The 144179-nt window shown below is 32.2% G+C and overlaps 10 protein-coding genes, 1 long non-coding RNA gene and 1 pseudogene across 21 annotated transcripts in view; 6 read left to right on the top strand and 6 right to left on the bottom strand.

The window, feature by feature from the left end:
* The window catches only part of LOC114178366 (heat shock factor protein HSF8-like), a 5385-nt gene extending 775 nt beyond the window's left edge, over positions 1-4610 (bottom strand). Inside the window, exons 1-4 of one of the 2 annotated variants that reach the window (XM_028064213.2) lie at positions 4505-4610; positions 4019-4300; positions 1366-1434; positions 1-730 (exon numbers count right to left, since the gene is read on the bottom strand). The exon at positions 1-730 is cut by the window's left edge and continues 775 nt beyond it. In XM_028064213.2, coding sequence (XP_027920014.1) covers positions 1-730; positions 1366-1434; positions 4019-4276 — 1057 coding nt within the window. In that variant the 5' untranslated portion in view covers positions 4277-4300; positions 4505-4610. The remainder of the gene's footprint in view (positions 731-1365; positions 1435-4018; positions 4301-4504) is intronic. The other variant, XM_028064216.2, reaches the window with a different exon arrangement.
* Positions 4611-12797: 8187 nt separating this feature from the next.
* LOC146887892 (uncharacterized) lies at positions 12798-18218 on the bottom strand (annotated as a pseudogene).
* Positions 18219-30212: 11994 nt separating this feature from the next.
* On the bottom strand, positions 30213-34305 carry LOC114178779 (syntaxin-22-like). 3 transcript variants are annotated; one of them, XM_028064868.2, is made up of 8 exons: positions 33956-34302; positions 33171-33264; positions 32759-32898; positions 32437-32511; positions 31721-31878; positions 31503-31603; positions 30886-30947; positions 30213-30732 (listed from the first exon to the last, which is right to left on the bottom strand). In XM_028064868.2, exons 1-7 carry the CDS (start codon positions 34141-34143, stop codon positions 30894-30896), a joined length of 810 nt encoding a protein of 269 aa, XP_027920669.1. In that variant the 5' UTR covers positions 34144-34302; the 3' UTR covers positions 30213-30732; positions 30886-30893. The 3 variants fall into 3 exon arrangements, with proteins under 3 accessions (XP_027920669.1, XP_027920668.1, XP_085527710.1); XM_028064867.2 differs by lacking the exon at positions 30886-30947 and having other exon boundaries at positions 33956-34299; XM_085671584.1 differs by lacking the exon at positions 30886-30947 and having other exon boundaries at positions 31503-31878; positions 33956-34305.
* Positions 34306-36552: 2247 nt separating this feature from the next.
* On the top strand, positions 36553-41333 carry LOC114177654 (dolichol-phosphate mannose synthase subunit 2-like). 2 transcript variants are annotated; one of them, XM_028063091.2, is made up of 4 exons: positions 36553-36781; positions 38365-38430; positions 40719-40871; positions 40959-41333. In XM_028063091.2, the coding sequence occupies exons 3-4, from the start codon at positions 40782-40784 to the stop codon at positions 41109-41111; spliced, it is 243 nt and encodes an 80-aa protein (XP_027918892.1). In that variant the 5' UTR covers positions 36553-36781; positions 38365-38430; positions 40719-40781; the 3' UTR covers positions 41112-41333. The 2 variants fall into 2 exon arrangements, with proteins under 2 accessions (XP_027918892.1, XP_027918891.1); XM_028063090.2 differs by lacking the exon at positions 38365-38430 and having other exon boundaries at positions 36563-36781.
* A 6725-nt stretch (positions 41334-48058) lies between these two features.
* Positions 48059-52378, top strand: LOC114177653 (RNA-binding (RRM/RBD/RNP motifs) family protein). Its single transcript, XM_028063089.2, has 5 exons — positions 48059-48288; positions 49555-49658; positions 49755-49830; positions 51480-51560; positions 51632-52378. The coding sequence occupies exons 1-5, from the start codon at positions 48283-48285 to the stop codon at positions 52202-52204; spliced, it is 840 nt and encodes a 279-aa protein (XP_027918890.1). The 5' UTR covers positions 48059-48282; the 3' UTR covers positions 52205-52378.
* A 10152-nt stretch (positions 52379-62530) lies between these two features.
* LOC114176895 (uncharacterized) lies at positions 62531-66439 on the bottom strand. 5 transcript variants are annotated; one of them, XM_028062086.2, is made up of 5 exons: positions 65804-66431; positions 65558-65638; positions 65313-65393; positions 65068-65148; positions 62531-62841 (listed from the first exon to the last, which is right to left on the bottom strand). In XM_028062086.2, the coding sequence occupies exons 1-5, from the start codon at positions 66390-66392 to the stop codon at positions 62831-62833; spliced, it is 843 nt and encodes a 280-aa protein (XP_027917887.1). In that variant the 5' UTR covers positions 66393-66431; the 3' UTR covers positions 62531-62830. The 5 variants fall into 5 exon arrangements, with proteins under 5 accessions (XP_027917887.1, XP_027917888.1, XP_027917889.1 ...); XM_028062087.2 differs by lacking the exon at positions 65558-65638 and having other exon boundaries at positions 65804-66435; XM_028062088.2 differs by lacking the exon at positions 65068-65148 and having other exon boundaries at positions 65804-66434.
* Positions 66440-70852: 4413 nt separating this feature from the next.
* Positions 70853-72890, top strand: LOC114176556 (uncharacterized). The gene is made up of 2 exons (XM_028061631.2): positions 70853-71069; positions 72153-72890. The coding sequence occupies exons 1-2, from the start codon at positions 70948-70950 to the stop codon at positions 72616-72618; spliced, it is 588 nt and encodes a 195-aa protein (XP_027917432.1). The 5' UTR covers positions 70853-70947; the 3' UTR covers positions 72619-72890.
* A 1478-nt stretch (positions 72891-74368) lies between these two features.
* LOC114176484 (dolichol-phosphate mannose synthase subunit 2-like) lies at positions 74369-78311 on the top strand. Of its 3 annotated transcripts, none has more exons than XM_028061535.2 (4): positions 74403-74526; positions 75887-75914; positions 77850-77963; positions 78051-78311. In XM_028061535.2, the coding sequence occupies exons 3-4, from the start codon at positions 77874-77876 to the stop codon at positions 78201-78203; spliced, it is 243 nt and encodes an 80-aa protein (XP_027917336.1). In that variant the 5' UTR covers positions 74403-74526; positions 75887-75914; positions 77850-77873; the 3' UTR covers positions 78204-78311. The 3 variants fall into 3 exon arrangements, with proteins under 3 accessions (XP_027917334.1, XP_027917336.1, XP_027917335.1); XM_028061534.2 differs by having other exon boundaries at positions 74405-74526; positions 75887-75936; XM_028061533.2 differs by lacking the exon at positions 75887-75914 and having other exon boundaries at positions 74369-74526.
* A 1942-nt stretch (positions 78312-80253) lies between these two features.
* Positions 80254-83250, bottom strand: LOC114177057 (putative calcium-binding protein CML18). The gene is made up of 2 exons (XM_028062286.2): positions 82528-83250; positions 80254-80611 (listed from the first exon to the last, which is right to left on the bottom strand). Exon 1 carries the CDS (start codon positions 83032-83034, stop codon positions 82543-82545), a length of 492 nt encoding a protein of 163 aa, XP_027918087.1. The 5' UTR covers positions 83035-83250; the 3' UTR covers positions 80254-80611; positions 82528-82542.
* Positions 83251-102243: 18993 nt separating this feature from the next.
* LOC114177069 (ABC transporter B family member 2-like) lies at positions 102244-112985 on the top strand. The gene is made up of 12 exons (XM_028062300.2): positions 102244-102597; positions 102832-102886; positions 102971-103146; positions 107966-108166; positions 108725-108984; positions 109091-109631; positions 109724-110103; positions 110294-110706; positions 111032-111273; positions 111353-111600; positions 111740-112152; positions 112245-112985. The coding sequence occupies exons 1-12, from the start codon at positions 102358-102360 to the stop codon at positions 112790-112792; spliced, it is 3717 nt and encodes a 1238-aa protein (XP_027918101.1). The 5' UTR covers positions 102244-102357; the 3' UTR covers positions 112793-112985.
* Positions 112986-113312: 327 nt separating this feature from the next.
* LOC146887891 (uncharacterized) lies at positions 113313-115080 on the bottom strand. Its single transcript, XR_014993574.1, has 3 exons — positions 114993-115080; positions 114805-114874; positions 113313-113564 (listed from the first exon to the last, which is right to left on the bottom strand). It is a non-coding gene; the product is annotated as an uncharacterized LOC146887891 (long non-coding RNA).
* Positions 115081-131773: 16693 nt separating this feature from the next.
* LOC114177291 (transcription factor MYB53-like) lies at positions 131774-133409 on the top strand. The gene is made up of 3 exons (XM_028062570.2): positions 131774-132101; positions 132213-132947; positions 133038-133409. The coding sequence occupies exons 1-3, from the start codon at positions 131839-131841 to the stop codon at positions 133069-133071; spliced, it is 1032 nt and encodes a 343-aa protein (XP_027918371.2). The 5' UTR covers positions 131774-131838; the 3' UTR covers positions 133072-133409.
* Positions 133410-144179: the final 10770 nt, after the last annotated feature.

Raw genomic sequence — 144179 nt, 5'->3', positions numbered from 1 at the left:
ATGGAACATGAGAAGACTGCAACTTAGTTGGAGGGACCTCTTGAAGTGTTACTCCAGAAGATCGAGTCAAAGAGTTTCCCCTGTCCATTTCACTGGATGGTGATGAATGATCACCAATCAAGTAATTATCGGGGTTATTACTGAAAGATTCTAGTCGAGAAGCATCCAATTTCATTATCTGCCTTACCATTGCTTTTGCTGCTTCATTTATCAGAGGTTGATATTTAACAATTTGCCCATCAGAAGCAGCTGTATGTTCCATTTCACCAATACCTTCCTGCTTCAGTCGACGTTTTTTGTTCGCCTCTGTTATGCGTCTATTACTATCATTTTGCTGTTGTACAAACTGAGCTAAGAAACCAGGGCTCTGAACAGCCTTTGCAAGGAATGACATCATTTGTTGCTGTCGTTGCTCCATTCCCTGAAGGCGCTGAACCATAGTCTGCAGCTGGTTATCAGTAGATTGCTGCTGCTGCCTCAATCTCACAAGCTCTTGCATGAGCACATTCTTATCTCTCTTGAGAATCTCAACCTCTTCCTCAAGTCCAAACTTACCAACTTCTACACAAGCCCCAACCGATGAACTCTGTCCATGTACTTGTTGTGCTTGTTGATTATTATGACCATGGGCAGGTTTCCGCCGAGATATAGTCTTAAGCAAGTGCTTTTGACCCCTTAAAAATCCCTCATTTGCAAATTCCCAGCGATCCGGGTCTACCTTTCTAAATCCCTGCTTAATGATGAATTGTTGTAAGAAACGTAAAGGTCACAAGGAGGCCAAATGCAAAACTTTTTATTTGATATACGCATCATTTGGCATGCACAAACAGTCGAAAATCTTGAAAGATGAAATGAAAAATGGTAACATATGGATAAGATGCAACAATATAGCAAAAATATTAAGCAGGCAACAAAACAGAGTAATTCATTTAACCCACATCTGCATCACATAGTCCTCCATAGCCTGAGACAGGTTCTTCTTGGGAACTAGATTCTAGGCATAGTTAGTCCCATACACCAGAGCAAAGCATCCTAACTCAAGACTTATGTATACAAGATAAATTATTTATGATTTGTATACTGCACACCAGCCAAAACACATGCACCACCAAACTTGTGTGTATGCATTTTTATTACAATAAATTTGGTATATATTATAATAATTCAATGCTACTTGTTTCTTTAACCCAGACTCCTGTGGAAAAAGTATGAATCTAATTCAAAATTTGTAACAAAACAGAATAAGACTACAACTCTACTGAATAATAAAATAAGATAAAAACAATATTTTCAATAATAAAATCAAAGAGTAAAAGACAGAGCAAAGAACAGAGGTCTTTGTACACTGTGCAGAACAGAAAAAACCTTGAGAACAAAGGTGGGAAGAACAGGACAGGAGTTGCTACAAACAAGAGCAAAGAATGCCATGAAGTCCTGTAGAGTGGCAAGAAAATGACAATAAACACATGTAAATGGTGAAATTCAAACCATAAGAGGATGCGCAGCAACAACTATGATTCCCTAACAATAGTAAGGTGCAAAATAGAGGGAGAAGTACTGCCGAAGCAGAGGGGGCCAAGATGGAATTCATGATTCATCGGTAGTGACTGTGATGCCACAATAATGCCATAATTTGAAAAAACTTGGGGCTGCAAGAACAGCTTTATGAAAATGTGATGATGCATTGCTCTGCGCATGCAAGGGGATGCATAACGAGCCACGGTGCCACAACACCACAAAATCCCACAATCAACTACTTGATTTTGGAATTTAGATACTTAACCCCTGCATATAAGCATACAGACCAACAAGGTTGTCAAAAATTTTTAAGTAAAGCTGTGATGCTTTCACAAGCTAAACTCCCAAGAGTTACATAACTTGAAATGTTTAAAAAACTTAGACACGCAAACATGGACCAACATCCCTGTACATATGGTCATTAACGGTTATCATTTGATGTGGCTCCAAAACTATGATTCATCCCGTGTTGTTAGGATATCACAAACTATGGTTATATAAAATTTAGAAGGAAGTAGCTGTATTGTACAGAAAACTAGAAAACAATTGTGTATAAGTTTACCGAGTCTATACATGTTTATCCAGAAAAGATTTTGACAACGAGCTTCTTGAAAATTGGATTTAGGCTTAATGCAACTCTACAAAACTAGCTTGCAATGTAAGAGTTACACTCAAAAACATATTATAATTCAGACGGATCCATAGTTGATATAGGTTTTCCAACACAACTCCTCACATCAAGGATTGGACATCTCAACCATAAGACTAGATATTTGGAGATAGTCCGAAAGCAGCTTGATAACCCACCCCACCTTGCTATAATAGGCTCAAGAGGATTTAGGCCTGACTTAACCCAATAATACTAGCTTGAATTTTGAGGTTTGCACTTACTTACATACATTAATTTGATCACATCCAAACACACCCATTCAAATAGAGAGATGGACATCTTCAGTGTGAGATTTTATATTGACATTGACTTCATAGCAAGTGACATGATAACCAAAGAACTTGTTAGGATAGATTGTGGTACATTTTAAATAGTAAATTTAGGCCTAACTCAACCTACAAAACTAACTTACAAAGTAAGAATTGCTTCCACTTTATATTATAACTTGACCATATCTCTAGTCAATCAAGCTAAATTGTTTTCTATAGCCAGAATTGGAAAATCACAAGGTCTACAAGTTAGCTCAATATTTTGACATCAAAAGCACCCCCAAAAACCAAAGTATATAAATACCTCTTAACTTGGGTAGAAATGTCAATAAATAGCTATAGCATTTAGTTTAAATTGATCTCCAGAAAAGCAAGTAAAGTAATGAATAGAATTTGCATTCTAATAGAAAGTGTTCAGCAGATCTGGAATAGAACGGTGAACGGGTGACAAATGGCCTTTACCATTCAAAATCACCTAGCTAACACTATTTAACAAAAACACCAAGTTCAATGGCTTGGAATTTGGGTTTAAGGCCTACTTCAACTCCCCAAAATCAACCTAGAAATTGAAGACTGCCCAAGCTCTATAAACACTATTCAAGTAGTACATCTAGTTGATGAAAAACTAAATCACCACACCCTTGAAGCTACAATTAGTGCAATCCCCAAACATGGCACAACTACAGTTGCCTAGGATTGGATCACTATTAAGGAGGTTTTTCAACGCTACCCTCCATTCCTAGGGCTACCAGCTTGGAGCATGGCAAATACAAATGATCCAACCACAGATCTAGTGTAAATTTTGATATCATCTTAATAGTTGATTTTAAGCTTAATTCCATAAACTAGTTGGAAGAAGTCGTAGCTAAATCAGGCTAGGGGTGACCGCACTACACAAAAAGGTGGTTGCAAAGATTGTTAATTCCATTTTCCTAAAAAATCCTCAACTTTCCACAATAAAAAAATAGACAAACTCAACTTAAAACAAATCATTTTTCGTACTCAAAATGAAGTTACACGTTCAACATAGTAAAACCAACCTACAATCAAATTTTAAGGTATCATAAAATATCATCGGATCTAATCACTCTCTATGTTTTTTGCACCGAACATTGACGCATCCCCTCAAAATAGATGACAGACCAATCAACTAACATGCCTTGAGTGATCACACAAATAAACAAGCAATCAAGTAACTTATGTAGCAAGATATGTTTCCTCACATTCCCCTCAGGTGGTCCATCCCAATAAACAAGAATCGCAATCCATTCACTCTTCATAATCATCCAGACAAAACAACGCATAAATTTAATTACGTGATTGACCCAACATATATCCGAAGTTACTTCCTCAATTATTATTCCAACTTTAAGACCCCACTATCTACTTCAGTTGAAACGACGACCAAGGACATCAACATAAAGAACAACTCAAGAACAATTCAATAACAATTCAAGAAAAAGCCCTCCATTTCCCACTCGGAAACAGTTAATCCAGTTGACAATTACCGGTAAACAACGGTCCATGTGTTGAAAACGAAAGTCAGAAGGGGTTTACTTACGTAGGTGTTTAACTGGCGAACGAAGCTGGAGAAGTTATTGTGCTTGAAGTGTTTGGGCAAAAGGTCTCTGGCGAACTCCGGAGGGTTCCAAACAATGAAGCTGTTGTTTGTTGGACTCCACGACACAATCGAGTCCGTCGAAGGGTCGTCCACCATGTCGTACGTCTTGCTCAGGAAAGGCGGCGGCGCGTTAGCGTTCGGAATCGGTGTCGGCGCCGCCGTCGACACATCTCCGCCCCCACTGCCTGCTCCCTCCATTTCACAATTTCGATAATAAAAAATCTGAACCGAAAATTAAAAGAAAAAAAAATGCTGGCTTTGGTTATGTGTAATCTTGTATTCTATGGGAATGAGAAAGAAAAGGAAAAACTTAAACCCTAGTTGGAACCTGGGGATGCAAATTATGAAATATACACATTTATATGCATATATATATATATATATATATATATATATATATATATATTATAGTGTTCGAAAACTAACCAGTGAGAAAATTTTACAGACAGAGAAGTTAGAGAGAGAGAGAGGGTATGGACAATGATGGGGTCAGGATTCAAAATGGGCATTTATTTATATGTGAGCGAGAATTGAGACCGTACGATATGCATTTTTCAGGAAAGAAAAATATCTGTTAGATTTTTGTTTTCTGGTTTTACTGAAAAACTTACCATGGGACAAATTTCGAAAAGGGAAAGGGGAATGCTGACACCAGCATCATAAGTGAGCCCTTTGATTTTGAAATTTGTCACTACATGTAAACAACTGTGTTTCTCCATTTTTGTAATAAAATTAAAATTCAGTCATTATAAATTAACGTAACTTTAAGGACAAAATAGTAAAGAATATATGCATACAAAAGTTTAGTTTTTTTTAAAGAATTTATTAAACATAATAAGTTTTCTTGGCTTTAATAGAAAATTTATAGATTTTCTAATTCTACTTTTATTGGTTATACATTATAAGATTAATGTATATAAATTAATTCAAGATTAAGCGAAAAATAAGGATATAAATGACAAAAGTAATTAATGTTGTTTAAAAATAATATATATATATATATAATAATCAAATTAAAACAATTTATTCAGTCAAAATATAATTTTATATTATATTATATTATATTATATATATATATATATATATATATATATATATATATATAATCAATGTGAAGGTGAATTAAAAAAAATTATATTCCATCTAGAAGTAAAACATTACGATAAAAGTTAATTTAACGCTTCCTAATTTAATATTTGACAAAACTAATGTAAATTTTACAAAATGTTATTCCATCACCAACTTTATATAAAGTTAATCTCATTCACTTATCGGTTAACACATTTTTATTCAATATTACTTGAAAAACGTTTTAAAATATATATTTTATATAAAGTTAAAAAATGATTGATTCGGATTTTTATAAAAATTGAGAGATAAAAACATATTAAATAATATATTATTAATATGTTTATTAAATATTAATTTGTTTTAATCATTAAATTTTAATTTCATATAACTAATAATTATTCACATAAAAATTGTAAAAACTAAATAACAATAAAATATAAATAAATTATTTATATTTTAAAAAGTACATGTTACATTGACTTTAATTTATATAAAAAATACTTAAAATAATTCTAGACATATATATATATATATATATATATATATATATATATATATATATATATATGCATTATTGTACTTTGATTTATATGTAGTTAATAATAAACATTAAAATTGTTTTTAAGAAAAGCTTTAGGCAATAATTATTTTTGTCTTTTTTGTTTCTTTAGGGAAAGCTTGACATTGATGTAAGACCTCCGTGACAATGCGTGAAAATGACACGGGAAAAGATAAGAAAACTTAGCAAGAAAAGAAAGATTGTATTGTCGCTTTGAAGTTTGCACCGTTTTTATATTAAAAAGGTCTATAAATATTTATTAAACCACTCATTCTCAAAAAATAACTAAACATTATTCTTTTGTATATAGAAGTAAAATGGCTTTTCATAAGAAAATCCTAAATTTTTTTGTCACCAAGACATTAATGATTTATTTTGACGTGTCTTTATAATAATAAGTTTTGATGAAAAATATCATAGGAAAAAAATCAAATTTAAAAATAGCAGTGTAAAAACTTGATTTACGTTGTTGTCCAAATAACACTAGTAAATGAGAAATTGATGTAAAAATAAAGGTAATGATGATTGATTGATTACTAACATAGTATGTAATATATATTACATTTCTTTCTAGCAGTGATGGATGAAATATGTTATGAGTATCTACTTACTTTGATTGTTTTAAGTTTTTTGGAGTGTTATTATTTCTTTCCTAAATTTAGTCAATATAATTATTTTTGTTATTTTTGTAATTATTTTTTTTTCACTTTCATGATTATGTAGATATCATTATTATTGTAAATAGTATTAATTATCTTGTAGAAAAAGAGATGAAACAACTTATAATAGAATCATAATATTCTTAAGTAAAATAAAAAATTTATCGTAACTATCAACTATAGTTTTATGTATAATAATATCCAAATATTAAAGTTAAAATCATAAATATGATTTCTAGAAAGAATTGATAAATGAAAGTTTGTTACAAGCGACAACTATATTATTCAAAGGAGAAGTCAAATATATTAAATTATACTCAAAATATGTTTTTTAATATTATACATAAAGTATAAAAGTTTACACATTAACCATTAGTTATAGTGTTTTGTTTGAAGGTAAACACTTAATCTAATAAACACCTTTTTTTTGTCTTCATTATTTTTTTTTTCTTTCTTTTCTTTTTCTCGTAGGGGATCTTCCTTCATTTATCACTTTGACATCATTAGTATTTATTATTTTCCTATTTAATTCTTTATTTTATTTTATTACAGGTTAGGTTAGAATTATTGTTAGATATTATTTCAACTATAAATTTTATTATTTAGGAAGTATAATAAGATATTATTTCAACTATAAAATTTATTATTTAAGAGGTATAGTTAGATATAATTTCAATTATTAATTGTAGTCGGAGAGTAAAGTTAAATATTTAAAATTGTTTTATCATTTATCATAACTAATGTTAAGATTTAAAACCTCATTTAATTAATATAGGTTAAGTTTAACTATATTATGTAAAACCCTAGAAAAATGATATAGAAAAATGATATTTTGGAAGTGATAATGATTTAAAAATAGTGAGACTTGATTATTTTAATATTAAAAGGTGTTAGAAGTGGACTTTAAGTCTAACTCAACTATACAAAACTGACTTGTAAGGTGAGGATTATAACACACACCCCTCACGCTGTTAAGACTTTGGCAAGTGTACCAAGTCGCGCAAGTAGTAACCGGTAAGACCGGGATATCGTTTCCCAAGAGACTCGTGTATACTAATTAATTGCGTAATTAGTGACTAATTTAAACTAATGAATAAATCCATATTTTGAGTTTTAATGTATGAAATTAAACTTTGCATAAATAATTAAAATTGAACTTTGAAAGTTAAAGGCACTTAGTGAGTGGAAAAGATTAGAAATGATATGACTTGATATTGCCGGGGTTAGAATTCACCAACTATGCTCTCATGCAACTACAATTTAACATCCTCTTCATTAATATGCTAATGCCAACCCACAAAATTACTCAAACCCTAATTCCTTAAAAGATTGAGCCTAAATTTCCTTATTAAAAGTCAATTCCTTGAACTCTTAATAAGCAAATTTGCTTTATGCACAAGGGCTTAAGACAACCAATGGGTCAAGCCCCATTCCTAGGTACAAGCTCCATTGAGTTTTCTTATTTCAAATCTAGGTTTCAAAAGATATTTCCACACCCAATGAACCAAAAATCATGCAAGAGATGACTAAATCAATGCAAGCTTTAAGTGAAGAAATAAGAAGACTAGCAATTAATGAAAGAGTCATATATATAATCAAAACATTTGCATTTACACAAGAGATTTCGTGGCTACATCTAACCCCAACAAAAATGGGTTTAGCTCTCCATTGCCATGGAGAGCTCAAGCTTAAAAATGGAAGAGATGGAAGAGAAAGAGATACAAAGAGGAAGATGGAGCTGTTCCCACAAGCCCTAGCACTCCTCCAAGCTCTCCAAATGTGTTCTTCGTGCCTCCAAAATGCCAAAGATGAGTTTCCCTTCGCGAAAATAGAAGAAAAGGAGCCAACTTGCCACATCAGCGAACAATGGCGCCTGGCGGCAGGGTCTCACCGCCAGGCGGTATCGGGCAAACAGGGGTAAAAATTGGCAGCTACCGCCTGGCGGTGTCCAGTTACCGCCAGGCGGTTCGTAGCAGGGGCGCCTGGCTGGCGCTTGGTTGGCGCTTGACTGGCGGTCTGTTCCGTCTGGCGCTTGCTTCGTGTCGCCAGGCGCTTCCTGTTGACATTTTTCTTCTTCTCCTTGCTATTTCGGGTCACTCATTAATCTGGATTTTTGGACAAAGCTTCCCATCTACAAAAAGGACACAAAAAATGGGGATTAGTGATATATTTAGATCAATGTAACCCAAAATGTATTTATTTACAAAAGTAAGGTAAAATTGAGGATTAAGTAGGTTAAATGCTTTGGAAGAGATGATTTTGCTAATGAAATATAGCTTGGATAATGGTAAAAATTAACATTATCAACTCCCCCAAACTCAAAACCTTGCTTGTCCTCAAGCAAAAAGGTAACTTGGCCTAGATGAACAACACAATTGCAATGATCTAGCAAATCAAGAAAACAAATGTCAATTGTGCCTGCTCTTATTTGAAAGATTGTGTAGCACATGTGTTTCATTAGCAAGGCAAACTAAAGCTATGGTGTTCACAAAACAAAAATATCACAAGTGCATGCAAGAGTTTATAAGGGATCAACAATCATGGCAAAATGTTTCCTTGATCAATGGGAACCACTTCTCACAAGAACAAGTGTTTCACTCAAGCCCACTAGTGTATGGATATAAACAACATTCTCTCTACCATCACAATGTCACACAATTTAACTTTGCTTTTTGTTCAAAATGTTTAAGACTTCCACAAGCATGCTATCATCACAAGGTCTTTTATGGCTTGTATCGTGGCTAGGCTAAGAAGGAAATTTGGTTTTTCAGGATAACAAAAGTACTTTGAGCTAAGAGAGCAACTAATCAAATCATGAAAGTATTTTTCTCCCTTCTCTATTGAACCAATGAAACCAATTCCCAACTTGCTTGCACCAATTCTCTTTTTCTTTCTCTTTTCTTTTCTTCTTTTTTTTTTTTTTTTGAATTGAACCAAAAACTTTACAAATTTTCCCATGCTCCCTTGTATTAGCAATAATTCCCCCAAACTTGAACCATACTCATGACTAACAATCATTTGCTCTCTCAAGCTCAAAGTAAGGTAGTCAATATCTTCACTATGCTCAAGGTTCAAGGAATGACACATATTATCTTTAAGGCTCAAAGAAGAATCAAAGGATTTGCACAAGAAATCAACTTAAAAAGGATTGGCTCAATTATGTAACAAGAAAAAGAAAGATGACCTTGATCACCTGTAGCATGCAAGTAAATGAATAACAATTGAACTCAAGCAAAGTCAATTATGAGTCCACAGTGATAGCATTCACACAAATCAACTCTGGGGCACAACCTCTCACAGGGTATTTGGGTTCCACAATTGTCAACATATGCCAAAATCATTGATCACAATTAAACTCAAGCATCACTATATCAAAATGAGAACAACCACAAGCTCATGCTCACAAGCCAATTCAACATCATTTCATAACAAGCACAAAAGATGATCATGAAAAGTAGTAATTCAATGCAAAAGATTAGTTCACCACAACCAAGTTACAAAGTTCTACACTATGCTAAAAAGATCAATACTATCAAAAGAAAGTTAAGATTGAAAACTAAAAGCATAAAATAAATCAGGACTATCAACAAAACAAGTCCTGCAAAATGTGAATCACTCTCTCCAAATGCTCAGGCGTCATCCTCGCCCTCTTCGTCTAGATCCTCATCCTCATTCTCTGCAGCAGCTGAGGCTCCACCTCCCCCAGTAGTAGTGGCCTGGGCCCCAGGCCAAGCAACAATGGCAGCAAATTCCTCAGCTGATGGGGTGTGCAACTCAGGAATAGTTAGGGAGATGCCCCTAAGCATGTCAGCATTGGCTATCCCCATCCGGTATAAGGCCTGCATCTGGGGTTCCAGGAGCTGAAGGTGATCGAGCTTGGCCTCCAAAGCCTGCAACCGCATGTCAATGGTGGGAGTTGCCTCGGGCTCGGGCTCTGGCTCAGCTTCTGGCTGTGGCTGATGGCGCCTCCTGGGTCTGGGAGCAACTGAGCAGAACCTCTGAAAATATGAAAAGTCCAGGTCCTGCGTTGCTTTCTCCAACGGGGGTACAGAAATATCCACCCCTGCCAGGCTGCAAAGATGGGTGATGAGAGAGGGATGGCCAAGAGCAGCCTTGCCAGTGGCGTTGGCACACCGGTGGATCTCATTTGCAATAAACTGCCCTACATCCATCACCCGCCCTGTCAGAATAGTGTATAAAATGGTGGCGCGTCCCTCCGTAAGATCAGACACATGGGAGCACGGGGAGATGTTGGCGTGCACAAATGCTGACCAGAAGCGGGCCAAGGGGTGAAGGGAACCCCTCTGAATCGTACCCCTGTGAAATCCTTCACCCGCCAAGCAGAGTGCTTGGAGCAGCTCTCCAGGCGCCATGCCCTCATCTTCCAACACTGAAAACTGGCACTCCACATCATCAGCCAGCTGGGTGCCCAAGAACTCGTTGATCGTGTCAGCATCAAAGGGCACCCTTTTCCCCCGCACATAACTGAGAAAAGTGGGGGCTGCGGAGGTGGTAACCTTGGCATTAGCATAAAATTCCTTCACCAAGGTTACACTAAAAGTGCTAGGATAGCTACCCAGCCTTTCCCAGCCACGCCTGATCAACTCCAGCTGAAATTCGTTGACCTCCCCGGGCTTAAGAATCACTTTCCTCTCTGCCACCAACTTTCGTTGCATGACCACTTGGAAGCGGTCCTCATTATCCTTTGTGAGAAAGTGATGAGAGTAAATTCTCTCCTTTCGCTTTTGCCCTTTCGAAGGGTTCCCTACGGAGGTCTTCATTCTTTTGGGATTTGAGGAGGATGCCATCTGCAAAATAAACATTGGTACAAAGAGGCAATTTAGAGTTAGCATTGAAGTGAGAGATTCAATCAAAAAGAGAGTTAATTGCATCTAAAGACTAAACTAGAACAACAAAATGTCAAGTCATTCATATGCAAAAACTCTTGTAGCATTGGTGCCTCACAACCCAAGCTACAATCACAAGAAAAGCAAAGAAAGAGGCAAAAACAGGGGCCACCGCCTGGCCCCTCCAAAACTGCCGCCAAGCGCCAGCTCGAACCAGGGAGCTCTGCAAGGCGCCACCGCCTGGCGGTAAAACAGGCCAACATGGCCACCGCCAGGCGGTACAAAACAGCACAACCAAGGACTTTTGAAAATTGCAGCACAGACAGCACATAAACCATCACAAAGGCAGTCCAAAAACAACAATCCATGGAATGTAAAGCAATGACAGTCCAAAAGCATCATAATAGCAGTTCAATAACAAGGAATATCAAAGCAAAGTGAACCCTAAACTAGTGAATCAACTATGGAGTAAATCAAATATGCTAAAACGAAAATAGTAGAAGAAAGAAGCTTTACTTGAATGGAATGCAAGATTGAAATGCAAGAAGTGAGAGTGGATGAGTGTATAAGAGGAGTTGGTGCGTGGTAAGGGCAGCTGCTGCGCTTCGCCTGGCGAGAGTGTGGCTGGAAGTGTAGTGGGAGTGAGACTAGGGCACGAGAATGGGTTAAATTGGAAGCTAGGATGTTGGAATTAGGAAGGGAATTGGGAAGTAGAGAGTGAGATTGAGAGTTAGGGTTCTGCAAGGTGAGAGTGTGAGGGCAGCGGCGCCAGGCGTGAGTGAAAGATAAGGTGAGGGATAGGGCCAGCTGAAAAAGAACACAATTAAAAAGCCCAGCAGACCTCGCGCAACGCTACCGCCTGGCGGTAGGTCCAGAGCCGCCAGGCGGTATACCAGTAAAATCACTCTGGACCTCTTTTTCTGGTATGGCGCCAGGAAGGCGCTAGGGAACCGCCAGGCGGCTGGCTCCTGGAATGCTCCCAGGGGTCACTTTTTCATCTATCGCCAGGCGGGAGGGCATTGGCCGCCAGGCGATGAGGCTGCAGTGCTGGAATTTGTATTTTTGGCTTATGGTTGGGTTGGCTTTGACTCAATTGTACTCCCACCAACCTTTCACTCTTGCAAGCATCTTTTTTCAAGCTTTTCCAACTTTAAAACAAGCATTCATACTCGAGTAAAACATTCAATTTACATAAGCACATGCACACTCAACTTAAAACACAAATTCACTACACAAGCTATGCTACTACTATTCTCACAAACAACCAATTTTAAACTACCACAATCTATGATGCATGAATGTTGAACTCAATTTAAAATGCAACAACAAGCACATGCTATCACATCCTAAAATTAACTATGCATGACAACACACAAAGTTATGGAACCACATGTTCACAGATGCAAATTTAACACAAAGTTCAATATCTCAACAACAAAACAATCATACTAACACAATTCACACATGCATACAAACATCATACTGAATTGAAAACGAAAAGTAAAAGCTAAAATGAGTTTAGAGCACTGGGTTGCCTCCCAGGAAGCGCTTGTTTAACGTCACGAGCCTGACGGGTAAGGACTCTAGGCTTCACTGAGGTGCATGATGGTGGTCATCCTCAAAACTTCACCACCCAAATAAGGCTTGAGCCTTTGGCCGTTCACTACCCAACTCCTTTATGAGGAAGGGTCTTCAATTTCAATTGCCCCATAAGCTTTCACCTCTTTGATGGTAAATGGGCCTGACCACTTGGATTTCAACTTCCCTGGGAATAATTTGAATCTTGAGTTGAACAGAAGCACTTGTTGACCGGGTTTGAAATCCCTTTTTACCAACTTCCTATCATGGTAGGCCTTCACTTTCTCTTTATAGCTCTTGGAGGACTCATAGGCATTGAGTCGCATCTCTCCCAACTCATGGAGTTGTAGCTTCCTCTTCTCCCCTGACAATGATGGATCAAAATTCAAGAACTTCATGGCCCAATAGGCTTTATGCTCCAACTCCACCGGTAGATGACAAGCCTTCCCATATACCAATTGGAATGGAGTCAACCCAATTGGAGTCTTGAATGTAGTCCTATAGGCCCACAGAGCATCGTCTAACTTAATAGACCAATCCTTTCTTGAGGAAGAAGTTGTCTTCTCAAGGATCCTCTTGATTTCTCTATTTGACACCTCTGCTTGTCCATTTGACTGAGGATGGTAGGGAGAGGCAACTCTATGTCTGACATTGTAGTGCTCCAAGACTTTCTTCAACTGAGTGTTGCAAAAATGAGAACCTCCATCACTTATCAAGACTCTTGGGACACCAAATCTGGAGAATATGTTCTTCTTGAGAAACTTGATGACTGTCTTAGCATCATTTGTGGGTGTGGCAATAGCTTCCACCCATTTGCTTACATAGTCCACAGCCAACAAGATATACTCCTTAGAAAATGAGGAAGGCAAGGGGCCAATGAAGTCAATACCCCAACAGTCGAACACTTCAACCTCCAGTATGTTCTGCAAAGGCATTTCATTCCTTTTTGAGATACTCCCTGTTCTTTGGCACTTGTCACAGTGTTTTACATGTGCATGAGAATCCTTGAAAATGCTCGGCCAATAGAACCCAGATTGTAGAATCTTTGCAGCTGTTCTTTCTCCACTGTAGTGTCCTCCATAGGGTGAATTATGGCAGTGCCACAAGATATCTCTTGCCTCATCTTCAGACACACATCTCCTCAACAGATTGTCTGCCCCAATCTTGAAAAGATGAGGATCATCCCACACATAGTATTTTGCTTCCCTGAACAGCTTCTGTTGCTGATGCCAACTCATATCCTCAGGAACAACTTGAGCAGCCTTAAAGTTTGCCATTTCTGCAAACCAAGGTCTATTAGATACTAGGAGCAACTTTTCATCAGGGAATTCTTCTAACACTTCCTGCTCTAGTGTGGTCACCTCTTCATTCACCAGTCTTGACAGATGGTCTGCCACTTGATTTTCACAACCCTTCTTATCTTTAATCTCAAGATCAAATTCCTGCAACAACAAAATCCACCTAATGAGTCTAGGTTTAGAATCAGGTTTAGTAAGCAAGTATTTTATTGCAGCATGATCAGTGTAAACCACTACTCTAGAACCAATGAGATAAGAACGAAATTTTTCTAAGGCATACACTATTGCTAGTAACTCCTTTTCAGTAGTTGCATAATTCACTTGATGTTCATTAAGGACTTTACTAGCATAGTGTATGGAATGAAAAATTTTATTCTTTCTTTGCCCCAAAACCGCCCCAACCGCATAATCACTTGCATCACACATAAGTTCAAAATCAAGTTCCCAATTAGGTGCAATGATTATGGGTGCGGAGACTAGGCTGGTTTTCAAAAGATTGAAAGCATTTAAACATTCAACATCAAAATTAAAGGAAATATCCTTATTGAGCAAGTTGCTCAATGGCTTGGCTATCTTGGAGAAATCCTTGATGAAGCGTCGGTAGAAACCCGCATGTCCAAGAAAGCTCCGGATTCCCTTCACATTTGTTGGTGGTGGGAGTTTCTCAATGACATCCACCTTTGCTTTGTCCACTTCAATGCCCTTGGAAGATATTTTGTGGCCCAAGACAATCCCTTCAGTCACCATGAAATGGCATTTCTCCCAATTGAGAATGAGATTGGTTTCAACACATCTCTTGAGCACAACTTCCAGATTTGCCAAGCAAAGATCGAATGAACTTCCAAACACCGAGAAGTCATCCATGAAGACCTCTATGCACTTCTCCACAAGGTCGGAGAAAATAGCCAACATGCATCGTTGAAACGTGGCTGGTGCATTACAAAGCCCAAATGGCATCTTTCTGTAGGCATAGATACCAAAAGGGCAAGTGAAGACGGTCTTCTCTTGGTCTTTAGGGTCCACCACAATCTGGTTATAACCAGAATAGCCATCCAAAAAGCAATAGAAAGCTTGACCCGCCAGTCTCTCTAACATTTGATCCATGAAAGGAAGAGGGAAGTGATCCTTCCTTGTGGCCTTGTTCAGCTTCCTGTAGTCTATGCACATCCTCCAGCCGGTCACGGTTCGTGTGGGTATCAACTCATTCTTGTCATTACGAACCACTGTCATGTCGCCCTTCTTGGGAACCACTTGCACTGGACTCACCCATGCACTATCAGAGATTGGGTAGATAATCCCAGCATCTAGGAGTTTCAATACCTCCTTTCTCACCTCCTCTTTCATTACAGGATTCAACCTTCTCTGAGGTTGTGCCACTGGCTTGAAATCCTCCTCCATGAAGATTCTATGCATACAGTAGGAGGGACTGATTCCCTTCAGATCAGATATGGACCAACCAATGGCTCCTGAGTTGACTTTTAACACCTCAATCAACTTTTCTTCTTCTGAGGGTGACAAGGAGCTACTGATAATCACAGGTTTGTTGCTACCCCCTTCAAGAAACACATACTTCAAATGTTGGGGCAACATCTTCAACTCCACTTTTGGCTCTGTGACTTCATTCTCACCCTTCAAATCTTCCATCTTCACCTCATGAGGAGGAATTTCCTTCAAGGCATCAAGATTGGCTAAGCACTCATCAATCTCTTTCTCCTCCTCATCATTGAGAGTCTCAAATGCATCAATTAAAGCTTTCTCTAGAGGAGATGAGGCATGTAAATCTTTCTTGGAGCTCATGAGCACTTCATCAAGCATATCAACTCTAAAGCATCCTCCAATATCTTTTGGGTGAGACATGGCTTCAAAGACATTGAAGTTCACTTCTTCATCTTGAACTCTCACTGTGAGTTTGCCATCATCAACATCAATTAGCACTCTTGCAGTCTTCATAAATGGCCTCCCCAATATGAGAGGAACTTCAACATCCTCCTCCATCTCCATTATAACAAAGTCCACTGGGAATAGGAACTTGTCAACTTTAACTAGCACATCCTCCACTACTCCGTGAGGGTACTTGATTGACCTATCCGCTAGTTGCAATGTCATTCGAGTGGGCTTGATTTCTAACTCCCCAATCTTCTTAAGCATAGAAAGAGGCATCAAGTTGATGCTAGCACCCAAATCAAGTAAGGCCTTCCCCACAGCTAGGCTCCCAATTGTGACTGGAAGTGTAAAGCTGCCAGGATCCTTAAACTTTGGAGGCAACATCTTCTGAATGATAGCACTGCATCCAGCCTCTAGTTCTATGGTTTCCTCTTCAATAAATCTTCTCTTCTTTGTGAGGATTTCCTTCATAAACTTTGCATAGGTTGGCATTTGCTCCAAGGCTTCTGAGAAGGGAATATTGATTTGAAGCCTCTTGAAAATGTCCAGAAACCTTGCAAATTGCCTTTCTTTGTCTTTCTTTGAAGGCTTGAGAGGATATGGGAGAATTTTCACTGGTGGTGGTTTTAATGCCACTTCCTTCTTTTTCTCATTTTCTCTATTTTCAATTTTATTCTCTTCCTCTTCTACAACAATTTCCTTATCTATCTCTTCCTCATCTTTTTCTTCTCCTTTATCATTGGGCTTGGCTTTAGCTTCATCACTTCCTTTAGCATTCAACCCCACTTCTTTACCACTTCTTGTGACCACCGCTTTGCATTGCTCTTTGGGATTGGCTTCGGTGTTGGCGGAAAATGAACTACTTTGTTGATTCGCCACTTGCTTGGCCAATTGCCCCACTTGCACCTCCAAGTTTTTAATTGAGGCATCGGTGTTCTTCTGATTCTAAATTGACATTTGCATGAATTGCTGCATCATGTCTTCAAGCTTGGATGTTCTATCAGACAAAGAAGGATGTTGGTAAGTTTGTTGATGTGGGGGCCTATTGGAAGGTCCAGCTTGGCCCATGCTTTGATGAGGTCTCCATCCTTGGTTATAATTCCCTGGTCGGCCTTGATTGCCCATATAACTAACTTCCTCTTGAGATGTGCTTAGCATAGCACATTGCCCATTAGTATGGTTCCCTCCACATAACTCACAACTTTGCACTTGTTGGAGTTGAGCTACAGAGGCATTTTGAAGCTCTTGAGGAAGTTGTGACAGTTTCTTCATGAGGGTCTCCAGCTGCTGAGTCATAATCTTGTTTTGAGCCAATAGAGCATCTTGAGATTGAAGCTCTAGAATACCCTTCTTTTGAGAATGGGCTCTCTCAGTGTAAGCTTCATTATCATTGGCGGCCATATTCTCTATTAACTCATAAGCTTCCTCTGGCGTCTTCCACTTGATACTCCCACCGGCAGAGGCATCTAACATCAACTTTGACTGGGATTTAAGACCTGCCAAGAAAAGAGTAAGTTGTGTAGGTTGATCAAACCCATGAATGGGAGTCTTCCTCAGCAGTCCCTTGAATCTATCCCATGCTTGGCCCAAGGATTCATCCATATCTTGTTGAAATGCCGAGATTTCCTGCTTTCCCTTATTAACCTTGGACTGGGGAAAATATTTGCTCAAGAACTTTGCAACCACATCATCCCAGTTAGTGAGGCTATTTTCAGGAAAAGAATTCAGCCAGGCTTTTGCGGGTCCTGCTAGTGAGAATGGAAAGAGACTCAGTCGTATGGCTTCATCAGGAACTTGATGGATCTTCACAGTATTGCATATCTCTAAGAATGTGGCCAGATGAGTGTAAGGATTCTCATGAGACAGGCCGTTGAACTGATTACTCTGCACCAAATGAATAAGAGCTGGCTTCATCTCCATGTTGGTGGCATTGACAGTTGGCCTAGCAATACTGTTGAAGTTGATATGGCCTGTGAACGCTGCATAATCTTCCAAAGTGCGTCTTTCACGACCCCTACCATCACCATGAGGATTTTCAGCCATTTCTTCTTCTGGCAAAGAATCAAGATTCTGAGAAGTAGACGGAAGAGTGTCTGAATCAGAAGAGTAATGGGCAACTTGTTGTGCTTGAGCTCGTCTTCTCCTTGTGGCACTATTGTTTCTGCGGGCAGTTTTCTCTATCTCGGGATCAACAAGGAGTGGTTCTGAAGATGCAGTCCTCTTTGTACGGATCCTACCCTGCATAAACTATAGAGCAACAACAAAAACAAGCTCGAACTACAAGTTAGCCCAAAAATAATGTGCGTATATAAGTAAACAAAAACAGTAAATATGCACAAAAGAATTTAAGTCTAAATAAGTCAAAAATCACACAATAGTCTAGTATTAGACACGGGTCCCCGGCAACGACGCCAAAAACTTGTTAGGACTTTGGCAAGTGTACCAAGTCGCGCAAGTAGTAACCGGTAAGACCGGGATATCGTTTCCCAAGAGACTCGTGTATACTAATTAATTACGTAATTAGTGACTAATTTAAACTAATGAATAAATCCATATTTTGAGTTTTAATGTATGAAATTAAACTTTGCATAAATAATTAAAATTGAACTTTGAAAGTTAAAGGCACTTAGTGAGTGGAAAAGATTAGAAATGATATGACTTGATATTGCCGGGGTTAGAATTCACCAACTATGCTCTCATGCAACTACAATTTAACATCCTCTTCATTAATATGCTAATGCCAACCCACAAAATTACTCAAACCCTAATTCCTTAAAAGATTGAGCCTAAATTTCCTTATTAAAAGTCAATTCCTTGAACTCTTAATAAGCAAATTTGCTTTATGCACAAGGGCTTAAGACAACCAATGGGTCAAGCCCCATTCCTAGGTACAAGCTCCATTGAGTTTTCTTATTTCAAATCTAGGTTTCAAAAGATATTTCCACACCCAATGAACCAAAAATCATGCAAGAGATGACTAAATCAATGCAAGCTTTAAGTGAAGAAATAAGAAGACTAGCAATTAATGAAAGAGTCATATATATAATCAAAACATTTGCATTTACACAAGAGTTTCGTGGCTACATCTAACCCCAACAAAAATGGGTTTAGCTCTCCATTGCCATGGAGAGCTCAAGCTTAAAAATGGAAGAGATGGAAGAGAAAGAGATACAAAGAGGAAGATGGAGCTGTTCCCACAAGCCCTAACACTCCTCCAAGCTCTCCAAATGTGTTCTTCGTGCCTCCAAAATGCCAAAGATGAGTTTCCCTTCGCGAAAACAGAAGAAAAGGATCCAACTTGCCACATCAGCGAACAATGGCGCCTGGCGGCAGGGTCTCACCGCCAGGCGGTATCGGGCAAACAGGGGCAAAAATTGGCAGCTACCGCCTGGCGGTGTCCAGTTACCGCCAGGCGGTTCGTAGCAGGGGCGCCTGGCTGGCGCTTGGTTGGCGCTTGACTGGCGGTCTGTTCCGTCTGGCGCTTGCTTCGTGTCGCCAGGCGCTTCCTGTTGACATTTTTCTTCTTCTCCTTGCTATTTCGGGTCACTCATTAATCTGGATTTTTGGACAAAGCTTCCCATCTACAAAAAGGACACAAAAAATGGGGATTAGTGATATATTTAGATCAATGTAACCCAAAATGTATTTATTTACAAAAGTAAGGTAAAATTGAGGATTAAGTAGGTTAAATGCTTTGGAAGAGATGATTTTGCTAATGAAATATAGCTTGGATAATGGTAAAAATTAACATTATCACACGCCGAGGTATATACATATCATGCATGAGACTAAACATTAATGGGTGATCCAATAGTGACCCGATAACGAGTGAGACAATATGTCCAAGAAATCTCGTTAGGATGGGCTCTAACGAATGACTTTGTTACCATGTTAGAAATTGACTTTAAGTCTAACCCAACCCCACAAAATCGACTTGTAAGGTGAGGTTTGCACCCACTTATATATTGTGAATTGACCTTATCTTTAGTCGATGTGAGACTTCTAACAAAAGGTTGTAGTATAAATAGTTTTGCTAAGTTGTATGTTGAACTATTTGATATTTGATTTGTGTTTGGTAATGATTTGGGGAAAAGTTTGAATCTATGTTTTGAGTTATTGGGTATCAGTTTTGAACTTTGTAAAACCATTTGGAATAAAAAATAGTAAAGGAAAGATGTCCAATTAGTCAATTTAACATGATCAATTTTCTCCAAATTGTTGTTTCCGATACACCGTCAAACACTGTTACAGTGTCGTCGAGTTCTAGACCACTAATTTGGCGTCACTGACACCACTTTTGGATTGTCGAACACTAAAAGTTAGTGGGTTACAGGGGCTGAGCATTAAGCGCCACTTTTCCAGCACCGAGCACCATCCTGTTTTTCTAGTATGCGTCTTCTTGGTAAAATGAAGATTCTCGCTTCGTTAACCGTCAAATCAAGCTAAAATTGACAATTGATCCTAGACACATGATTCTTTACTCTGATCGGTGGGATATTTGTTTTGAAGTTTGTCGCTATATAAATGATTTTCACCGTTTTGATATAATTTGTGTATGTATATGTTTGAGATTGTAATTGAATGTGATGAATTAAGATTATACAAGGATATGATGAAAAAGCTATGTATGATTGTTTGGTATGAAATCTTGTTTTTCAAAAAAGTGATGAGGTTATAAGTATAAAAGTGAATCAGTGGAATAAAATGGTTAAGGTTGAATTGCATCCTTGTTTTGAGTCTTGACTTTTAAGGAAGAAATGTATTCCTCACTAGGAAATTGCTATGCATTGGCTGGGGATGTGTGTTGGTCAGAAGTTATCCTATACTCTACTAGGTTTACAAACTCATATAGAGTGTTGTGGTCTAGGTGGTGAGAGTTGAAGGAGATTCTTATGGTAGGATTAGGGGATAGTAGGATTTTTATGGCGATGTCATACATAACTTACCCTGTCCAGAGGAAATCAATTAATGTTGGTTAATCCAAGTGGAGCTAGAGCCTTTGTTGCAATCCAATTTTATGACAAGTGCACAACTTCTTATATTTGATTCAATGTATAGATTCAGATAATTGAGTCTAGATAGTCTGTAATTGTATGTTTGGTATTTTTTTTATATGAATGTTTGAAATATGTTATTTTATGATGTAATAAGTTTAAATGTTATATGATTATTTCTTTTATAAACTAGCTTACCATCTTCTTTTTGTTGTTTGTATGAGTTGTGTTCCTTTTTTACAATGATCACCTTATTGGTGTGAACAGATGGAGATACAGGTATAGAGGCACACTTGATGTTGAGGAGTTAGTTGTTTGGACGATAAGCGACTTTAAATCATGTTAGGTATAGTATTGTAATAGGATCATAATATAGTAGTTTAAGAATGGATATAAGTGATATTACTATATTCATGTCTTGTAAGACTATACTAATTTACAATATACATTGATTTATCTGTCTCCTAAATATTCATAATGAAATGTTTTATTTTTGTAGTATTAAGCTATTAAATGGGATCTTACATATTACGTGGTTGTTTAATTATATAATTACTGTTATAATGTTATAAGATGTTATAAGATCTGATAAATTTTGTCCAACAGTGATATTGTTTAACGTTTAATAGTATAACATGAGATACTATTTAAAATTAAGGCTAATTAATAATGTTATCCTTATATTTAAGTTTTCAATTCATTTTGATTCTATATTTATTTTTTGCTCGATGGAGTTCTAATATTTATTAAATAGAGCTAATATGACCCCTTCCATTAAATTGATATTAACATTATTTGGAAGGTGACTATATGTTAGTTTAATAAAATGCTTAATTAGTAATTTAGTCCTTATATTTAAGCATATGATGCCTTTTTGTCCCTATCTTTTTTTACTCAATTGAGTCCTTATATTTTTTGAATATATTCCTTTACTCAATTGAGTCCATGTATTGTTTAAATAGAGACAATGTGGTCATTTATGTGAAATTAACATTAACAACATCATTAGGAGGACATAATCCCTTCATCTTCTATGACACAATCCCATTGAGATCACCTCCTTCAAATCTAAGATTAGATCACACATCCAAGGTCTTTGTTTTTGTCTACTATATCGCCGAAGATAGACACATGAATCCAACTGTGGCTTTTGGGTTCATTCCTAGGTACCGTGAAGGACGAAACTAACAAAAAAAGATCACATTGTCTCAATGTAAAAAATATAGAGACCCAATTAAGTAAGAAGAAATAATATTAGTTATTGAGAATTAATGTGGAATGTAGAGGGTATTGTGTAATTCATCCTATAAAAATAAACATTTATAATACAAATGAGATATATGAAGTTTGATAAAAAAAAATTAAGTTTTCTCTATGTGAGAGTTTTGTGGAGTTTTGAGTTATAAAAACTCAATTTTGATAGTACTAAGATAACCAATAGCGATCAAATTCATGACATATCACTAACTTTCTCATGACGTCAATATTTTTCTCCAAAATGAATATCATAATGGTCCCTCCCGTGATTTCTCATCATAAGGTTGTAAAAGAGATGGATTATTCTAGATAAAGACATTTTCATCTTTACAACTTGTTTCAATTGACAGCATAAATATGAAATATTATGATTCAAATTCACATATGTACTTTGTTATTCGTAGATTCTCTTGAAAACATGTTGATAAATGAGCATAAAGGCTTGATAGTCACCTTTGATCTTTTCAACAATGCTCCTTTTGAAAATGACTTCGGTCTTGTTCTTGCGAAAGAACTTTCATTTTTCTTTGTGTCCATATGTATTAGAGATGGTGAGAGGAGAGTTACCCACAAACACTTTTTTCTCTATGTGCTTAAAATCATCTTTACTTTTTACAAAAAATCCCTAGAAGAACATATAGTCCTTTTGAAATAATATGTGCATGTCCTTCACCCTGCCATAGGAAATAAAAGAATGCTCCATTTTAGATCTTTCCCTTTTTAGACATGTTATATCTTTGAAGTTTCTTCCCTGATGAATGTTTGAAAGAAAACAATTTTAGATTGATACCTACCACACAAACAAATATTATGCATAATATTTGGTCTACTAATTGTGAGATAAAGAAGAGAGTCTATTTCATATTTGGTAAGAGGGCATAATGTATGCATGGAAGTTTTCGTGGCCTTTGATTCATCCATGTTGAATTTCTTCAACATTTTCTTCGTATACTTTTGTTTGTGGATGATAATATTATGTTCGTGTTTTTTATCTATAATTCCAAGAATTTAGTTTTACCATCATACTCATCTTGAACTCACTCTGCATAAGCTTCAAAAAAAAAATTCAAACTTAAAAATTTGTTAGTAGCATCAATCTAATAAACAAATGCATATGATGGTTGTTCTCTTATTGATTATTTTGTTCTATTTCCTTCGGCTTCTCCAATGATTTTCTCTTTTGAATGAGACAAAACGTGTTTTCAGTCTTTCATATAAGTTGAAATCTTGAAGTGGAGGGTTCATCATCTGATACAGGAGTTTCACCTGCATCATTTAGTATTCCAGTTTCCATATTTGTAAAATTATCTCCAATATGTGATGTTTTGAGAAAAATCTTTTAAGTTTAAAGTTTATGGTTTCTTCCATGACCAAGGTCTTAACTATAGGCTTTGATTTTGTTAAAATAACAAAGATATAATAGTTTGGTCTTCCTCCTTTTTATAGTTAACAAATAGTCTTATCCAACAAAAGTTTAATGAATATTATGTTTTGTACATAATAAATAGCGCTTACAACCTCAACCTCAACCTACAAATGATTAAATACTGTTATGAATTAATGATTGTCCATTGATTTGATACATTTACTCATATGATTCATTACTCTTTATGGTAAATATTTGTGTTAACTAAGTTGATTTGTTTCCTTTATGGATTACATATTGTATCTATAAATAGGACTCTTCCTATCAATAATAATACACAAATGAGTTGCTCTCTCATTCTCTATTCTCTATTGTTTCTTCTCTATTATCTATTATTCTCTCTATTATTCACTTTATTTCATAACACGTTATCAGCACGATGCTCCAACCAATTGAGCACTAGTGGAAGCTTTTTCTCTATAACGACAATGCTCTGCGCGTCTCAATACAGGCTCTTTCTAATCCTTTCTCAAATTATAATTTTACCTTATATTCTTCCTCTTGTGATAAAAATTGTTTAACTTTATCAATTTTCATCTTCATCTTATTATTTGTATTTTTATTATGACGGTGATTATTATTATTATTAATATTATTATGTTATATGCTAGTTCTAAACACACGAAAAGTTGCAAAATTTGGATTTGTGACTCTTGATATTACAAGGAAGAATTCCTTATATTGGAATTTTAAATGTTGAAATACATTTATATGCAATTGATATTGGGATACCATTGAATAAAGAAATAAAGCATCTAAGCAATTAATTTGCTCATGCGACAAAAATATTGTGAAAAGAGATTTCACAAATACTATGAATTTATTTCATGCCTATGTATGGCTGGCTGGACAAAACAATAAAGCTTTTGATGAAAAATCATGAGATCCGCCTAATCTGCTCCATTCCCAGAAGTGAATGCAGCAATAAATATTATGAATTTATTTCATGCCTTTGTATGGCTGAACAAAGCAATGAGCTTTTGACCTCAAGAAAATCATGAAACATGTCCAAATTGGTTCTGCTCCATTCCCAGAAGTGAATGCAGCAACATTTGATTTATATTTTTATGATCGTGATCATGATCTTGATTTTGGACATGGTTATAAATAAAATTTCAAAGACACATTTTGTCACCAGAAGTGGCACAATAATGTGAAAAAAAAAAGGAAAAGAAAAATGTGAAAATATTGACAAAAAGATGAAGGTATATATTATCATTACGATGGTAAAGGCCATTTGAGTTGTACTTATTGTACACCAGAGCATCTTACAAATAATGAGAAGAACATAGAAACACACTTTGCTTATGAAGATGGTGATTCTGATTATGGCCATATGGATGCTACTCATCTTGATATTGTTATTTTCTTTGCTAAAGCAAATGAAAACATTGATCACCTAATTGATTATGAGAGTGTTGAAAAAAAAATCTCATATTGATATTTATGTTTATATGAAAAACGAATGTTTTGCACTAGTACCAAAAGATATGTGTCTTACTGATAGTGCAACAACTTATACAATTCTCAAGAGTAATAAATTTTTCTCTTGTTTGATAATGTGAGACATCGATGTTAGTATTATTTATAGTACTATAAATATATTTGAAGACTCTAGAAGAGCTACTATACTTCTACCAAGAAGTTGAATAGAAACTTATTAAGTTTCAATGATATTTGTCTAAATGGATATTATATTGAGACAAACAATGAAAAAGATATGAAATATCTTTATATCTCTATGATTGAGTTGAAAAAGAAAGTGTATTGGAGAAATTATCAACATTCTCTTATAGTTTGTACTACAAGTTTATTAGTACAATTAAAATGTATGTCATAGTAAACCAGAAGTTTACAAATCAAAATGATTGCCTTGATTGACATGATCAGTTATTATGATGCGAAAAAAAAAAAGGGTTGAAAAACTCATGTGAACACGTTTGAAGCGTGGTAGACCTATTGGTTCCAAAGATAAAAACTCTTGAATGAGAAAGGGGGCTAATATGCAAAATAAACTAATCGAAAAGGTTGAAATCCCAAAAGATTCATTTGACATAATTAATGGTTCGGTTCAAGAAGAACCTCAGGTACCTGAAATGGTTGAAAATGATGAAATCTCAATAAATTATGTCATGAATCATATAATATGGAACCAAAATAAAGTTAACATTGGCGAAACTTTTACTTATAACATAGCGATGAATGCTATGAATGACAATGAGGATCAATAAACAATGATCATTGAAGATTGTCGGCAAAGAAAAGATTGGCCAAAAATGAAAATATGCAAAGAAGCATAATTATATTTGTTTGCTAAACGAAAGGTTTTTGAACATATAGTTCACACACCTAAAGTTATGAAACCCGTTGGGTACATATGGATTTTTGCGCAAAAATCAAATTAAAAATGATGAAATTGTTAGATACAAAGCATAATTGGTTGCTCAAGGTTGTTCACAAAACCTTGTATTGATTAGTGAAAAAACATGTTCACTAGTATTGGATGCAACAACATTGCAATATTCAATTATCTTAGTTGCACAACAAGGTTTGCATTTACATCTAATAGATGATGTTACAACCTATTCGTACGGTTCTTTTGAGAATCATATTTATTTGAAAATCCCTGAAGGATTTTATTTGTCCAACAAGACAAACTCTAAAGAGGGTTATTCAATAAAATTGAACATGCTCTTTTATTGATTAAAGAAATCAAGACGTGTGTGGCATAACCGTCTTATTGAGTACTTATTAAAAGAAGGATATAAAAATGATCCTATTTGTTCTTGTATTTATATGAAAAGATCTAAATAATGAATATTGCCATAATTATTGTTTATGTAGATGACATAAACATCGTTGGAATTCCTAATGAGCTCACAAAGGCAATTGATTACTCAAAGAAATAATTTGAGATGAATGACCTTTGAAGGGCAAAGTCTTATTTGAAATTAGAAATTGAGTATTTAAATAAAGGTGTTTTTATACGTCAAGAAGCTTATATAATTAAGGTGCTTAAAATGTTCTAAATGGACAAGTCATGTCCATTATGCACTCCAATAGTTGTGAGGTCGTTAGATGTTGATAAAGACTCTTCTTAGACCTCAAGAAAATGATGAAGATCTTCTTGGTCTAGAAGCATCATATCTTAGTGTCATAGAAACACTAATGTATCTTGTGAATTATACTCGATCTAATATTGCATTTGCTATAAATTTGTTAAGCAAGATATAGTTCTTCAACTACAAGAAGAAAATGGTTTGGAGTAAAACATATACTTCGTTACTTTAAGGGTACTACGAATATGAGCTTATTCCATCCAAATGATTCAGATTCAGACCAATGGGTTATGGATATGCATGTTATTTTACATATTCTTACAATGTCACAATGGTTGATCACAAACAAGATGTTTGTACACATGTGGTAGCACAATGGTTTCATGAAGGTATATGAAACAAACCATAGTAGCAACATCGTCTAATCATACAAAATTACGAGGAAAGTTGTGAATATGTTTGGTTAAGGTTTATAATTCAACATGTGCAAGAAACTTGTGACTATCCCCGAGAAAGATGGAATCAACAACCATATATGAAGACAATAGTGTATTGTTCAATTGAAAGGATGATATAGATATCCAAAAATTCGTTCATCTGAAAATATGACAAGTCTATTTATAAAGTTTTTGCCAAGAAAAACTTTTGAGCAAATGACTCACAAATTCGGACTCTGTCACCTTAATGATGTAAATTTACATGAGGGGGAGAAATATAATATGTGATGAACAATATTGTATTAAAGAATACAGAATGTTGTACTCTTTTTCCTTCACTAGGTTTTTTTATCCCAAAGGGTTTTTCCTAGTAAGGTTTTAACGAGGCACATTCTTTATCAATGGACACTCAAGGGGGAGTGTTATGAATTAATGATTGTCCATTGATTTGATACATTTACTCATATGATTCATTACTCTTTATGGTAAATATTTGTGTTAACTAAGTTGATTTGTTTCCTTTATGGATTACATATTGTATCTATAAATAGGACTCTTCCTATCAATAATAATACACAAATGAGTTGCTCTCTCATTCTCTATTCTCTATTGTTTCTTCTCTATTATCTATTATTCTCTCTATTATTCACTTTATTTCATAACAAATACATAGTTTTATCCATTTCTTCAAAATGTTATTTTTTTTCTACTATCTCATTTTGTTGAGATTTTATCAATAAAAAATTGTGATATACAGCTTTATAAAAGTTACGAGAACATTTTTCTTCTTCAAAGTCACCCACAACACTTTTCTTGACAATTATTCATAAACCTTTTTCTAGTGAGTTAAAATCATATATAAATCACAATTTACTCTCGAAATTTTTTTATCACCTTACTAAAAACAAATAGATTTTCTATAAAATTCAATAAGAATATCAGAGTCCACAAACTTTATCCTGATACATGCTTCCAATGCTCTCTTTTACCTCTCCAATTTGAATTTTATGGAAATAAGTATGACCGGGCAAAAAATTTAATTTTTTATCCGATCTACTTTTGCTTTGATCCAATCTATTTAAGATCCATTTTACTAAAAATCTAATCCATTTAAAATCTATTTTATTGGATATGGATTTCAATCTGATCTCCATTTTATATGTTTTATGGATTGAATATCCAATTTCTAATCTAGATTTTCAAAATGGATAATCCAAAATATTTAATCTAAATTTTTAATTTATATTTTTAGTTCGGTTAGGCCAAAGGTATATGGACTAGCCCAAATTTGGCTGTATTTGACTGAGTTGGCGTGATCCTATACAAAATTTGGTCGTATTCGATTGAATTCAGTCAAAATCGGCCTAGTCAAAATTTGGCCCAGCCGGTCTTGGACCAAATTTGAAAGTATTCGACCGAGTTGACCCCGATCCAAATTTGACCATAATGGGTTGAGATGACCCCCAATGAAATTTAGTCGTATTTGGCCAAGAGGACGCGACCAAAATTTGGCAATATTCAGCCTAGTGGACCCTAGTAAAAATTCGACCAAATTCAATCAAGTTGGCTCCATTGAGATTTGGCCGACTCGGCCCTAGCCCAAATTTCGCCATGTTCTGCTCAGTCGACCCTAGACAATTTTTTTGTTTGAACGGAGCTGACTGTGATTGAAATTTGGCCAAGTCAATCCTGACCCAAATTTGATCGTATTAGGCCGAGTCAACCCCAGACAAAATTTGGCCGTTTCGACCAAGTTGGCCCCGACAAAAATTCTATCAAATTTAATGGTGTCAACCTTAAGGACACAAGTTTTAGAAAATTCAATTTAAATTTATTTTATAAAAAATGAATTTTGGATTTTGAACTTGATCTAAATAATTGGTTTTGAATATAAGTCTTGATCTAAATATTTGGATCTTGATTTTAGAAATATTCAATCTAGTTCTGTTGAAAAAATGGATTTGAATAAAAAATCTAATCCAATTATTTGAATCTAAAATGAACGTGAATTTGATAATTAAAAATCCAATCCATAATCATTCTCTAAAAATAAATCAAATGTCATTCACTCTCTATCTCACTAATATCATGATATGCAACAAAAACTTTCTCCTTTCATTCTTCAAGCATCTTAATCTAGATCTCTTTGTATTCGTTTCTGTACTTTTGACAAGCTCATATATCTTACTTTCTCTATTCGTTGTCCCAAGGGTTTGTAAAACTCCTCAAGGACTTTAGATTGTGTGCTTCAATCACAACTTGTCTCAATCCTAGGTATGATACTTGTCTAGTTTCCAATGTTGTTACGATACTTTGTCCAGTTTTCAATATTACTACACTTACAAGAATTTAAAACATTCTCTTTAATTTTTACCTTGTCTAAAACATTTTTATTCCACCACCTCGATTCTTCATCCCTTCATCCAAAACATTTTGACTCACTCAACCTCTTCAACAATTTTCCTTATCTGGTTAGACATACAAGTCAAAATAAACACAGCATTACTTTGAAATTCCCACATACTTAAAACTTTCTGCTTAGAAGTCAAAAGTGCGATCCACATAGTTACAGAAAAAGGATAAAAAAATTGGTGACAGTATCTACTTCTCACATTCTGACTCACATTTTCAATTGGTCCGACATAAACAATAGAGTAGACAACAATGGCGAAGTGGCTAAGTCTTGATGTTGCCGGAACAATGCAAGGAAACAAATGATCTAAGATAACTTTGCAACTACGGTTGGATGTATATGCACTATAATACAATTTCCATCAGAGACAAGACTATATGTACGTAAATTACAAAGAGCAGATTTACACAACACAAGTTAATTAAAATGTTGCTTTCAGAGCTTACAAGAAATTTCCAGGAAACTCCATACAATTTTTTAATCTTCTTTACCTTTCTACAGGGATTGGCCAATCATAGAATGAAAAAGGGTTTCCATTATGTAAAATAAATAAAAATAATAATACTAAAACTAAAGCAATTTTCCACAGCTTCCTTGCCTTTTGGGCTTTCAGAATACACACGAGCAATTTCCCCCACACGACTAATAAATGTAATTCACAGAATAAACTCATCAAATACATCCACATTTTTTCTTCATACACATTATAGTTCCAACTTTGGGAAATAAAAACACTAGAAGAGAAACATATTACCATATACGAAGGTTTTACTGAAGAGTCAGCACAACCAGCCAGTTTCAGTGTTGCATTTACAAGGGAAATGAAAGAATTAATACTTTTTCAATTAAAGAAACAAGGAGAGGACTTACAACATAAGTCGTGACATATTTGAAAACCCCAAACACTAACATATAGAGAGAACATAACACCCCACAACAAAATTATGGGAATTCTCACATCTTGAACTGAAATCAGATGCAACAAACTCCAGTCAATCACCAGACCCGACAAAACACCGATCAAGTTATATCTTCAGCAAGGAAGTTGATATCTGCTGCTCTGTATATATGCATTTACTTCATAATGGAATTGAGACAATATTTGTCTAAGCAGCAAGAACTATGATCACGATCAGAAGCACAATCCCAAAAATCACCAAAAGCAAGCATGTCTATGGAGCAAAGAAAAGAGGACAACGTTAACAAGGGAAATACACCAAGATTTCAAAAGGGTGAAAAAAAGACTAAATATTGACCAACGATGGACAAACAAATCTTTCAAAATGGTAGACAGCCTATCATAACTGCTTTAAGTAGGAAATTACATAAGGTATTACTTATTCCACCAACCCTTCTTCCCTTCCATACTTCTTCCCTTCCACCAAACCTACTTTCAAAATGGAAAACAAATATTGCTTGCAATATGCAAACTGATAATAATTGACAAAATTATAGGCTAAACCACCTACAAAGATTTACGCTGCATGTATAGTATGTTTAGAATATGTCTCTCTATAAGTATTTCTAGAAGAAGAAAATAATATAAAATGAAATAAACTTTTCTCCATAATATAAAACTAGTTCATGCACAAGTTAAAAATATTCTTGAGAAATGCTACATATTAGCTTATCCGTAAACTAGTTTTAATTTATAGATAATTTCATTTAATTTTCCTTCATGCTTGTAAAAATACTTGTGGAGGAGTTTATTCAAATAAATCCACTCATTTCTAAAATACGTGTTATGTACTGTAATCATCAATAAATTTAATCTTGCAAGTAAATACAACATCAGCACAACATGCCCATACAAACATTTTTAAGTCAAACCCCCTTTAGAAGATATCTCCTCTGGAGATTCCACATATAACAGTCATTTCATGGAAGGAGGTTGAGTCTTACAAACAGTAATGTTATTGCAATTAGAAAATTGATACATTACCAAAGAGGAATTTGATCTTTGGGTCTTCGAAGCTTTTAAAAGTTGAGATTTTGCTTGTGCTGTTGCTGCATGGGAGTTCTCAATGTTGGAGCCAATATCATCTGTAAAATGAAATTTAGTGGCATTAGAGAACATGAACAAGTACGGAAAAATAAATTCGTAAACAGCTATATAAAGATGAGCACAATCAGGAACATAAAAGGAATGAAAAAAATTACCAATCATGGTTCCTTGCTCATGGACAAGCACAGCAAGATCTTTGAAGATCTCGTTAACTTCACCAATTTGCTGCTGTATTTCTTGAATGCCTTGCTCCCTTTCCTCAATGATGGCCTCGTTAAAGGCAATCTCATTATCTAAGAACAAAACCTCCTGCCTACAGAATGAATAAAACAAGAGCTAAGGTACTGAAATAATGCAATGTAGAGAAATTTAAAACTCTGATAATGCACAATTTCAATTATTCATCTACTTTAGTCACATGACGGATAATTCTAACATTGATTATGCCACCAATTTCATTCCACCAGAGCATTAAAAGAGAAAAAAAGCGGAAAGAAGTTGATATCAATGCTTTGCAGGATAATAGTATGTTGCAGATGAATAAGTGGTACTAAATCCAACAGCTAAATTGGAAAGATAGCCTTTTTCAGGATAAACAATTGACATTCAGTTGTCCAATCAAACTTAACAATGTAGACACGATCACTTCATGATTCCAGCTGATTTGAATCACCAAGGAAGAAATAAAAAATAAAATAAAAGCATCCTATTTTTCACCAACTCTAAATTTTCAAATGGTTAATCCTGATCATTGACCCAAAATTACATTTCAAAAATTGCTTTGCCACACCATATATTGGAAATAGGTCAATAATACATTAAACGAATCAGCAAATCACTGACATACTACTAATCATAAATGAGAAAATACCTCCTTGATTCCACGAGTAAGGCACGCTCTTCTGGTGATTTATCAGAACCAACACCTAATTCACCAGCAGTATAGCTGCAAGCCAAAATGAAAATCTACGTCATACCATTGTTTGCAAAGGTATATTATACACTGGCAGTGACTACAGAAGAAGAATCGATAACCTAGAAACCAATTGCATAAAATTAAACTGCAAAGTTCTAAAAGTAGCCCAATCTTCATTCAGAAGCATGTCCATTCTGCATAAGCCATACACTTCAAAACAAGAAACACAGTCTTGCACCTAAACTTCTATAGGCTCTAATTATAATTGATAAATCACCTGGAAGGAAGGACTGCTTGGGGAACAAAAGGAGTGTATGCCGTTTCCCTTTCAGCTGAAAGACGTTGTGCCTTCTGAAACTCTTTCAATACTGCTTGAAAGTCTTTAGCAAGTTTAGCATCTGCGATCTTCTTGCTTGCCTGCAAAAATAAGGAAAACTTTTAGGTAAAAGGCATTGAAGGTCGTGCAACCAAACAAAAGGATTTGCCTGTAACAAACTTTCACAGTATTCTTTAAAAGAATGATGCATATTGATTATAAAATTACCAATCCAGTAAAAATGACAGCAATTTATTCAGAGGAGTTAATGCATTTTGGAAGACGATCACAAAATCCGGAGACGGGGACCAAATAAATTAACTGCTCTGCACATGCAGATGCAGTAAAACACAAGATAAAGGTTCAAACTTACATTAACTTCAGCATGGTGATCAATGTCACTGGCTTGCTTAAGTTTAGCTGATGTATCCTTCACCAATTGCCCAATATGTAGTCTTGTCTTGTGGCTGTAAATTTTAAAATAGCTTAAAATATTAGTCAACCACAGTAAGAGCCAAAGAGGTCCTTGTTCCACTAAATCAAGACTTAATATACAAGAGGGATAGTGTCCACTTTGCAAGGCCAAAAAAAGAGTTCAGATTCCCAACATCCCTCGGCTTCATTTGTTAACTACTTTAAATCACGAAGCTACCTTCTACAATAGTATAACTACTTAACATTATGATCATCAAATATTCCATTACATAGAATGTCCTGTTCTTGATTTGAAAAATTGGCATTGGCATATCACTATATAGCTTAATCCTGACTAGAGAAACAACCAGAGGAAATATAACCTCGATTAAAGCATAAAAAATAGCAATTTCTGATCATTCTTCCTATTCACTTTTAAAGTGGAATTAAATTAACGAAGTTAACCTTGTATAACCCAAAAAAAAAAGGTTAACTTCAATTCAATCGAGAAAAATAAAGAACCCAAACTTAGCCCATCTAAGCGAAAACGATCCCCAAAACACCAAGCAACATGGAAAGATCGTAATTCGAGCGGCCATTCAGCTGATTCAACAATTTTGATGTTGAAGGGGGTAAAAGGGGGGGAGGGGAACGTTTCTTTTTCGTTTTCTTGGGAAAATAAAAAGTCAATAACGATCAGTTGGCGGAAATTAAAGAAATTGAGTGTGATGATGAAGAACTAACAGCTTCTCGCGGAGCTCGGGGGTATCTTTGGGGGTTCCGAGGGTGTTGACGAGTCTCTGGAAGGTGGAGACGGCGGTGTTGATCTGGAATATTCCGGCAGCCACCGCCTGCGTGGGGTCCTGCTTGCCGTTGGCCAAGCCACGCCTGGAACCGAAGGGCCGGCCAGCCTCGATGTCCTGAAAGCTCATAATTCCGTTTCACTTTCTCGAGAAAATTGAAAGAATTTTCCTGAGAAAGGGAGGGAAAAGGCGAAGGGGGCGTTTACCGGGATCTGGGAGAATAAAGAGAGGGGAATTTGAGGAATTAGGGCAATGCAAGAAAAGGGAAGCGAAGGAAGATTTGGATTCGGTGAGGTAGTTTCTTCGGTGGGTCTCTATGGTTGTAATTCCCTGCCGCTACGTTGACGTGGACCCGCTCTTCAAACACGTGGCGTGCTTCCATAGGATAGCGTCTAGCTTCTATTTTGGTGGCGTCGTAGTAAATTAATAACTCGTAATTATTGGTGCTGTGTTTGTTTAATTTTAAATTGTGGGAGAGGGAGCCACCGTGGACGGTTCTCTTTGTACGTGTCTAATCATTTTAATTAAGTTTAATATTAAAATTCATTTTTTATAAATACAAACTTATAAGATTATATGTTTTCACTTCTCTATATTTACTTTCATTTGATTTTTTTTTTCAGAAACTAATAGATTTTGTTTTCATAACATGTGTATATTCTTTAACATTTTTAATGTCAATAATAACAATTTGTAACTAAATATTACTTATAATTAAATATCAAATATATATTTTATCTTCAAAATTCAAATACACTCTTAATATAAATTGATATATATATATATATATATATATATATATATATATATATATATATATATAATTCTTGTAGGATTTTGTTTTTCTTAAATAGAAAAAATACACTTTTGACGACAAAGTGCAATAATAAACGTTGAAAAAAAATAGATAAATTTAATTAAATTAATTTAGATTTATTAAATATGGATTGTACTTTAGAAAATATTTAAATAATTAATTTTCTAATAAACTATTTTAGTTTGCAACTACACTTTATCCTTCAAAGTTTTCTTTTCCTGAAATTAATTTTTAAAGTGTGTTTCTCATTTTATATTAATTAAGACCGTTGTTTTATGTTTCTAGTACCAATGGGATAAAATAACTTATTGTATTTTTTTTTTTAACTTTAACTTATTTAATATCTTTAGACCTAGCTTGAGTTTTTAATGTCTGTAAGAAATTATTAAAAATTAAAACAGCAAAATATATTATTTATTGGTAATCTAAAGCATAGGTTATATGTTAAAAATATGTTTAAATGCTAATTTGGTCCTTAAGCTGAGTTTATGTAATTTAGTCATAATTTAATTTCAATTTTTATCAATTTGTTGAATGGTCATTTTTATTAACTTAAAAGACGGTAAATTGTGTTTGTGTTAATTTGTGATTTTATTTTATTTTTGACTTTTAATTATGCAGAAACTAATCTAAACTATTTTTATGCATTTCTAGTCTGTCTATATAATTTCAAAATAATTGCGGAGACCATTTCAGTATCAAACATCAATTTTTTCAAAATATTCACACTAATTGAATGTAAATACACCTTTAACTTAAAAGTTATTCTCAAATAACACGTAAAACACACATCTTCATAGTTTTCAAACATCAGAAGCAATCTCGCCTATCATATATATCAATTAATCACAAAATAGTTATACAATGCGCATTTCTAACACATTCAAGTATTATGACAGAGAAATTAGTTTCCCTAGTCTCCTGTTTAAACAATTTTATAAATGTTAAACGCCTCTAATTCCAGGAACGTTCTATCTACATGTAAAAATATCACAAGAATAATCAGGACATAAATTATGATCACTGATCAATAAAGACTCATATTGATAATTAAAACGATGCATGCAAGCAGAAGATGACTTACATACAACAAAAGAACAGAAAAAGATAAAAAAGATAGCGGAAACTTAACTTATGCGAACACAAACGGAGAAACTAATCGATTCCAAATTGAAAAGTTCATCGAGAGGATCAATCCTATAATTTCGATTCTTCAATTAGATGATCAGAAAGACAAAACTCTTACAAAGAAGTAAACACAAAAAAGTAGTTGTTTTAAAGATAATATATTTTAAAATAATAAAACTCTTTTATAACAATTTTATTCGTACTAAAATATTTTAATATTAAAATAATCTAGTCTTATTATTTTTAAATTATTATCAATTTTAAAATATTATTTTCTAAGAATTTATAGACTCGGATAATATAGATTTTTCTTTTACTTTTAACATTTATTGCAACACTTGCTCAAATCTAGATTAACTTGGTCTACAACCTTGTAGGAAAAAAAATTGTTTCCTTTTTACTTTTACAAAAATAACCGAGGAAAAGAAAAAAAAAATAGGTCATTTTTAATGCTAGAGATATTATTCCTAATTAAGAATTTAACTCCCGAATTCTGAAGTTCGAAAAAGGTCTGTCATTAAAACTCTGCTTTCAAGTGTTTAAAACTTATGGTTAAATGTATTCTTACCGATTTTGAAACTCGCGAAAGTTCTTTAGTCAGTCAAAGGAAAGTCAAAAGTCTTCCTTATATTAACGACACTCACGCGTTTTGCATGCCTTGCTGCCTTTATGCATCTACTCCTCCAGGGCAATCGCACGTGCGAATCAAATCTGTCACGTGTTTCCAAGTCTTTTCACCGGAACAGATCAAACAGAATACCGTTTTCTATTCGCTGAACTCTTCCCTCTCTGCGGGGTCACCGGAGACCTCTACCGATGTCGGTGAGTTGCAATTGCTTCCTTATTTTCTCGTATTATTATTTGACGAATCCTTTACGTATGCTTAAATTGCTCTCTCTCTGAGGATGTGCTCACTGTATGAAACCTTGTCACCACCGTATCATTTTTTCATTCTTCGTACGTGGAGTAGATTCCGTACTCTTTGCACCGTATTTTTATTTCTTTGAAACCGTGCTGTCTTGGTAGTTGATGTGAATTGATCATGTGTTATTAACATTTGGCATTTCCATTTGGAAAGTTCTGTTTTGGTGCAGATGGTTTTATTTGATGTTCGGATAAAGTATTTCAATAATATTGAAAATTTGAAATAAATTGTATTTAAATTATTTATAATTAAATTCGTTTTCCTTTTTTAACTAATTTATTTGGATAAAAAATTAAAATATCTTACATTTCAATTTCTTGTTTGAATAAAATAATTGAATTTTTTGTAAGGTAAAATTTCCTTTTATCAATATTTATTTTAGGCTTAATTATGTTTTGAGTACATGATAAATTTTAAAACAGGTCGGTCAAGTTTGTTGGGTCGACGAGTCGGTCGGATCATTGGGCCTGCCCGACATGTCTAGGTCGTTAGACCCACCCGACACCTCTAGGTTGTCTAACCCGCCAAACCCATGTGGGTTGTCGGGCTTGCCCGTCCTGCTTGAGCCATCGAACCCGCTGACTCGTCTTGCTTGTCAGGTCGGTTCAGCACGTCTCTGTCTTCGAGCCCACCAGGCTCGTCTGAGTCGTTAGTCTTGTTTGGATCGTCAAGCCCGCCCAACCCATTTATGTCGTAGGGCCAGTGAAGTTCGTCTAGGCCGTTGGGCCAGCCAAACACATCTTGGTCGTCGGGCATACTTGGACGGTGTGGGTTGTCGGGCTTCACCGACCTGTTTGAGTTGTCAAGTCTGCTCGACTCATATGTGTCATCAAGTCACCTCGTCCGTTTAGGTCGTTGGCCCACCCGACTTGTATGGGTCATCGGGTTCGCCTAACTCGTTTAGGTCATTGGGCCCGTCTGACCCGTTTGGCCCACCTGACCCGTCTGGGTTGTCTGACCCGTCAGGCCTGCTCGACCTGTTTAGGTCGTCGAGCCTGCTTGACCCGTTTGTGTCGCCAGGTCGGTATGATCCATTTGAATTGTTTGGCCAGTTCAACCTGTCATGTTTGTCAGACATTTGGGGTTGAGTCTAGAGTGTGAGGTTGAGTGAGAAAATTTTCAAATTTCACATTTTTTGAGGATATTTGAATTTCTTCTAATTTAATTAATTGAAATACTTCAGAAAATGCATGCATTTTAACTGTTTTTTAATTTCTATATCCAAACAAAGCATCTCATTACAGAGAATTTCAAATTCTCCAAATAAATGAATCACTCTCTTAAATTGCCTCATTCAAACACACCATTGCCATTATTGTATCTTGACTTCGGATAGAAATTGCAATCCATGGGACCAATAAACTTTATGTTGTTCGATTTGTTATGTTCTAGATGTTCTTAAGTTACTGTTTTGTATTGTATGGTTTGATTTTCCTTTGAGAGTTTGTAATAATAATGTCTTGAATTGATATGATTGCAGATTGTGGAGAGGTTTATCTTGAATGTTTTGATTGAAATGTCTATGTTTCGTCTGCCCTGCACTAAGGTTCCCCTTAACATGGATTGGATATCATCACTAATGTTAAATGGGAGGATTGAATAGCGAGATTAGACAAGATTGTTGGGATTTTTTTGGGCTTTTGAAAATATGAGAGATATGGAATATATGAGAGATATATGTGATATGTTATACGGAGGAACATGTTTTTGTATTTTATTGATATACTCTATATATAGAGCAAAATATAACAAAAACACGTTCCTCCGTATAACATATCATATATATCTCTCATATATTCCATATCTCTCATATTTTCAAAAGCCCAAAAAAATTCCAACAACTAGTATCAGAGCCGATGGTTCGGAGTGACTAACCGCATAACCATAACCAAAAAGGGGTCACCGATGTGACTGACCGCATATCCATAACCAAAGGGGTCACTCATAACCTGAAAGGAAATATACCATATGAAAAAAGAAAAAAAACAAGGGACTCACCCTTGAGGAGAGATATTGCGAATAGTCCAAGTGTGAGTCAAAGTCCCACATTGGATAGAAAAGACAAAGTTAAACACTATATAAGAATATAGACCTATAACAACATTGCCTTAAGATTTTGGTGTAAAAGTGGTGTCTAAGGTCTTATATGTGTAAGACTAATGTCATATGATCATATAGAACCACAATCTCTCAATGACCATGACTATAACCATGTCTATAACCATAACCCATATATATGAAAATATATATATATATAACCCATGATGTTTTTCTTCGAACTTGTTTAATAATTATTCCGATAAAGTTATCTGATGGGTAAAGAGTGAAGAAATATATCACTAATCCCTGTAAAGTGGTGACGCAAATGTGCAATTTTAACAATACGCATATGAATTTGCTGTGCTTTTGTTTTTGTAGTCATAAGTTCTATCACTGGTCCGACCTCCTTATGCAGTTCATATGAATTTATTATGTGTTACTAATATTTGGCATTTTGATTTGGAAAGTTCTGTTTTGGTGTTTTATTGTATCTTTGTACCTTGACTTCGGAGAGAAATTGCAATCTATCGGACCAATAAAGTTTATGTTAGATTTATGTTCTGGATGTTCTTAAGTTACTGTTCTGTAGTGTGTGGTATGATTTTCATTTAAGAGTTTGTAATAATGATATCCAACTTGAATGTTTTGATTGAAGTTTCTATGTTTCATCTGCCCTGCACTGATGTTCCCCTTAAAATGGATTGAATAGCATGACTAATGTTAAATTGGAGGATTGACTAGCGGGATTAAAAAAATGCTATGTTTTCCTTCAAACTTGTGTAATAATTATTCCGACAAATCTATCTGATGGGTAATGAGTGAAGACATATCTTAGTAATCCTTGTAAAGTGGTCATGCAAATGTATAGTTTTAACAATACGCATATCTCATTACCTAGCTGATTTTATTTATGGGTGATAGGGGTTGGTTCAGGTGACTAAGATATCTGTATGTATCCCTCATTTTTCTTTCACTTTTTTTTTTTAAGCCAGGCTTCTTTGTTTTCCAAATTAAGTTTGTTAAATGTTTAACTCTCCCACATAAGTTATGTCCCCTTTCTGACTTTTTATACAAGATCGGGTTAATATGTGAATGATAGTTATAAGGGGCAATTATCAACATTTAATAGTCTGATGCAGCATCACGTCGGAAGTTTCCATTTTTAGGAGATGTGCTTCAGTATTGAGTAGTGGTATATGCTTTGATTTTTTCCTAATGCGTGAGATTTCAGAACAAGTGTGCATATAAGGAGGTGGATTCTCCGCGCTGTTTTAACCTTTTAGTATTACATTATTTTCTTTCCAGATAAGTACTTCCTTGATAGATTACTGACTATTAAATCTTCTATTTCTCATCTTCCTTGAGTAGACTCTTGAAACCTTGGGCTCACTAGTCTGTCTTTCTAGTGGGGCTTTATCAGACAAGAACTTTTTCTTTCTCCTACCACTTGCTTTTGAGTACTACTGCTCTGGGCGAGGGTAGTGTCTTTTCTATTACGGTCTTAAACTGAACTTCTTAAGAAACCTCCAAATTTTCCAAAAGCATGTTGTATCAAATTTTGTGAAATTTAAGAATTCTTTCCTTTATCAAACTTGTACTAGCAGATATTTCAATTTGTTCTGTAAAACAATAAAAGGATACCACAACACCCGATTATATAAGGTTTGAATTTTTCTAACTCATTGTAGAGACTACAACACTTACGTGTGCATAGCGTAACAATATTTTGTTGATGGTTAGTTACTCTTGATTTTGTGGAGTTCTTTTAATGTGAGTTTCTATTGTCTAAAACAGTGAATGTGAGCAGTTATTTGTGTCTTTCGTTGTCAACAAGGAGTGAGAGCAATCAACAGAAAAATGGAATTAGCAGACAGAGCAGTTGGATTTCTGTTATCCGTTACAAGCTTGTCGATATTTACCTACTATACATTTTGGGTTATCATCCTGGTTAGTGACTGTATTTTAAATGAATGATGGCTTTCCTCTTTTATTCTTAATTACAATTTTTATTTGTTGATCTTGTGGTCTTTTCAGCCTTTTGTGGATGATGATCATTTCGTTCACAAGTACTTTTTACCCCAAGAGTATGCCATACTAATACCAGTCTCTGCTGGCGTTACACTGCTTTGTTTCTTGAGTATATTTGTTGGAGTCGTGATGCTCAAATCCAAAAGAAAGAAGGCATGATTCACTTATTCAAAGTTTTGAAACTGTGAATGTATTAAATGTATTTTAGAACATTTCATACCAGCTTTGCCCGAGTGAAGATAGGTATTTGTCTGTAGGTAAATACCACTTTCATGGATCACAAAATATAAATCATGATTTGGCCATTGAGAATAAATAAGAATTAATTTATAAACAAAGCTGGGTTGTTAAAGAGATAATGATAGGAGTGAGTTCAACTTCTTCGAAAGTCCATTTCTAGGTTGCTCATTGGTAAATAGGAGTCATGTTTTCTTGCTTTCATACTACACGACTTTAAATTTTGATACTTGAGAAAAACTCCGTGGGAGACAACACGTGAAAGTAAAAAAGTTTAGAGAACAACTCTTGAATCAATATTTTCTACTTTGCATCTCAATCGGTGTTCCAGGCAACTACTTTGCATCTCCAGAGTTGTTTGAGGTAAGAGAGCGATGAGAAATGTCTCATGGCATGGATGTCTTCGTAAAAATTGTGGGAAGAAACAACCTCTAAATTTATGATTTTGCTGTACGTAACAGAAGAATTTCGATTGCTAATTGTGAGTTAATTACTAATTTATTATTGTGCTCTTTAGATGCATGTTATTTTATTTGTGTAAATTTTACTCATTGTTTAAGAATTAACTTTTTGATAAACCAATTAATCTTTGATGTTTTGATCGTCTTTTACTATAATGATTTGAGATTTAACGTTTATAATTTTGAAGTTATAATTGATGAACTCAGATTTTGGATCTAATTTATATAAATTGTGCATTTAAAAAATTAAAGTGATCTATAATTTGTGTGTATTTATTTAACCGAGTTTTACTCGTGAAACTATTATTTAGATATAAAATTAGACTCAATTGAATTAAATTTAAAAAGGTGTAATAATAATTTGAATGCATGTCAAACACTGTAGTTAGATTTGTAAAGATGGGAAAACGTGTTGAATTGCATGGTACATTTATCCTTAGGATTGTAAAAGATAAAATAATGACTTTCATGAGTAGAATTTATTTGTGTAAATATTTTAAAACATATATCTTGAGATGTGTAATTGAGAGCATATGTGTTTTGCTTTGAGGTGCTTGTGAGTATAATAATTTGAGTTCTTATGATGTGTTTTGATGTGCCTACAAATTGAGTATAGAAATTGACTTTAAAATGTAAGAGTACAAATTATGTTTGATTATTTGATATATACACTAATTTATGCATTGAGGTGTTATAAATTATGTTATAGAGAAGGACCTCAATGGTCTTTTACTTTGACTTAAAAGATTTTATAGTAGTAAATGTTTTGTCTACATTCTAGTACCAGTAAAATTGTTATATATCAATGTATACGTGAAAAAGTAAATTTGAATCTCACATTCTATAAATCTAGATAAATTAAGTATTATATAAATAAAATCCAATAGTCTATTTTCTTAATGTTTTATATTAAAGATGAGGTCAAATTTTGTTGTATTGTTGATTTGTGATTAAATAATATAATAAAAGATAAAGTAAAACAATAGATACAATTTTATTTTATTTTTAAAGTAAAAGGATAAGAATAATGTGATATCCCATTTAATAGAAATTTTCTAGTAAATAAAACATCACATATTATAATAAAATAGAGCAACGAACAAGAAGTATATTAAAATTAACCCTTACAGTCATCCAAATATACTGATTAAATAGAAAGATCATGGGTATAAAACAACCCAACAACAAAAAGCTAGAGACATAACACAATTTCTCAAAAGATTGCTCAACAAAGCACGAAATATAAAGAAAAATAGTTCTTCAAAAGATGCTCAATAAAGAGTAAGATCTAACATCTAATCTAGATAACGACATCACCTCCATCTTGATTTTCAGCAAGTGTCTCCACATCTGCTCACACCAACATTTTGGTGATCATTGTAAAAAGGAAACACAACAAAGAAAAATGCACAAAGAAATTTAAGCATTCATTCATAAATATAGTTACATAAGCACATCATCCAAGAAACACATAATGGAGAAAAGAAATATTAACTCACAAAGTTTTCACTCAATTAAACACCCAACTAACTCTTGACTCGATATCCAGATTATGCCCTTGACATAGAATTCTAAGGAAGTATGCACCTACGTTGATTTCTAAACTTTGCAGAGTCTAGCCATAAGGGGTTGTCACCCAATTAATCACAAGGTTAATCCCAATATGTCTCAGACTCAAACACCTCCCAAGACTAGGATCTCATACCACTCTCACTACATAATCACTCTACTCTACGTGAGTGTGAGTGATTATTAGAGTTCAGAATACATTCATTATTGAGACATCTCCTATATCAAGACATATACTAATGAAACCATCACCAAGAATATCCCTTGAAACTCTTTTATTATCAATTCCACATGTTATCTCACAATAATTATCCTCTCAAGCTAGACACATCAAGTACAGGTAAAAAAATGCCACATCATTTATGCACAGTTTCGTACATCATATTTTTAACATTAACCCAATCAATGTTAAAATAAGGAATTAAAATTCTGCAGCAATTCTCGCTTAAGATAGAAATTTTTGCTTAAGCTAGAAATTCTCACTTAAGCTAGAAATTCTCCCTTAAGCTAAAATTCGAACAAAACACAAGGTGGAATTATGCTATTCTCACTTAAATCGTTTGGGCTAGACTGATCTCGCTTAAGCTAGAAATTCTTACTTAAGATAGAATAATAGGTTTTTATTAATTTCAGCATGCAAAAACCAAAAATCTCAAATAAAGAAAACACAACCACTCCAATTTCAGTACACTCATCAATTTAACACGTCAAGATGCAATCAAATATCAAGATAAACAATTTATTTCGAAATCTAAAAGAAAATCCTAACTTCTCTTATCTCGAACTGTTACTATTCTTGACGAGAAGAAAGCCCTTGGTGGAGATGAGCACCACAATCCCAACACAGAACAAAGAAATGAGAGCACGGGGAGATGGAAACAAGGCTTTATACAAGACCCCAAACTGAAAGTGAAATATACAATATGTGGGTTTGAAGATTTTGACTTACATAAGGAAATAATATATTCGCTCAACTATGTGGGAGACTCCAGAATGACCCTAACTCAGCTTCTGTTTAAAAAAAGAGAAATATTGAACTGTTTGAAATTGAGGAGGCAAAGAGAAAAAATTAAATAAACAACTAAAAAGATTCCTAAAAAAACAAGTGGATTGACTTTGAACCCTTTAAATTAAACCAGACCCAAAATTTTAAATAAAAATGAGCTTTACAAATACTATAAATATTATACTATGAAGAAATTAGTTAGAATTTTTTTATTTTATTTATGTTTTCCGGTAATAATTATTTATAACAATGAATAGATAACTTTTTGTATTTTCTAGGATTTTATTTTTCAAAATAAACTTAATTTGAAAAAGTATTCTCAAATTGATTTCTCACACTATATTTTTTTCAAGTTAGAGCTATTTATTGTGCATGTTCTAAATTCAACTTTCAAGGTGAATTCTCACTTGCACTGTAGTTCTGGATGCCAATAAACAAGTTCAAATTCGACTTTCCATGAACCAAATTCTATAAATTTTTCTTATTTTTGTTACACCTTTTTTAATATAATTCTAACTTCAGTTTTGCAATATAATTGATTATAAATTTTTTTATTATTATAATAGTTTGTACAAAAATTTAATAAAGTTAAAAGATATAAAATGTTGTAACATATTATTCGTATAAACTTATAAAAAAAAATGAAATGCAATAGAAGAATTATGAACCAACATTGATTTGTTTGTCAAAACTAAATATTTTTTTAAAAAACGTTTTTTTAAAATTAGTTTTAGAAAAGTTTTAATTTTAATTCTTACATAAAAATAAATATATATTTATTTATATTGAGGAAATTAATATTTGAGATATGTTAAGATTTGATATTTTGTTATCTTCTTGTCTTTATCTATACATATTACATGAATAAAATAAATCATAAGCTTCTTTGTATGATATTTCTCATTCTTATATTTTCAAAATCTCGAAATCTTGATAATGACACATAGTTGTCATCTTAAGAAACTTGTATAATGAAAGGAGAAGAAATTTCTTACACATAGTTATTCCATTATTTAATAGTGAAAGTATGATATATAGATTGTAAAAAATGTAAACTTATCTAAAACAATTATGTTCATGGAAAGTTGTGGGAGAGAATTACATCGTTGATTTGCTGCCTTGAAATTTCACCATAATTCAAATCAAAATGTGCAAGAAAAAAAGGACAAAGAAGAGAAATGCAAAATTATGTTTGTTTGTTGGTATATCATAAATGATCCTTACCATAATCATGATTATAAAGTCATACGAAAAAAATTGAGATAATTTGAAATGAAAATAAGAAGGAAAAGATAAGATTGAAGACATGAAAGTGGTAAAGTTGCTAATGAAGTTTGAGTTGCAAATAATGAAAAAGTATGAGACAATTAAGGAATATTCAAACAAATTGTTAGGTATTATTAACAAGATAAAATTTTCGAATAAGGAGTTTCCAGGTTTTAAAATTGTTGAAAAATTACATGTTACTTCTTTGGAGAACACAAAACATTAAGCATATGTTACTTCTTTGGAGAACACAAAAATTTGTCTACAATTACTTTGATAGAAGTCATAGATGTCTTGAAAGCACGAGAAAAAAAATAATTAAAGAAAATCATACAATCGAAGGAACTTTAGTTCATACTAGCAAAAGAGTTGTCAATGTCAATAACAACAAAAGAAACAAATACGACTAAAACAACAACACAAAGCTTTTCATCTTGTCCTTATTGGAAGAAAAACAATCACCAACACAACAAATGTTGGTGGAGGCTGTATACAAAATGTCACAAATGTGGTCATGGCGCAAATATGATAATTTAGGAGATGTAGGAACTACTTGTTGCAGCGTTACGTGTTACAACAAACATTACAACCAACAAACGTATGAAAGGTCCACTAATAGATAATGATTGTACAAACCACTTGAGTCATAATTGAGAAATTTTTAAAGAACTCGACAAATAAGATACTTTTAAAGTAAGAATTGAAAATGGAGAACTTGTTATGAATGTATTAGAGAAATTACGATTAAAATTCATTTTAGTTACAAATTAACTTTTGATTATTTATATGTTCACGAGATTAATTCAAATTTGTTAAGTGTTGTTCAATTGTTAGAGAAATATTACAATGTGTCTTTTGAGAATAAACTTTGTGTGATTAAATATACAAACAATTAAAGAATATTCAAAGTTAACGTGAGACATAATTTTTTCTTTAAAATTGATGGAAGAGAAATTTGCTACATATGAAGAATCAAAGTAAAAAGGAGTATTTGTATCTCTCAAAGAAGTTTAATGTCCAAGTAGATAAAGAAAAAATGAAGAATCACATAACATTATTAAAAGTCCAATGTTACTAGCACAACATTCATAATAGACAAAGAAGATGAAATTGATAAAAGAAAAAATATAACAAAAAGTATCATTTCGAATGAAAATATAATCCCATAGAAAAAAGAAAAATCAAGAATTACAAACAAAAATGAAAAAATAAACATTAGAGAAAAGAAATCAAATTTGAAATTCAAATGAATAATTATTAAGGCAATCTTCCGGTACATCCAATAAGTCCACATCGCTTAGGAGTTGAGGTTAAGCGAAATTTAAATACTCCTACATTCCTTCCCTCCGAAGTATTTTTTAAAGACAAAACCGTGATGAAACTCCATGCTGCTCCAAAGCAGATAATACCTCGAGAACGCGGTATTATGAAACGCGCTTGAAATTAAAATTAAAAAAATATTTAATATTCAATATTATATATATATATAATAAATAAATAAACTTCGTATAACATATGTTTTATATTTCCAAATATCTCAAAATTTCTACAAATAAAATCCGGTAAAATGATTTATATTTTGAAAAACAATACTTATGTGATCAACACAATATACAAAATTTTTGCAACATACGAAAATTTGCACTTAATAAAATTCATATTAATCTCATATCAATAATAATTATATTCTATCAATTTCATTTATTTTTCCTACATAATCTTTAACTCTCAAATAATATGTAGTCGTCACTATATATATATATATATATATATATATATATATATATATATATATATATATATATATATATATATATATATATATATAAAATTAAATATAAAATTTATATGTATTTTTATATAACTTTTTCTATAAATTATTACATAATTAATTGTTTTCATATTTTATTACCAAACTTATAACATAAAATAATGATTTTAATAATGATTTTAAATAATTTTACCTTCTTAGTGTACTGTTACAAACCTTTAAAACTCCTTTCAATTTTTTTAGTACTACAAAAATTAATAATCATAATGATAATTACAAAATTTGTTAGATTAATAACAATTTATATTTTACATTTATTTACACAACACAAAATAATATTTTTTTAAACCACTAAATTTATTTTATTTTTATAAGTCAGAAATTTAATTTTTTTTTTCATAATAAATTTTTATTTTGAGTTTTTAAAATTTGTCCTTTTTATTTTTGAAAAGTTTACAAAAAGAAGAAAAATATATCTTTCGACGCTGGAAAACTATTATGCACAATTGAAAATTCAATTTATCTTCTACCGAATTCTAACTTGTCAAATGAACAAAAAATTCAATTTATCTTCAACCGAATTCTAACTTCTCCAATGAACAAGTATAATTTGAAAAAACAAGATGTAATAATCCATTTGAGAAAAAAAATTATACTTTCTGGTGGTTAAAACTTTACCACTTAAATATATTCTTACAGATTCTCAACCTCGTAATGCTGCTTTAGGACAAATAGAGACTAACCCTAAATAGGTCTAATTTTATAGTTTTAGTTTTAATAGTCAGTCACGGAAAGTCAAAATCTTTACATATCAATGACTCTCACGCGGTTTGCATGACTTGCTATATACTCCACAGCGTTCGCACGTGCCGATCAAATCCGGCACGTGTTTCCAAGTCTTCTCATTGAGACAGATAAAATTGAATACTGTAATCTTTCTACCGTTTGTCTCTTAGCTGAACTCTTCTCCCTCTCTCTCTATCTATCTGCGGCGGTTTCTGGTCACCGGAGATCTTGACGATGTCGGTGAGTTGCAATCGCATCCTTATTACTATTTGACGAATCATTTCCGTATTTCTAAATTTCTCTTTCTGAATGTGCGTACTCCATGAAACACTGTCACCGCAGTATAATTTTCGGTATGTGGAGCAGGTTTCGTACCCAAAGCTTGTTCAGTACAGTGAGAACGCGGAATAGTAGATCTGTCTTAGTTTTATTTTCTTTGAGATCGTGCTGTCTGGGTTGTTCATATGAATTTATTATGTGTTACTAATATTTGGCATTTCGATTTGGAAAGTTCTGTTTGGTGCTTTATTGTTTCTTTGTACCTTGACTTCGGAGAGAAATTGCAATCTATCGGACCAATAAAGTTTATGTTATTTGATTTATGTTCTGGATGTTCTTAAGTTACTGTTCTGTAGTTGTGGTGTGATTTTCATTTAAGAGTTTGTAATAATGATATCTAATTGATACGTTTACAGATTCTGGAGAGCTTTATCTTGAATGTTTTGATTGAAATTTATCTGTTTCATCTGCCCTGCACTGATGTTCCCCCTAAAATGGATTGAATAGTATGACTAATGTTAAATTGGAGGATTGACTAGCGGGATTAAAAAAGATGCTATGTTTTTCTTCAAACTTGTTTAATAATTATTCCGATAAATTTATCTGATGGGTAAAGAGTGAAGACAATATCTTAGTAATCCTTGTAAAGTGGTCATGCAAATGTATAATTTTAACAATAACCATATCTCATTACCTAGCTGATTTTATTTATGGGTGATAGGGGTTGGTTCAGGTGAATAAGATATCTGTATGTATTCGTCATTTTTTTTTTACTTTTTTTTTTAAGCCAGGCTTCTTTGTTTTCCAAATTAAGTTTGTTAAATGTTTAACTCTCCCACATAAGTTATGTCCCCTTTCTGACTTTTTATACAAGATCGGGTTAATATGTGAATGATAGTTATAAGGGGCAATTATCAACATTTAAAAAATGTAAGAGAGAATTGACAGCTTGATAATAGTTATGTTATTTATATGTATACATACATATATATATATATATATATATATATATATATATATATATATATATATATTTTATCATTACTGATAGTCTGATGCAGCATCACGTCGGAAGTTTCCAATTTTAGGAAATGTGCTTCAGTATTGATTAGTGGTATATGCTTTGATTTTCTCCTAATGCGTGAGATTTCAGAACAAGTGTGCATATAAGGAGGTGGATTCTCCGCGCTGTTTTAACCTTTTAGTATTACATTATTTTCTTTCCAGATAAAAACTATTAAAGTCAGTAATGTTTCCTTGGGAGCAACTGTGCAAGATATTAAGGAATTCTTTTCCTTTTCTGGTGATATTGAATATGTTGAAATGCAGAGGTCAGTAAGTTGCTTTGTTTGGTGTTTTACTCCTTTTTCTTAGTGTTTTACCCTTAAGTTTTATTATACAAATTGTAAGTTTATATATTAATGCAGTTATGATGAACGGACTCAAATTGCCTTTGTTACCTTCAAGGATCCACAAGGTGCCGAGACTGCAGTATTATTATCGGTAATCTGCCTCTCATTTGTCACCAGTTAGTATATTTTTGTGTCAATTATCGAACATGATTCTTTATAGAATTATTGAGTGTGGCAAACAACTAATAAAGTTGTCCTGTATTGACAACCAAAACAATGTTCATTATTAAAAGTTGAAGATTCAGGATTGCATGTGATTATGCAACATTGACTGACACAGCAAGATAATGCAGTATCAGCAACTTACTCAAAAGAATAGATTATATTTGATAATTTCAGAACCATTTTGTGTTACATGTTTCAAAACATGCCACTTTAAAGGCTTTTGAAGGTCCTCTTTTCTTGAATTTCTATAGCATATGTTGGTTAATCTTCAACCTGCCTGAATGTTTGTATTTCATTGTTTTACTGTGTCCTAAAATTCAAAAGCATCTTTGATTTTTTCTGTCTGCAACATATGCATGTTTATCTTCGACACGCATTAATATTTCCGTGTCACTGTGTTACCGTGTCCCACCATTCAGAAGTTTGTTCATTTTATATTTTCCTGTATTTTGGATTTTTTGCTGTCTGCAAACATATGCGTGTTAATTTTGGAGCTTCATATGTAACATCCTTCCCATTCATTTCCCAATACAAAGTTAAATGTTTTGAAAGAAGTTGGTTCTGATACTGATATGGATGTCAATGTTAGCTTATATTAATTATCCATTGTTTCATTTTGTTCACAACAAGTGGTTCATACTAAACCTCTTTCTTATGTAAATAATTTTCCCTATCCTGCAAGTTCGGACTTCCTTTTACTATTATTTTCAGTAATCTTATTGGATTTGTATTGATTCATGAGAATGTTCTGGAAACATTTCATTCTCTGCTTTTGATAGAAAAATCATTTTACTACTGGAACTATTTTGGAAGTTTTCATCATCTTTGAATATTATTGATGCTAATGGTGACTTATTTTCCATGCGGTCCTAGCGAATAATCTGTCTTATTTATGGGTGATTCTGTGTAGCAATTGAAAAGAAAATATTAAGTGGAACTTGGAGGTGGTTGATGTTGCCTCTGTATGGAATGTGTGTAATATATTTATTAGTACTACAATAATGTTATGATAGGTTATACCCGGAGTTTAAAACATTGTTCATCACCTGCTGCTACATTGGTAAATGTTTATTTTTTTCCCAGTACTGTATGTTGTTGGTCATTGAAACATGCTACAATGTCATCCAGTGGATATGAGATTTCCAATGAGTCATCTAACATGAGTCTAATAACAATGGCATAATAGTCCTAAAGAACTTGACTTGGATAGACTATCTTAGTAAGTAGATTTATGCCTAACTTAACTTTACAATACAGGTTTGTGAGATAAGCATTACACCCAACTTTATATCTTATAATTTGATCTTATTTCTAGTCGACGTAGGATTCCATCACACTATATAATTAGCCCCTTAAATGACATCAAATTGATACCCCTTAAATGACATCAAATTGATCCATGAAGAATGAAACCGGTGGCATTAAATTTCATTGATAAATGGAGAAGCAATGTGATACCAAATGTTACCATGTATGTCTATGGAAAACTAAAATGGATGTATATTTGTTCCTTTAATGTAGAATTTTATATAGCCTGAGGTCATATTAAAATTTAACTAAGTTTCAATATTTCAGGGAGCAACGATTGTTGATTTGTCAGTTACAATAGCACTGGATCCAGATTACAAGATTCCACCTGCTGTCTTGGCATCATCTGTAAGCTTTGTAAAGATCCTCTACTTATAAAGTACCTAATGATTTTGCCTAACAACTGTAATATTTTTCAGGCAACAGAGGGTAAAACTCCTGGTGGTGCTGAATCTGCTTTACGGAAGGCAGAGGATGTGGTGACCAGCATGCTTGCCAAGGGTTTTATCTTAGGTAAGGATGCTGTTAACAAAGCAAAGACTCTTGATGATAAACACCAGTTATCTTCCACAGCTTCGGCAAAAGTTACTTCTTTTGACCAAAAACTTGGGCTTAGTGAGAAAATAAGTGCTGGTGCTTCTGTTGTAAGTGGTAGAGTTCGAGAAGTGGATCAAAAGTTTCAGGTTTCAGAGAAGACCAAATCAGCATTTGCAGTTGCAGAACAGAAAGTCAGTACTGCAGGGTCTGCTATAATGAAGAATCGATATGTGCTCACTGGGACTTCTTGGGTTACTGGTGCTTTTAATAGGGTTGCCAAGGCAGCCGAGGATGTTGGACAAAAGACAAAAGAGAAAGTAGTACATGCAGAAGAGGAACAGAAGCGAAAAGTAGAAGACCAATATGCACAGGTCCTTTCTGACTCCCCGAAAGCAGCTGCAACTAGCGATTTCCACTCTTCCAAGCCTGCTCCTGCTCAGGGTTTGATCCTCTGATTTGCTTCTTGTACATACCTTCTTTGAAACTCTTGCAAATTGTTTCCATGTGAACCCCACCCTTTTATCTGATTGGAAATGAATGTAACACTGGTTTTACTGGTTAGATGCACAATTTTGCAGTTGCTTATTACTTCCATAAACAAGATAAAATGAATGTTCCCAGGTTTGAAATGGTTTGTTTCCATGGTCTTGCCCGCTCCCGCCATCTGTTTGGTAGCATAATAACTTTTGTGGTTGAGGCGCCTCTTGTGCTTCAATAAGTATGTTTGGTTGAACTCGTGCAAGAAAAGGTATATTTGCTTTAACCAAATGTGGACTTTTTATATGCCAATTAAATTGCCGGCTGAATATCTAAAGTACCCGCGCTATTTTGATTTTTTTTTTTAATTCAAAACAAGACATTAGGGTTTTTGGCTAGTTCAAGATGTAAAAGGGTGGAAATGATAAACAAAAGGACTAGGTTTAGTGAGATTATGTGATACGGGGAAGTTATGGGTTAAAATTATACTAATAAAATTGAAGAACTTTATTTGCTTTTTTTTACCAAACGTTGGTCCTACAAAGACTTTGGTAGAAGCTTCCTACTATTGAGGTCGAACACTAGACTACATTCTTAGTAAACAAGATTTGTAAGGTAAAAATAGCTTAGTAAAATGGTAAAATGGTAAAAGGTTAGATATAATCTTTTAACCATGTGGGCCAAATGATATTGGAGAAATGAGGAGCTAGATCGGGGAAATGAACGTATGAAAAAAAAGTGAGGAACTAGTTGGGGGAAAATGAAAGTATGTGGTGGAGGAATATTGGAGTGTTGGTTTAATGAGATGTTTTTGGTTTGTTATTATATCTAGAGAAAATTGAAATTAGTCATTCTTCAAAATTTTGAGTCAATTTAGTTTTTCATCTTTAGACATGTGTAAATTTTGTTATTTTTAACCAATTTTTGTTAATTTGACATTTCAAACATGTTTCTAGCACATTTGAAATGTTAAATAAACTTAATAAAGTTTGATTAAAAAGATTAAATTCACGTATTTTTAAAGTTGGAGGATTAAATTAGACCAAAGTTTTGACGATGGACAAATTTTAATTTTTACAAGGAACCAAAAATATATTTAACTCTTTTTATAATCATTACAATCTCACAAATTACGATATATATATATATATATATATATATATATATATATATATATATATATATATATATTAGTTGATGAAATGTTTTATAACTTTAGTAATTAATGGTGAATTTTTCAAAATGCAGTCTAAATCTAATTTAGATTTAATAAAATGGATTGGATACATAATCTAAATTCATTTTAAAAACATCAAGTAGATTTAAATGTTTTTTAAACAAATTTATATCGGATTAAATCTAGATTGAATTCATTTTGTCAATTAGATTAAATTTACTACGATCAATCTAATATATCTGACCATTAGGTTCGTTTGATATAGGTTAAAATGATTCAACTTGACCTTAGGCTTGATCGATTTGACTCGACCTTCGACTTGATTAACCCAACTCGACCTTTGCTTTGCTTGGCTCGACCTTAGGGTTAACTCAGGTTGACCTTCAATCAAGGTCGATTTGGCTGACCTTCGATTGAGATTGACACAAACAACATTTCTTTCTAGGTTCGACTCAACCGACCTTTAGTTTGACTGACTCGCCTCGACCTTCAATCGAGTTTGTCGTTAGACCATCGTTGGTCCTGACTCGATTGACCTTTAAATCAACCCGATTTGGCTTAAACTTTGTCATGGTATGACTCAGCTTAAACTCTGGTCTGGGGCAACTCGACTTGAACTTCGGTCTGTGATGACTCGGCTTGAACTCTAGTTCAAGCCGACTTGACTTGACCTTCAATCCTGGATGACTTGGCTCGACCTATTACCCCAACCAACTTGTCTCGATCATCAACCTGGGTCGACTATCTCAGTCTTCATCTTATACCGACACATCTTGACTTTTGGCCTAGACTGACTTGACCCGATTCTCGATCTAGACCAACTTTGCTCAAACTTAAACTTGGACTGACTCTACTCTCCTTAAATTGATTTGGCTCGATCTTTTCTTAGACCGACTCGACTTAACATTCGATCCAAGAATACTCTGCTCAATCTTTTACCTAGATTAACTTGATTTGACCTAGTCTTCAGTTGCTTTGACTTGACTTAAATATACCATAATTTTGGATTTTCAAAATCCAAAATTTGTTTCAATCTAAATCTAATTAAAATATATTTAAGTGGATTAGATTTAAAATCCAAAAATATAGATTTGAATTTGAAATAAATTCATTTAAATGGATTTAAAACAATATAAATTTATATTTTAAAAATTAAATCTCAAAATTTGGATTTTTTTTTTCTTTGTCCACTCTTATACTCTCCTTCTTTTTTTCTTTTTTTTTTTCATTTTCTTCCTTAGATTTGGTTCAGGTTAATATATATATATATATATATATATATATATATATATATATATATATATATATATATATATATATATCACTAGTGCAGTAAGGGTTTTTGGTTCCGGTTGTTTTTCATATTCTGCCTCGGTTCCAGAACCAAGACATATTGGGACGAGGCCAAAAGGGGTGACTTTTGGCCTCAGGTTTCTAGAACCGAAGCCATAGATTCATTTTTCTGCCTCGGGTCTCTAGAACCAAAGCCATAGAGTAACATAGTCCCACATGTTCCTTCCGTCACTGTGACACCACCGTCGAAATCAGCGGCAACCATATTAGCAACCACCGTAAACACACAACCAAAATCGCCAGGAACAGTGTGCACCACCTGCAGAAAACCAAAACCAGCGAAATGTAGGTGCGAAACCCTCGTGTGAAGAACACTACACATCGCACCTGAGCCATTGTTGCCTCCACCGTCACGAGAAGACGCAACCACCGCTACGATTTACCTGCAGATGAAACCAAAATCAGAAGCTGTAACACGAAGCGAGACCTGCAAAACCCAAACCAGAGGTTGTCTGCATTGCGAAACCAGGCCGCCCCGACGAACCACCATGTTGCAAAGTAGACGTCGCCGGTCACCACCCTCGCTGAAGCTGCTGCCATCAACGAAGAAGAGGGAGGTTGCGAACCGAAGCAGTGGTCGTAGAGGAGTTCGCAGAAGCAGAGGTCGTCGTCCGAGAGAGAGAGAGAGTGAGAGAGAGAGATTTGCGCAGAGAAAAGAGAGTTAGGGAGACGATGAATAGTTATTAGGGCTCGCGAATTGGAAATTTTAACAGACTTTATGGTCTCGGTTCAATTAATAACCGAGGCTAAAAGTCCATTTATTGCCTTGGTTCAATTGTAACCGTGGCCAAAAGTCCATTTACTGCACCGTTTTACAGAGACCCGAGGCAATATAGTTGGACGAAATTGCAAAAATGTCACCGTCTCCTTATAGGCCTCGGTTCAGCTGCAACCGAAGTCGAAATAAAATGTCAAATCTGCACTAGTATATATATATATATATATATATATATATATATATATATATATATATATATATATATATATGTTGCCAGTAGCGACACAAGCTCTCTGCTTTTTTATTATGTATAATTTGGTCATGAATTATCATCCATTTATTAAATTCAATGAGGATTTGGTTCATCCTACACGTACACGTCACGGACATCCTACTTTTCTATGTTATATAGACTTTTATATATATATATATATATATATATATATATATATATATATATATATATTGCCAGTAGCGACACAAACTCTCTGCTTTTATTTGGTCATGAATTATCATCCATTTATTATTTATTATAAGTTTGACTTGAAAACAAATATAACTTATATAAAAGTTAATTTTTGGTATAAATTTATTCTTTAATAAGTTCGTGTTTGTGATTTTTTTTATATAAGTCAAGCACGAGAAAAAATAATAATTTAGCATATATATAAAATGACAAAAATATTATTTATAATCATTTAAATACATAAAACTATTACACCTGAAAGTGTTTTTAATAGACACAAAATAAGACTCTTTTTTTAACCAGAAAGTATATTTTAAAAAGGTAAAATTAAAAGCACATGTCCTATTTAAATAAAAATCATATGTAAATCCTTATACGATAAGAAAATAAGATGGTAAAAGGAAATAAACTTCTCTCGCTAGCTAAAATAAATTAACGTGTTTTAACTTTTAAAAAAGTTAAAAGAGAGATTTCTTTAAATACATTAAATGTATAAATTAATTTTAGTTTACGTAAAAGTTTCTTTAATATTAAAATTTTTTAACTTTTTTTTTATTAGTGATCGTTCATAAATTTCTTCAAAAACGTCCTTTGCAAAAATACGATCGATACTTAAAAATAAATAAGTAATAGACATTATTACTTAAAGAAAAGACTTAATTATCATTTTGATCCCCTAATTTGTTAGATTGGTTCATTTTGATCCCTTATTATTTTTTGGTTCAATTTGGTCCTTTAATTCTTTAAAAGGTTCAATTTGGTCCCTGCCGTTAAGTCAACTTTAATATGTCTCCGTATATGTCACGTGTCATTTTGTGGAATTTTCAATTTTTTTTTTAATTTTTTTAATTTTTTTTAAAATTTTTAAAAAAAAATTAAACTGCCACGTGTCACCTTATGGTTATGACATGTGTCAATTTGAGATTTTTTATTTAAAAAATGTACTATCACGTGGCAGGTCACGATTGTGCCACGTGTCAAGCTAACATTGGTTGTTTTCAATTTAGTCCCTCTATTTACAATTTTGATTCAATTTAGTCCCCCAATTTTTTAAAATAATTCAATTTTGTCCTCTCTAATTCGAGACCAAATTAATAATTAAGCTTAATTATAATTTATATATTCATGTTAAAATAATTTTTTACCATTTATATATCAAATCACTTCCTAAATGCTCAGGTTATTTCATTTCTTACATTTTTCACTTGTAATTTTTTATACTTAAAATTTTCTATACATGTAAAAAAAAAATAATAATTTGAATAGTTAGATGGAGTAATTTAATCTATAAATACAATAAAAATTATTTTAATATGTATATATAAGTTGTAATTAAGCTTAATTACTAATTTGGTATCTAATTAGAGAGGACAAAATTGAATCATTTTAAAAAATTAGGGACTAAATTGAAATTAACCAATGTTAGCTTCACACGTGGCACAATTGTGATCTGCCACGTGGCAATACATTTTTTAAATAAAAATCTCAAATTGACATGTGTCACAACCATAAGGTGACATGTGGCAGTTTAATTTTTTTTTAAAAAAATTTAAAAAAATTTAAAAAATTAAAAAAAAAATTAAAATTCCACAAAATGACACGTGGCAGGTTAAGGAGACGGTGTTAAAGTCGACTTAACGGCAATGAGCAAATTCAACCTTTTAAAGAATTAGAGGACCAAATTGAATCAAAAAATAATAAAGGGACCAAAATGAACCAACCCAACAAATTAGGGAACCAAAATGATAATTAAACCTAAAGAAAACGACGAAGAGTGAATAGTGCATGAATTCTTACTTTAAAAAATAGAACATTCAATATATCTTAAATAAATTTATTAATTGTTATAATTACTGCTCTAAAAGGTGTACTAATGATTAATAACTTTTCATTTGTTAATAATATAACACAGTAATTTATGCTTTCATAAAATAATTTTTATGTTCTAATTATACTTTTATTGGAAAAATCGCATTACTTTCAATTTATTATTTTAAAAATTTTGTATTAAAAAAAGGAAAAAAAAATAAGTCGTCATTTTCACTTTTAGTATTTTATATACAGATTTTTAAAGAATAAGAAACAAAATAAAAAACAACTTTTTTCTTTCAAACCAACCAATCACTTAAATTTGCAAGTATATCCCAAATTCAGATGGTTTATTGGTTGAATGTGCAATTTGGTTTTGGAGTATTCTTCATGGATTTATCAAAGTTAATGAGGCCATTCTGAACAGTTAGTTAATGATTAAGTAACTTAGTTATGATTCTTTGCACTTAGACAATCTAATGACATCATGATCTTAGGGATATACGCATACATTTCCTCTCTCATCACACCTTAGTTATAGGATTTGCAGTTAAGAAAAAGCAACCACCATATATAAGAATCTAAGCACCAACCAAATCTTAACTAGACAATAAAATTTCGGAATGCTTTTCCATCTACCTTTGGTAGAATCACCCCCAACACATCACGTGATCAGACATAAAGGAATTTGGCCACTGTCATTATTACATATTATTACATGTGTTTATGTTTTTTTTATTATTATTACTCCATCTAATTTTGTAGAGTGTTGAGTTGATTTTGTTGGTGTATGCAGAAGAGATTTATGAAAATTACAACATTAATAAGATTTGTGTCTAATTAATGCTATTTTTAATAAAAAACTATAAGATAATAGATTGTGTGGTCCTTTTTTTATATCTTTTTTTATATGGTGCTCAAATTTTTTGTTTTTATTCAATATAAGACTTAGATTTCTAATAAATTTTATTAATTTTAATGAAAATTCAATACATTATTTTAAAAAATATTATATTTGAAAGTAGAGACTATAGTGTTGTTAGTTATTAAAGAGTATTTGTTTTGTATTATATATTTACGCACAAGAAGATGTGATGTAATATGGTAGGGAAAGTCTCTTGACGTCATTCTAGGACTAGACATGTCGATGTGAGGGGGTGTGTTGAAAGTTTCACGTCGACTAGAGATAAGTCAATTCAAAGTATATAAGTGAGGTGCAAACCTTACCTTACAAGATCATCCCATTTTTCAGCACCCTCAACCTCCCTTTGTCACCATGTGAGTATATTCTCTCTTATAGGCCTATAAATGACTAATATTCTCGAGAAAGAAATAATTACGATAGTACCAATGTTTTTATAAGAAATATTCAATTATGTAATCACTTCCCATAATAGTTTTTTATGTACATAGTGGATCATCAAAAATGGTATATGGATCTATGTGTTTGATAAAATGATATTGAGTCTTGTGGTTGTAAGTCAAATTCTAGGTCCCCAGTGTCTTTGTTTGTTAAGTTTATTAAGATGAATATGTAAGCTTATAAAGACATCACTCCTTTCACATCTTTATTTCATATGTACCTGCTCTACGAGTAGAAGAGGAACCTGCTCAGTGTGAGAAATTTGGGAGATCTTGTGAAGATTGACTTGTGGATAATTTATATTAATATCTTCAAGAGATATTAAAAATATGGATAATCTTCTACTATGATGTAGAACTCTTAATATTATACAAAATACATATGACTGTTATTTTTACAAACTTTTTATAAAATTGTCTATTTCTGTTTTTTCTCATTTTTCCTTTTTATCAACCATTATTCTTTTAACTTTTCTGATATATTTCACTTTATTTTTATTAAATATAGTTTTGTTTTATATATTAACTTAATAACATTATAATATCATCATCTAATAATATAATATAACACATGTTTAAAAAATGTGTACACACAGACGCAATAACACCAATGTCAAAAGTTTGAAGTCTTCCATTGTACCCAACTATTGTCTCCTGCTCATTCATAGAAAGCAGTTCCTACTAGGGATGGCAACGGGGCGGGGCGGGGACGGGTTTCGCTATCCCATACCCATCCCCGCATAAAAAATTCATCCCCATCCCCATACCCAAACCCAACGGGTATCAAACTTTTTTCCCATCTCCATCCCCACCGGGTAACGGGTATAATCTCGTACCCATACCCGTACCCGTGTTCTAACTACTTCAATATTAATTTTTATAAAAGAAAAAAAATTACGGTAAAGAAAACATAATATTATGAAATATTCAATATTAGGAGGATTTTCTTCGATGCCAAATACCTTAAAATAAATTATAATTGTTTACATTTTATATTAGAATACCAAATAAAATTTCATGTGAGCCAAAACATTTGTTAAATTTGCAAACTACAACATTGATGAACTTAGTTGATAAAATTAAAAAATATTTCAAAAAAATATAAAAGGAAAACAAATATTTAAATTAAAATATATTTTAAATGTTTGTTTACTTCAATTTTTTAAATTCTAATGAATATCTTTTTTATACACTAATAAAAGTTATAATATATCACTTGATCAAAATGACACAAAGAATAAATAATAAACATAATAATAAAAGGAAAACAAATATTCAAATTAAAATATATTTTAAATGTTTGTTTACTTCAATTTTTTAAATTATAATGAATCTCTTTTTTATACACTAATAAAAGTTATAATACATCACTTGATCAAAATGACACAAAGAACAAATAATAAACATAATAATAAAATTTTGACATAGATTTTGTATCTTTTGAACTTCAATATATGTTGGATAGTGAAAAAAAAATATTCATAGCAATTACATTAAATTTTTATATTGTAGTAAATAAAAGTTATTTATACAATTAAAGTGGAAAAAATTACAGTATGATTAATAGTGAGTTATAAAATAACAAATAATTAGATAGAATATATCGAAATATTATTCTACATGATGAAAATAAACAATAAATAAAAATATTAAAAGACTAACAAATGTGTGTTTTAGAAATAATTTGAGAGACTATCGAAAGAAATCGCACAAAAGAAATCAAATGTATAATTAAGGTATGATAAAATGAAAAATACCTTACAGAACTAATTATTAAATTATGTTTGAAGTGGTTAAAATTAAATAGAAATATCATTAGTGACCAAAAAATTTGTCATTAAATTATATATAAATTAGTAATTAAATTGGTCACTAAATCAAGTACAGATTCGATCATTGAATCAGTCACTAATTTAGTCATTGATTCAGACAATAAATCAACTACTACCACCAATGACGAAAAATAGTGACTGATATGGGTTACTGACTAAATCAGTCACCATTTCATGTTTTTCTTGTAGTGAATTATCATATACTATTCCTAAATATCATTATATATATATATATATATATATATATATATATATATATATATATATATATATAATTTTAACCACTTCAAACAGAATTTAAAGTGAAAAAATTACATTATGATTAATAATGAGTTATAAAATAAAAAATAATTAGATAGAATATATCGAAATATTATTCTACATGATGAAAATAAAAAAAATAAATAAAAATATTAAAAAACTAACAAATGTGTGTTTTAGAAATAATTTGATCGAAAAAAATCACACAAAGGAAATCAAATGTATAACTAAGGTATGATAAGACGAAAAATATCTTAGAGAATTAAGAAAACTTTTCAAATATTAACATATAATTAATGGTTGAAAAATAACGAAAATTATTTTAATGAAACAAAAGAGTTCTTCAAATTAAACAAAAATTAATAATAATAATAATAAGTAAAGAATTTTTTTTATATTATCTTAAATTGAGAGTATAAACATTCTCATGTGAAAGAAAAATTTATAATAAATAAAAATATTAAAAAATAATATAAATATTCAAATGTGAGGCATAATTTTTTTTAATTAACATACATCATTTTAACATAATTACATAAAGGTTATGATAAGATAAAAAATATATTGGAGATGAGAATGAGTTTCATGACAAATGAAATAATTAAAAGAAATAAAAAATAGAAAAAAAAAATATATATATATATATAGGGGTTACTTGATTAATTGTGAATATTTTAATAATTTAAACGAAAATGGAGATATGGCGGGAACGGGTATTATGGCGGGTATATGTACATCCCCATACCCATCCCCATACCCAACTGAATAAGTCGGGGATTCCCCATACCCATACCCATACCCAGTCAATGCGGGGATTTCCCATCAAAACGGAGACGGGTTCGGGCAATATCCACGGGGACGGGTTTATTTGCCATCTTTAGTTCCTACGGCCTTCATAAAGACCGAATCTTGACCTTCTTGATTCTTCCAGAATTGCCATACCCAACACACATTTCCCACGCTTTTTTGGTTGTGCTAGCCTTTGATATCTTTTGGAACACGTTTGATGAAACAACATTCTTGCTTTGCAATCCAGCCGTTTCTTCTCTCCATACTCCTTCTTTGCTCCATCTACATTCTTTTATAGCTCTTTAAACCTAATCTTGACTATCTCATGTATAGACCAATCAAATTGACCCATTTCTCATGGTTTGACCATACCCCACGTGGGTTGAGACTAAAAAAGCTCACAAAGCAAAAAAGTCCCTCATTGAAAAAGTCCACAAGGTCAAAAGGTCCACAAAAGCCTTATGGGTTAGGGTTAGTCCATAGGCCTTTTTTTAGAAAAAAAAAATCATCCTAAATGCAAGAAAAAAATGGAAATAATTGAATAAAAAAACACAACAAAACACCATATGCATCTTCATTGTTTTTTAGTCTTGTTCCAATTCAACAAAAGTTAACATTTATAGAGGAATACAATGTATTAACCAAAATCAACATTTCCAGTGAAGAAATAAGCAAAAAGTAATTCTTTCCTCACTATTCCATGTAATGTAGATCCCTCCTCCATACTTGGAATACAGAAGTTGCAAAACTAAACCAGGCAAAACATAACTAATACCATACAGAGCATTTCTTAGTTCTTAAGGATCAATTTTTCCACTCCTGTCTTTATCATATCTCTCAAATATGCCCTGCAAAATTGAAGTAGCACATTCAAAGACAATTACATGGATGAAGATCGATCATAAAACACAATCTATTTAACTTTTTTTGGTAGTAAAAGCAGAGACACCATCAAAACTATTCAGTATAATAAAGCTCGATCAAGTACTTGTCGGCATAAATCCACCCATCAGGCAAAAACATAAAATAGTTTTATGCAGTTAAAAAAATTACTTAATTAGCACATGAATTAAACACAAATTTCAAACTTAATCTAACTTGAGTGATACAAGTATCCAACCGATAGAAGACTAAGAAGAAAAAAAAAATGAATTCAAGAAGCAACAACAACTCAAAATATGGTAATTATACCGTGATGGGGAAATTTATCTGTTTCAAAAATTTAAACTATATTTCTAAGCTTGATCAAATTATGAAACTAAACATTTTCTAATGCTAATTAGTCTAATTATGCAGCTAACCTGAGCTTCCTCAGCCATACAATTAAAAGTGGTCAGTTCCTGAGCTTCCTCACAGTAAAAGCACAGACAATGTGTTTAATGTTTCTTTCATCTTAATTGGAATCAATACTTTTGCATTTTCAAAACCATACAATTAGCATATTAAAGAAAACTAAATAAAATTGATCAATTTTATATCACATGTCCAGAAAAACTTGGTAAAAGTTTTATCAACTTAACTAATTTCACTAAAAAATATCTTCACTAAGCTTCCCCATAATATATGTCATGCTTTCATTTCATTTTGTTATCTGAATTGAATGTCATCACTAACTAGCTCTGGAGAATCTTTTTACCAACATTTTGCTCCTAAAACTCAAGCAAATAGTTCTCAATGGTTTCTATTAAGTATCTCAAATATTGTTTGTAGTTTAAACATAGTCCAAATGATATTAGTTGTGAGGGAAAGATTAGTTAAGTTGTGGTAGAAATTAGCCATGCATAAGCATCATCAGTTAAAAGCAACATAAGCAAAATGTATGAACACATGCATGATCAATATTAACTGAAAAGAAAACCATCAGTGAAAATAGTCCCTACAAAACCAAAGAAGGAGGAACAATTTTTTAGCACAGCCAATGTAATCATTCAAAATGATAATCACAGGAGACTAAAATCTCTCCAACTTCCCATCAATTTCTACAGTTTTAAACCTAAAAAATGCTACAACTTAAAAGCATTTAATGTTATTTATTACATGTTGGGTGGAGAATTATCCATCCAAACCTCTAAATAAATTTAATGTGCATTTTGACTAGTCAGCTTTTTAGTATTTTCCCATTTCTTAGAATTTTCACCCAACATTGTACAACAATAAACCAAATACTTTAGATCATATTAAGCAACTAGTTTTAAAAGCCTTTAGATTATTACCAGGCCTCTTCAATTCTTGGTCCCACTTCAATTTGACTAGTGAACGCTGTTTGGGGAGTGAGAAGAAGAAACTTTCAACTCGCGGAAAGGAAAATAGTTTTCAATGAATTTGACGGAGGAGATATAAAAGTGACGAGGTTGTGGATGTGAAGAAGATTCGTAGACTTTCAATATGCAGAGAGAAAAAGACTTTTTACTGAAAAGGTGCTAAACCCACACTAACTCTGTCCCAACTCACCTCAGAAAGACTTTTTATTGAAAAGGGCTCAACCCACACTAATCCTGTTCCAACTCATTTCAGTCCGGGCTTTTGGGGTTGGGGGTTTTTAAAAAGCCTCCCATTAGATGGGTCATTAAAATAGAGTTTAGTTTTAAAGGGGCTGGGCTAAGTCTTGGATTGTGGGTTAAAATGACTGGTCTACTCATGTACTTCTTAAAAGTCCATAATAGCTTCATCTTTAAGCACCAGTCACTATAACCCTTTCCATCAAATACAGGGAGGGTACTTGTCATCATGCCTCCTGCAGTGCAGCCATTGTTGCACAGTAACAAACATTTGACATGCACTTCGATCTCTTGCGATCCCCTTTCAAGGAACCTTGCTCTGAAACCACTATGTTGGTACTGACAGAATGCAAAGAGAGTAGGGAGATAGGGGGCAAACAGAGGATTGAGAATTGGGACGTATTCTCATTAGAATTACTAGAATGTATATGTATGAGAGTTATATTAGAATGTATATGTATGAGAGTTATATACAGAATACAAAGATTGCACAGTAACTACTAAGTGTATTATACAACAAAAACATTAAAAAAAAGAAACAAAATATTAGGATAATAAAAGTTTAACAAAACATACCGGCGTGCGAAGAAGGGTCCAAATCGGTACAAGCTTCATCTAAAACTGCTTTGAGCTTCACCATGGCATCCCTTTTAGTATCTATGGATTGGGACGTATTCTCATTAGAATTACTAGAATGTATGTGTATGAGAGTTATATACAGAATACAAAGATTGCACAGTAACTACTAAGTGTATTATACAACAAAAACATTAAAAAAAAGAAACAAAATATTAGGATAATAAAAGTTTAACAAAACATACCGGCGTGCGAAGAAGGGTCCAAATCGGTACAAGCTTCATCTAAAACTGCTTTGAGCTTCACCATGGCATCCCTTTTAGTATCTATGGATTGGGTCGTATTCTCATTAGAATTACTAGAATGTATGTGTATGAGAGTTATATACAGAATACAAAGATTGCACAGTAACTACTAAGTGTATTATACAACAAAAACATTAAAAAAAAGAAACAAAATATTAGGATAATAAAAGTTTAACAAAACATACCTGCTTGCGAAGAAGGGTCCAAATCGGTACAAGCTTCATCTAAAAATGCTTTGAGCTTCACCATGGCATCCCTTTTAGTATCTATGGATTGGGACGTATTCTCATTAAAATTACTAGAATGTATATGTATGAGAGTTATATACAGAATACAAAGATTGCACAGTAACTACTAACTGTATTATACAACAAAAACATTACAAAAAAAGAAACAAAATATTAGGATAATAAAAGTTTAACAAAACATACCAGCGTGCGAAGAAGGGTCCAAATCGGGACAAGCTTCACCTAAAAATGCTTTGAGCTTCACCATGGCATCCCTTTTAGTATCTATGGAGGCCAACCTTTCCATTACTTCTGAATCCAAAAGTGAAGTTTCAATGTCCTTTCTCCACTGCTCCAACTCCCCTGAAAGCAGAGCCCTCCTTTCTCCGGAACTATTCATAAGCGCAATCCTAACTCGCCATATCCTGTTCACGGCATCGAGGTAGAGAGGATTGTGGTGGTGGGGATTTAATTTCAGATACTTGGTCGTGCATTCCACCGCCACGGCACAGTAGGCGGCAGTCATGGTAGCGGTGACCGGAGAGGCTTCGCAGTGAAAGAGTTCCTCAAGGAACTCGAGGGTTTCGAGAAGGGGTTCGGTGATGGAGTGAGTGCAGAGGTGGTATCGAAGAGTTTTGAGAAGAATGGCCTTCCTGAGGCGGGAATCAAGAACAGAAAATCCGGCGGCGATTCGAACCGCATTTTTTAGCATGTTACCGTTAATCTCTGTGTCTGGGACGTTCTGAAGAATGAATTCAAACGTCCAGCGCACAAAATCATTCTTTGGCTCCATCTGCTTCCACTTCCCTCACTACTTCCAATCTTTTTCTTATTTAACCCTACTTTCTTTTCTTTACTTTTCACCTAACCATCCGCTTCGACTTCCCACACTAATTTAATTTGTTTTATGATATAAAATAATATATATCATGTAAAATAAAAATTAATATATATGGATAATTATTATAATCAATGTTTTTCAAAATTAAATATTTTTTAAATATATAGTATTTAATTAGTCAAATATATTATGAATAAAAGTATTCATTTTATATTTTAGAAAAAAAAAATAAGTACGCGTAAAAAAGTAAATGTTAATTTAATTTAATAAGTTATTATTATATGTTAATTTAATAATAATAATAATATATGTCATAGAAAAGTAAAGTTAATATTAGAAAAAAAGTCACATAAAATATATTAATTTAAATTTGAAAAAAAATATCTACATTTGTTATAAAACTAGCATTTATACTTGTGCTGGGTTACGGAATTTTAAAAGTTTAAAAGTATTTTTAATTAATGTTTTGATTGGAAGACGTAATTGTTGATTTTTTGAAACTTATTTAACAAGCTACATTGAAAATTAAGAAAAAAAATAATTTTGTATAAATTAACAATTGTTAGAAATTAAAGGTTGAATATTTTCCAAAACTTTGATTCTTGATATATTAAGAAAATAAAACATTTTTACAAATTAACTATTGTTGCTAAGAAACTAAGAGACTTTACACGTAAAAGCTCGCCATATTTAACAATTAAAGGAATATTGAAAATCTAGGTAAACAAAGATGATATTTCATAACTCACGAATCTTCAAACTTTGAAGTTACAAATATTCAAACTCAAATTTAAAATTGTAAAATAACTTGGAAAAATTGTACTTTTGTGATCAATAAAGTTATCTTCCTTATGAAGTTTTTTTTCATCTCGGATTCTATGACATGCTGATATGGTATTAGAAGAACAATTATTTTCTTTTACTGCTTGTTTAAATATTTCTCCCATTGTTTGGTCATTTACATAGTATAAACTTTTTTCAAGAAGGTAGGTAGATTTTTTAAAACATTTTCCATTTAAAATTATAATACAATAAATTCAAATATAACATTGCATTTAGACACACACAAAATCATTTGTTTCTTCGTAATTAATGTTAATTAATGACAAAATCGTGTTGGAAGAGACAAAAGTCTATCTTGAAAGTAGTGTTGGAAAAAACTGAAAAATTATTTTTATTCTTCTCAAAATCTTGTAATTTTTGGATGATGAAAAATAAGTTTTGAAAAATATAAAAAACTTCTCTAGTAACCTAGGTATAAAAAATAAAAGTCTTAATTTTTAATTTAGTAAATAAATGTATTTAAAGTAAGTAATTTTATTTGTATTTATTATTATTATTATAATTAATTAATTAATAATAAATTATTAATTGATCAGATTCAAAAAAATGTGTAATATGTAATAATTATTCTTAAAAAAATTATAAAATACTTAATTTTGTTTATACAAAGAAGAAACTATTAATATTTATATAAAAATATTTGTTAGTTACAAACTGAACCATTATGTATTTCTTTTTATTTTAAATTATAAATCTTTTTTCTACTATGAAATTTTTAAAATGCGTGTTATGGATTTAACCTATTAAACTTTAATAAATATTTATTGGAATATGAGCTTCATATTTTAAGTTTGTTTGTTGGAAAATTTAGAAATTTTGGATTCTACCTTTATGATTTGCATTTATTTTAAAAATAAATTGTAATTTATAATTTTCATTTACTACACTATTATAATTCTCAAATAGTAAATATTAATATTATCTTATCAAATAACATTAAAATTATATTTGAAAGTATTTATTCTTAAGGCTACAAAACATTTAAGTAAATATCGTGTAATATTTGTAAAATCCATACTAAATTCTAATTAATTTATTTTATTACAAATTTTTAATTTAATTTATTCTAAAAAAAATTAGTTACCTTCTCCAAGAAACTATGATATTTAAAAAAAATGGTTACATTCTCGAAGAAACTTTGTAAAGGTTCCTAAAGTTTCATCTTATGATACTTACTACTTCAAAACATTAATTATGAAGACCACCAATTGTATTCTCTTTTTTTTAGAACATGAAACTTCCTCGATACATTAAATGAATGTTGTATCTTCCAATGCAAGCCTTCTCCCAACATTCCATTTCCAACCTTTGTAAATCATAAATTTTCTCTTCAAAGATTAAATTTTTTGCATTAATTTGTGTGCTTTTATTACCTCTGTCAAACATAAATGTTCCACCAAGATTAAATTTTCCCAGGTAGGGGTATGTATGCTTTTTTGTTCTTAGCAATTGCGTAAATATTTTGGGCACAATTTTGCATCTTCAACAAACACCTTTTGGCTCCCTCATTCTTCTTAGACACCCACCATATTCATCTTTCCAAAAACACATTGTAGGTGTGGTATGTGAGGAAGAAAATTTGGAAAAAAAGACAAAAAAATAGAATGAAAGATTATTACTGTTATAAATATATTACAGTCATTCAATATTATATATTAAATAATTCCATATGATCAAATAATTAAATATAAAAAATATATCTTGATAATGTTCAAAAATATAACTATGAAGATTGAAGACTATTACTGCACTCTGTTAATTAAAGAAAAAAATGAAAGATTGTGAATGAACTCTGTTAATAACAAAATAAGAGATTTTTGAAAGATAATTATTGATCAAACATGATTAAAAAATATCAAAGTAATCTCGCAGATAACTATTGATTCAACATGTTTCACCTTTTTTCTATTGTTCAATGAGTTCATTGAACCATTTAGTAGAAAATATTCATGGATGTCCTTGCCTCAATCAATTAATGAATCTGACAAAAAAAACTTGATCTAACAGTTAAATATTACAAAGAAAATGAGTTAGATATTACATATGGTAGAAGAAAAAAAGACAAGACAAAGCATTGACCTTTTTTGAAGTTTTTCAATTAGTTAATGAATCTAAAAAAAAAAACCTTGGTATAGCATACAAATACTACAAATAAAAGTAGTTAAATACAGTAGAAGAACAAAAAATCAAAGTGAAGAAGAGAAGTTGTTACCTTTATGGTGTTATTTACCATGTTCATGAATCTCACAAGAAAACATCAATCCAATAGAGAAAAACTACAAAGAAAAGTTTTTAAATATGGTAGAAGAACAAAAAATCACAGACAAGCAAAAAAGTTGTTACATTTTTTGTGTTCATGAATCTTATATATACATATATATATATAATGGCGGATCTTCACCAAAATTTTTGGGAGAGCCAAAATAATATACTTAAAATTTATATATTTATTATTACAGTGACTAATTCAATCAAAATGAATACATAATCTAATATATCTATAACTATAAAAGAAATTATACATATCTAAAAGAATATTTATTGTTTTTTCATATTTTTGAATTCATGTAATTGAATCATAATTAAATTTTTCATTTTCCGATGTAAATAACTATATTATCTACAAAATATTTATCTTCCATTTTATTAACGTGCATTTGATTCAAAAAGTTTTCACAAGCTTTCATTTCATTGTTATGCAATGAGCAATCATGTTATCATGTTTCCATTTTCACCGACAATTTATCTATCAATTTTAAAAAATAAATTTATTCTTTTGTTTTTCATCAATATACCTATATAAAAAAGAAGTTTAAGATTAAAAAATAATTTATCATAATCTAATTAAAAGTTGAGAGATTAAAAAATAAATTTATCTATCAATTTTAAAAAATAAATTTATTCTTTTGTTTTTCATCAATATACCTATTTAAAAAAGAAGTTTAAGATTAAAAAATAATTTATCATAATCTAATTAAAAGTTGAGAGACATAATTACTAAAAAAAACTATGATAATCAAGTTACAATTAAAAATCGACTATAAAAAATCACATAGTACATTGCTTCTTTATAAAATAAATAAAAAAATACATAATTTAATTTTTAATATAATATTATTTAATTTAAAATATATAAACAATTTAAAAAAATTTAAAAATGTAAATAATTTAAAAAAATTTAAAATGTAAATAATGTAAAAAAAATCAAAATATTTAGAAAAGGACAGATCGTGACCCCGCCTGCCCTTTTAACATCCACTCCTATCTATCTATCTATATATATATATATATATTATTTTTTAAATTTTGGAGGAGTCAAATCTTTAGAATGAAAATAATCTTTTTACATTAAAAACATTTTAAAATGTTAGTTGAATACACCTCCTTCTAACATCAACAAATTAAAGAGAATACCGTTTTTACATTCTGTGGGACGTGAAAGTGCACAGATTTCTCAGCCGTAGAAATAAAACAAAAGCAAAATCCAACGGTCACGATGAGACAAGGGAAACCAATGGTTGTGATGCGATCCCAAAGTAATCAAAATCTTGAGCAAGAAGTAAACCGTGTAAATTTAAAGAACTATGCATTAAATCAAATGTTGTAGAGAAAAAGTAATAAACCCTAGAAACACAGTCACGTAGGAATCTGGGTGAGAAAGAAAATGGTGTTATGGGAGATTACCCTTGCCACTGCCTATTTTTTGGGCCTCAAGCGAACCTACAGGCTCGCCCTCAGGATTCAGCGTAGGATCCTAGCCCCAAAGATCCGTCCATTTGTTCATCGGTATATTTTTCTCTTCTTTGATCTTCATCATTTCATGCAAATGCGGTGTGGATTCGTGTTCCTGAAAAATAAGTAAAGAAGTGGATAAATTAGGGATTTAGATTACAAATAGGGGCAACAATGTTGCTTTGGTTTTGTTATGCATGTTAGACTGTCTTATTAAGTATTGGACTTGGTATGTTAGGATTTTATATCTCGGAGCAGGAAAATTTTCCTTGCCTATCCTTTGAACGAGAAATTTGTGTCTTCGTTTTTTGTATTCCCGTCATTTGAATTTGTGGATGCTGGACGTCTGAATCGACTTTGGACCTGTATGGATACTGGAAAAACGAGTTATTGAGAACTTTTTGGCTATAAGCATAAAACTTATTTTCGAAAGCTCTTTTAGTTTTGTATTCAAACGTGCTTTTAGTTTGAGAATATCCATTTTCCCCCCATTTTTTTTTTGTTTTTAATTTCTTGCTCATGAAGTCAAGTTTCTGCGTCAGGAAATGTTATGTCCTTCTAGAAGTGACAAGTTGCTGGTGCTGTTAGTGAACGGCATTTGTGTGTTTCAAAGTGTTTAAATCTTGGTGTCGTTTGGGACATGGAATGTACTAATTTTCAGGGAAATTCTGGGAGGAACATCAAGAAAAGATTTAATGTTTTTCAATAAATATTGTATCCAAATTCCAATCATTCTAGCTTGCCTCACCTAGGAGGATCGAGTTTAGTTGTCGTTGCCCTCTATTTCCAGAGGACTGAAAATTAGTTGATGAAAGTTTATCTATTTGAGTGACACTGGGTAACAAGTTTAGGAAATAAATAGTGCACAAGCTGTGTTTTGGAGTAACTTTTGTGATTTACAATAATAAGCTTGGAAGAAAAAGAATTGTAATTTCCAATAAATTTTTACCAATACCGAGAGTGTGTTCAAAAGAATATATCAGTTAGTTAGTCAGATTTGGTATGTAATCATAGCGTGATATTTTTCTTTCTCTCTGTTTTCCTATGCCTTGCCATGAACACATAAAAATGATTTATTAATGTTAGTATCTATTAGTAATAATAATACAATTTCTTTACTTGTTTGTTACTTCACAGACGAACACGAGCTGTGTTCAGTGTAGCACTGAAAGCTAATCAGAGCATTCAAGAAAGAGACATTACATTTGGTAGGAATATGGGAAACTACATTTTGCAGCGGCTAAATAGAATGAAACCAATGGCTCAAACTCCGGGTGGATCACCCTCCATTGGTGCTCATCGCCCAAGTTTACAAATGACAAAGCTTGCATCAAGTTTTTCCAACAGCAAAGCTTCTAGTTACTATCAATTATTCAAGAGGAAATCAGGTAAACAAAGCACCTGGTTCCAACAACAAAGCATATGGTCAAAGCCTTTCCCCTCCATTGTAAAGATGATGCGGCCTCGAAGTCTTGCTGGGACTACCACCGATTGCAGGCACCTCAATGTCAATGCTTCTCATGCTTTTAGGCCAAACTACAGAGTAAATTGGCCAGGTCATGGCATTAGGAAGGACATAATGCAATGGATGGTGCGAAACTAACATCATATATTCTGGCAGGGGACAGTATGGTAAATACCGGAAACCAGTGCTGATGGAAGCTGCTTTTATTTTCTGCCCCAGACTTTTTCTTCTTTTTTTCAATAATCTTTGTACATAGTTTGTTGATTTTCCTTTTGGAGAATGAACTTTGTGGGGTTTGTCTGTTAGAGAACCGCAGAATTGATCAATAAATTCTACCAGGTACCTAGGAAATGGAATAAACAAGAATGATTTCACTCCCAATCTAATGAAGATTTCTGAAATTGACAACATCTTGAACTAGTAATTATTTTCCTTTGCAACACTTTATTATTAAACCATCATCAAAATTTCAAGCTTGAATTTTTGCTATTGTTATAATTTACACAATTAACTCGCATCGCCAAGAAGAAAAAGCATAAAAATATTCTTTAAATTAGCATGAAGTTGGGTGACGAAGCATAGTAAGGACAACAGTAATACAGAAAATAACTTAAAAAATTTATTTGTATAAGAAAAAGTTAGATGAAAGCGTTTACGTGAAAAATAACTTCAAATATTTAATTGAACAGAAAAAGTTATCCCACAAAACTGAAATCTAAATTAAATCATATCATGATTTTACAAAAATTATATGTATATGGAAAGAACTTTTTTTTTTTTCTTTTTATAAGCTATACCCAAAGAGACTTTGATAGAGCTATCTGGTAAAAATATATATTAAATTGTAACTTTTTGGTAATGAAATACATAACAAAAACGAATTAAAATGTGCAATTCTTTTTACTAAACGCAGGAGGAGAAAATTTTCATTTGTTGTCTGTTAGAGAAATATATCTCTCACCTTCACATATTCACATATAGATGGATTGAAAGACAATGAATTAGGAAAGAAATGAATTGATTGTATATTGTTGGATGTTTAACACAAAAAAAAAAAAAAAAACTCCAATGACCACATTGATGTACATTTGCTGCCACACTGAAAAACTGTTTATTTGAGGCTTTTCACTTCTTCACTCTATTCTGATAGCAAAAAAACTAAAAACACATTTGTTGCATAACCTAATCTTTAATCCTAATTCTTCTTTAAACGACCACCAAAGCTTGCCAAAAGTTCTCAAAGACTAACATATTGTTGTAATGGAGTAAAAAAAGTTACACCCAAAAGAAAAGTGAAAAAGACCATTGGAATACAGTAGAAAGATCATTTCAAAAGTCAGGGGGTGCAGCAAACAAAAACCCTTATGTTTTCGGCTCATAGCATGTTAAGGAAATTTCTTACTGTACCTTCATAATTTCAACATTCACCTCCATAAACTTAAAAATTTCAGTTTTACTTTCTAATTTAGATAACTCAAAATATAAATTTATATTTTGAAATATATATTTATTTATTTTAGAATAAAAAATAAAATATTCATTCCAAAGCATAAAATTTATATTCGAAACTTATGTTTTAGATTATGTATTTTAGAATATAAATTTTGTATCACGGATTATACATCTTAAAATATATATTTTATTTTATATTTAAAATTATACATATCAAAATATAAATTTAATATTTTAAATTATAAATTTGTAATCTAAATTATATATTGTAGATTATACATTTTAAAATAAATTTTATTCCAAATCATATACTTCTGAATATATTTAAACAAAGACATAAGAAAAATGAATGTAGTTAGAAAAGCATTTTTCCTTAATCACCAGGGCGGCATAATGGGGTCTAAAGACGAACTGAAGAAAATAAGGGTTATATAAGTAATTTCATTGTCCCGGGTCCTGAAATATATGGAGGTGCAATTTAAAGGCATATTTGCTCCACCTTACTTCTCTGGTATTTTCCGGCGATCACTGCTTCCAGTTTGACATGATTGACGACCCGTCCCATTGAAGTATAGCTGTTGCGCTTTGTACACAGTGAGCACCTCTTTTATATCTCTTCCCAATTCCTAATTTCATTACACTATTAGAGACATAGCTCAATCGATTATTTTGTTAACATTGGTTATGGGTAAAATCAGTGTGTAAGGGTGCGTGCTTTGTTTATCATGTCAATTTGATTACTTTTTCACAGATTTAAAATGGGTTCAACAGGTAATACACCGTTGTTAGGTTTAGAGGATACATATCAGAGTGTGGAGAATTGGGTATCTTTAGGACTAGGTTAACAAAAGAGACTATTTGTTTTTATTTATTTTGAATAAAGATTCTTTGATTTAATAATTTTCTGAATTCACAATGTTTTTGGTTTATTTTTATAAATTTTATGATTGTCTTATATTCTAACCCATTCCCAATTTTAGAGATTGGAAGATCCTCACTGGATATTATATTGACACAGTGATGTTTAATGTTAGGTTTGGGACTGTTTACGTTTTGATTCTCTTCTCACATATGTGTGTTTTGACTAGTTTATTATTGGCACATTTCGATTTGGATTAGTTTATTATTGGAGAAAAACAGTCCTATTATTTTACATTTTTTTGGAGAGCTTTGTGAAAGAAAGGTGATATCAATCGCCAAAATTGTATGCTATATGGAAAAGTTCGGGATCCTTGGATTCGAAAGCAATCCAGATTCAAATAGTTTAGAGGCCTAAGAAAATTCTGTTTGTGAAAGGTATAAATTGCGCTTTGGATTAAACTGTTAGGCATAGGTACAAAGTAGGGAAAGTCAGCATTTGGGTAGCTTGTTTGCGTAATTTTTTACTGTTTTTTATCCTATGCATTTCAAAAATAGTTGGTTATTTGTTTTGATTTGTGGTCTTGTGATGATCCTTTTGCATCTCTTTGTTCTTTTTGCTGGGAACGGGTGTTTTAGAAGTTCGTTTTACTCTTAAACTAAAGATCACACTGGTGATATATTTTAGAATGTTACAATTAGTTCTCTTGCGCATTTTTTCCAAAACCGCATCTAGCTTTCTGAAAAGCTTAGTGCTGTAAATGGAAGGGGACTAGAAAACTGTTTTAATTTGGTCCTCTTTAAAGTCTGCACACCATAGCTTTCCATCATTCCACGGTGAAAGTTTTTGGAAATTTGTTTTCTTGTGATGAAATCGGTTCATCAAATCCTATATTTCAATTTTACTTGCTGAATTGTTTGATTGTCATAAAATTACCATAGGGTTAACTGGTAAAGTTCTTATGTGAACATGCCCACTAATGGATAATTTATTAGTTGTTGAGTTAGGAAACTGATGTGTTTTTTTTTTTTTTTTTAAATTGGGAATTTGATTGTGGTTTCTAGAATCAATGGAAGGTTATTCATTGTTCTGCAGGATTTTATTCTTCTGGGATTTAATCTAGGTGAATTTTGCTACTTTTGCTGGTATTTATACACGGATCCCTTTTATTTTCTATGGTTATGTTGATTGTAATTCTGGGTTTCTCTTGGATCAAATTTCTTCTTGTAATTTTATAGTATGCAAATTTTTAGGTTATATAATAAACTAAGGGTGTTTAAGTAATTTGAAATGGGGACGTGGACATGGATGATTATGGGACAGGTATTTAGATAGCCATTTTCGTCTCCAAACCCAATGTAAAAATCTGATATTATATTACTCATAAGCATACTTGCACCTAGTCAATGAGGGAATTAGTTGTCGAAATCAGAACAAGTTTGGCCCATAGCCGTGATGGTGTTTATAGTTGCCATCCCTAAGGAAAAGTGAGTTACTGTTGGTGTAAACATTCTATCTCTGTTTTGCAAATCCTGGCTTCTCGTAAACCAAAAGATGTCCCTAAGTGACTCCCTATATGATGTGATCATGGAAGGGGAGGAACTACTTCAATCTATGGATGAAGATAAAGAGAGGGAGGCAAATGATGAACTCGACAAAGATAGGGAACCTCTAAAGAAAGTAGATGATAATTATCATGTAATTTACCCTTTGTTTGGCCACAAGGTTAACTAGGAAGGAGGAGGGGATAAAAATTCTTTGTGCTTGGTTACATGTACAGGAGGATGAGTGTTTGACCTCCTTTCCTTCCTACACACCTCCTATATAAGGGGTGGCTTAGACCATTTTATAGACACTTTTACTTTAGAAAGAAAAGTTATTTGTGTGCAAAAGCCTGAAGTGCTTTTGAGAAGTTCATAGCTTCTCTTTTGAGTTCTTATCTAGAGAGTTAAGTCTCAAGTGACAGACAGATCACTTTGCTTATCTCATGGAGTTGGAGTGGTGCTGGATTCTTTCTTATTCCTAGCTTCTTTGTGTCATAATCTTGATCTTTCTTTTCTTTCTCTTAGTTTCTTTCTTTGCTTTGTTTTTCCTTCGTCTTGTTTGGACATACTTCCATGGCTTTGTCCATCCAAACTTTCACTAAATACCACCTAAATCACCAAGAAATCAACAATCGCTACCAGACTTAACCCCACTGAGAACACCTACAACCTTCAAGCTCCAAGTAAGATTTTGATCCCTTCATTACGTTATGGCTTTTGCAATCCCTGCACTGTAAACCTTCGATGATCCAAGCAAGAATCCTACTACAAGCTTAACAAAGCATGTGCAGACCATTCTTTGTCTTTAACCATGAATTCTTTTACCGGAGCTTGAGATAGTCGGTCCACTTCTTGGCTCAATCTTCCAAGGTTTTCATCAGTATACCTTTTAAATATTTTTCCTTCCAACTTTCTAGAATTTAAGATAATAGAATAACAGAATAACAACTTGTAGATAACATCATAACAAATGAGATAATGACAGATAAGTACTTCCTTGATACATTACAGACTATTAAATCTTCTATTTCTCATCTTCCTTGAGTAGACTCTTGAAACCTTGGGCTCACTAGTCTGCCTTTCTAGTGGGGCTTTATCAGACAAGAACTTTTTCTTTCTCCTACCACTTGCTTTTGAGTACTACTGCTCTGGGCGAGGGTAGTGTCTTTTCTATTACGGTCTTAAACTGAACTTCTGAAGAAACCTCAAAATTTTCCAAAAGCATGTTGTATCAAATTTTGTGAAATTTAAGAATTCTTTCCTTTATCAAACTTGTACTAACAGATATTTCAATTTGTTCTGTATAACAATAGAAGGATACCACAACACCCGATTATATAAGGTTTGAATTTTTCTAACTCATTGTAGAGACTACAACACTTACGTGTGCATAGCGCTAACAATATTTTGTTGATGGTTAGTTACTCTTGATTTTGTGGAGTACTTTTAATGTGAGTTTCTATTGTCTAAAACTGTGAATGTGAGCAGTTATTTGTGTCTTTCGTTGTCTACAGGGAGTGAGAGCAATCAACAGAAAAATGGAATTAGCAGATAGAGCAGTTGGATTTCTGTTATCCGTTACAAGCTTGTCCATATTTACCTACTATACATTTTGGGTTATCATCCTGGTTAGTGACTGTATTTTAAATGAATGATGGCTTTCCTCTTTTATTCTTAATTACAATTTTTATTTGTTGATCTTGTGGTCTTTTCAGCCTTTTGTGGATGATGATCATTTCGTTCACAAGTACTTTTTACCCCAAGAGTATGCCATACTAATTCCAGTCTCTGCTGGCGTTACACTGCTTTGTTTCTTGAGTATATTTGTTGGAGTCGTGATGCTCAAATCCAAAAGAAAGAAGGCTTGATTTGTATTTTCCGTTTTGTTGCACCAGTTGTTATAAATTTTGAAACAGCGAATGTATTAAGTGTATTTTCGAACATTTCATTCAAGAAAAGCTTTACCTTGACTGTGATGTTTGTCTGCACATGGAAGTAGGTAGATGGATTAAGGCAAAAGAGGCATGCCACAAAATTTTGTTACATGGATTAAGTACGTTTGATGCATACAATTGATTAAGCTGATATATTTTGAGTAAGAAAAATATAAAAGTCGATCACGTGGTTTTAACTTATCAAAAAAATATATACGATATCATACATAATTTAGGAGTAAAGGCGTAATATACTACAAATTTTTATTTTTATTCTTTTTAAGATTAAAATGTATACATTTACATTTTTTTATCATTTTTTATCTTTTCTCACTGTTTAACTTCGACTTAAACCACCCTATATTAATACGAGGCTAAAGACTAGTCAATAATTGTAGGAGATCAACATGCTTACATTAGATGATTGTGTTATATACCATTTTTTTTATCTAAAATTAAATTATGTAGTAAACTCTATTGTTTGATTTAATTAAAATATTTGATTGGATGTTAATAATGAATAAAGTTCAGTTGTTAAAGAAAGAATGTTAGGAGTGAGTTGACTTGGGTGATGTCCATTTCTAGGTGAGTAATGATATACAATATTTTCATTTTATGTACATTTATTATATACTTTTTTTTTTCTTTTCTATCACAATCATATAACCTATAAACCTACTTCTACTACCTTTTCTCTACTTTTCAATTTTGCAATTGCATTTTGACCTTATCAAAAATAGGTTGGAAATGTTTGACCTTTGGAGCACCTTTGAAAATTGGCACACCAAGATAAACAAAAGAAATAGACCCCTTACAAAAACCAATGTGTAGAAGATAATGAAAAAATTGAGAAGAAGCTTGATTACTTGCAAATAAATTACTTTTTCCTTTGTTAACCCACTGTTCCGATGCATAAGCATAATTTTTCAATAACTTCTATTGAGATAATAGAATCACCACTGCAAAATATATCATCAACATATAAACCATGAGAAGTTTTTTTATTTTCATCATTAAGCATTTCTTAAATTTACCTTTTTTTTAAATATACTTTACAAATTTTATTTTCCAAAAAAAAAACAATTTTTCAAAACATTTTTATGGATTAATCGGATATTCATCCATAAAAAATTTGCTAATACATTATGTGGATTGAAAATTCAATTAAATTTTCATTTAATCAAAATGGATTAACGAATTTTATTTTATCTAATCCATTATAATTTTGGATAAAATCATTTGATTTTGTCCATTATAGGTGATAAAACCACTTCACTTATTTGCCATCCATCTAGTTCACCTGTAAAATAGATCAAAATCACCCATGCATTTTTAAAGATGGGTCATAAGATTGTTTTTTGAAAAATTCAATGGATCCAACTCTCAGTTCACTCATATACTTTTAAAGAGGATTATAATGATCTAAACATTATTTTTCAAAATTTAATGGACTATCAATACTTGATACAAAAATTAAAGATTTCTAACATTTACTTTTAAAAAAATTTTCCAAGATATATTTTTAATCTCTTTTTTACAAATTTCGTTTTTTAATATTATTTTAAGGATGAATCCATAACAAATATTTTATTTATTGTAATACTCTAATTAGGTTTGACATCTAGAAAAATATTACTACTTATTTTAAATTCTATAATTATTTTAATGTTTTATAATAACTTTTATTATAAAATAACATTAAAAGTCATTGTAGTGTATTAAGGTATTTATTCCAAACTCTTTAGTTATTTATATGAATTTTATTAAGATAATTGATATATGTAAATTCTTTAATCTTTTATATTTTGTATTTTATTAGCCATTTATAAGAAGTCACATATATTCAGGAAATTTATTTTTGGGTAGGAGTCGGATAGAAGGCATAAAATCAGATAAATGAGTGGGTAAAGAAGAAAGAGATTGGAAAGATGAGTCCAAGTGATTCTAAGTCTCATATCAAATAAAGATAAGAAAATTGAGTAATAAGGTAGAAAATTCATAAATTCACTGTCTTAAAGTTTTAAATTGGAGGTGATGTCAATATGTGGTTGGACTCTAGCCTTGTTGGTGTTGTGTCTTCTTAGTGAGCCTCCTCCCCTAAAAGACCAATTCAATGATATCAGAACTGAAGGTTAGTCTTGATGATCGGCGACTCATACGAGTTTAGTATGATCCCTGTATCGAATGTTTTCTTGACAAAGGGTTTAGGAAAGATGAACGACGGTACAAAATGGCTATTCATGGTTGAGAATCCTTTTGCACAAGGGGAAGTGTATCAATGTGAAAACGACTCTCATCCTTGAAGAAGAAATTGTTGGGAATCTAAGTGAGTTTATTAAGTCCTACATCAGATAAAAATGAGAAAGTTGAGCAACATATAAGATAAAAAATCCATAAATTTAGTACTTTAAAGTTTTTGGTTGAAAATGATGTCAATCTCCTAAGTAGTTTGGGTTTAGATCTCATTTATTGTTATTTTATTTTTTCCAAGAATCCTGCCTTGAAAGTCCCATTATAAGAGTAGTATAGTGTTTTCTTAGGAAGTTATCCCGATGTTTCATTTTTTTATTACTTTTTGTACTTGAAAGAAAAAATTAAAAGAAGAAAATAGTTTGTGTCTTCGTAATAGCTTTTCCTAATTTTAAGAGTGGTTCTTATTGTTTTTTCCTTGAAACTAGATAGAAAATATGTAACTTTCTTTCTTTTAATACAATTATATGTTTACCTATTGCCTATTTTTTTTCATTTTATTTTAGTTATAAGTAATTGAACTATTATTTTGATACTTAACGATTGGAGTCACAATTTGATCATCATGATGATCATGTGAAATACACCGATGATGGTGAGATGCCTTGTTGAAATGGTTTGGATAAGTTGTCCCTTTGTGGGTTGCAACTGTTTTTGCCATTTACTTCTTGTTTCCACCCTAATAAAAAAATATTTGGCAATAACTTGGAATAAATAATCGAAACAAACATATCTAAACACCACGAAATATTCAAACACAGTATCTTTTTTTGAAGAACGACGAACTTTCAACCTCACCAAAGGTCCAAAACTATGCCCCTTTTCGGATAGGAAAATAATACCAAATAGCATACAAAATCTTGTTACTTAAACCTAAGTGTACTATCTCCAAGAAAAGCAAGTTATAATTTGACGTAGCTTGCACTGTCTTAAAAACTTACGAAAGTTTGGCACTTGATAATATTGTCCATACAAAAATATTATGTATACAAGGTGTATCAACACTTAATATACACTTACAAAGAGAACAAAATTAATAGATTTATAAGTTATGTGTAATAAGTGTAGACAAAGTCAAAGTGTATATATATCGTTACTCTTAATCAATACAACAATGATTTATGTACACAGAAAAGGTGTATCCAACACTTGATGTACATTTAGAGAGAAAACAGAAAAATGATAGTTTTGTAGGTTATATGATGTGATAAGAAGAAAGAAATAGAAAGAAAAGACAAGTGTGCAATAAATATAGACTAAATCAAAGTGTAAGTATATTATTACTTTAATCCATGTTATGTAAGTATTGTTCAGTGTTAACCTGTTACCTTTGAAGTAAAAATTACAGACACAAGTAATCAAAAGTTATAAGATGACAGGAAATTAAAAACACAATTTTTAACCAAAATTATTACTATTAAGATCTTATTAATTGGAAATTTATCTGTTTAACTTCAACCCAAAACAATGTTAATTGGAAATCAATTTAATTGGCACACATTAACAGCACGAGCTGAATTAATTCCTTATTAAGAAAAAAAACTAAACTTTTCTTTTTTCATTTCCAGAGACTATAATCAGATTGAAACGCTTTTTTTTCTATCACATTTCTTTTACGGTAGTTAAATAAGGTGCAAATTTATAAAATTTCATGAACTTGATCTGAAGGTTACTGGGCTTGAACTCCTTATATAATTCAAGTTCAAATCTTGTGTACGAAAAAAACTTAGTTTAGTTAGTAACTATTGAAGATGACGAAAATTGTTTAGATGTTTATAATTTTGAATCAATTTCAATTAATAGATAAGAAGGTGTGTAAAATAAGGATTAGCAAGTGTAGAAAATAAGATGGCACAAGTTAGATTCAAAATTTGGTTATAATCCAAAGAGCAAAGAGCGGTATAAAAGGTGAAAAAGGAAAAGGCCCAAAATTTTATATATTTTTGATGGAAAAACAGAATAACACAGACACAGTTGATTTTTCTAGAAAAATTAAAATGTAATTTACCTAGAGAGAAAACTGTCAAGGCCAGGAATTATCAAAAGCGGCAGAAGTAATAGCATGAGAGAACTCCTGAAAGTTGATCATCCCATCGCCGTCGGTGTCAGCCTCTCTGATCATCCCGGTCAGCTCCTCCGCCGTGAGAGCGTGGCCCAGCTTCGCCATGGAGTGAGCCAGCTCCGCCGCGGTGATGAAGCCGTTTCCGTCGCGGTCGAACATTCGGAACAGCTGCCGCAGCTGCTCCTCCGTGTAGGGCGATTTCGCCGGAAGCAGCTCCGGCGCCACCAGCGCCACGAACTCGGAGAACTCCACCAGGCCGTTGTTGTTCGTGTCCGCTCTCTGGATAAACACCTCCAATTGGTCTGGACTTGGCTTCAGACCTAACGATCGGAGAAGCGAACTCAGCTCCAACTGCGTGAGACTCCCGTCGTTGTTCCGATCGAAGGTACGGAATATCTCTCGCAACTCCGCGATTTGTTCTTCGTCCAATTTCACGACGTGCTTCTTGCTCATCTTTTCAATCGATGTTTTCACCAATTAAAATATTTTTTTCTTCAATTAACATGCATGCACAAGAAAAGGCAGTGCTAATTTGATTCTAGATCTACACCACTTGTGTGTGTTTTTGTGTTTGTGTTTTGTCCAAGGTATTGAATATGGTTGAGCTTCCTTTTCCAAGGACTTTGCCCAAATGTCGGATCTGCTTTGAATCTTCCAAAGAAGAACAGTTCAGAGGTTAGTTCAATTTTTTATAAATAAAATAAAAAAGATCAAAAAGCTGAATTTGTATGATTGGTGTGGATTTTACATGTCAAAGTCAAACTATATGGAAAAGTTTGTGATTAATGATGGTTAATAATTAATTGTATTGGTTGGTTGAGAATTCATTATTTTTCCATGAACTTCTTCAAAGTTTTCATTATTTTAAATTTTGGAACTGCAGATTTTTTTTATACAGATAAACTTTTTATTTTGGAGGATTGTTTGTGTTATATTTTAGGTATTTTTATTCTTAAAAGTGAGTCAGTTTAATGTATTTTTAGTATATTTTAATATCTAAAAGTATTTAAATTTATGAATTTTAGGGAGTTTTGTAGGTTAGGAAATGGAGGAAGTCCCGTATTTAAGAAAGTTTAATGGCGAAATTGAAGGCAGAATGGCGGGAATTGCGTGAGCAGTTCCCACGTTATGCTTGTTGGGACGCCGTCCGTCAGTGTTGGAATAAGTGTATCACTCTTTTGACCTTAGTGGGTGTGTTTGAATAGTGGAGCACTTGTCATGCTGGCCCATCAAATTTCCAAACTTTCTTTAGTGACTGCTATTTTTATTGCTGTTGTTATGCTGGAATTTGAAATTGGAAAAAATTTGTTTCTAAAAGAGCTAACAAAATAATAGTTTAAATAATTCAATATCTGATTAATATATTTGGCTTTTGACTCTTGCAATTTTTTTTTATATCCTAAAGTTTTAAATTGTTATTTTTAATTTCTTATAAAAGTAACTGTTTCTTTGGTTTTGTGTAGAAATTTTTTAAATTGTGATATCAAATACTTTAAAATAAATTATAATTATTTACATTTTAGATTAGAATACCAAATAAAATTTCATGAAAACCAAAACAGTTATTAAATTTGCAAACATTAATGAAACCTAGATAAAATTTAAAAATATTTTAGAAAAAATATAAAAGAAAAACAAATATTCAAATTAAAATATATTTTAAATGTTTCTTTACTTCAACTTTTTAAATTTTAATGAATATCTTTTTTATACACTAATAAAAGTTATAATACATCACTTGATCAAAATGACGCAAAGAACAAATAATAAACATAATAATAAAATTTTGACATAAATTTTGTATCTTTTGAACTCCAATATAATAAATATATGATCATTATTGTGTGGATCCAAAATAATATTATAATGTACTAAAGTTATCAACATAAAAAATATAAATTGTTGTTATCATAAAAGTATTATTACAAGAAAATTTTTAAATAATGACCAATTTAGTAACAAAAAATATGTTAGAGACCAATTTTCTGATTGAAGATCAATTTAGAGACTAATTATTTTGGTAGCCAAAACTTGATAGCTAATGTTAGTGACCAATTTAGAAATTACTTGTTTTGTTAGTCAAAACTTGGGTAGCTAATATTAATGACCAATTTAGAAACCAATTCATAATAGAAACTATTTTAATTATCAATTTAGAGATTAATTATAATTTTTTAGAACTATTTTAGTTGCTAATAATTTTTAGTTTTTAAAATGGTACCTTAATTGGTCATTATATAGTGACTAATTATTTTTTGTTACTAAAATAGATCATTATTCAAAAAAATTCTTATAGTGTACTATGACTTTATAAATTAGATACTTCATTGATAAATATCGATAAAGTATCCTAAAGTATCGAACACGGATACGTGTCGAACATGGATACACGACTCAAGTTGAAGTGTCGATGCATCATAGATTCTAGCCAATTCTTGAATGTGCTTTCGAAAAAAAAAAAGAATGTTGAAATTCCATTAACGAGTTCCAAAATCTTGCTACACCTTTGGACACTTGAGCGTTGAGACCAAGTACATTACCTCATATCAAGACACATGTACAATGTCTTTCCTGTGTATATAGACCTTTTGAATGAAACATTTTTTGTTCCATTGATATATTCTTTATTGTTAGTAATACAAAAAAAAATGTACAATGCCTTTGCATCATGTTTAAGTGTTTAGAATCAATGTTTGAACAATAAGTCATATTTCTTGAGCATCCTTTTCAATTCTTGAATCCTAACTTTTAAAGGAGAGAGATTGTTTGGATATCTCTCACTCAAGTTGCAAGGCACTTGAACTAAACTCCATGCTGCTTAAGTGACTAACACATCATTTGAGCAATTTAAGTTATTTAGTATAGTTAACACGCACAACTTAGACCTTGTTTGAGTAAAATATATGTGATGTTCTTTCCTAAATGTAATATAATCTAATTTTTAATTTAATTACTATTTAAGAGATAATTAAATTATATGTAAATCTTGACAAAAGAGAGATACAAACTTATGGAGGTATATATACACACATGCATTTTACAATTTTTACAAACTAGTTTTACATGATATATTTAACATCCTAGATTTTTCTAATATTATAGGAGAAGGAATGTTATTTATATTTATTATTCATTTTTTATCTAATACTTTTACTAGTCTTCAAATCATTAGAAGAAAATAAATTAATGAGAGGGTTCACTTGCACCATAGGTGACATATAAAAGGTGACTCTGATTTATCCTTCAAAATTAGAGGTGTGTTTTATGGTGACAAAAATGTGAGAGTAGAGAAGTTTGTTCCTTGAAATGTTATAAAATTATTAATGATCCATCTATTTATGATGAGATTTTTGATTTTTTTATATACAATCAATAAAACAAGAAAGTGAGACAAATATCATATAAAATCATAACATATAAACATAAGATATACAAATTCTTTTCAAATCAACATATTCTATTTTCATCATACTTTATAAATATTTGAATTAAAATTTTAGTGGCTAGAAAGGATAAATGAGTTTCACCATCACTACTAGAAAAATAAAATTTAGCCACCGATATTAGCCACAAAAATATTTTAGTCGCAAATTGTAACTAAATTAGCCACCAAATTATAGTAGTCGCAAATAGTCACCGATTTAGCGACTGAATAAATGTACAAGAACTTGCATTCCTATTGCGACTGAAAATTTTTAGTCTCTAAATATTATGTTTTAGTCATCGATTTAGCGACTAAAATAAATCTTATTCTGTAAAATATATTTAATATGATAATTAGCCACCAAATATTTTCAGTCGCTAAACATATTTGATACGTAATATTTTAGCCATCAATTTAGCAACCAAAACAAATCTTATTCTGTAAAATATATTTAATATGGTAATTAGTCACCAAATATTTTTTTTTGCTAAAATATTACTTAATATGTAATGTTTCAGCTACCGGTTTAGCAACCAATAAAAAAATTATTTTATAAAATATATTTAATATGGTATTTAGCCACCGAATATTTTTTGTCACTAAATATTATGTAATATGTAATGTTTTAGCCACCGATTTAGCGACTAAAATAAATTTTATTATGTAAAATATATTTAATTTGGTAATTAGCTACCGAATATTTTTGATTGCTAAAACATTATTTAATATGTAATATTTTAGTCATCGATTCGATAAAAATATTATTTTATAAAATATATTTAATATGGTATTTAGCCACTAAATATTTTTGGTGGCTAAACTGATAATGTAGATTTTTACCATTACATAGGCTATCTTTTGCTAACAAAATCAACTCCTCTTAAGCTTTTTACCTACTTAATCTTCACTTTTACTTTGCTTTTGTGAATAAATACAATATGGGTTACATAGATCTAATTATACCACTAATCCTCATTTTTGTGTCCAATTTAATGATAGAAAGATTTTATCTCAAGTCAAAGAAGTTGTCAACCAGAGAAGAAAGAAGAAAAAAGCCAAAATTGAAGATATGAATATAGCAGAATTCAAGGCTGAGTGTCATTCTTCTCGCATTTTTTGGCGCTGAGCGCTGATTGGCTTGCATTTTTGGACGCTGAGTGGTGCGGGGATGACGCTGAGCGGCACCTGTGCTGATGTGGCAAAATTTAACCTATTTCTTCTGGATTCTCGAGGGGAAACCATTTTTGGCAGTGGGAGGCGCAAGAAAACTCATTTGGGAGAGCTTGAAGATGTGCTAGGGCTTGTGGGAACAACTTCATCATCCTCTTTGTATCTCTTTCTCTTCCATTTCTTCCATTTGTAAGCTTGAGCTCTCCATGACAATGGAGAGCTAAACCTATTTTTGTTGGGGTTAGATATAGCCACGAAACTCTTGTGTAAATGCAAATGTTTTGATTATATAAATGCCTATTTCATTGAATGCTAGTCTTCTTGTTTCTTCACTTAATGCTTACATTGATTTAGTTATCCATTGTATGATTTTTTGGTTCATTGGGTGTGGAAATATCTTTTAAAATCTTGATTTGGAACAAGAAAACTCAATGGAGCTTGTACCTAGGAATGGGGCTTGACCCATTGGTTGTATTAAACCCTAGTGCATAAAGCAAATTTACTTATTAAGAGTTCAAGGAATTGACTCTTAATAAGGAAATTTAGGCTCAATCCATTAAGGAATTAGGGTTTAAGTAAAATTGTGGGTTGTCATTAGCATATTAATGTAGAAAATGTAAAATTGTAGTTGCATGAGAGCATAGTTGGTGAATTCTAACCGCGACAATATCAATTCATATCATTTCTAATGTTTTCCATTCACTAAGTGCCTCTAACTTCCAAAGTTCAATTTTAATCATTTATGCAAAATTTAATTTCATACATGAAACTCAAAATATGGATTCATTCTTTAGTTTAAATTAGTCACTAATTACGCAAATATTTAGTATACACGAGTCTCTTGGGAAACGATATCCCGGTCTTACCGGTTACTACTTGCGTGACTTGGTACACTTGCCAAAGTCTTAACATAAACCATACATATTCTTTTCATATAATTATTTAATTAGATTAAAGTAACATGATAAAATTTTTAAATTAATATTTAATATAAATTATAAAATAATTAAATTATTTACTTTTACAATTTGTTGCTAATAATAAGTTTTTTTCCTCCCACCTATACCACCAACACCACCACAACCATCACCGTCACCACCACATCTACCACCACTATCACCATCACCACCACCACCACCACCACCACAACCTCCACCACCATCAGCACCACATCCACCACCACTACCACCTCTACCACCACCATAACCAACATCACCACCCCCATCACCACCACCACCACGACCACCACTACCACCACCACCACTACCACCACCACCACCACCACTATCACCACTACTATCACCACCACCACCAACATCACCAACACCACCACCATCACCGATTAGGAAAAATTGACAATTAGGTGAAAAAATTATTTTAAATCTAAATCTTATAAAAATATATTGAGACTTAATTTATTTGTGTTTACAAATTTGAGATGAATTTAATATATTTGATCACTACACCATTTTTAACTTTAAGCAACACTAAATTTTTCCACGAATATAAAAGTGTTGCCTAAACATAATATAAGCAACAATTTTACAAAAATGACTTAAAAACTTTTAGTGGCAACACTTTTTAAAATGTTGATACTTTATGCCACATTTATTTAAGTGTTTGCTTTAAAATATATGGACTAAACCATAAAACAATTGTGTTTAACAAATTTTAAAAAATAAACTATAAATAATTTAAAAAAATTAATTTTCAACTTTTGTCTTAATGTCTTAATGAAAAAAATTTAAGGGAAAAAATTCTTCCCTTAAAATATGTGGGCTAAACCATAAAACAATCGTGTTTAACAAATTTTAAAAAAATAAACTATAAATAATTTAGAAAAATTAATTTTCAGCTTTTGTCTTAATGTCTTAATGAAAAAAACTTTAAGGGAAAATTCTTCCATTGAATTGGTTCTGTGTCGTGAAACCAAAACCCTTTCCCTCTTCATTGTCTTAGTGAAACCAAAACCCTTTTCCTTCTCGTTGCCTCCGCGTTCATCTTCTCACCCCAAAACATTGTCCATCTTCTTCGTGCTCTCTATCACTGTTTGCATTCCACCTTTGTCGTTCGTGTTCTCGTTCTTTTTGTTTCGCGTTCTCACTAGTTGATTAACAACGATTTCCTTCACACTGGTTCCGTTCACATACTCGTTGGTTCGTGTTTGTGTGCTCACTTGTTCGCGTTTGTGTTTTGTCTAGTTTGCATTGTCACTACTTCACGTTCGACAATTTAGATTCCACCGTTTGGATCGGTTTGAAAACATCGTTCATTGTTCGCTTAGGTTTGGTAGGTATAGATCTTCTCACCTATTACCTTCTTGTCTAGGTTTGGTAGATACCCATTTCTTTTGTTAAATTTTCTGCAACATTTTAGTTCTTTGTAGTTAACAGATGTTTATTTTGTTAAAATTTTTATTTTCTAATTGTTTCTCGGGATTTTCTCATTGGGGTAAAATATTGTATGATTTGATGCAAGGGGAATAAGTAAGCATAAAGTATATTTTATGTTTATGAGTTATTTTTTTGGGGATTGATAAGTTACTTACTCCAGCGCTCTAGGAGAGACGCGTTTGTTTCTTGAGAAAAGAGAGGTGTGATTTGGGAAAGGTATGATATAGGAAGGACATTTTTATTTCTTGAGAAAAGAGAAAAGATATGATTTACTGAATGAGGTCGCCTATAAGGGATTCAAGGAGAAAAATTGAAGAGTGTAGAGGATCATTTTCCTTGATAGAATAAAAGTTATAAAGTTTGTGTGTATGGTGTGGCAGACAAAGGGCAAGCGATCCAAAAGTTGGCAGACATGATGAGGTTATATTAGAATGAGACAGTGTGGGTCAGCGTGCAGGGCTATTCTCATCCCACATCTCCTATTTTATTTCCCACCCTCTCTTTTTTGGTTTAATTACTCGGATGGTACCCACTTTGGTAGAGGTGTGTGTCAACACCCAAATTCGTCCAGGTAACAATGATAAAAATAATAAACAAAAAAATTAATTAATTAAAGTTCAATTAAGAAGAATAAATAAATAAATAAATAATAAAAGAAAAGAAATGGGTAAAAAATATGTTTTAGTTTGAGAAAAAATAAATATCTATGTTTATTTTATTTATTATTATTATTATTATTTATTTTATTTTTAATTTAATTTTGTTTTATTTATTTATTTGGGTTTATTATTTTTATTATTACATTATTTTCCTTTCTATTATCATAGCTCCATTTTTTGTTTTACGTCTCTCATTTTAGTTTAATAAAAAGAAAAGGAAAAAAGAAAACAAAACAAAAAAAAAAAACAACAAAAAGAAAAAAAAAGGAAAAAGGGAAAGAAAGGTAGAGGTAACGTAAGGTCTCTCTGTTATTAGACCTATGTTTGCTATGCTATTATGGTTTTGTATTGGGAATTAGGCCTGAGCATATTATGCGAGTCCGACCGAATCCGCCCGACCCAAAAAAAAAAAGGTAATGGATTGGTTTTAAACGGGTTGGGTTGCAATGGATAACTGTATTCAGATAAAAATGGGTTGTCACGGTCAGATATGATTTTTAATTTTTAGTTTCATGGATTAATTTTTATTTTAACCTAATTTTACGACACCGCAATGCTTCCCTCTCCTCTTTCGTTTTACTTCCATGCCCTTCGTCACTCTGAAGTGCCCAACCCTCACTCCTTCCCTCTCCTTTCTTTCTTCCGTGCCCTTCGTCACTGGATGTTCTTGATTTCGAAGCTTTTTGATTATTGGTGGTGTCGTTACTGTTGATGTTGATGTTGTGGAAGACAATAGTGGCGCTACTGCTGTCGATGGCCGTCGTGCTGGGGGGCGTTCCATCGTGGTGGAGGGCGTTAGGGTTTTCCCACTTGGTGGCCATTGTTGCTTTGGTTCCTTTTTTGTCTGTTTATTTCTTTAATGTGTGGCTACATGTGGTTGCTTTGTTCCTCTTTTGTTTAGGAAAAATGAAAATTTTAGATTAAGGCTTTGAGGATCTGAGAAGGAGTGCAGCAGAGATGTAGTCAACCATGGTCTTCACCTGCACGAGCTATTTTTCTGTCACTGTTCTTCTTCATCTTCTTTAAAAAAATTCTTTTATTTGGGTAACCCGATATATCCATCCGAATATAACTGTACCCGAATAACCCGAATCCGACTAATCCAAGACATTAATCGGTCGGATATGATTTTAAATTTTCAAATTCGGATTGAGTCGGATTGAGATGATTGGATCTGAATCTGACCCAAACCGACCCTTGCTCACCCCTATTGGGAATGACTTGTAACATGGTCATGATGGCTGAAGGAGCAGGAAGCAACATCTGCTCTCAGCCTTATCCCAAATTTTGAGATTGGAAGGTGCAGAGAAAAGTGAACAAAACAAAGGAGATAGTTACATAATAAAAAGGAAAAGATTCATGAAAGGAGGGTTTTTTTTTTTGGATTACTACATAGGGGAGAAGGCACTAGAAATCAGAGAGGGAGAGAAGGAGTCAAAATTGAAAATGGAAGCAAAGCAATTAATGCATTAAGTTTTATTTTCACGGTAAGTGTTCTTAACTCCTTCTTAGCTTATGTTACCGTGACTTGATATTGCTGTTGATGTTCGTGATGTATGAATTGTAGCTTATGTTAACGTGACTTGATATTGATGTTCATAAATGTATGTTAACGTGACTTGATATTGATGTTACATATGTTATTTATTTTGTTTATTCCCATCCCACCTGCGTAAAAATAATAAAGAACAGAACACAATTTTTTTTTTATTTTTTAATTTTTTTTTCTTACTTCTCCATTATCGAATAATGGCTACCATACAACACCATCATAAACGCCACAAAATTCCTATTTCTTGTCTTGTCTTCGTTGCTCACCTGCGTAAACACAAGAAAATAGAGACCCAAAAACAAACCCAACCATTCAAATAACATTCAAAGCCTTAATCCCTTTCTTCCACCCTCGGCCTGACCATCACGCCCCAACCACAAGAACCAAAACCAAACCCCCTTCCATTCAATGCCATCGGAAATGGTAAAAAACCAAGAGACGAAAAAGAGTCGTCGGCGGCATCGCCAGTGACGAGTTGAAGCTTCTAACGGAGGTGGAGGCGCGACAGTTGGCCCTAGAGAAGGAGGCCTCGACGTCGACGAAACCACTGGTGAAGAGCGGTGTCGACGGTGTTGATCCGGTGGTGGTGGTCACGACATTGTCTCGCTTGTGGGAGAAGAAACAAAGCATGAAGATTTGGGGACTTGGGTTCTCGTCAGCGACACCTCTGGTGATGGCTGGCGTCGATGGCTGCGGGTCTCGCTGGCGGGACCTCCGACAGTGGCATAGTGGCGTGGTGTGGTGGCATGGTGGTGTGGCGACTGCGGAAGAAAGAGAAACAGAAATAAACCCATTAGGTTGGGTTTGGGCTGACAGCCAGACCCATCTTTATGTCGCGCACCCCCATTCTTAATCCTTGCACCCCCATTTTGTTTTTTGTCTTTGTGCACCCTTTTCCTTTATCTCGCACCCTTGTTTTAATTTTACTGTGAGTACCCTTGATGTTTACTAACCTCGCACCCCTGTCACACTTGTTTCATGTTTTACTTCGTGCACCAACATAATTGATAACCTTGCACTCCTGTTTATGCTTATCTTGTTTTGAGCCTATGTTTTATGTTTACTTTACGCACCTCACACATTACTCATGCACCCTGTTATTATTATTATTTTTTCTTTCTTTCACTTTTGTCCTTTTTTTTTATCCTTTTTTGTTATTTATTTGTTATTATTATTTTTATTTTAAAAAGAGAAAATGAAAATATTTTAAATTATAAAAAATTGCAAAAATTAGAAAAAAATCTAAAAAACGAAAAATGTTCTCTTTTGTTTTATTGTGTCTGTCCGGTCCCCCGCACCGTGTGACACTCATTTTCAAAAATATCAAAAATAGTTTTATTTCTCTTTTAGTGTCTGTCCGACCGCTCGCGTCATATGACACATATTTTCAAATAATTCAAAAAACACAAAAGAAATACAAAATCTTCAAAATATAAAATATCAATATTTTCAAACAAAAAAGTCTTTTTTTTTAAGAACTACGTGATCATTGATTCTCCACCGTGAGATACGTAAGACCAAGGCCAATCCTTGTCAAGTTCACCTCCAAAAAAAATCGAATCATTTTCTCAATTATTTTCAAATATCTTTTAAAGAAGTACGTAATCTTTATTTCTCATCCTAATGAGAATACGTAGGACCAAGGTCAATCCTTGTCGAGCCCAAAAAATTAATTTTTTTTTTAACATTTTTGTCTTCTTTTTTTTTTTTGGAAAAGTTAACATTTTAGAGACTGATACTACTTATTGAAAATGGTTCTAGAAGGAGATAGGGAAGACGAGATTGAATAGATCTAGACTCTTAACAAATTGAAACACTTAAGAAAAATTAGATCAAGAAAAAACGAAAATTTATTCCGATTCACCCCAAATTATTGGGCTGTGTCCGGTTCTTCCTTAAATATTTTTCTTAAGAAGTTTCATTAGTCAATTAAAATTGATTATGTAAGAGTACAAAAACGTCTCCGGATTACAGGAATAAATATACCTCTTTAACAAGTATCGACGTTGTGATATAATTAGAGCAATCATATAAATAATCAGAGTATTAAAGACTAGTTAATGTATTAGCGAGGCTCTGTTAACTGATTTTATATTCATTTGATGACTGAAGCTTCATGGTTTCATGTAATCAATTGATTGTCAAATTATCTCGTCAGTATGAATGTGTTCTCCAGCACTGTGTCATCTTATCAATTAACGGTCTTCTGTTGTGATCAGGGGTCATGTTTTCCAAATTTTTTTATATTTATATTATTTAATATATAATTTTGAATATATTTTTTAAAATTTAATATTTTTAATATATTTTATGTATTTGATATTTTAAATTTTTTATATATTTATATTTATATATAAAATTATTTTTTCACATTTACTTTTTAATTTTAATTTTTAAATATTTTTTAAATAAAATTAATTATTTTATTAATATTATCTTTTAAGTGATATTTTTTTAATTTAATCCTTTTTATTTGATTATTTTTTTAAACTTAATCAGTATAAATGTAAATTAATTATAGTAATTATAAAAATTATTTATATTTAATTTTATAATTTTAATTTTTAGTTTTTACTAGTTTATATACAAATTTTGGAATTATGCTTTTGGTTCTTATTTTTGTTGAAAAATATAAAGTTGGTCTTCCAATTTTTTTGTATCCATTTTTTAAAATATAATACAATTTGGTCATTTTTTTTGTTGAATTTCTTGATTTAGATCAAGATTTTTTTACCAAAATTGAAGTTGTGAATAAGGATGATTTCTTTTGATAAAGAATTCTTATTATGCTTAAAAAAAATTTAATAAAAAAGATCGTATTGCATTAATTTTTAAAAATAGAGACCAAATTGAAACTAAAAAAATTTAGAAAACCAACCTCACATTTTTGAACAAATAAAATAGACAAAAAAAATAATTTAATCAAAATTTTTACATTCCAAAATATTAACCAAAGATATGGTACGGGATGTACCAAAATTTATTAGACGATCCAAAGTATTTATAACGAGTCAAATAACCTTTGATCAACCGGTCTATAGTCAAATCATAATATCATCTGATCATTGTATATGTCCAGTTTTTCCCATATTTCTTTTTATTAGTATATGAAATTCGTTTCTTTATTAGTAAGTAATGAAAATGCGAGATAATCCGTATTCGTAAGAAAAGAACGTCGCAACAACAGTACCTTATTTCATCTGTCTTTCTCTCAATCACACGGGAATTTTACTACGTAATTTCCACATTTAGCGTGTTTTTACGACAAGAATGAAACAATAAGGGGAAAAACATGCTAACTGGTCACATTGTCTTCATCGTGTCACCCACAATAAAGAATGAACATCACTCTCGTGGAAACATCAAATCTCCCATCATTGACATAAAGAAACCCCGAAATAGTTCCATTTGTTTGAAATTTTGGATATTAATTTGAAAACCCAGCCAATCAGAGTTGTAACTTCTTCGTAAATTACTTAAAAACCATGAATGTATATATTATGTTGCAGGAGCTGGAATTAGAAAATTATTTACGTAAATCCATCTTGAGAAACACGCAATTAATACAATGCTATGATTGAATTTTTAAAATTTAGTGTACATCAATCTATATTTAATAAAATAAATTACATTTATAATTTATATTTATTCATATTTGAGTTGACTAGGCTTAATTTGTGTTCAAGTTAACTTAACTCTAGTTTGTCTTGATCCAACTAGGTTCGGCTTGGCCAAATTCAACTAAACAATGTTTGATTCGGCTCAATTTAAACTCGGATAAAGTCGATTTGATATGGATCCAAGATGAGTTACTAGACTGATTTGACTTGATCTAGGTCTAAGTCAACTTGATTTGACTTAGGATTTGACTCAATCTTTAATTTGTGTTGACTTGACAAAACCTTTGTCCTAACTTAACTCGATGCCTATAATAATTCAACTATGTCTTTGGCCTAGCTAACTTGACTCAAGGTGACTTAGGTTGACTTGGACCCAGTTAAACTCTAATCAACTTGAATTTAGACCTACCTAATTTAACTAAGATGCATCTTGATTTTGAAAATAGATATGTGAATTTAAATTTTAAAAGATCCATTTAAATAATTTAAAATGATATATATTTAAATAATTGAAAATTGAATTTGATATTTTTTTTATCACGATTGTTGTTTTCTATACCCATACAATGTGTAAAATAGCTTGTCTCGGCAAGTGTTTGTACAAAATTTTGTTTTAATCGCTTGAAAAAATTAAACATAGTTATTTGTATATATAACACGACCACTTAATAAATGTATTGCTTAATTAGCCATTTGGTCTAAGTTTGAGTCAAAAAATTTCAAGTGGATCCTCTTTTCTGTTTTTGTTTCATTTTTGAAAAATTGATTCAAGTATGTTCTTTCTATTAATATTGTACCAATAATGACGTTAAAGATCTTAAGTTACTTACGAAGAATTTTGTAGATAAGTTACTTATAAAGAATTTCGTTGGTAATTTATATACGTAGATTTTTGTAGATAAGTTACTTATGAAAACTTTCGTAGGTAAGTTATCTACGAAAATTTTTATAGGTAAGTTATCTATGATATCCTTTATAGGTAATTTGAATACTTTTCCCATGAGTAATTTTCATAGATAATTTTCGACGTCGATTTCGTAGATAAAATTCGTAGGTAAGTTATCTACAACACATATTTCATAAATAAAGTTACTTACCAACTGTTTACTTACAAAATTTTCTTAGTAGGTAATTCGTAGATAACATCAAATTATTTACAAAAATTACTCATTCCTACAAAATTTTGGCTTAGACAATAACCATATTTCTTGTAGTGAGACATGACACATATCAGCATATAATTTTTTGGTTTTTTTTTTTTAATTTTTTAATTTTTGTTTTACTTTTTTTTAAATTTTCCATGTGTAAAGTTCGTGACGTGCCATGTGATAGTGACAGTGTCACATATCAATGTTAGTTCAATGTGTCGTTGTTTTGTATTCAATTCAGTTATAATTTATTTTTAAAATGGAGCAATGTTATCAAATCCAAATTAAAATCGAATTTATTAGTTCTATAAATGTTATAATGATATTTATATTGAAATTAACCTTTTATCATATTAAATTAAAATTATTACATTTTAAATTAATTTACTTTTTATATTATTTAAATTTTAAAAGTAGTAATTAAAAAGGTAAAATTGAAAAAACAAAAAATTATAGATTGTTATAGATAAAATAAATTTTAGTTATTGAAATAAAAATATTATAAGTAATATTGTGCAAATAATTTTTTTATTATGAGTAATTATTTAAATTTGAAAAAATAGTTACTAGAATGATAAAAGAATAAAAAGTTATTGTATAATAAATAATTATTTAAATTTTAAAATATAGTTACTAAAATTATAAAACCAAAAATTAGTTTTTTTTATCATGAATAATTATTTAAATTTAAAAAATAGTAATTAAGAGAGTAAATGGGAGAAAACAAAAGAGGACACTAAATAAGTGTATCCTCTCTGTATATAGTTATAAATACATATTTATAAATTATAGATAACAATAGTAATAATAATTAAAATTTAATTTGTAAATATTAATAATTTAAATTATTGTATATTTTTTTATTATATAAATAAAAAATGATTTTTTAAATCATTTTCATTTCACATTTTAAAATTTTTAAGTCAGACAAATATTGATTCTATATTTTATTTTATTTTAAGTTAGACAATACTTTGTTATTTATCATATTAGTATTATTATATTTATTACATAAGTTTAAGTTTCATTTAAAAAAATAAATACACGTGACATGTTTTTCTTTAACATCATGGTATTAAATAAGTAAGCCTAAATGACTAATGGTCATCTTTAGTACGTAGAATTATGTTTTCTTGACACCCAATTGGAAAATTATTTCTTTGTGTAGTACATGAGATTGTTATGGGTTGCATTCAGGTAAGTTGAAGGCAACCACACTAGTCACATTACTCAATTTCTTAACAGCTAAGTTAAAACACATAAGCCAACAACAATTGGACGATTAGAAAACATAGATGTCTTGTTATTTTCTCATAGTTCCCCTGGTCGTTAAGGGGAAGTTCAACTTCTCTCTCTTCTGGAAGCAATTTAAATGCACATAGAAAGAGGAAGAGTACGAGTACTTTTGTGATCACCATGAAAATAAAACACAGTTCACACCGACACAAGCGCAACCGTAGTTTGCTGGAGATAGAAATACCGTAACTGCGTGAAACAGTGAACTTGGGAAACCAAAATTTAGAGTTTTGTTTTAGCTTAATTAACTCATAAATTTGAAAACTTTCATTTCATTTTTTATTAAAGTTTTGTAGTTTATTGAATTTTAAAACATTATAAGTTTTATATATTGAGTTTTACAAAATTTAAAACTTTTCAATTCGTTTACGCATTCATTTTTTTTAATTAGGTGATCTAACAATTGAGTGGGTGATGTGAATGTTATTTTGCTCCATCACCTTTGTTCCATTATCCATCATCCATCATCCATCATCGCACTTAGTTTTCGCCACGTATAATTTTATAATTTCATAATTTATAATTACACAATTTTAAATTTTTTAACTTCATAATTTTATAATCCTATAATCTTATCATTTGGTCCAAGTTAGTTCTTCTAAACATTTGGTGGATCATATCAACCCTTGGCACAAGCCGATCCATCTAGACCCTCTCGACCTTCAGCTCAGGTCAACCCGTCTCAGTGGCTTGGATCGGCACGTCTCGACTCGCGACTCGAGTTGGCGCATCATGACCTTAAACCCTTGGCACGTCATCCGTCTTGAATTTCAGCCCAATTCATCTTTCTCAACTTTTGGTCCATGTCAAACTGTGTCGACCTTTGGTCTGAACCAACCTGTCTCGACCCTCAGCGTAGGCTGATCTGTCTTGACCTAGGCCAAGGCTGACTAGTCTCAACTTTCAGCTCAAGTTGGTTCGTCCCAGCCCTTAACCTTGGTTGACCCATCTCAAACCTTGCTTAAACCCAACCCATTCAGACTTTAGGTCTAAGTCTCCCATCTCAACCTTTTTTCCAAGTTGGCCCGTTTTGAATCTCGATCCTACCAACTTGTCTCAACCCTCAGCCTAAGTCGACCTTCTCAACCCTCTGCTTGATCCAATCTTTCTCTACTTTCTGCCAAGGTCAACCTATTACAACCTTCATCTCGGGTCGTCCTTTCTCGACATTTGGCCCAAACATGATTGTTTCGACATTTGGTGAAGTCGACCCATCTCAACCTTTAACCTAGATCGACTATCGACTCCTTACAAGCTGTCTCAGCCTTTAGCTCATGCCAAGTCCTCTTAACCTTCAACATTGCTCGACTCGTACCGTCTCAATCTTCATCTCGAGCCGATACATCTCGACCTTTGTCCCAACCTTGCTCGACTCAACCATCAACTCAAGCCGGCTCGATTCAACCTTTAGTCTGGGCTGACTCAACTCAAACTTCAATTTCGTTTTACTCTACTCGATCTTTTCAAACCGAAATGACTTGCCTCGACTTTCATCTCAAACTAGCTCGAATAGGCTCGATTCGATCTTCGGTTCGAACCGAGTCAACGTGAACGTTGGTTCAAACCAACTTTGCTCAATCTTCAACTTAAAACAACTTGTCTCGAGCTTTTTACCCATTCTGAAAATGTTGTATTTAGAAATTAATTAAAGTTTTGTAGTAGAACCAAATTCAATTTGACTTTACTAACACATTTTCCATTTTTTTTACCAGTTTATTTCCTCTATTCATTCTACGTTAAAAGAGTCAAAGTTTTATTAATATAATAATTTTTATCTTAATAAAATATTTAAAAATAAAGTAATTATAAATAACACAAATTTAAATTTAATATATTTAAATATTCTAGAAATTGTTTAATTCCCTATTTAGAAACAAACTAAATCCACCATGATATCTTTCCTTGTCATGACCAAAATTTTTGCTACTATCTATCCAAACCCAAAAGTTCGTTTTATTGTTATGTTCTTATGTTATTATCTATTAACACAAAACTACTTTTCTACTTATAAAATTATTTCCATGATCTTTAAAAAGAAACATATTACAGTAAAAAAATAATATTTTGAACACTCCAAAACGTAATTATTTCTATTGACAGCAAAAATACTGAATGTATAAAAATGAGGAATTAATCCAATAAAACATTTTTTTCCTCTCCAACCGTGTACGTCATACCAACAGTGGTCTTTCTAAATTAGATCCACTCCTGGGACACAATCCATCGATAATAACAACATTTTTTTCTCTTTAAGTTATTTTAACATTACAAGAAAATACATATAGGTGAACACAATATGTTAATAATATAAAAGAATCATCATTAAATTATGTTTTTCGAGAGACTATTAATGCTAAAAAATTCATCAGTAAAATAATTTTCGATAAAATTTACTAACGGATGGAGAAATCTGTCAACAATTACTGATAACCATGAATTCGGTTTTAAGAACTCGTCAGTAAATATTTGTCAGTAATTATCAAAAGATCATGGTTGTTGGTAACAACTATTGGTAAAATACATGATTGATCTTCTTTTTTCTCCTCCTCTTTCTCTTTATTTTTCCTGTTTTCTTTATCTTCTTCCTCCTCTCCTCCTCGTAGGGTTGTCATTGTTGTTGTGCCACCATCTTCACCTCCACCACCTCCTTCTCTAACTGTGGCAACCACCGCACACCTTTGTGTCACCACTGCGTCACAGGTATTCCACTACATTAGTGGCATACCTCCATATCAACGCCTATTCTCTGCCACATCATGATTAAGCCGCTCACCATAGAGTTCCCACCTCCTCCTCCTATTGTTTTTCCTACTCCCATTCTTCTCACTCATCTCCCCTTAATATACAAAAACTCTTTTAGTAATACAAATTGTAATTTAGCTACAATAATATTTGTCTGTATTAAAAATTTTAATTTACCAACTAATTTTTCAACAAATATATATTACTGATAGATTTGTTATCGATATGAAAATATTTGTCAGTAAAGTACATTGTGAAATTTGTCATAAAATTTCATCAATAAATTTAAGATTAGTGACAAATTTGTTGTCCTTGGTAATAGAAGAAAATTCGTGTGATGCAATAACCTAATTATTAATCTTTTGGCTCTTTTTATATTACACTATTTTTTTTTATTATAATCTCCTTCAAAGGTGGATATGTATAATGTTAAAACAAAATTATAACGTTTAAGGAAGTGCGACTTTTAATGTTTTTAAAACTATATGTATATATTTAGGGTAAAAGAGTAGAGAAAAATAATGTTTATAAAATTAAAAAAAAAATGCATGGAATTTTTAAAAATGTTGGAGTATTGAGAAATCTAAAGAAATGTTTATGTAGTTTACTCTTAAAAATGTTTTTTTTTTTAAATATTTCTTTTCATATTAGCTTACCGACATCTCGAAACCTATGCTACTATTAAGAAGTTTTGTTGTATTAACACTTTTTGGTTTAATTCTGTATAAGTTCTCTACAAGTTATAACATTGACTGTACTATTTATCATAAATTCCCTCGTAGACAATCATATTAATTTTGATTATGCATAAACTGTATCAGTAATACTTAATCGGTTAGATAATTTTAATTAGTACGTAATAGTATTACCGTTCCTAACATTACTAATTAACTTACACAAGGTTTTTCACTTGGTATTTACGGCCTCTTGAAAGCCTTAAGAAAAGGGAATGACTAATGAGTCAGTTATTTATTCCTTATGTATTTTTAACTTAATAAGATTTTCCTTTTATTTATAAATTAGGAACTTACTGAATTCTGTCCATTCTATTGAAATAATTTTGGAAAATAATTTTTTAATTACTAAATTTTGATAACTTTTTCTAATAACTTTAGGTGACATTTTCTAAGTGGTTTTTATTTTTTCATTTTTTCATTTTCAATATTTCAAAACCACTTAAAAGATGACATCTCATGTTGTGAGAGAATGTTGTCAAAATTTAGTAGTCAAAATATTATTCTCCAATAGTTTTTGTATAAAACATTTAATGATGAAAAGCACATTTTATTTGGATAAGTAAAAGATATAGAAAAAAAAATACTTGTGAATTAATTGATGTCATAATCCAAATTTAAATCTTTTTAGGAAAGAGTCAATAATTGTTAAACATTAAAAATAATTCTTTTTATTGAAATAATTAGCGTGGCTAATATATTTTGACAGCACTTCACGATATAAAAGTATTGTATTTACGAACTCTAAGGTTATTATGTATCTGTTGTATAGGATAATAAATAAGAAATGGTAGTAACATTCATTAAATATAAAAAATGTGTTGTGATTTTCACCTTATATAATAAATTCATGACGCACCACCAAACCTATTGTTCTTGCTGCTATAAATATCTTTTTCTCATTCTTCATCTTCAAGTTTTCAAGTTTCAACACATTCCCTTCTTTCAAATAACTCTGCCACAACTCATCATCATAGGTGAAGCTTATATATATATATTGTGGTGATCGATTCCTTTGCTTGTGTTTGAGGGCAAAATATGAAGATGTCAGATGGAGAGAAGAAAGAAAAGGGGACACAGCAGGAACGAAAGGTTCCTCTTCTGAAGCTCTTCTCCTTCGCTGACTCCTACGACTGCGTTTTGATGGGTGTTGGATCTGTTGGGGCGTGTGTTCATGGTGCCTCTGTGCCTGTTTTCTTTGTCTTCTTCGGAAAGATTATCAATGTCATAGGTTTGGCTTACCTTTTTCCCAAAGAAGCTTCCCACGAAGTTGCTAAGGTTTGTTTCTCTTGTCCACTTCCCATGCATAATTGGGTACCGTTTCATCTTCTTCCTCCAAAATTATCGAACACGGTCTCACCATATCATATATTATTAATTATCAGAAAAATCAAATAACCTGCCCTAATATATACCGGTTTCTAAGTAAATAACACTAAATTATATATACCTAATTTATTTGTGTGTTTTAAATAAATTAAATTTTAACAGTGGTTGGTCATGATTTTGCAGTATGCGTTGGATTTTGTGTATCTAAGCATAGTAATATTGTTTTCATCTTGGACAGGTATGAGTTAGTTATATTACATTGTAGTAAAAGAAAAAGTGTTAATTGTGAATGTTGATTGATAGCATTAATTAACATATATAGAGGTGGCATGTTGGATGCATACTGGGGAACGTCAAGCTGCAAAGATGAGAATGGCGTACTTAAGGTCAATGTTGAATCAAGATATAAGTCTTTTTGATACTGAAGCTTCAACTGGAGAGGTTATTTCTTCTATTACCAATGACATCATCGTTGTTCAAGATGCACTTTCTGAGAAGGTAATTGCCATCCTTTTGTTTTCACAGATGGTAGCAAGAAAATCTCTCATATATAAAATCTTTTATCTTTATATTAAACTAATTTAGATGACTTCTTCAAAATGAGTTTAGTAAGATTACTTAAAAGATCAATGTTATAAATTATAGAGATGAAATTAATATTTTAATTTAAATAAAATTAAATGCAAATAAAACAAAAAAAAAATCATATTATTATATCTTAAAATATTCAGAGTAAAGAGCCTCCTAACACATTTTTTAAAATAGATCTTAAATTTTTTATTTCAAAATCATATATATTTTTTAAAATTATAATTTTGTATTTAGTTATTCTCTTCTTAAATTTGTTACTTTTTTCAATAAAAAAAACATTGTTAGGCATCTTAAATAATTAATTATTTTATATAATAATCGATTATTTATGTAGATGGTATTTGTCAAAAACCTTCCAATAGTTAATTATCTACTTATGAATTTAAGTAATTGATTATCTTGAACTCGTGGATTTTTTAAGTTTAAACATCTAAAGATAATTCACTGTACTGTTCCTTAATTAATAAGCTGATTACTTTCTGAAAATTATTTTGAAAGTGTTTGTGGAAGTGAACCTATCAAGCTCATGTAGTTTAAATGTGTAAATGTATCACAAACAATCGAGTATAGAAGGAATAACACTCATTTGACTTATATCATCAAAACCAATGTATACAAAATTTGAGGAGCTTTATGATCAACAAGTAATACTTTTCTTCATAAATATACCACTTTAATTGACAAGATATAATTTTAAACAAAATTAAAGTTCTTAAAAAATAATGCAACTCAAATTTTATTTCAGAAGGTTTTCTAAGCCAAAACAATAAAATTATAAAGCTATTTTTTTAACTCTTATTTTTAGCTTTAACTTTAAAACTAATTTTTAAGTAATTTTTTTTTCAAGTAATCATACCCTTAGTTTCCTTTTAAAAGAAGTTCCATTGTGAAATCATATAGATGTTTCTCTGTAGAAATGTTTAATTTATTTCTTGTTAACTATGGCGTGCTGTTTTTAATTTTCCTAAATACAACTATTCTCAAACATATATTTTCTCTTCGAATTTAATTAAAATAAAATATGGGTAAATTTCTTTATACAACGTTATTGAAAAAAAAAAGTTATATATTATCTATTTATTATTTTTATAAAAATATCTTAAAATTTATTAATAATCTAGCTGATAATGTAATTTTTACGCATTAACCATGCATAATATAGAATCTTGTTTTAAATTAACATATACAATAAATGCATTAAATTCTATAATAATTATTTGTAAAATCGTTTAAGATGATTTTTAATTGGTTTATAATGCAAAAACTGTTAGTTGATTGAAATTAAACTCTTCGTGTAAACTTTTAATTCCTAGAATTTTTAATTACACGATGCAATTTTTAAATTTCATGTTACTTGAGTATTTTGAAACATTTAACGTAAATAGAAATTGTCAAGAACTGACCTTGTAAATATATTAACAAGCAGGATAAATTCATTGATCTTTATATCAAAAAAAGAAGTTAACATCATATAAATTCATTGGTTGAGGATATAAAATAATTTTATATTATTAATGTATGATCATCATACTTTAAAATGATTTTCGTTTAACAATTTAAAGTAGCATTTACTTTAAAAAGAATATTTTATTTATTTTAATCATAAAAGTACCAACTTTAGTTATAAAAACATCATCTTCACTTCCAAAAATTTGTATAATAAATAATAAAAATAGTGTGATATCTTTGTAATTAAACTTTCAAATAAAAAGTATTTTCCAAATTAAATGAATCCTTGAAATGGCCTTTTAAAGATGATTGTTTATTGATTATATGTATTTTATTTCTTCGAATAGTGTAACAAAGAAAAAATTAGGCTACTTAACTATTATGATTTTAAGAAAAATTAATTTATTTGACCTTATGGTAAGCGTTACATTTATATACGCACTCATAAATAAATAAATATATATATATATATATATATATATATATATATATATATATATATATATATATATATATATATATATATATATGAGTACTATAATTTTATGTTATTATTTTTATAAAGCTTTAATTTAAGATAATCACACTTTTTTTATTTAATTCTAACAAACACGAGAATGAATAGAGAAGGAACTCAGCTCTTTCTTGTTATTTTTTATTTTATTTATTTTAATTCAAATAGTACATAGCTTTGTTTATCTTCCATCTTGATTTTTGTTTTTTTTTAAATAGTTATAAATTTAATTATATTTTGGATTTATGATAAATTTTGAAAGTTTAAGTTTTTATTAAATTTTTGTCTTAGTCCTAAGACTTTCAAAACTTTCTAATGAAGTCTCTGTAGTTAAATTTTTCTGATATCTATAGGGTGTGACAGTTTTCACTAAAATGTCACCACATAATACAATTTTGCAAACTATCCTAATGATGATATTAAGGATTTGATGTTGTATTTACCTAAAATTATATTTAAAATTAGTAAAAATTATAAAATACAAAATAAAAAAACAAAAAATATATAATATTATAAAATAAAAAAGTTATAAATTTATGAAATATAAAATAAAAATATATAATTGTGTAATTTTAAAAATTTATAATTTTATAATTTTATAAATTTATAATCTAATGATTTTATAATTTTATAATCTTATAAAATATAAATTATAAATTATAAAATTATAAATGATATAAATTTAAAAGTTTATAAATCGTAAAATTGAAAAATTATAAAATTATAAACTATAAAATCATAAAATTATAAAATTATAAAATTATAAACTATAAAATTATAAAATTATATATTTTTATTTTATATTTCCTAATTTTCTAATTTTATAAATTTATAATTTATATTTTTTTAACTTTATATTTTATAAATTTATTATTTTTATTAGTTTTAAGAAAAATTTTAGATAGATATAATAACAATTCTTTAAGAGATTCTTATCGTTACAGTAGTTTCTAAGGATGCATTATGTGATATTTAAGTAGAATGATACTCTGTCAACTGTCATGTTATATAAGTTATCAAAATATTTAACGGTAGGAACTCAGTTAAAAAATTTTAAAATTTTAAAAATTCGATAGATCATACAAATTTATTAGAAATTCAACTAAAAATTCTTAAATTTATAAACATCTAAAACATAATTAAGTCTTAATTCTAGGTTGATTATTTTCTCCAACCACCCAAATACAGGAAAAATAAGTTATTTGGATATGATACCGCGTATTAGTATATCTTTTTGCGACGATTCAACAACATCTATTTAATAAATTAGTTAGCATTAATATTCTCAGGACCTATAGTCACATACTATTGGACTTTTTCCTTGATATCATGTGTCTGTAATTATGAGAAAAGCATAAACAGCTTCGCTGATCACGATATGTGTAAGTGTAACTCATTTCCCAAAGTAAGTTTTAGTATATAAGTACAAAGACAAGTACAATGAGTTTGATAACGTTAAAAGAAATATACAATACATTACTTTTTCTTTAAATAATAAGCATATTTAAATATTAGAAGAAAGACTATTTCATTCAAATATTTATGCTAAACTTTATTTAATCTAAAAATTAAAATCAATTTTATCAATGTAAATTATCTTTTAAATTTGCCTATTTGATTGATTCATTGTGTCACTAGAATTTGGATAACTTACATCATATCTCAATGGTACTTCTTTGCTCATTATTGACATATAAAAATCATATCAATATAATTAAAATCTACATGCACAACATATATCAATCACATTCAGGCATTCACAATTTATCATTATTCACAAATATATGTTTTCTAAAATTAGCTATATATATTTTCATATTTTTCTCCAACTTTACATGTTATTTCAAATACACTTACTTTTACCAAAGGTAAGTTTCCTTGTTTAGAAAGCAAGTTGTATTTCAAGAAAACACAAAGAAAAGATCCTATATATCTAGAACAACACAACAAAAAATAACCAAACATCGATTAAGACTCTAACTAGTTGATAACATATTTTTTTCCAATCAAATCAATGATGAACTCGAACATTAGCAGAAAAAGAATTTGAAAGATTTTTAGAGTAAAAAGAACTTTACTTACTTCATTTTGTTATACATTTGTTATGAATGATTATTAACTCACTAGCTATTATGAGATAGGATGTGAAGGGAAAAATATGGGAATTGAGGTGAGAAATTAAGAGAGATGTGAGAGAAGAAACTTAAAGAAAAGAAAAGTTTTTTTTGCATGAGCTTCTCCAAGATCTACTCAACTTTCTCCAATCACAATAATATTTAAACATTATCTTTCAATCCAAAATACAACTTCATACCGAATTTTCAAATCAATATAAATTTATCAGTTCCAAAAATCTTAAAGAAAAGTAAAATAAAATTAATAACAAAAAACTTAGAGATGATCAAATTTGTAAAAACAAATAATTAAATAGTTAAAACTTTAATTATATTTCAACCTAAAATACAATTTTGAACTCTTATTAAAGAATCATTTTTACTAAACCACAATGTGTCTCATTCAAAATAATCTGTTAGAAAGATAGTTTGATATTGGGTTAGATCAAATAATAGAAAACATACACAATTTTATAACTTGCGTTCTTTTTACATATCTTACTAAAGTATGATAAGTTATTGTTACTATACAGTTTCATTTTCTTATATACATTTTAGTTTTTAGGTTTTTTTTCTTTTTTGTCACAAATAATTAAAAAGTTCAAATTTTCAAATGTTTGTGTAAAAGTTATAATTGGTGTACTTTCAGGTTGGGAACTTCATGCACTACATAAGCCGTTTTATCGCAGGCTTTACCATTGGTTTTGTGAGAGTGTGGCAAATAAGTTTAGTGACACTTGCCATTGTGCCCTTAATTGCTATTGCTGGTGGCCTTTACGCTTACGTCACCATTGGCCTCATCGGAAAAGTTCGAAAAGCATATGTGAGAGCAGGTGAAATTGCTGAAGAGGTAAGATTTTTTTTTATCATTAAAAATTTTATAAAAAATCATCTAAACATATAATTTATACATAAGTGAACGTAATTGGTTGATGAAACTGAGGCGAAGTTTGCCAAAACTAAAGCAAAATATTAAAGGTGGATCAGAATATTCCATAAATCTTATTAGGTTAGATTTTTTAAACAATGATTCTGATACTACGTTAGGCATAAGTTTTAAATTTATGTAAGTTTCACAAAACTGAGTTCAAAAAATGACTTATAAGATGAAGTTTGTAACTTACTTATGTACTATAAATTGATTTGTAAGGTAAAGTTTACGACTTACTTATAATATAAAATTGATTGAATTAGGAATTTCGGACTATTTTGAAAATATTAGAAAGGTTTATTCATGCTTTTATAAATACAGAATGTTGAAGATCCCACATTCTTTTTGTGCTCCGTCAATGCGTATATTTGTAGAGATGTAGCATTTGGCTAACTTTGTTTTAAAATTGCCCTCCAAATGCATGTAAAAAAACCATTATACGTACGATGACGATGATATAGTCTTTGTGGATTTAAGGTGATAGGCAATGTGAGAACGGTACAAGCATTTGCAGGGGAAGAAAGAGCAGTGAGATCATACAAAGCAGCTCTGATGAACACATATAGAAATGGTCGAAAAGCAGGTTTAGCTAAGGGTCTGGGATTAGGCTCCATGCATTGTGTTCTTTTCCTTTCATGGGCTCTCCTTGTTTGGTTCAATAGCATAGTTGTTCACAAGAATATCGCCAATGGTGGCGATGCTTTCACTACAATGCTCAATGTAGTCATTTCTGGCCTGTAAGTAACCTTCTCTTAGGAACATCCTACTAATTAACAACTTCTAGGTACTTTATTTTACTGGTTAAGATTATTTTTCAAAAGTGTATGATGTTTGGAATCCCAGGTCACTTGGTCAGGCAGCACCAGATATTTCTGCATTTATCAGGGCAAAGGCATCAGCTTATCCCATTTTTGAGATGATAGAGAGGGACACCATGAGCAAAGTCAGCTCAGAAAATGGTCAAAAGTTAAGCAAATTGGAAGGTCATATCCAATTTAAGGATGTCTGTTTTAGTTATCCATCACGTCCTGATGTGGTGATCTTCAACAACTTTAGTCTTGAGATTCCTCCGGGGAAAATTTTAGCTCTGGTGGGAGGAAGTGGTTCCGGAAAAAGCACAGTTATATCATTGATTGAGCGCTTCTATGAACCACTTTGTGGTGAAATACTTTTAGATGGGAACACCATCAGGGAACTTGATCTCAAATGGCTTAGACAACAGATTGGGTTGGTTAATCAAGAGCCTGCACTTTTTGCTACAAGCATCAGGGAGAACATACTGTACGGAAAAGATGATGCGACTCTTGAAGAAATAAATCAAGCTGTGATGCTCTCTGATGCTCAGTCTTTCATTAACAATCTTCCTGATGGATTAGATACTCAGGTAAGAATGCACCTTTATTCATTGTTTAAGAATATTGTTTAGAAGGAACGTGGAACTAAGGAAATTCACAAGATATTCAATTTCTTTGGCAGGTTGGTGAGAGAGGGATACAACTATCCGGGGGACAGAAACAAAGGATTGCAATATCTCGTGCCATAGTTAAGAATCCATCAATCCTTTTATTAGATGAAGCAACCAGTGCTCTGGATGCAGAGTCTGAGAAAAGTGTACAAGAGGCACTTGATCGTGTCATGGTTGGTAGAACAACCGTGATAGTTGCACACAGACTTTCTACCATTAGGAATGCAGATATGATTGTTGTTATTGAGGGAGGGAAGGTGGTGGAAATTGGAAATCACGAAGAACTCATTTCCAACCCAAATAATGTATATGCATCTCTTGTTCAAATCCAAGAAACAGCCTTTTCTCAAGGCCACTTTTCTGTGGATCCTTACTTGGGAGGCTCATCAAGGTACTTATTACAGATAACTTAATCTTATCAATTTATGGCATTAGCATTGGCACTCATCTATTGGAGAAAGTTGCTGCAAATGATTCTATTAAACTGTTACTTTAAACTTGTTTCTGTCATCTTTATACTTATGTTCTACTAGAATAAAGTATGTTCCTTATGTTTATGTTTATTCTGATTGTAACTTAAGGCGCCTAGGAGAGTCGTCATCCCGCACAACAAGCTTTCGTGGTAGTTTTCGCTCAGACAAAGAATCTATTAGCCGAGCTTTTGGTGATGGAGGAGAAAGTGTTGGAAGTTCAATGCATGTCTCAGTAAAAAGACTATATTCCATGATTGGTCCTGATTGGCTTTATGGTGTTTTTGGAACCTTGGGTGCATTTATTGCTGGAGCACAAATGCCACTCTTTGCTCTTGGAATCTCTCATGCTCTTGTATCTTATTACATGGATTGGGACACAACACGCCATGAAGTGAAAAAAATTGCATTTCTCTTCTGTGGGGCAGCAGTTTTGACCATCACTGCCCATGCCATTGAACATCTTTCCTTTGGAATCATGGGGGAACGACTTACCCTTCGTGCAAGAGAAAAAATGTTTTCCGGTAATTGTGATATTCTGATTGGTTTATGCCCTTCCAGTTTTGTTCATGTCTTCCTAAGAAATGTTTCCTTTTAATCTTCCTATTTGAAATAATAATGATAGTTAAAAGTTAAGTGTTGGGCATTTTTATTAGTTGACAGAGTAAAATCTTTACACCGAATGTACCGAGATTAAGTTTTGTTATTAAGATGCCTTATTTACTTTTTTAAGTGTTCTCACTTGTTCTATTGATTCTAAAATATGCACTGCTAAACAAAAATATAGTTATCATAGGTTGTGATTTGATGATCTTTCTTTTACTAACTTAACTAGTCTCTGTGGTGCAGCTATTTTAAAGAGTGAAATTAGTTGGTTTGATGACATAAACAACACAAGTTCTATGCTTTCATCACGTTTAGAGACCGATGCAACATTTTTAAGAACTATAATTGTTGATCGTTCGACAATTCTTCTGCAAAATGTTGGTCTGGTTGTTGCTTCATTTATTATTGCCTTCATGTTGAACTGGAGGATCACGCTTGTTGTACTAGCCACATACCCTCTGATCATTAGTGGTCACATTAGCGAGGTTTCCTCTAGCTCCATATTTCTACACTACCAAGCTAGTACATTATTTGTGTTTTAACAACTGAGTGCCAAAATTTCAGAAACTATTCATGCAAGGCTTTGGTGGCAACTTGAGCAAAGCATATCTAAAAGCCAACATGTTGGCTGGGGAGGCTGTGAGTAATATCCGCACTGTGGCTGCATTTTGTGCTGAACAAAAGGTCCTTGACCTTTATGCTAATGAGCTTGTGGAGCCTTCAAAGCGTTCATTCAATAGAGGTCAAATTGCTGGCATATTCTATGGCATTTCCCAGTTCTTTATTTTCTCATCTTATGGCCTTGCCTTGTGGTACGTTCTCCTGCTTCTGTTTTGGTTTAATAGTACTTTACCCATGAGTGTCAAATGTTTGTTAAATGGTGTGAAACAACTTTTTCTTAATAAGCATACATGTGTTGTGCTGATAGTGAGAATTGTATACATTTTGCAGGTATGGATCTGTGTTGATGGGAAAAGAGCTTTCCAGCTTCAAATCAATTATGAAGTCGTTCATGGTTTTGATTGTAACAGCACTAGCTATGGGGGAGACTTTAGCACTGGCACCTGACCTTTTGAAAGGAAATCAAATGGTTGCATCCATTTTTGAAGTGATGGATAGAAAGACAGGAATATTGGGTGATGTTGGAGAAGAGTTGAAGACAGTGGAAGGAACAATTGAGCTAAAAAGAATCCGTTTCAACTATACTTCAAGGCCAGACGTGGTTATTTTCAATGATTTCAATCTAACAGTGCCTGCAGGAAAGAATATTGCCCTGGTGGGGCACAGTGGATGTGGTAAAAGTTCAGTCATCTCACTCATACTCAGATTTTATGATCCAACATCTGGGAAGGTGATGATTGATGGTAAGATTTTTGAACAACTTTGCTTTAACCACTCAATCTTATTCCATTATGTAATAAGATTCTTCTAACAGTGATTCATCCAATTCTTACAGGAAAAGACATCAAGAAACTCAACTTGAAATCCCTTAGGAAACATATAGGTTTGGTGCAGCAAGAACCTGCTCTTTTTGCAACATCAATATATGGAAACATTCTTTATGGAAAGGAAGGAGGTTCAGAAGCTGAAGTGATTGAAGCAGCTAAACTTGCCAATGCTCATAGCTTTATCAGTGCTCTTCCTGAGGGCTACTCCACCAAAGTAGGTGAGAGAGGAGTTCAACTCTCTGGTGGCCAGAAACAGAGGGTAGCTATTGCAAGGGCTGTTTTGAAAAACCCTGAAATTTTGCTGCTAGATGAAGCTACCAGTGCACTGGATTTGGAGTCAGAGCGTGTGGTGCAACAAGCTCTAGACAAATTGATGCAGAACAGAACAACAGTTATAGTGGCACATAGGCTGTCCACAATAAAAAATGCAGACCAAATAGCAGTTTTAGAGGATGGAAAGATAATTCAGCGAGGGATTCATGCAAGACTTGTAGAAATCACAGATGGAGCATACTACAAATTAGTCAGCCTTCAACAACAAGAACATTTTGATTGACAGACAAAAAACCAGTGAACTCTTTTATCTGCACTGATTTGGGTATTCATTCACCTTGTATATGTTACAAGGTTTGTTTGTAATTTTATTTTCGTCACACTTAAAAAGAATGATGTGGATTCCGGGGCCAGTGCTTGGCCAGAAAATATCACATATTGGAAACTGTTGAAAAATATAAGACGTCTTTAAATAATTTGGTTTAATTACATTTTAGTAAAAAAAATTTCAAGTTAAAAATATCAATTACCTCTATACATGTAGATACCTAAGAACTTTGCAACAGCTTTCTGACGTGAGAGAAAATTGAATGAATTTTAGGTGAAAAGGTGGTAAATTTCATAATGAGGACATTGAGATGCAGTTGTGGCTGCTGCATAGAATTATTATAAATATAGCTGACATTGGGAGACTTTCAAATTATGAGAAAATGACAAACTAGATTACCACTCTTGTGACATCCCATTTTTAATAGATTAAACTACTAAATGAAGCGTCATAAAATTTTGATAACGAGAGCCAATCGAATAAACATGAAAAGTAAGAAGGGTAACCATTACAGTCATCCGGAAATACTTAAAGGAAGCTTAGGCATACCGCGTGGTCCTAAGCAAAAGGAATTTAAAAAGAGTGCAACAATTTTGCAAAAGGTTTGCCACTAAGACAACTAATACAAAAGGCCTCATGGCCATGAAACTACCCCTAAGACATCCAGACACGAAGCTCTAAGCTGCACTGCTGCGTCTCCCGGATCCATCTCGGGCCTCCCCCTCATCTGCTCCCACCAAAAGGTGATCATCGCAAAAGAGAAAACATAACAGGAACACAAACAAAATGCAAGGGTAAGCTAGTGTAATATAATACTTATCATGGTATAAAGGAATAAATGCATAAACATTCCCAGACAATCCAGCACAGAGGCACATAATTCATGGCATGACAAACAAGCAAGACACTATGACTCAATTATCCGGATACATATATTAAGATCGGATTCACTGGATGCTTGCACTCGTGGTGGCCTCTACTGCTCTGCAGAGCCATTGCCAATGGGTTTCACCCTACCACTCACGAGGTTAGCCTTTAAGCGTCTAAGGCCATTATCCTGCCAAAGACTAGGGCCTCCCGCTACTCTCACCACTTGGGTCAGTTTGCTCTACTTGAGACTCACTGACCCTTTAGAGTTTCGGGATGCGATCCTTACTTGAATCCTTATCTTAATATATACACTACACGCCACCATAAAGTCTCCCCACGGGACTCATGGAATTACGCCTATCACCCCAAATTTATGTTTCATACCATATCCACCACCTTTTTCTCGAAACATCCAATTCTCATCCAAGTTCTCAACCAACCAACCAAACAAAATCCATGTGTTATTCATGCCAACATACAAATTTTTAGTTCACAAGATTCAAACAACCACATAAACATATTCACATTCTTTAGGTTTTGAAAGAAAGGGGTAAATAAATAAATCACAAAATTCACCCATCAAACACAGAGAGAAAACAGAATTGGAACCACCCGCTGTAGCAGCCTCGCTCAAGCTAGGAGTAGTCGCCCAGGCGAGAGAAGTTGTCTCGCTCAAGCGACTGGCTCTCGCTTAGGCGAGTCTACCACGTTGGGTCCTGGAAGGTTTCACGATTTCTTGCTCAGGCGACGCTGTCTCGCCTGAGCGAGCTGACCTGTCGCCCAAAAATGCAGCCCCTCGCCTGGGCGAGTGCTCGAGGCAGAACCAGGGTGAGCATTCTGATACTCTCGCCTAGGCGAGGCGAGCTCGCTTGGGCGAGAATAGCAGAGCTCACCACTGTCAACCCACATGCAGTGGCGGAAACCGCCCAGATCCACTCCCAAACACACATGCAAGGTAGGAAAACGACACAGAGCAACATCCAGAACATAGCCAACCATTTATTTTCACGATTCAACACCATTCAAGCACTCACAACATGGAACAGAACACAAGCATGCCGCGATAACTTTAAACTTAAACACATAGCTCCCCTTACCTCTGTTTTGGATACAGAAAGCAAAAGTCCTGAACCAAGGGATAGCACAGCTCCAGGAACTTGGGTAGAGCTGAAAACGTGAAGATCCAAAAAAACGACGTTAGGAATCTCAACCCCAACTTGACCAACGCCTCCAAACAGGGGGAAAAAAGGAAGTAAACGGACCAGAAGCTCCGAAATTCACTTACCTGGAAAACAAAAGGAGTTTTGGTAGCTGGGAGACGTGTGGATGGTGTGCCCTAGCAGAGGGCAGAGGTGTGGGATGGAGAGGAAAGTTGCTTCTGAAAAGGTGACAAGAGCCAAAATGAGGGAACAATGAAGGGTATAGGGTCCTTCTGTAGGGCAGGGCCTTGGGCCTCCGAAAAGGCCAGGCCCATAAACTTTAAAGCACAGAAAAGGGGCTTACAATATCTCCCCAACAACAAAATTTTTCGTCCTCGAAAAATTAGACTTACCAGAACAGATGTGGGTATGAACTTCTCATGTTCTCCTCAAGCTCCCAAGTTGCGTCACCTGTCCTCCGGTCCCAGATGACCTTCACAAGACTCGTGGCTCTTCCTTTCCGCTCCTTAACTTGACGATCCTCTATAGCCACGGGCTGTACCACTACCTGGAGATTCTCCCTGACTTCCACATCTTCAGCCTCCAAGACATGCGATGGGTCGAACACGTACTTCCGCAACTGTGAAACATGAAAGACTGGGTGTAGATTAGCCAACTGGGGTGGCAATGCAATCTCATAAGCCACGGGCCCTATCCTCCTCAAGATCTGATATGGACCCAAAAACTTAGGAGACAACTTCCTTGAGCGGATAGCCCTCCCCACACCAGTGGTTCGGGTCACCCTCAAGAACACATGTTCCCCAGCCTCAAACTCTAGGGGTCTTCTCCTCCTGTCAGCATATGCCTTCTGCCGACTCTGGGATGCTTGCAACCTGTCTCTCACTAACTGCACCTTCTCTGTGGTCTGTTGCAACAACTCTGGTCCAACCATAACTGACTCACCGTCCTGGTACCAACATAAAGGAGTCCTACACCTCCTCCCATACAAAGCCTCATAGGGTGCCATCCCTATACTCGCTTGGTAACTGTTGTTGTAGGTAAACTCTACTAGCGGTAACACCTCGTCCCAACTGCCAAGGTGATCCAAGATACAAGTCCTCAGCAAGTCCTCCAAGGACTGAATCACCCTCTCCGACTGGCCATCCGTCTGAGAATGATAAGCAGAACTCATCCTCAACCTACTACCCATAGCCTCCTGCAATGCCTGCCAGAACCTGGAAGTGAACCGGGGGTCTCTGTCAGACACTATGCTACTAGGCACTCCATGAAGTCTCACTATCTCTCTGATGTAGAGCTGGGCCAACTTGGTCATAGACATTCTGAGATTCACCGCCAAAAAGTGAGCACTCTTCGTCAAACGATCCACCACTACCCATATAGCATCATGTCCTCTCATGGTGCGAGGCAAGTGGGTAACAAAATCCATGGCTATGCTATCCCACTTCCACACCGGAATATCTAAGGGTTGAAGCGTTCCACCGGGTTTCTGATGCTCCACCTTTGCCTTTTGACAAGTCAAACAGGCCGATACAAACTGTGCAACATCCTTTTTCATGCCTTGCCACCAAAAGTTCTCCTTGAGGTCTTGGTACATCTTAGTCATGCCAGGGTGCAGACTAAGACGACTCTTGTGTCCCTCCTCAAGGATCAACTTCCTCAACTCAACATCCTCTGGTACACAAACCCTGCCTCTGAACCTCAACACACCATCGCTGCCCAAGGCAAACTCCTTGGCCTGATCCGATCCCAGTAACTCTTTTACCTTCTGCAGACTAACATCCGTTGCTTGTCTCTCCCTGATTAAGCCCAAAAAGTCACTAGATATAACCAAGGTGCTACACCTAATGAATTTCGGCTCCAACTCATACTGTAACTTCATGTCTTTGAAGCTCTCTAGCAACTCCATCTCTTTTATCATCAAGTGTGCCACATGCACTGTCTTCCTACTCAATGCGTCTGCCACCACATTCGCCTTCCCTGGGTGGTAGAGAAGCTCAAAGTCGTAGTCCTTTAAAAACTCTATCCACCGCCTCTGCCTCATATTCAACTCTTTCTGGTCGAAGAGGTACTTCAAGCTCTTGTGGTCACTAAACACACGGAACTGCGCACCATACAAGTAGTGCCTCCATATCTTCAAAGCAAAAACCACCGCTGCTAACTCTAGGTCATGAGTGGGGTAGTTCTTCTCATGAACTTTCAACTGCCTTGAAGCATAAGCCACCACCTTCCTCTCTTGCATCAAGACACACCCAAGGCCCTGATGAGAGGCATCACAATAAACCTCAAAGGGTTTACTCACATCCGGAATTACCAACACTGGAGCACTCGTCAGCCTCTGCTTAAGCTCCCTGAAGCTCTCCTCACACCTATCAGTCCATACAAACGGTTGATCTTTCCTGGTTAGCCGTGTCAAAGGTGCTACTATTTTAGAGAACCCCTCTATAAACCTCCTGTAGTAGCCAGCTAAGCCCACGAAGCTCTGAATCTCAGTCACTGACTTGGGACATTCCCACTGTATCACGGCCTCTACCTTAGCTGGATCTACAGCTATACCCTGCGCTGATATAACGTGCCCCAAGAACTGCACCTCTCTCATCCAGAAGTCGCACTTGGATAACTTGGCAAATAGTTGCTTCTCTCTCAAGATGCTAAGCACTATCCTCAGATGCTCGGCATGTTCCTCCTGCGTCCTGGAGTAGATGAGAATGTCGTCTATGAAGACCACGACAAACTTATCTAGAAACGGACGGAAGATCCGGTTCATGTAGTCCATGAACAAAGCCGGGGCATTAGTCACACCGAATGGCATGACAACATACTCGTAATGCCCGTATCTGGATCTGAAAGCAGTCTTCTCAACATCTTCTGCCTTCACCAGAATCTGATGATAACCCGACCGAAGATCAATCTTGGAGAACACCGACGCCCCATGTAGCTGATCCATCAAATCATCTATTCTTGGCAAAGGATACTTGTTTTTTATAGTCAGCTTATTCAGCTGTCTATAGTCCACACACAACCTTGAGCCATCGTCCTTCTTCTTCACAAGCAAAACAGGCGCTCCCCACGACGAAGCACTCGGCCGTATAAACTGTTTCTCAAGCAATTCCCCTATCTGTTTCTTTAACTCCACCAACTCCGCTGGGGCCATGCGGTAAGGAGCTATCGATACAGGTCCGGCTCCTGGTACCAAGTCTATGGAGAACTCAACTTCTCTCCTAGGGGGTAAACCTGGTACCTCTTCGGGAAATACATCCTCAAAATCCCTTACCACTGGTATCACGGTGATCCTCTCTTCCTTCTCAACCTCTATCCTGGCAAAGACCATAAAACACTGCGCACCGTCCTGGATTTCCTTCATAACCCCATGAGAAGACAACAACTCAGGCTCCTCCGAGCTGTGGAACAACAACTTCTTCTCTCGGCAGTCGATGAGAACGTGATTGGCAGAGAGCCAATCCATTCCCAAGATCACATCTAACCCTTGCAGAGGGAGGCACATAAGATTGACTTTGTATACGCGTCCCTCTATCTCAACTGGACATCTAGAACACACTGAAGAAGTCCTAACCAACCCAGATGCCGGAGTAGATACCACGAGATCAAACTGTAGTTCACACACCGGCAGACTCAACTCCCGCACACAAGACTCTGACACAAATGAGTGTGTCGCTCCATAATCAAAAAGAACACAACAGGACTTGCCAGATATTACACAACAACCAATAACAAGGTTACCTGCACCTGCCGCCTCTGACCCGGTCATAGCAAAAACCCTGCCTGTAGCCTGAGGCCTGCTGCCTCCTCCTCTCTGCTGAGTCTGACCTGTACTCTGACTCGTAGTCTGTGGTGGGGGTCGTGCTACTGCCCCTCTCCTAGAAGGACAATCCCTGCCGAAGTGGCCTCCCCTGCCACAAAGGTTGCATCTGCGGAAACTTGGTAGCTGAGGGCAGAAATTCTTCGCATGCGGTCCTCCGCAATGATAACACTGTATCCTGCCGGGCGAGGAAGAGAAACCTCCAGATCCCTGTGGCTGTGGATGGGGTCTAGCATAAGGCTTCCTCCTTTCTTCAACTCGTGGCCTGGACCCAGATGGTCCGCTAACTCTCTGTTGTGGCTGCTGCTGAGCTTCCACCTCTACCTTCATTCGCTCCATGACCCTGGCCTTCTCCACTAAGGCTGCAAAGTCCTTGATGGACAGTGGAGCTACCATCAGGCGGATGTCTCCTCTGAGACCGTTCTCAAACTTCCTGCAACGCCACTCATCATCGAGCGGCATGGTGTAGAAACGCCCCAGATGCTTGAACTGCTCGGCATACTCGGCCACTGACCTGTTTCCCTGCGTCAGTTGGAGGAACTCTACCTCCTTAGCGTACCTCACGCTGTCTGGGAAGTACTCCGACAAGAACCTCCTCTTGAAGGCTTCCCATGTGATATCCTCGTGCTTCTCTTCCATCACCAGCTTCATGCTGGCCCACCAATGCTCAGCCTCCCCAGTGAGCATATAAACAGTGAAAGCAAGCCTACTCTCATCTAGACACCTCTTGGCATCAAAGATGCGCTCCATATCTTTCATCCACTGGTCCGCCTGATCGGGACTCTTCTTGCCATCAAACTTGGCAGGTTGGTGCTTCAAGAAGTCTTCCAAACTCCATTCAGGGGGTGGAGGTTGGGGATGAGGACCATACATCGGTGCACCAGCAGCATTCTCCCCTAAATGGCGGAGAGCATCCACATGCTGCCTCTGAGCGTCCTCTGCAGCCTGCCTAGCAGCTTTCATCTGCTGCATCATGAAGTTCTGCTGCTCAAGAGAGGCTTCCTGGCGTTGCATCGCCACCTCATGCTGTTGCATCATAGCATTGCTCTGTTGCGTCAAGGCTGCAGCCATAGCCTCGATCGCCCTAGCTAGGTCTTGCCCATCACCCTGAGAAGGTTGAAGAGGAGCTACACGAGGGGGTGCCATAACACTGGACACACAGAAAGAACCATCAGAACTCAGTTAGATTGGAACTCATCTAAACACGACAAGGGAGCACAACTAAAGCTAAGCAACCACATAACCCACAGACACTTAGGAACGAAGGCTCTGATACCATAAAAGTGTGACGTCCCATTTTTAATAGATTAAACTACTAAATGAAGCGTCATAAAATTTTGATAACGAGAGCCAATCGAATAAACATGAAAAGTAAGAAGGGTAACCATTACAGTCATCCGGAAATACTTAAAGGAAGCTTAGGCATACCGCGTGGTCCTAAGCAAAAGGAATTTAAAAAGAGTGCAACAGTTTTGCAAAAGGTTTGCCACTAAGACAACTAATACAAAAGGCCTCATGGCCATGAAACTACCCCTAAGACATCCAGACACGAAGCTCTAAGCTGCACTGCTGCGTCTCCCGGATCCATCTTGGGCCTCCCCCTCATCTGCTCCCACCAAAAGGTGATCATCGCAAAAGAGAAAACATAATAGGAACACAAATAAAATGCAAGGGTAAGCTAGTGTAATATAATACTTATCATGGTATAAAGGAATAAATGCATAAACATTCCCAGACAATCCAGCACAGAGGCACATAATTCATGGCATGACAAACAAGCAAGACACTATGACTCAATTATCCGGATACATATATTAAGATCGGATTCACTGGATGCTTGCACTCGTGGTGGCCTCTACTGCTCTGCAGAGCCATTGCCAATGGGTTTCACCCTACCACTCACGAGGTTAGCCTTTAAGCGTCTAAGGCCATTATCCTGCCAAAGACTAGGGCCTCCCGCTACTCTCACCACTTGGGTCAGTTTGCTCTACTTGAGACTCACTGACCCTTTAGAGTTTCGGGATGCGATCCTTACTTGAATCCTTATCTTAATATATACACTACACGCCACCATAAAGTCTCCCCACGGGACTCATGGAATTACGCCTATCACCCCAAATTTATGTTTCATACCATATCCACCACCTTTTTCTCGAAACATCCAATTCTCATCCAAGTTCTCAACCAACCAACCAAACAAAATCCATGTGTTATTCATGCCAACATACAAATTTTTAGTTCACAAGATTCAAACAACCACATAAACATATTCACATTCTTTAGGTTTTGAAAGAAAGGGGTAAATAAATAAATCACAAAATTCACCCATCAAACACAGAGAGAAAACAGAATTGGAACCACCCGCTGTAGCAGCCTCGCTCAAGCTAGGAGTAGTCGCCCAGGCGAGAGAAGTTGTCTCGCTCAAGCGACTGGCTCTCGCTTAGGCGAGTCTACCACGTTGGGTCCTGGAAGGTTTCACGATTTCTCGCTCAGGCGACGCTGTCTCGCCTGAGCGAGCTGACCTGTCGCCCAAAAATGCAGCCCCTCGCCTGGGCGAGTGCTCGAGGCAGAACCAGGGTGAGCATTCTGATACTCTCGCCTAGGCGAGGCGAGCTCGCTTGGGCGAGAATAGCAGAGCTCACCACTGTCAACCCACATGCAGTGGCGGAAACCGCCCAGATCCACTCCCAAACACACATGCAAGGTAGGAAAACGACACAGAGCAACATCCAGAACATAGCCAACCATTTATTTTCACGATTCAACACCATTTAAGCACTCACAACATGGAACAGAACACAAGCATGCCACGATAACTTTAAACTTAAACACATAGCTCCCCTTACCTTTGTTTTGGATACAGAAAGCAAAAGTCCTGAACCAAGGGATAGCACAGCTCCAGGAACTTGGGTAGAGCTGAAAACGTGAAGATCCAAACAAAACGACGTTAGGAATCTCAACCCCAACTTGACCAACGCCTCCAAACAGGGGGAAAAAAGGAAGTAAACGGACCAGAAGCTCCGAAGTTCACTTACCTGGAAAACAAAAGGAGTTTTGGTAGCTGGGAGACGTGTGGATGGTGTGCCCTAGCAGAGGGCAGAGGTGTGGGATGGAGAGGAAAGTTGCTTCTGAAAAGGTGACAAGAGCCAAAATGAGGGAACAATGAAGGATATAGGCTCCTTCTGTAGGACAGGGCCTTGGGCCTCCAAAAAGGCCAGGCCCATAAACTTTAAAGCACAGAAAAGGGGCTTACAACTCTGCTGACAAAATTAATTGTCTACCTGAGAATTACGCGTGTTAGGAAAATCGAAAACATCCTAGGTTAGAAAGTTTATGATATTACATTGTGAAACACTGCAACTTCCGAACATAAGATACCATTTCTCAATAATAGTTTAAATTTTCATATTCAGATACATGCACAAGTTAAAGCTTTTACCTCGAAAAGAATTTTCGGCGATGGCTACGCCTAGCTTCTCTAACTCTCAATTTTCTAATCACAAATATATTCGTCTGCAAAGGATAATTGTGAAAAGAAAAAGAACGTTGTGAGAACTAGTGAAGTATCACGTCTTACAAAAGTTGGTGCTGAAATATCCTTGATTTGAATTCTTTGAAATAATTCATTTTATAAGAAATTTCAAAAATTAAAATTAAATAAATTATTTTATTTAAATAAAGTAATTCAAATACATATTTAGTTCATGTTAATCACTAATCTCCACATAATGTAAAGGTAAGTAACGGCTGCGTGCTCTAAACGTTTTTATTTTTAACAATTTTTCTTCATTTTGGTAAGCCCGAATAAATTTAGATTTAATAAAATAGATTGATCTGTAATTCATATCTATTTTAATTAAATTAAATAGATTTAGATTTTTTTATTTTTAATTCAAATTTAGATTAAATTTATTTTATACAGTAGATTAAACTCAATAAAATCGATATAATATAACTCGATTCAAATAAACATGTAAAAAAAATCTTCGGAAGGAAACAGTATTACGGAGTCCAAACTACCACGTTAACTATGTGATCCGAACTAATATTTTCTTAATGCGAAAAAGTTAACTATATTATTGCCAAAGTTAGTCAGAAGATTTTGAATTTAAAAAAAAAAAAAATCTTCATTTCAGAATTTAAATGTTCAAATATAACACAATTCATAAATAAATATCGTAAATTGTTTCACAAATTCAACACTACATAAATATTAAAAAATATTAAAGATTAAAGAGTTGAGATTTTTTTTTTCTTTACAACATACTTTATTAGAAATAATAATCGATTACTTTTAACTATATTTTTTTCTAAATAAGATTGTGTTAAAAATTACTATAAATTTTAATATTTTAGTTATGTTGATACCTAAAACTCATTGATAATTTATCTCATTATACGAAAATTTATTAAAAAATGTACGAAAGATTATATTAAATTCATAATAAAAATTATACGAAAAAATAATAAATTATTACCTTAAATTATACCTGTTACGAAAAGAATTTAAATAAATCCATTAGTAGTAAAACATTGGCTTAAGTTCTCATTTTCGTAGTGTTTGTTGCGGATGGTTGTCATTTTTACTAAATGTTTAAAATGGTCCTTATTTTCGTAGTGTTTATTGCGGATGGTCCTCATTTTTACCAAATGTTTAAAATGGTCATTATTTTTGCAATTTAGGTTTAATTTAGTCTTTTTCGGTGACGTTGTTTAAATCAGTAACGGAGAACTGTACAGGTGGCACTGTTTGTATTACATTATATTGGGGTATATTACATGTATTGTACATGTGGATTATTAAAGTTAACTCTTCAATTTGGGAGACAAAAATTTTCCAATTAGGTCGCGCTGCAATTAGGGATTGATGAGTACCAGAGGTAAAGGAAGAAGATTGGACCGTGACATGGGATTGCAGGTAGAAGAAGATTGCAACAACACAAATTGGGAATGGAGGAAGAAAATTGCAGCAACTGACCAACTGTCCAACAATTCATTTCCAAAATCCTAACTCATCTATGTATTTCCAAATATCTAATTACTATATATGTACAGTACACGTAATACACCACAGTACAATGTAGTTAAAACAGTGTCACATGTACAGTGCTCTGTTACTAATTTTTTAAATGGCGTTATAGAAAATGACTAAATTAAATATGAATTGCGAAAATAAGGACGATTTTAAACTTTTGGTATAATTGAGGATCATCTGCAACAAACACAACAAAAATAGGACGAAAAAGATATTTAAGCCTACAACATTAAATTGCTTACACCATCTAATAACAATGTTTTCCTTAAAAAATCTAAAATTTCAGTTTGTGCCTAAAAGATTCGAGGTCAGTTTTACTTCTTTAAGAATCATATTACTACAGTCACATAAAGGATATTAAAACAAAAACATTGAGAATGTCGAAGGATTTCAAAAGAAGTAATTTAGATTTATGTCAGAATAGTCTTGAACTTTCTACGAATAACTTAGATATATTTGAATACTCAATTTTTAAAATAAATTCTGAGTAATTTGTTTTCGAATCATTTTTTTTCTCTATATCAACTTTTATTCAATAATTATTTTTTGTGTGAAAATAGGAAAAAATATATGAAAATGAGAATATATTTCAGACAAATAAACCCATACTCTCTCAGCGTTAGTTGATACTCTTGAAATAATCAAAGTGCTGAATAATAATTAATTAGGAACATTAAATTATTTACTTTTCAACGCACTGAACACAGATTTTACCTTAATATCTACCCATCCATAGTGTTTTAGAAAACTGTTGAACTTAATAACTTGTGCGAATGACACTGAGATTCACCGTATCTCAAAAAACAACAAATCTTAAAACAGGACAAATAATAAAACTTAAAATACTCCGTTATTCTCGTTTTTTACTAAAAATTTCAATTTGATTTTTGTATTTTTATTAGTAATAATTAGATCATTTTTATTAGTATAGAATTAACATTGCACGTGTCAGTTCTTCGGTTTTTTTAATTTTTTTTAATTTTTTTTTAAATTTTAAAAAAATAACATGTCACTATATTAGATTGACACATGGTATACTACAGACGTCACACGTGGTATAAATGTTTTTTAAAAAAATTATAAAAAATTTTAAAAATTTTAAAAAAAATTCAAAAAAAAATTCAAAAAAAAAAACGAAGAACTGACATGTGACATCTACTGAACGGTATTAATTCTATACCAACAAAAAAGATCTATTTATTATTAATTTACAAAAGTATAAATATAAACCTAATTAAAACTAATAAAAATAACATAACTAAATTGAGATTTTGATAAAAAAATTAGAACCAACCAAATATTTTAACTTAAAACTTTCAAAGATACATGGCTTCATAATTCTAACGGGATTATAACATTAATTACGTGCCCAACACTTTTCCTATTAAATCATTATTTACTTCTATTTCTTTGGTCAAATGTGAACTCATTCCTCTGACAACTTAAAACCCCACTACAGGTAAAGTTTAAGTCACGTAGATTTGGGCTTTCGTGTCATATCTCCTCTAACCCCTACTAGAAAAAAAAAACTAATAAAAATAAAAAATAAAAAATAGTTACATGTTCAAATTAAGAATGTATTACTACTTTTTTATTCTTAATTATAACAAGTTGTAACGCACTACTAATTTTGTTTATTTATTATTTATGGCATGTGAAAAGAAATTTTAAATGGGGTAATAATTTATTTTCTTTATAAATGTCATTTTGCATTAACTTGGGTTGAGTAATTTGTTTTTTCTAATATGAATGATGTATATTGAGATGAAGCTATAGGTGTAGAAAAGTCCCCTAAAGTCGTCTACTATACAACCAAATGATTTATCCGTTGTGGTCATACAATATAGTATATAGTATTAATCACGACTTTGAAATATAAGTCGACGAATTTGACAACGAAAATGATATTAAGATACTTAACATTCCCAAGTCAAACAGATACTAGTCAATTCAAATCAAATTAATAGCAGAATTTATTGTTAACAAGACTAATTTTTACATACTAAATATTATTTAAATTAATTGAGGGCCACTCCTTTTTGTGTGAGAAATTTCCTAAGAACCAATCTAAAATATCAGCAGGTTAATTAGGTGGACTGAATAAAGTAGGTTGACTTTTAGGATAGTGATCAACACAATATTTTTCTTCTACTTTTCAACAATTTTAAAGTAATTTTTTTAATAACGCTCTGTCACTATTATTATATAAGATAACCAGTATTACTCATTTTGATTTGATAACTATTTTATAACATTATAAAGACTTTTTGACTAAAAAATAACAAAATCATTAACGGGCAAAATTCGTCTGAAAATTTTGTGGCTAAATTAAAACTAATGACAGATTATTGATAATGAAATATTTATTATCGAAAAAAAAATTATTAATAATTATTTACGATCAAAATTTATTAATAAAAATTTGTTAATATTTATTCTTTAATAATTACTGACGAACTTTTTGCAATTTGTTTTCCTCCTCGGTTTCTTACTCTTTTCTTCTTCTTATTCTTGTTTCTCTTTTTTTTTTTTTTTCTTTCTCCTCTCCTCTTTTTCTTCTCCATTCCCACACACTCCTCCTCTATATTTATTGACAAATTTTTAAAATATTCATTTACTGATATATTTATTGAGAAATTTTACTAAAAAAATGGTTAAAATCTAAAGCAAAAACTTTGATACTCATTTTATCAATGAAATATATCAATAAAAATACCTATCTATTGTAACAACCGAAATTTAAAACAACATTTAGAAATTATTAATTATCATACGTCTTTGTAGCATTTATAAAGTATTTCAAAATAAATTCACATTTATAGTTCTTATCCTAGATAATGAAAAACTTACAAAAAAAATTAATGGACTCATGATTACTTCAAAATATAAACTAGGAACTTAATACAATTTTTTTTAAAAAAAACTATATTTCATCCCTATAATGTTCCTATCCTAATGTTTCATTTTTCCATCAAAGCTCCAAAGTCACTTTCATCATCATCTCCTATATATGCTCTAGGGATGGCAACGGGACGGAGCGGGGACGAGTTTCACTATCTCATACTCATCTCCTTAAAACAAATTCATCCTCATCCCTATACCCAAACTCAACGGATATCAAACTTTTATCCCATCCCCATCCCCATCGGGTAACGAGTATAATCTTGTACCCATACCCGTATCCGTTTTCTTACTACTTTAATATTAATTTTAATTAATTTTTATAAAATAATAAAAAATTACGGTAAAGGAAACATAATATTATCAAATATTCAATATTTGGAGTATGATTGTTTCTTCGATATCAAATAATTTGAAATAAATTATAATTGTTTACATTTTATATTAGAATACCAAATAAAATTTAATGAGAACCAAAACATTTATTAAATTTGCAAACATTAATGAAACCTAGTTGATAAATTTTAAAAATATTTTTAAAAAAATTTAAAAGGAAAAAATATTTTTTAAAAAATATAAAAGGAAAAATATATTTTAAATGTTTGTTTACTTGAATTTTTTAAATTATAATGAATTTATTTTTTATACACTAATAAAAGTTATAATACATCATACATGACTTAATTAAAATGACGCAAAGAATAAATAATAAATATAATAATAAAATTTTAACATAGATCTTGTATCTTTTGAACCACAATATATGTTGGATGGTAGTAAAAAAATATTCATGGCAATTACATTAAATTTTTATATTGTAGTAAATAAAAATTATTTATACAATTATAGTGAAAGAATTAAAGTATGATTGTAATGAGTTAGAAAATAAAAAATAATTAGATAAAATTTATCGAAATAGTATTCTACATAATGAAAATAAACAAAAAATAAAAATATAAAAAAATTAACAAATGTGTGTCTTATAAACAATTTGGAGACTATTGAAAGGAATCACACAAAGGAAAATAGATATATAATTAAAGGAATGATAAGATGAAAAATATCTTAGAGATCTAAGAAAACTTTTCAAATATCAACATATATACTCAATGGTTGATAAAAAGTGACGCAAAGAACAAATAATAAACATAATAAAATTTTATCAGAGATCTTGTATCTTTTAAACTCCAATATATGTTGGATGGAGATAAAAAATATTCATGGCAATTACATTAAATTTTTATATTGTAGTAAATAAAAATTATTTATACAATTATATTGAAAATATTAAAGTATGATTCTAATGAGTTAGAAAATAAAAAATAATTAGATAAAATTTATCGAAATAATATTTTATATGATGAAAATAAAAAAAATAAAAAAAATTAACAAATTAACAAATGTGTGTTTTATAAACAATTTGGAGACTATTTGAAGGAATTACACAAAGAAAAACAAATGTATAATTAATGGTATGATAAGACGAAAAACATCTTAGAGATCTAAGAAAACTTTTCAAATATCAACATATATACTCAATGGTTGAGAAATAAAAAAAATTGTTTTAGCGAAATAAAAGAGTTTTTCAGATGAAACAAAAATTAATAATAATAAGTAAAATTTTTTTATATTACTTAGTAAATGAAATGTTTATGCTATTAGACACTTAAATTGTGAGTATTAAACATTCTCATGTGAAAGGAAAATATACAATAAATAAAAATATTAAAAAATAATAGAAATATTCAAATGTTAGACATAAAATTTTTTTAATTCACATACATCATTTTAACATAATTACATAAAGGTTATGATAAGATAAAAAATATATTGGAGATGCGAATGAGTTTCATGACAAACCAAATATTTAGAAGAAATAAAAAATAGAAAGTATATATATATATATATATATATATATATATATAGGGTTACTTAATTGATTGTGAATATTTTAATAATTTAAACGAGGATGGAGATATGGCGGGGACGAGTATTATGGCGGGATATATTCATCCTCATCTCCATCCCCATACCCAATTGAAAAAATCGGGGATTTCCCATACCCATACCCATACCCAGTCAATGCAGGGATTCCCCGTCAACACGGGGACGGGTTCAGGCAATACCCACGGGGACGAGTTTATTTGTCATCTCTAATATGCTCACATATATATAAAGTGTACAGTTATGACAAAAGAAAAAAAAAGGCAAGAGAACACACAAAATGCAAGGGTAAGCTAATTTTTACAAAAATAAATCTCAATCTAAATATATTATATCTTTTTACAAAGGTTGTATAATTAAATATTTGAAATATATAAAATATCAAATAAGAGACCAAAGATGAATCTTAGAACTACCATAGTACATTTAGACTTTTGCTTCCGGAAGACTAGTATATTGAATGTACTCATGAGACTCTGTATCTGTCATATTGTCCCTCTACTCCTCCTTCTCAACAACAATAACTCAAGTGGAACAATCATATAAGTCATCCAGTACTGACAAGATTAACTTTACTAGCTCCCTAAGTATGATCCTCTTTTTTGTATCATATCATTTGCCAGGTGAATCCTCATTCGACTCTCACCAACTAGCTATCATCCTCCATATGAATCAGATACTAGTAGAGTCAAGATATCTCACATCACAAGTCCCCTTCAATACACTTGGATTCATCCTAGAGTAGCATTTCTCTTTGAAAATAACTAATTTGACAATCAACACTAAAACCTTTACACATATACATGCATTGTCAAACATATGGTAATAAATTCATAACCAGAGAGGAAGCACACAAGAAAAAATATTTAGAAAGATATAACTCTTCCTTCACACAAGATAAAGGTAATAAATAAAATCACCTTACTGCATCAAAGTCATTCAAGCAAACAGACCTGCAGGAACCATTGAATCATGCAATTCACAAAAATCATACTCATTTCCAAACATTTCTACTGTAACAACTTTTCCAACATCTGTTCTACAAATTTCATAACACGAACAGTAGTAATTACAAATTAATTTATCTCATCCAGCAGTTTCACCCACACTTAATAATTATAAATCACAAACCAAATTCTCTTCCTCTTACAACAATCTTAACTTTCTCTACACAAAAGAAAATCATCACCAATGTAGACATCATTCATTATAATTTTGTTTCTCTTGAAAAAAATTTCAAGCTTTATCAACATTCACACACAAAAATCAAACTCATATTTTATACTTCAACAGTAAAGCATTAAGTCTGCAAAGAAAAATAGCTTTCCTTATCTTATAATCTTGATATAACATTGTTCTTTTTTCCTTAAACACCTCCATACATTAAAACACTCTATCTACACAACAAAAAGCTCAAATGACGATCAAGACACAACATTAGAGTCTCAACAAAAAAAAAAATTCATTAAGGACGAATGAAAACAACATGCAAAAAAAAAAGAAACTTGCATGTAAGAGAAAACAAATTATTACATGTAAAGAATAAGCAAAATTTGGAACTCACCATTAAGAGAAATTGGATGGGGGTTTTGATAGAACTCTTCATGTAGATTCTTCTAGCGATAATGAATCTTTAAAAGGATTAGAATTGAATCAAGATTTTATGGTAGGAAAAGAAGATTTTTGAAGAGAAAATAGGACTAGAGGAAGAATGGACTTTCTGAAAGATAATGAGATACAGTTTGGGATTCTCACATCTATAATAAAAGTTTTCATTTACTATAATGAATTTTACCTGAAATTGTTTTTATCAGCAATAAAAATTTTAATTTATCGAAAGATTCATTACAAAAATCAATAATAAAAGTTCTAAAATTCGGCAGTATATGGTGTTTTACCAATAGATTTTTTGGGGTGATAAAATTCATAATTTCTTGCAGTGTTTAGCAAAAAAATTACAATACAACATTGTAGATGACGAATTTTAATGATAAATATATAAAGTTCTTTAGCAAATTAAAGAGCATTTATTACTGAGTCTTTAAAAATGGATGACTAATTTTGCTTTTATATAAATACATTTTTACTAATTATTCTTAAAATACTTGCTCCGTCCAAATTTTTAAGGTTTTTAAACATGTATTAAAAAATAGCGATAAATATTTGTATTTTTAAGTTTAAATAGTCTCATTCTTTACATCTACTTTAATCATTATCTCCTCTCAAAATGGAGTAATTAATGTGAGGATAAATTGAAAAAAAGAGACAAAATATAATATATATTTTAAAATGAAAACATAAATTAATTGGACTAATTAGCAATGTTAAAATTGTAAATAATACAATAATGAGGGAATGCATGATTGTAAGGTCATTACTTTTGTGCTCCTTCTTTATAATGAGTTTTAAAACCCTTATGTGTCCATTTATTGGTTGTCATCCAAAATCACTTTACACATTAACTACTTTATTTATTTATTTTTATTTATTAAGGATAAAAAGTAGTTTTTTCCAAGAAGTCCAAGTTTAACATGGGTGTACAGCGGTCTCACAATCTATTTCACGGGAGGCCATGGACAAATCACTGGCGACTGCTCCATTTTTCCAATGTAGTTAATAATGAATTTCAATTCTTTTACACTCGACCTCTTCAAATTCACCTTTGGCTACTTTGACATAGGTAGCAACTTCAATTTGAAGTTTCATTTCCTAGATCAATTTGAATGAATTTTAGGTGAAAAAAGGTGATAATTTCATAATAAGGACACTGAGATGCAGTTGTGGCTGCTGCATAGAATTATATAAATATAGCTGACATTGCGAGAATTTCAAATCATGAGAACATGACAAACTAGATTATTACACTCATCACAAAAGTAATAATAAGCAACTTGAGAATTACGCATGATAGGAATGAATGTCGAAACATCGAGGTTAGAAACAGAAAGGGTTAATGTTTTCTTATTTTTCATATTGCTATAGTCACTGATACAAGCAAACTGAAATATGGAAATTCCCTTGGTCTAAAGCTTTTAGTCTCTGATCACGTGATAAAATATTCTGATACTTTAATGCCAAGATATAATACTATCACTATACTACACAAATAAGGTAATGCATGACATCATTTCGTGAATTGCATGCACCAAACAATAATATATATAACAATACATGTGAATACCTATGCCTTGTCAAACTATATCCCAGGAACTTGTACCTGTTATTTGCTTCTACTTTTTTTTTTGTCTTAGAACATTTGTTGTGTCCCTGCCTAATGGGTAGGTCACCTTGCAGTAACGAGAGTAACGTTAAGAAAGGGCCATGGACACCGGAAGAAGATGAAAAGCTAATGGATTATATTAGCAAACATGGAAGAGGAACGTGGAGAACACTTCCAAAGCATGCTGGTCTAAATAGGAACGGAAAAAGTTGCAGGTTGAGGTGGGAAAATTATCTAAGACCAGATATTAAGAGAGGAAAATTAACTGAAGAGGAGGAGCAATTGATCATCAACCTTCATTCAGTTCTCGGAAACAAGTATGAACATGCCTTGTTCCTTTGTATTGTGAAGCATGAAATATTTTAGCTAACTTCTTTTTTGTTATGCAAATCAAATTGAAACCCTAATTCATTTTTGTGAATTTCTAGGTGGTCAAAGATTGCTACAAGTCTCCCAGGGAGAACTGATAACGAGATCAAGAATTACTGGAACACCACCATAAGAAAAAAGCTTCTCCACATGGGTATTGATCCTGATACTCACAGGCCAAGAACTGACTTGAATCATCTGATGAATCTTTCTCAGTTGCTTGGCATGTCAATGAATCCTTGGACCAACCCTACTGGTTTACAAGCAGATGTCACTCAATTAGCCAAACTACAAGTGCTACAAAATATGTTACAACTTATGAACAACACTTCATTGATTAGCATGTCTAATCAAATTCTCAACCCTGCACTTGATACATTCCTCAATGGAACAAACACCTTCCAAGCGAGAGATCCAATGTTCAGAGGTTCAGAATATCCAAACCCTACTACTGGTAACAACATAGCCGATCTATTCTCTCAAACACCCAGTGACTATTCTCAGCAGAACTTCTTCAAATCAGGGATAGAAAAAGAAAATGAAACTAATCATCAAGAAGTTCCTAGTGATACCCAAAACATTAACACTTCACAACAGAATCAAGCAGAAAATTTACTTCCACCGTTAGTTGTTGCTTCATGTCCTAGGACAACTACCTTCGACAAAATGGAGAGCAACTATAATGCAGCACAGAAATCCACAGAGTCACCTTTCTCTACAAATTTTGAGGCTTGGGAGAAGTTTCTCATTGAAGATGATGAAGCTAGTGGTTCCTACTGGAAAGAGATTCTAGAGTAAGTTCTACTCTTAATTGGTTTACCTTTGCTCAAATGGTTAAGTTCGTCGTTTTCGTTTATAACCTTACATTTTTTTTTCTTTTGCAGCTTGACATCCACTTCTGCATCTCCAGTTTCCTGACAGAAGAAATTTTTCTCAAGATAATCAACTAAAGGATCCCATATATATACCCAGATATTTTTCATTCTTTCATTTGTTTTTTCTTTGAATTTGATCCTTCATTTGTTTGGTCATCGTCCATCATAAATTTGTGAAGTCTGTAATCATAATTAGTTCTTTCCGTAGCAGAAAAAAAATTGCACATTATACAGTTCGATGTTTTTTTATTACTTCTATTTGTATCTTGAGTCAGATAAAGCATCAAGCAAAATCTTTTGTAGTGATAAAGCATAGTTATAAATAAGATTTGTATCAGCAATTAGGACAATAATTAATCTTTGCACCATTCCTCTTGTCTTGTCACCCCCTAAAGAAATTTTGATCTGGCTCTTGAACATGGAAAGAAAATGCATTGAATTATAAAATTTGTGATTGGAATTAGTGTACGTTAGTTCAGCATGTTTGCGTGTGAAAATAAAGAATAATGCAAAAAGAGATGTCAGCAGAACTACCCTCTTGTCTTCACGTTCGCCAATAAAACTGCTCCTTAAGATAATGGCGACACAACTTCATTATTCAAAAGCTTAAATTTTAGTATTTTAGAGATAGTGGAGAAGGTTGTTGGTTGGTTGGCCTGGGTTTAAGAGAGCTATAGTTAGATAGCTTTGAGAAGTCTACGGTGAATGATAGTAGAAATTGAAACCTGATTTCAAAAGTCGTCTGTGTTTTATTTATGAAGGAGTGCACAATTTTATTACATACATATGAATTGCCTATGCATACAAAATATATTTCTTTTAACTATTTTAGCTTATTATATGGGTTTTATAATCCATATAAATTCACGTACTATATGAAGTTTAAATTTTTACATTCACCAAATAATTAGTGTAATAAAAGCAACTTAGTATATAAATTTTGAGTATAATTATCATAAAAATAGCTAAGATAATGATTATAACTGGTACAATATTAATATTTTTTTATCAAATAACTAATATATAAAGTAGAGTTTATTTAGTAATTTTCTTAAATTATTTATTTTTATCTATAATCTATGTCTAACACTAGGTTCATATTAATCTCTGTAAGTATTCTCCGAATGTGACAATGTACGGTAAGTACGTACATATTATGTATGGATTTGTCCATAATACATATTGTGTTTTTGTTACACTATGACATTTTTTAGAGAAATCTGGAATAGTTTCTTTATTTTTTTTTTATGTGTCTCGGTTCGGTTTGGTCTTTTTCCATGTTTTAGAGAAATATTGAATAGTTTCTTTACTTTTTGTTGTCTCGATTCGGTATTTGTTTTATAAATTTTGATGTAATTATATTTTTTTCGGTTAGTATTATATTACGAACGTTAAGATGTGACAAATGGTAGTTCCTTTTATTTAATTTTCTTTTTGAAATAAAATAATTTGTCACATAAGTTATGTTGTATCACATGATTGTAATAGTAGCAATGTCATATGTCACTTTAATATTATATTAACAATGTTAAAAATGTTATATATGTTAGTTCATAATTTTTTTAATTGTTTTTTACTTTTTAAAAAAATAATAAAATTTGTCACATGTCAAATTATAGTGTCACCTAACTAAGAGTGTAATCTGATAGTATCACGTGTTATTGTTACACCAAGTGTCATTGTCTTAATTTATATTTATTGTTTTGATTAAATTCAGTCCCTTTTTATTTGTTTAACTAGCAATTTCGTCCATTCCTTCCAAATTAAGACCAAATTTAATTTTTTATATAAATATTATACTAATATTTTTATTAAAATTGATATTTTTATTAAATATTTTTAACTAAATTAAATTTATTTAAATTTATATTTTACATTGAATTTTATTTAAAATTTCTTAAAATTTATGTTTAATATAAACTAAAACTAATTTTTTAATAATTTTAAATAAAACATCTTAAAAGAATTGAAATGTAAAAATTCCTAAAAATAATTCTTCTTGAATTTTCGCATCCCCGCTCCCAGTTTAAATAAATTTCCTGGATAAACAAAAAAGATATTTTTTTAACAAAAACTGAAATTGACCTATTTTAATACATTTTCTATGTTTGAAAAAATAATTACGTTATTTATATACACATTTTGACTTCCTTTATATTTTATCAAATACTTTTAAAAATAAGTTATTTAGGAAATATTGAAGAGGGAGTGTGTTATATTTTACATATATTATGACTTAATATTGATATTTTATTACATCATATTTTAATTATTTTTTTATTTAAATTTCTATTTTAAATAATTATATATTTTAAAAGTTTGTAAAATTTAATAATTTTTATAATTAATTTAAAAATAACAATTTTATAATTGAAATATAAAATTTTAAAATAATTCTATAAAAATTTAAAATTTTAAAACAATTTTGAATAAAAGTCATTATCAAATATGAATTTAAATAAACTTAATCTTCTTTAAAATATTTAATAAAAATATAAATTTTAATAAAAATATCACATAACATTTATATAAAAATTAAATTTAATAAATTACTCAATTTAAAAAGAAATGGGACTTAATTGAATTTAAATAATAAAATTCAGGAACTAAATCGAGAATAAAATAATGACACTTAATTTGACAGAGACATGGGATACTATCAAATCACATTGTCAATGTAACACCACGTTAATTTGATGCATGACAAATTTTTATTTTTTAGAAAAATTAAAAATATTAAATAAAAAAAAAACATAAATAACATGTAACACATCTTTAATGTTATTAATATAGTACTAATAAAAAATAAATATAGAATTACATCAAAATTTCTAAAATAAAAACTAAATTAATACATATAAAAATAAAAACTTATTTAAGATTCCTCTAACAAATAGGACGAAAAACAATTTAATTTGTGGTTAATTATGTAGAATCACATCCACAAAAAATCCATACCATAAAATTGAAAAGGATTTGAATATGATATTTTCTACCGATGTAACATAGAGTTTCACTAACAATTATATAAAAATTGATGATTCTAACATTTGCTGGACAAAATCTAAAAAAGTTATCATAATACTACTCCTAGTATTACTTTTAGCCAAAATAAATTTCAAAAATAATACAAAAGCTTTATTTTTACAAGGAAGTATTAAATATAATATTAAAAATATTTAATAATGTATTTTCCAATTATCTACACCTTTCTTTTAGTAAATTACTAAAAATATCACTGCCCATTTTGATTTATCTGAGTTTTGTTTTCATCGAGAAAATTGTTTTTAACTTTTAAGAATATTATAATATGTACATATACAAGTTTTGGATAAAATTTAATGCAATTAGCATTTTCAATTTGCATGTATTTTTACTGTATTTCTTTATGTAGAAAATTAAAAGGAGGATTTTAAAACTTAATATTTGACTTGGCTGTAAACTTCTGTTCCAATAAAAATGGATCGTTATGTGATAATTCATTTTACATTTTGGACCTTCTCAAAGTTTTAATTTTTTTTCTCAGGTTTCGAGTTGGAGACTTGTGAGTGAGGAAGGTGGATTAAACTTCACTATTTATAGAAATTCAAAGATTTTAAATGTGAGATTAAACTAATTAAAAGAATCTCTAAGGTTGGAGAGACTATCGACTCTCTCATAACAAAATCAAAGTTATTGTAAATGTGCTTAATAGGTTAAAAAATAATGCTACAAATTCTAACGGAGATTACCTTTGGTCTTATAGACCCATTTGGTTTCAATGGTGTCTTATTGACCCGTTTAATTTCAATATTGTCTTATATACTAACTTAGTTCTAATGGGTTACTAAATTGATCCTAAATATTTTGATATATGTTGACTTTTAGCTACACATTTATTTGTTGTTTCAACATGTAATATGTGTGAACTTTTCACAATAGAAACAATTAAAACCTTATCTCATACATTTTAATTATTGCAACCTTATCTCATACATTTTAATTATTATGGAGATTCATTTGATTTTTCAATACTTATTCATTTACTTGACCTTTAATTACAACTCTATTATTATTATTATTATTATTATTATTATTATTATTATTATTATTATTATTATTATTATTATTATTATTATTATCGAGTTATGAAATTCAATTATATTGTAATTACCACACAATACCACATAATCTCCAAAAAATGCTATACATTATTAGAGTTGTCAATTTGACCAAACATGCATGGTTGGTCCATAGGGAAAAACATTTCATAAAATTAAAAGACCCTCATAAGAAAAAGTTTATGTGACCAAAATAACAGCAAAAACTCCATGGACTAGGGTCAACTCATGGGTTAGTGTATGTTAGTTCATCAAAGATCAAGATAGACAAAGTTGGATAAGACCTAGATTAACTCGACTCTATCCTCAGTGCGAGTCGACTCTGTTGGACCCTTTGGGTCGCCCTAGCACAGATCAACTCTTGTCCCGAGCCAACTCAATTTGACCTTCATCTCAAAAGACTTAGCTCAACTTACAACCTATGTTGACTTGGCTTAAACTTCGGTCTGTCTTAATCTTTGACTCGGACTGACTCGACCTAAGCTTTGGTTTGGATTGACCTGACTCAACCTTCAGCCTAGGTCGACCTGTCTCAATCTTCGGCTTGGATCAACCTGTCTCGATCTTCAACCTGAGTAATTTGTCTCAAACTTTGATGACTTATTCTAAACAATTAATTCTAACAAACGCAATGGAGTGTTGAGTATAATTCAAGTGTCGTATCCACAAAGATTTGCTAAATTTTTCCATTACCTACGGTGCAATAGAACAGTACTTTTAATAAGACTTTAACTACTATCAAGTTGCAATCATGTAGATTAAAATCTGATGAGAAGAAAATGTTAAACGTATGTGGTAAGGTTGGATGTTTCTCCCTTTCCTTGAATCTATTTTGATTCCTCCTCTTTACACTTAGGATCTATCAAGAGTCATTTCTCTCGAAGTGTTATTTTAGAGTTGATCTATATGTATTCATGTTATCTAGAACCTACGAAGTTTAAACCCAAGGTGTGATTCCTCCACTCTTGGTTGAATAAAATCCCAGCTTTAATGTACAAGACTTTTCCCACCCAACATCCCCTTTAGGTATCACGAAAGCACTAGTACATGTATGGCAATTTGTTTGGATCACAATTTGAATTTGTCTCCCAACTTAATTCAAACCAATTGAATAACACAAATTATTTATATCAATGAATAATGATATCAATAAGCACAATAAACATAAAAGGTAAGTTCAATTACATCCAACCTTGCAACTATGGAATTAGCCACACATATCGATGATCAATCTCATTTCTAAACAAGAGTTCTTGCTCTAACCTCTATACCTTTCCCTAAATAATTTCTTTCAAAATTTAACAAAGAAAAGATACTTATTCTCCACTTCCCAAGATGATTCAGATAAAAGGGAAAATTTTGTTTTACAGGTTGATTTGGGCAGTGCTCAACCACATCAATTTTTTTATGAGTTATCCTGTGGCTTTTGCTCAACATTGTTGTTCTGGTGCTGGATGCATGACTTTCTTCTATCAGTTCATTCTTGTTCCATGCTTCTCACTTCATTAAGTGAAAAAATATCCTTGTATGTAGCTTAGCACCAATTATCAGGCTCCGCTTGAGGATTCTAGTTGGCTTGTTCTATTTTTTCTACTATCCTGGCTTAACACCCTTAGTAGTGATTGAGCCTTTTGCCTACTATTCTTTCTTCTTCTTCTTTTTCTGCAAAACAGCACATTTTCATTAACATTCACACTTTTTATTTATTTCTGGGGGAGGTTCACTGATTTAGCTAAAAAGGGTTATTTTTCCTAAATAACAACAATAAAGCATTTGATGAATGTCTAATTTGATGTACTATTGAATGTTTTTGAGATACTTATCAAACTTCAACCTAGGCCAACTAGATTTGACCTTTGGTACAGGCCGACTTAGTTAAAACTTCAATTTAGGCAAACTTGGGTCGACCTTCAAACTAGGATAACTTAGCTTGACCTTTGACCTAGACTGAACTAAAGGTGTTGTATTTAGAAGTTAATTGGAATCTTGTAATTGGGTCAAGCCCACTTTGACCCTGACACTAAGCGGACTTTGGGAATGAGATTAATTTTTGGCCTACTCATTTGGTAACCCTATAAAAGAAGACTTATTAAGGAGTAGGTTAGGACTCACCCATAGGTCATGGATCAAATTGACACATCTTGTATTACTTTACTATCTAAAATGTCTTTTTGGTACACCTTGAGACAAACAACACATGAAAAATATTGTTCTTTAGATTTAAAGTTAAACATTTCATATTCTCTTTGTAGCTATTAAAATTTTGATTTCTAAGCTTTTTCTACTCTTTTGCAAGACACCTTCAATGTATCACATGTTTTTTAAGTTGTTTTAGTATTTTCTAGGTATAATTACTGATTTGGTACCCCAACTTTTTGGTTAAGTTCAATTTGGTACCCAAACTTTTGGTTTGTTCAATTTAGTACCCCAATTATTTAAAGGGATTCAATTTGGTCATCTCCGTTAAGTTGGAGTTAACACGGTGTCCGTACAGGACAGGTGTCATGCCATGGAATTTTAAATTTTTTTTTTAATTTTTTTTTTCAAAAAATTTAAAAACTGTCACATGTCAGTTTATCATCGTGCCACGTGGCAGCTTACAATCATGACACATGGCAGTGGTAATAGTTGTTTTCAATTTAGTACCCCAATTTAAATTTTTGGTTCAATTTAGTACCCAATTTTTTAAAATGATCCAATTTCGTCTTCTCCAATTTGAGACCAAATTAGTAAATAAGTTTAATTACAATTTATATATACATGTTACAATAACTTTTTCTAATATATACATCAAATCATTTCACCTAAATACTTAAATTATTTTATTTTTTACATTTTAACCTTTGTAATTTTTTACACATGAAATTTTTTACACTTGTAAAAAATAAAATAATTTGAATATTTAGGTGTAGTGATTTGATATATAAATTCAAAACAATTATTTTAACATGTATATATAAGTTATAATTAAACTTAGTTATTAATTTGATCTCAAATTGGAAAGGACGAAATTGAATCATTTTAAAAAATTTGGGTACTAAATTGAACCAAAAATTTAAATTCGGGTACTAAATTGAAAACAACTATTACCACTGTCACGTGTCATGATTGTAAGTTGTCATGTGGCACGATGATAAACTGACACGTGATAGTTTTTAAATTTTTTGAAAAAAAAAATTAAAAAATTAAAAATTCTACGGCTTGACACGTGTCCTGTACGGACACAGTGTTAACTCCAACTTAACATAGAGGACCAAATTGAATCTTTTTAGATAATTGAGGTACTAAATTGAACCAACCAAAAGTATGGGTACTAAATTGAACTTAACAAAAAAGTTGGGATACCAAATCAGTAATTATACCTATTTTCTATTTCTCCAAAAGTTTATTAGTTTACTTTTTGGTGGATTTGAGAATGTCAATTGATCTTTTTTTGAGTTGTATCATCAACTCCTGGTGTTTGTTCAACAAACTTAAAATATTATAAGTTCTTAAATGAATAACTATCAAAGTTTACAATAATTAAAGTTTAACTTCTCATCCAATTTAGAGGACCAAATCATACAATGTTAAATTTGATGGGTAACTCTGTTTATGGACACAGTGAGAGCATTCGCATTCTACTTAATCAATCGTCTTCCCATAAGTGGAATAAAAAGATTAATCACTCAAATACACAAACATTAAAGAAAAGAAAATAATTTACTCTCAACTTTTTAATACAGTTAAGAATATAACATAATGAAAAAAGTAGTTAGAGATTTAAAACTAGCAAATTTGAAGACACTAAAATAATATTGAACCGTATTTGAAACTCATTTAAGTCATTTTTATTTTATACTACATTTTAAATTATACAAGTTTATCTACTTTATGTACAAATGCCAAGCACATGTAATTTATAGTGTAATAAAATAATAAAAGTAGAACTAACTTACCTTCCTTAAATAATATATTATGAACAAGATAACGATCCTTTAACAAAAGTATTAAGTTTTTTAAAATAATATTTTTATGAAAAGATAATAGTTGTTTAACAAAAGTAATATACAAATTATCCACTAATCAAAAACATAACATAGGTGTTGCGTCACGTTAATAATAAAATTGGAAAGGATCTGGATTGAGAGGAAATGTGGAAACAATATGGAGAGCAATTTTATAGATGTGGTATGGATAATATATTTAACAAAAACAATGATTGAAGAATGGTGAAAACATGGCAGACATGTATCTATAAATCTATTATTTTTAAGATTTTAGATCGAAGGTTATATCAACTGATGTATAATTGGTGTTATATATTTGCATCTTATATGCTATCAACAAGGAAAAGATATCATAATATAGGAACCAAGGTTAACTTCCAAGCATATTTCATGTCTGTTAATGAGTCTAGATTTTAACAATGCCACCGCCGCCAGGTATCTAAATAAAATTTTAGAATTTCAACAAAAACCAGTACACGCATGTTATGCAGTAGTGAGTCTAGATTTTAAGGTACCTATGCAATGACTGAAATGCTATTCTTCTACAACTCCACTTATCAATCATACAATAACACCACAAACATTCGGGGCAAAACAAAAATACATTTACTAGCACATTAAAACACTTCAATATATCCAACTGAACAAAAATAATCTACAAGCATGAGCCAGAATCTCTACGTGTGAAAGCCACTTCTTTTTTCTATTGCATATCTGTGGGCTTAACACTCACAAGTACAATACATGTGGAATTTGTCAAGTAGGTTTCAAATCCAAGGCCCCATTGAAACCAGGACCACTGTTTCATCCATTACTGCATGTCATATAAGTATAGATGCATAACTTCCAAGGGCCAAGTCATAACTTCAAGGGCGAGGTCATCATAATAGATTAATTGTCATGGGGTATACAACATTGAAGTAAACAAAATTTCAGCAAATTTTACGGACTAATTTCAGTAACATGAGGAAAGTTTAATGATTAGACCTTAAAAATTAAGGAAAAAATAACTACGAAGCATAATATCAACATTATGGGTTTTAAGACGTTCTCCTAAATAATACCAACTTGAAAATAGCATCACAATAAAACTGGCAGTCTTACCAAGACTAATGATTCGAGCAAACTCCTTGTTTGGCATCAAAACTTGGACAGGATTCAACCTGGTCAAAACAGAGCAATATAATATCTACCCTTTATTGTTTGGATTATGAATCTCATCAAGAACTGAAAACAGACAATTTTAATATAGAAGTCATGTTAAGTTTGAAAACCATATTTTATGCACGTTAGTCAAACCCATCCGATGCTAATTTTCCTCTAAATGACAATTCTGTAAACATGCAGATAAGGGCCAAAAATAAGACTTCCAGCCTTCCAGAAGCACATCAACTACTAGCATGAAAATGCACACAAGCTGAACATTTTACATACTAGGCATATCTTAGAACGAAACTGTTTTTTAGTGTAACACATGCTTGTTTTTCTTGAGATAGTCATGCATATAGTAAAATTAGTGAACATATAAAACCTACCAAATTGTGCCACAATCTGAGTACAAATTAAATAAATAAAAATTACTGTTTCCTGATTATACTGATGACAGAGATGTTACACCAGCAAATAAAATTTCTGCAGAAGCCTGGAATAATAAGTTGGAAACACAACAACGAATATATATATATATATATATATATATATATATATATATATATATATATATATATTATATATATATATATATACAGCTGTTACATCAGTTTACCACTAGGAAAACCCCCTGCCTACTACAGGAACTGCTGCGGAAGCTGTTAAGTTTAGCAGCCGAAGCATACCAAATTCCAGGCTGCAGAGCGTCTATAGCAACACTGTAGATTCCAAAAAGTCTCTGAACAGAGACATACCTGCCTACTACAGGGACGGCTGCGGAATAGCTGTTTAGTATAGCAGACTAAATTGCAGGCTGCATAGCGTCTAAGGAAACACTATGAGTAGATTCCAAAAATCCCCCTGAACGACATTACGGATTTTTTTGGATTTCAATTTTCAAAACTGAAATTTAAAGATGTAACAGTAGTGAAAAAGAAAAAAGAAGACTATTTAGAAGATAATTTTTGATAATTACTATATAGAAAACGTGTATGACTATGGTTCGAATTTGCTTGTGTTGTTTAAGAGACCTATGACTTTTATTGTTCTTATTGTTAATTATGAAGATTGTCAATTTTGAGCAAGTTTTATCATTTTTGATAATATATACACATAAACAAAATTATCCAAGTATCTACTGTCGGCTAGTGTTTTCGGAGCTTACCACTACAACACACCCAATCTGATATATCAGGGGACATGCTTTGCATAAGCACATTACTGTCTTCAATTTCGTGTCAAATAATGAGGAGTTCCAACTTTATGCATGACAGTTAAGGAGACGTGAAACCAAAAATGTTGGCAATCACTACTAGCAATTAAAATCCCAAAATAAAAAGTCAATATAACGAAACAGGATAAGCACATTACTGTCTTCAATTTCTTGTCAAATAATGAGGAGTTCCAACTTTATGCATGACAGTTAAGGAGACGTGAAACCAAAAATGTTTGCAATCACTACTAGCAATTAAAATCCCAAAATAAAAAAAGTCAATATAACGAAACAGGATGTTTTGTGTGATACCTTTTTTATGCATTACTTTTTTCATTTGATGTTCAAATTTCATATCAAGTTATACATAGAACCATAACAGCAAAATAAATCAATTCAAGAATACGGGCATGGGCAAGGTTTTAAAGTGCAGTCATGATTGAAATGGTGGAAAATCGTAGATAAATGAGACAGATGTGCCCACAGACTTCTCTAAACACTTAAGCACGAGCAACTTCAACACAAGAAAAAACTAAATTTGCCAACAAATCAACAAAAAATTTGAAAATAGTCAATCAGATTTGCACATCTACAATCTAGATAAAAATTAAACCTGTGTTGGCATAGATATCAATGTTAAACTTATATTGGCATAGTTGATTATGGGTTGCCTCATAGTTAGCCAATTGTTTAAGTGTTT

Source organism: Vigna unguiculata, chromosome 3 (genome assembly GCF_037176805.1).
Source record: "Vigna unguiculata cultivar grain cowpea cultivar isolate G323 ecotype 2 chromosome 3, ASM3717680v1, whole genome shotgun sequence".
In the NCBI taxonomy this organism is placed as follows: Eukaryota; Viridiplantae; Streptophyta; class Magnoliopsida; order Fabales; family Fabaceae; genus Vigna; species Vigna unguiculata.
Note: the sequence above shows the minus strand (reverse complement) of the source record. Positions and strands in the feature narration are given on the sequence as shown.

Excerpts from the sequence above, each read along its gene's own strand:
- LOC114178779 (XM_085671584.1), bottom strand. The coding sequence starts at position 34,143 with ATGAGCTTTCAGGACATCGAGGCTGGCCGGCCCTTCGGTTCCAGGCGT. Across the intron at positions 33,265-33,955 it reads CCCGAGCTCCGCGAGAAGCT|CCACAAGACAAGACTACATA; the intron begins GTTAGTTCTTCA and ends TAAAATTTACAG. Across the intron at positions 30,733-31,502 it reads AAAGATCAAATTCCTCTTTG|ACATGCTTGCTTTTGGTGAT; the intron begins GTAATGTATCAA and ends TTTGCTCCATAG.
- LOC114177654 (XM_028063091.2), top strand. The coding sequence starts at position 40,782 with ATGGAATTAGCAGACAGAGCAGTTGGATTTCTGTTATCCGTTACAAGC. Across the intron at positions 40,872-40,958 it reads CATTTTGGGTTATCATCCTG|CCTTTTGTGGATGATGATCA; the intron begins GTTAGTGACTGT and ends TGGTCTTTTCAG.
- LOC114177653 (XM_028063089.2), top strand. Across the intron at positions 49,659-49,754 it reads GAATATGTTGAAATGCAGAG|TTATGATGAACGGACTCAAA; the intron begins GTCAGTAAGTTG and ends ATATTAATGCAG. Across the intron at positions 49,831-51,479 it reads AGACTGCAGTATTATTATCG|GGAGCAACGATTGTTGATTT; the intron begins GTAATCTGCCTC and ends TCAATATTTCAG.
- LOC114176895 (XM_028062086.2), bottom strand. The coding sequence starts at position 66,392 with ATGGAGCCAAAGAATGATTTTGTGCGCTGGACGTTTGAATTCATTCTT. Across the intron at positions 65,639-65,803 it reads GGACCCTTCTTCGCACGCTG|ATACTAAAAGGGATGCCATG; the intron begins GTATGTTTTGTT and ends CCCAATCCATAG. Across the intron at positions 65,394-65,557 it reads GGACCCTTCTTCGCAAGCAG|ATACTAAAAGGGATGCCATG; the intron begins GTATGTTTTGTT and ends CCCAATCCATAG.
- LOC114176556 (XM_028061631.2), top strand. The coding sequence starts at position 70,948 with ATGGTGTTATGGGAGATTACCCTTGCCACTGCCTATTTTTTGGGCCTC. Across the intron at positions 71,070-72,152 it reads ATCCGTCCATTTGTTCATCG|ACGAACACGAGCTGTGTTCA; the intron begins GTATATTTTTCT and ends GTTACTTCACAG.
- LOC114176484 (XM_028061533.2), top strand. The coding sequence starts at position 77,874 with ATGGAATTAGCAGATAGAGCAGTTGGATTTCTGTTATCCGTTACAAGC. Across the intron at positions 77,964-78,050 it reads CATTTTGGGTTATCATCCTG|CCTTTTGTGGATGATGATCA; the intron begins GTTAGTGACTGT and ends TGGTCTTTTCAG.
- LOC114177057 (XM_028062286.2), bottom strand. The coding sequence starts at position 83,034 with ATGAGCAAGAAGCACGTCGTGAAATTGGACGAAGAACAAATCGCGGAG.
- LOC114177069 (XM_028062300.2), top strand. The coding sequence starts at position 102,358 with ATGAAGATGTCAGATGGAGAGAAGAAAGAAAAGGGGACACAGCAGGAA. Across the intron at positions 109,632-109,723 it reads CTGATGGATTAGATACTCAG|GTTGGTGAGAGAGGGATACA; the intron begins GTAAGAATGCAC and ends TTTCTTTGGCAG. Across the intron at positions 110,104-110,293 it reads TACTTGGGAGGCTCATCAAG|GCGCCTAGGAGAGTCGTCAT; the intron begins GTACTTATTACA and ends TTGTAACTTAAG.
- LOC114177291 (XM_028062570.2), top strand. The coding sequence starts at position 131,839 with ATGGGTAGGTCACCTTGCAGTAACGAGAGTAACGTTAAGAAAGGGCCA. Across the intron at positions 132,102-132,212 it reads CATTCAGTTCTCGGAAACAA|GTGGTCAAAGATTGCTACAA; the intron begins GTATGAACATGC and ends GTGAATTTCTAG. Across the intron at positions 132,948-133,037 it reads TACTGGAAAGAGATTCTAGA|CTTGACATCCACTTCTGCAT; the intron begins GTAAGTTCTACT and ends TTTCTTTTGCAG.